The sequence below is a fragment of the Zophobas morio genome, unplaced genomic scaffold (assembly GCF_036711695.1).
Source record: "Zophobas morio isolate AGI-343-1 ecotype UQ-CSIRO unplaced genomic scaffold, CSIRO_AGI_Zmor_V1 ptg000004l, whole genome shotgun sequence".
NCBI classification, from domain to species: domain Eukaryota; kingdom Metazoa; phylum Arthropoda; class Insecta; order Coleoptera; family Tenebrionidae; genus Zophobas; species Zophobas morio.
In genome coordinates, this window is record NW_026972109.1 from 7,967,790 (window position 1) to 8,111,968 (window position 144,179).

Here is a 144,179-nt window from a genome sequence, read left to right on the forward strand (position 1 = left end):
ACGGCACAGCAGGCTTAGATTGTCGTTGTTTTAAGTATTTTTTTTTTGTGTGCGCCGGCGACAGAAATTTGTCACGCGATAAAAGTCAGACGGAGAAATTAGTATGTTATTCGGCTAGGGCAGGGACATGATTGGGACCAATTTGTTCGAAAGTCGGGAAAAAATTCGAAAACAAACGTATTTATTTGATGGCAGAGGGAGCAAATCGCAGGCGGCTTGTTCAGTTTATTCGCATGTTAGTTGATTGACTTCTAATGAACTTATGGTGTCCGAAATCCCCGAGGGCGGGAGAGTAATTGCCTCCTACTTACCCTCTACACTGCTAAAAACGATTACTCAATGCCTTACGTAAACGCCTGCTGTGAATAAGCGCCGAATTTTTACGCTAGGGACGCCACTTCCAAACTGTTTTAGACAACTTTACATAGAAAATTTTGAAATATCGCCCACTTAAAATAACTTTATCCAACCAAAACTGGTAATGAATAAAAAATTGAAGAGGCAAGTTTTATTAATTCGTCATTTCAGTGGCGAAATTTAATAACAACTGTTTATTTAGTTTATTGGGTAACTATTTTAGGTTACGCTTCCTAAATTTACAGTTCAAATGCCCGAAAAAAGCACGCAAAAACCGCGTTTTGTCATGTTTGCGTAACCAAAAAATTTCAACGACTGTAAATTGTCCATACCGTTAGTTAGTCGCAAACAAAAAGAAATTCAGTGCTGTCATGTAGTTGTAAAAAGACTATTTGTTCTTCTCGAATAGATGATATAGGATAATGGCGGTCTTAAGTAAGTGGGATGGAATTAATATTTCGTTTTTACATGTTATGAAATTTTAACCGCATGCTTCCGTTAGATAACCATTCATGATGGATTTGTATTTATTTTTAGAAACTATCATTATGAACGTTACCAAACGTTTTCGAGAGATTGCGTTGTGAAAGAGCAATATCAAATCAGCAATTATTGTTTAATGAGGCAAAAGTGTTTCGAAGCTTTTTTCAGCACGTAATTGACAAACTTTAATTTTATAATTACTTTCGAAATGGGCCACCACAACTGAATTTAAGCGTTAGAAGAAATAAAGTGAAATATTTTTACATAAATTATTTAATTAACTCAAAACTACATTAACGGAATTAAATATTGTTTTAATTATTTGTAACATTCGATTTCTGGCATCTCCTCAGGGAGGTGGTTGTAGAATTGGTATTGGTTCAGAGGCACTCCCACGGCTATTGAAAACGCAAGAAATCCGATTCCTAGGACTAAATGCAGGTTGTAAGTTTTCTGGCGCTTGTTGTATTCGGTGAACCAGTCACCTTCAGGATTTGGCAGATCGTTGAGAGTAACTTTGGGAAATTTATCTTTCTTCTTTTTCTTTGCATAGTTGCGTTGGATGAAGACTGAAACAGAATAATTATCAAAATATGATTTTTGTCTGTTGTAGATTAAAAATGGGGGTGTCGAACCGAAACAACGTTATATTACAGAGTTCCTGGTTGTGTGAAATCTTTACGGATATGTTAGAAGTGTAATTATATTGTTTATAGATGTTGATTAAAAAAACGAATCATAATGAATGGCTAACTGTTTCGCGATGTAGGGATTTAAGATCTGTCTGAAAGAGGAAAAGATAACAAAATTTGTTTTGTTCACAGAAATTAAAAACAAATCGTTAGAGTAAGAACATCAAAAAGTATCTAATGCATGTGAGAATTCTCTTGTGTTAATAAACTAAATGTTAAATAAAACGAGAATTTGTTTTAAGTTCTCTTCTAAACCCGAAAATCTTTAAAACTTACCCCTATTTAATTTATTTTCTTTAAAAACCTGTACAAATTTCGTTTAATACAAAAATGGTTGTTCAGAAATAATTCTTTTAATTTTTTTAAGTACCGTTTATACAGTCAAGGGTTTGTCAAGCAAGCTCGGAAGATAATACATGAAATGGACTAATTTCTTTTCAATTACCAGAATTTTTAAAAACAACGCATTTCATAATCGTAAGTAAGCTAAAGACTCTGCATAATTTGTTGTTTATCAAACTTTCTTGGCTAGTTTTCCCCTGTGTAAATGTCACTTAAATATGATGGATTGGATATGGATTTTACATGTAAAAACAGAAATTTTAAAATTTTTACTCCCCTAATTATTTTAGAGCAAAATATTTAATATCAACATTGTAGAGAATTAAAACCTGTATCCAAATCCGTATTTACTTAATTTGTAGCACTTTGCAGCATTGAAAAAAAAGCACTTTTGCAGTATTTTTTTCAGAAATCGCGCCAAATTTTTCCTGAACAAAAATTGCACGATTACTCCTGGATTTTCGATGGTAACCCATTACTACTGGTACCATCAACATGCAATATTTTTGGGTTCAACTCGTCGAAATCTATCTCCCAGAATTTTTTCAGGATTTTTGCGCAACTTCTGAAAAATTTCAATTTTTCTTACGAAATTTTCGACTTTTCCCCGAGAACGTTCAAAACTTGGCAAATGAAACTATTTTGTTGATTTCGACTCCCGAAATGTAGGTATTACAATTTCATTTCTTCGAAAATTTCTAGCATTTTTCGAAAATGGCCAAATAAAATTTGCAATTTTTGAGATATTTTAAAATTTTGATTTTATAACCGAATATTTCGAAACCTAGTCGTCGTATCGAATTGGGATTATTATGCCTAATTGACCCATGTTTCTTAAATAAACACAATTTTTTTCATAATTTTTGACCACAAAGATTTTCAGAAATCGTACTAAATATTTTCTTATTAAAAATAGCACCATTGCTCCTGGATTTTCGATGGTAAGCCGTCAATCTTGGGAACGGAGCCACCAACATGCCATCCATATTTTTCAATTCAACTCTTCGAAATCTACTATCTCTCAAAATTTTTAGAGGACTTTTAGGCAACTCCTTGAAAATTTCAATTTTTTTATACCCCCTCAATGAAATATTTAACTTTTTCCCGGCAAATTTCGGAGTTTAGCAAAAGAGATTATTTTGTTGTTGATTTCGGTCCATTGAAGTGTTTTACAAGTTCAGTTTTTCGAAAATTCCTACCATTTTCCTAAAATCTCCAAAACAACACTGGCAATTTTTGAGATATTTTAAAAATTGGAATTTGGAACCAAATTTTTCGGAACCCAGTCCTCGCGTCGTATCGAATTGGGATTATTGTTTCTGGTAGACCCATCACTCCTACATAAACACGATTTTTTTCATAATTTTTGACCACAAAGTTATTCAGAAATCGCACTAAACATTTCTTTAACAAAAATGGAAAAAATGCTCCTGGATTTTCGATGGTAACCCCCCAATTTTGAAACAGCGACCTTCAACATGCGATATTTTTGGATTAAGCTGGTCGAAATCGATCTCCCAGAATTTTTTCCAGCAATTTTCGGCAACATTTCGAAAATTTTAAATTTCCTCGAGAACTTTTGAAACTTCGCAAAGGAGTTTTTTTTTTTGTTGATTTCGATCCCCTAAAGTGTTTTATAATTTTAGTTCTTCGAAAATTTCTACCATTTTTCCAAAATCGAAAAATAAAATTTTAAAAATTTTACTTTACAACCGATTATTTCGAAACCTATTAATTATACTGAATTGGAATTCTTATCACTGATAAATCCATGATTCCTAGATAAACACGATTTTTTTAATAATTTTTGACCACAAATTTTTTCAGAAATCGCACTGAATATCTCCTTCACAAAAATGCACGATTGCTTCTGGATTTACAATGGTAACCCCTCAATCTTCGACGTGGGACCATCAATATGCAGTATTTTTGGATTCAGCTGGTCGAAATCTATTTCCCACAATTTTTTCAGGATTTTTGGGCAACATTTCGAAAATTTTAAACTTTTAATACTTCCTCATTATGAAATTTTCGATCTTTCCTCGAGAACTATTTTAGAAAAATTTTATTTTACAACCGATTATTTCAAAACCTAGTCGTTGTATCGAATTGGAATTATTGTCCCTAATAAATACGATTTTTTTAAAATAATTTTTGACTACCAAATTTTTCAGAAATCGCGCTAAATATTTCCTTAACAACAATAACACCATTGCTACTAGATTTTCTATGGTAAGCGATCAATCTTGGACCCAGAACCATAAACATACCATATTTTTGGAATCAGCTCCAAATCTAGCTCGCAGAATTTATTGAAGATTTTTAGGGAACTTTTCGAAAATTTCAATTTTTTTAGGATTTTCCACTTACGAAATTTTCAATATTTCCCCGAGAACTTGTTTTCCAATCAAGTGGTAGTGAAAACTAATAGAATCCAGCATGTGAACAAAGTAAAAAAAAGTACTAATCGTAAATTTTTTGTTATACTATTTGCTACTGGAACTATAAAAATTGCTATATTTCAATTGGCGATTTTGGAAGAAATGTAGAAATTTTCGAAAATGGTTGAAAACTTGTCGAAAATGGCCAAAGTGACAAAATTAGCGTAATATTACGACATATAAGCCCCGCCCACCCGCGCCTATTTTCTTGGAAGGTATCTAATTAGGCAAAAACAGTCTTGGCTTAAGCAAATACAAACCCCGCCCACCCGCCCTCTATTTTCTCGGAAAGTATGTCATTTACCAAAATCAGTTTTATCTTAGCAAGTTCTAGCCCGCCCACCCCCACTTTTTCGTTCTAACGATTAATTTTGTTTATGTTTTGTATAAGATCATTAATTTCATTCAATGCAGATAAAATTAATCACTGAAATGAAGGTAGGGTGGGTGGGCGGGGCTAATTATGTTTTCCAATCAAGTGGTAGTGAAAACTAATACAATCCAAGATGTGAAAAAAGTAAAAAAAAACACTAATCGTAAACTTTTTGTTATACTATTTGCTACTGGAAAGAGGAGATCATTTTGTTGATTCCAATCCCCTGAAGTGTATTAAAACTTCAGTTATTCGAAAATTTCTGCAATTTTTCCAAAATCGTCAACATAAGATTTTGGAATTTTTGAGATATTTTAAAAATTTCACATAGTCATCGTACCGAATTATTATTCCTGATAAATCCATCATTCCTAGATAAACACGATTTCTTTTATAATTTTTGACCACCAAGTTTTTTATAATTCGCGCTAAATATTTCCTTAACAAAATAGGACCAATGCTCCTGGGTTTTCGATGGTAAGTCATCAATCTTGGAACCAGAACCATCAACATGCCATATTTTTAATTCAACTCGTCCAAATCTTATCTTCCAGAGTTTATTGAAGATTTTAAGGAAACTTCTCGAAAGTATTGTTATGATGTTCGGTAAATACAAATCGGCCTGTGTAAAACTTAACAATTTATTTCTTAGTAACTCAAATTTACACGACTAATTACACAGCGATTAAGTACAAAATAATTCCGACACAATTTGACTGACTGAACTGGCTAAATCGTTCCCGAAGATAGCCTCTATTTAGAGCCATACCTACTTCCCTTCTAGAAGTTCCGCAGATGAGGTCTTTTAGAATTGCTCATCGCGACTTCCGCTTCCAGACTTTTCTTTAGCGAACGCCGCCGGGCCGCCGTCATCGACGATGAGTTATCATCACTATATATACCAGAACCCATAGACGTCGTACCGGAGAGGCGTATAGGTTTCTTTCGTAGCAGTATCAATTTTTAAGACTTCCCCTTTACGAAATTTTCGACCTATCTTCGAGAACTTTCCAAATTTGAGAGAGGAGTGTTTCATAGCTTCAGTTTTTCGAAAATTCCTATCATTTTTCGAAAATCGCCAATAATAAAATTTTGTAATTTGTGAGATATTTTAAAAATTCGATTTTATAACCGATTATTTCTAAATCTAGTCGTTGTACCGAATTGAAACTATTGTCTCTGATAAATACATAATTCCTATATTAATACGATTTATTTCAATAATTTTTGACCTCCAAATTTTTCAGAAATTGCGCTAAATATTTCCTTCACAAAAATGGCATTTTCGGTGGTACCGCACCAATTTTAGAACCAAAACTTATCTCCCAGAATTTATTGAAAATTTTTAGGCAAGTTCTCGAAAATTTCAATTTTTCCACTTAGAAATTTTCGAACTTTCCCGGAGAATTTTCGAAAATTAGCAAAGGAGATTATTTCGTTAATTTCGATCTCTTCAGTTCTTCGAATATCCCTACCATTTTTCCAAAATCGCCAAATAAAATTTTGCAATTTTTGAGATATTTTAAAAATTTGACTGTACAACCGAATATTTCGAAACCTACTTAGTCATTGTAACGATTTGGAATTATTGTCCTTGATAAATCCATCATCCCTACATTAAAAAAAAAATTTTTAACTCTAAATCTTTCGGATATGGCACTAAATATTTTCTTAACAAAAATGGCACGATTGCTTCTGGGTTTTCGATGGTAACCCCTCAATCTTCCAACATTTTTTGAGGATTTTTGGGCAACATCTCAAAAATTTTTGGTAGTTCCCCCTTATGAAATTTTCGACCTTTTCTCGATAACTTTCGAAACTCTAGTTTTTTTTATTGATTTTGATCCGCTCAAGTGTTTTATAACTTCAGTTCTTCGAAAATTACTACCATTTTTCCAAAATTACCAAGATAAAATTTGACAGTTTTTGAGATATTTTAAAAATTCGACTTAGAAAATGAATATGTATTTTAAAAACAAGTCTTGGTACTGACTTGGACTTATTGATGGGCAATAGTTTTTCATAATTTTTAGCCATCACCATTAATTTTATTGCATGAATAAAACATTTCAGAATCATATTTTATAATTTTTGGAAGACACTGGACTTGTTTGTTTGTTTTTTAGGTACCAGGAAAGTTCTAGAGCTAATAGTTTTAAACCAGTTTTTTTGTTCTGAGCTTCGAAACTACATTAAAAGTACCTAATTAACTGACCTGACATCATCAAATAAATGTTGCAATGGCAAGAGGGAAAATTCCCATTGTACAATAAAACAATTTCGAAAAAAAAGAGTTTGAAACGCAAGGTACTGTAACAAATCCTGCAAGTGCCAACTCAAGTAACAAATTCTGGTGCTAGTGTAGAAAAAATTAAGACTGTTCTTTTTAGTCTAGCCGAACCCAAAATTTGACAATCAACTATCGTAAAAATTACACTCGTATCCAGATATAGTACTTGCCTTGTCTACTTTTCAAAAGCAGCGGTCGCAAACCCCTGACAGCTTGCATTCTTCACTTCTCCAGATCTTGCAAAACCACCCCTAAATTTCAACCAGAAGCACCAAAGTTCTCTCCAAAGTCACTCAACCGTCAACGTAACTATAGCAATCATCCTCCCATCCGCAGCGCGCAATTCAAAAATTCCGGCCGAAAATCTGGCCGAATGTTCGTCCCAATCAATTAATCTTATCGGTTTCGTAACAGCGTAGCTCTGGTAAGCCCTCGTGTCCCCCGTGTAATCCAAATCGAATTAGCGCCCTCTGCAAAGAGCCCAACAATATGTGCGTGTGTGCGTCTTTATGGAGCATTCCCATCCACCGAGATCAGATAGCTCTCTTCTGGCCCGAGCTCGCGCCCCTCATCTTCTCGTCACCGAAGTGACTAACAACTCGATTATTTATTATTTACAGCGCGATTCTTCCTTCGGTAATTATTTTGAAAGCCTTTGTTCGGCTCCGTTATACTTAATTTATATGAAACGGAGGTGGCGTTCGGCTGTGCCGTTCCTGCTGGTGCGTTTCGCATTGCGTGCCCGACATTATTCCGTTTCTTCGTCTTGATGTATGCTGGAAATATTGTGTGGGTTCGCCCGTTGTTTTATTGCCGTTTTTATTACCGGCCGCTGGCTTTCTGTTATCTTGATACCCGTAATTATGATGTTTTGTTTCTCGGAATTCGCTCCACTCGCTCTTGCAATTAATATTAATTAGATTAGATCAAGAAGAGAGGCGCACGGAACAAGAAAAAATAAAGGCCGGTGCTGAAAAATGTAACACGGCCAGGATTGGCTTTTTTATTGCGAGAGGCGGCGAGCTTATAGGGGAAAAACGGCGGATGTGGAATCATTAAGAACAAGTGCTGCGGATAGGGAGGGGGGAATTTTCACGATTTTGATAAGATTTAACAGATAGTTCCCTTATCATCAACAACCACCAAAATTAATACACGTCCAAGCAAATTTTCACATGCTAATACGCAGAGCTGTTCATCCACAGATCATTATTTTCCTTTTTTCCTATACAAATAAAATAAATGCTTTCACTAATTTTTTCAGTTCCTTCAGATATTACGAAAGAAGTCTGTTGTGGTAAATCTTAAAGATCGTATTTTTTTTTCAAAAAATATCTTCTTTGCTATGATATGATATATGATAGGATTTAGGATATATGATAACTGTGACATATGATATGATGTATGATATAGAATATATTCTCCTTGTGAAATTTGCGACCTTTTCTCGAGAACTTTCGAAACTTAGCAAAGGAGACTATTTTCTTGATTTCGATCTTCTGAAATGTATTATAACATCAGTTCTTCGAAAATTCCTACCATTTCTACCATTTCATCAATATTGTACCTGATAAATCCATCATTCCTAGATAAACAGATAATGTTTTAGAAATTGCACTAAATATTTCCTTAACAAAAATAGCAACATTGCTCCTGGAATTTCGATGGTAGGTCTTACGAAATTTTCAACCTTTCCCCAAGAACTTTCGAAACTAGCAAAGGAGACTATTTTGTTGATTTCGATCCCTTAAAGTGAATTATAACTTCAGATCTTCGAAAAGTTATACCATTTTTCCAAAATCGCCAAAATCAAATTTTGTAGTTTTTGAGATATTTTAAAAATTTGACTTTATACTTAAGCAATTATTTCGAAACCTAATCGTCGTATCGAAATGGAGTTATTGTCACTGATGAATAAATCATTCCTACATAAACGAGTGCTTTTTTAATTTTCGACCCCCAAATTTTTCAGAAATCACGTTAAATATTTCTTTCACAAAAATAGCACCATTGCTCCTGGATCTTCGATGATAGTCCATCAATTTAGGAACCAAAACCGTCATCAAAATGCCATATTTTTGGGTACAGGTCGTCAAAATCTATTTCCCAGAATCTATTGAAGATTTTTAGGCAACTTTTCGAAAATTTCCATTTTTTGGAACCTCCCGTTGTAAAATTTTCGACCTTTCGACGAGAACTCTGGAAACTCCTTAAAGGAGATTTTTTTATTGATTTCGATCCCCTGAAGTAGTTTAAAGCTTCGATTGTTCGAAAATTACTACCATTTTTCCTAAATCACCAAAATAAAATTTCGTAATTTTTGAGATGCTTTAAAAATGTTACTTTGAAACCGAATATTTCAAAACGCAGTCGTCTTATAGATTTGGGATTATTGTCATTGACATACTACTTATTTCTATATAAACACCAATTTTTTTATGATTTTTGACAATGAAGTTTTTCAGAATTCGTGTTCAATATTTCTTTCATAAAAGTGGCAGGATTGTTCCTAGATTTTCGATGGTAACCCCTCAATCTTCGAACTGTGACCCCAACATGCCACACTTTTGCATTTAGCTGGTCGCAGTCTATCTCCCAGATTTTTTTTCAGGATTTTTGGGCAACAAATTGAAAATTGTAAATATTTGGTATTTCTTCATTGTGAAATTTTCGCCCTTTCCTGGAGAACTTTCGGAACTTCACAAAGGACATTTTTCCGTTGATTTTGATTACCTGGAGTTTTTTACAACTTCAGTTGTTCGAAAATTTGTACCATTTTTCCAAAATCGCCAAAATAAAATTTGTCAATTTTTGAGATATTTTAAAAATGTTAATTTGAAACCGAATATGTCGAAACCCAGTGGTCGTATCGACTTGGAATTACTGTCCTTGACAGGCCACTTATTCCTACACAAACATCATTTTTTTTATGATTTTTGAGTACGAAGTTTTTTAGAATTCGTGTTAAATAGTTCCTTAACAAAAATGGCACTATTGCTCCTGGATTTTCGATGGTATAACCCCTCAATCTTCGAACTGGGACGACCAACATGCAATATTTTTGAATTTAGCTAGTCGAAATCTATCTCCCAGAATTTTTTTCAGGATTTTTGGGCAACATTTGGAAAATTTTAAATTTTTGGTACTTCCACATTGTGAAATTTTCGCCCTTTTCTGGAGAACTTTCGGAACTTCACAAAGGAGTTTTTTTCGTTGATTTGGGTCACCTGAAGTTTTTTACAGCTTCAGTTGTTCGAAAATTTGTACCATTTTTCCAAAATCGCCAAAATAAAATTTGGCAACTTTTAAGATATTTTGAAAATGTTAATTTGAAACCGAATATCTCGAGGCCCAGTTGTCGTATCGACTTGGAATTACTGTCCTTGACAGACCACTTGTTCCTACACGTACAGCATTTTTTTCATTATTTTTGAGGAGATTTTTTCGTTGATTTCGATCACTTGAAGTTTTTTACAACTTCAGTTGTTCAAAAATTTGTACCATTTTTCCAAAATCGCCAAAATAAAATTTGGCAATTTTTGAGATACAGTGAAACCTGCCTATGCCGGACTCTGTAGAAGGCGGAAAACTGCTCATCGCGGAAATTTTCCGCAGTCCCGTTTTTTCAAATACCTAATTTAATGTATTTTGGTCCGTATAAGCCGGAAACTGCATAACGCGGAAACGGAAAATATTTGTAAGTCCCAACGTGTCAAAATACATGCACCCAACTCTGTGTAAAACGGAAGCGAGAACAAAATTGATGATTTCTACGAAAAATATGTAATTCAATTCGTGGCCCTGCAGGTGCATTTTTGTCAACAAAAAATCACTGTTCTCAATTCTCATTTAATTGGTGTCTCTCGTGGTTATATGTGTGTTCGCAATGGCCCAAAAAACGACCAACAATAACAGCAAGACGGATTTAATTAATATACACGAGCAGCAAAATTTGAGTGTTAAACAAATTTGCAAAAATTCGATTGCAAAAAACGTAAGTGTATCAAATGATAAAACATATACCTAAAATAAATTATAGAATAATGGCAAAGAGGTGAGCGTGTAGCCAAAATTTTGCAGTTGAGAACAAGCATGGAAAATATATCTCAATGGCCGAAAAAGCAAATAACAATAAACAACTATTTCAAATAATTCTTTTATATGTACATATGTATTCAATTTAATAAAAAATGATTTCTGTTTTATAGAGGTTTACTTTCCGTCATAGCCGGGTTTCCTGCAAAAGCCGGAACCCTGTTTAAGACGGATACAAATTTTGGACCCACGCGATTCCGGCATAGGCAGGTTTTACTGTATTTTAAAAATGTTTCTTTGAAACAGAATATCTCGAAACCTAGTCGTCGTATCGACTTGGAATTACTGTCCTTGACAGACCACTTGTTCCTACACAAACACCATTTTTTCATTATTTTTGAGCAGGAATTCTTTTGAATTCATGTTAAATACTTCCTTAACAAAAATGGCACTATTGTTGCTGGATTTTCGATGGTAACCCCTCAATCTTCGAACTGGGACGACAAACATGCAATATTTTTGAATTTAGCTAGTCGAAATCTATCTCCCAGAATTTTTTCAGGATTTTTGGGCAACGTCTCGAAAATTTTAAATTTTTGGTAGTTCCTCATTGTGAAATTTTCGCCCTTTCTTGGAGAACTTCCGGAACTTCGCAAAGGAGATTTTTTCATTGATTCCAATCTCCTAAATTGTTTTACACCTTCAGTTGTTCGAAAATTACTACCATTTTTCCAAAATCGAAAAGAAAAGTTTTGCAGTTTTTGAGATATTTTAAAAATTTCGAAACCTAGTCGACGTATCGAATTGGAGTCCCTGGTAAATCCATCATTCCTACATAAACAGGATTTTTTCTTCTTGGAACCAGAACCAGCAGTATGCCATATTTTTGAGTTCAACTCGTCCAAATGTATCTTCCAGAATTTTTTGAAGATTTTTAGGCATCGTCTCGAAAATTTAAATTTCTTTAGTACTTTAGAAACTTTGCAAAGTAGATTATTTTGTTGATTTAGAACTCCTGAAATGTATTATAACTTCAGTTCTTCGAAAATTACTACCTACCATTTTTCCAAAATCGGCAAAATAAAACTTTGCAGTTTTTGAGATCTTTACAACCGATTATTTCGAAACCAAGTCGTCGTATCGAATTGGAGTTATTGTCCCTGATGAATCCATCATTCGTACATAAACGTGATTTTTGTTATCATTTTTGAATACCAAATTTTTCAGAAATGGCACGATTGCTTCAGGGTTTACAATGGAAATCCCTCAATCTTCGAACTGGGACTATCAACAGGTGACAATTTGGATTCAGCTGATCGAAATCGATCTCCCAAAATTTTTTCAGCATTTTTGAGCAATTATTTCGACAATTTTAAATTGTTAGTGCTTTCCCCTTATGAAATTTTCGACTTTTTCTCGAGAACTTTCGAAACTTAGCAAAGGAGACTATTTTGTTGATTTCGATTACCCTCAATTACACTATAGCTTCAGAAAATTTCTACCATTTTTCCAAAATCACCAAAATAAAATTTTCCAATTTTTGAGATATTTTAAAATTTTGATTTCACAACCGAATATTTCGAAACCTAGTCATCGTATCTAATTGAAATTATTGTCCTTCATAAAAAACACAGTTTATTTAATAGTTTTTGACAATAAGATTCGAGTTAAATATTTTCTTAACAAACATAGCACTATTGGTTCTGGATTTTCAATGGTAACCCCTCAATCTTCAAACTGGGACCATCAACATGCAATATTCTGGGACTAATCTGTCAGAATTTTTTCAGGTTTTGTGGCCAACATCTCGAAATTTTTAAATTTTTTGAACTTTCTCCTTGTGAAATTTTCGATCTTTCCACAAGAACTTTCAAAAGTTCACAAAGGAGTTTTTTTGTTGATTTCGATCCCCTGAAGCCTTTTACTGCTTCAGTTGTTGAAAAATTACTACCATTTTTCCAAAATCGCCAAAATAAAATTTGGAAATTTTTGAGATATTTTAAAAATGTTACTTTGAAATCGTGTTAAATATTTCTTTAAGAAAAATGACACGACGCTACTGGATTTTCAATGGTAACCCCTCAATCTTCGAACTGGGACCACCAACATGTAATATTTTTGGATTCTCGTTGAAATCTATCTCCCAAATTTTTTTTTGGATTTTTGGAAAACATTTCGAAAATTTTAAATTTTTACAACTTTTTCTCCCTTGTGAAATTCTCGACGTTTCCTTGATAACTTTCGGAACTTCGAAAAGGAAATTTTTTTGATCATTTCGATCTCCCAAAGTGTTTTGGAACTTTAGTTTTTCGAAAATTACTACAATTTTTCCAAAATCGCCAAAATATTTTAAAAATTACTTTGAAACTAAATCTTTCGAAACCCAGTCGTCGTATCGACTTGGGATTATTGTTCTTGATAGACCACTTATTCTTACACAAACACATTTTTTTTTTATGATTTTTGACCATGAGGTTTTTGAGAATTCATGTCAAATATTTGCTTAACAAAAATGGCACGATTGCTCCTGGATTTTCAATGGTAACCCCTCAATCTTCGAACTGGGACCATGAACATACAATATTTTTGGATTCAGCTGGTGGAAATTTATCTCTGGGGATTTTTGGGCAACATCTCAAAAATTTTAAATTTTTAGCACTTCACTTTTCACGAGAAGTTTCTAAATTCTGCAAAGGATATTTTTTTGTTGCTTTCGATCCCCTGAAATGTAAAGCTGTAAAGCTTTTTAGTTCTTCGAAAAATTACTACCATTTTTCCAAAATCGCCAAAAAAAATTTGGCAATTTTTTAGATATTTTAAAAATGTTATTTCGAAACCGAATATTTCTAAACCCAGTCGACGTATCGACTTGGGATTATGGTCCTTGACAGACCACTTATTTCTTCACAAGCACTATTTTTGTCATGATTTTTGACCACGAAGTTTCTCAGAATTCGTGTTAAATATGTTTTCAACAATTTCACTATTTTTCCTTTATTTTCTATCGTAACCCCTCAATCTTCGAACTGGGACCATGAACATACAATATTTTTGGATTCAGCTGGTCGAAATTTATCTTCCAGAATTTTTTGGGGATTTTTGGGCAATTTCTCGAAAATTTTATTTTTTTTTGTCTCGTCCTTTCCACCAGAATTTTCAAAATTCCGCAAAGGAAATTTTTTTGTTGATTTTGATCCCCCGAAGTGTTTTACACCTTTAGTTTTTCGAACATTACTACCATTTCTCCAAAATCGCTAAAATAAAATTTGGCAATTTTTTAGATATTTTAAAAATTTTACTTTGACACCGAATACATATTTCGAAACACAATCGTCATATTGAGTTGGGATTATTGTCCTTGATAGATCACCTTGAAGGGGAGGGTGAATTTACACGATTTTGATAAGATTTAACGGACCAAAGTCCACTGATGTTACGAAAGAAGCCTTGCCTGGTAAATCTAAAGATCATGTTTTTTTTCAGAAAATATCTTATTCGAAATGATATGATGTATGATATCTAATATAATTTTCAAAATGCGCCCTTTTCAGAAGGTAAATGTGGTATGTGATAATACGTTCTTCTCATATTATTTCGACTTTACCTTTTTGTATTAGGGATAAACGACTGTGTTAAATACCCACAGAACGCAGAAAACGAGAAACTTGTCACATTCTAACACCTCCAACAGGACATCGGACTGCATATCCTGCACCCCAATTAAGCTCTCTTCCGGATTTTTCCGGTGCACGCTCGCTTTTCCGGTCAAACTGGGGTCCGAGTGACTTATTAGAGCCGGAATCGGTGTGGACAAGCGATTACAGAGACGATCAGCGCTTTTCTAGCAGGATTAAGTTAACTGTCGCTCCTTCACTCCGGTTTTCGTCATCGCCGATTCACTTTTTGATTGTTGGACGCCTTCCAACGACGGGCAGATGGGACACGTGAATGGTTAATGTAATGGGGCGAGTGCATAGAGGGTCTCGGGAGATGCAGGCGCTTAATTGATCCCTGATGACGGGACGGGTGCGAAACGTCGACTCGTCAACCCTCCGCACCCACGAGTATTTAGTTACAAAGTGTCTCTCGAGCTACTGGATCGATTAACGTTTTGATATGGAGAAGTTGGCGACAGCTAACAATAGGGATGAAGGGTTAAGTGCACGAGCGCGAAGTCAATTGAAAAATATGGAAATGTTTGATCTGTGATAAGGAAAAAAAAAATGTAAACAATTATAATATACATATGGTATTTTCAGGAGCACGTGGCACATATATATAGTAATATTCGTTTTGTATAATAAACAGCTGAGGTTTGCAGAAAAGAAAATTAAATCTCTTCAATCGCAAAATTATAAATACAAATTTTAGATCATTCTTTACCACATATGGTAATTTCGGGCACATGCACCACATGATTTTTTCATGTTGGTATATTGTAAATTGTAAATTCGCCTAAAGTGGGCATCAGATCGGGCATCCTTCGCAGCCGGTCCTCGTGACTTTTCTGTCTGTTCCGAAACCGCCCGTCTAGACTCATTTCCGGTCCGGCACCTGTAATTTCGCTAGATCCGTCGGCAAAGTCAGTCGCATAATTTCCGACATGCACTATATGTGTACCCGTAAATAATAGTAATGAATGCGTAATGTGTACGAGCATTACGTATTGAAGCAACACGGTTCGCGACAGGGCAGGAATGATGAAAATTTAATCAGGCAAGCGTGCCAATTATAACCGTTTCAAATATGTAGGGTGGTTAGGGCGCCGCGGCGGCATTCGCCCGAATGAAAATATCAAAATGCAATGATTTGAACGGGTGCGGGGCGGGGGAGTCGGCAAAGCACACTAGATCGGGCGATAACCACATATCGTTGGGGTAACAATTGGATTAGCCATTTAACGTCAAGTTTGAGTAATGGCCGGTAACCCGGCCCCCTACTATGCCGACCGAGCTGCTGCTGATTAAAATGTAATCTAATATAGCTACACCGGAAAATATATACTGAACGCAAACCGAATATTTCGGAGCTTTGTTACATGTGTGTGTGGGCTCGTTTTATTTGTTTGCCGAATTAAAATCTCATCTGAGTGCCGGGGACGTTATCGGCAATCAATTCTGGTAATTGCTTTTGCCGGAGAGGAACACACAGACACCGTTTATTTGTCTATTATTGCATTTTCGCTCTTCAAAAAAAAAACAACAAAAGTATAAATTCGAAAAGAAATTTTCCCACGCACTAGAATTTTCCCCCATCCGCCCTAATTAAACCGAAAACCAAATAAAAAGGGCAAACCGCAAACGAGGAATGTCCACAGGATCGAATTCGGCGATTTAGGAATTTTTTTGACCTAATAAGTAAATCTGGTGGTTGCGGTTTTACCCTCACGAACTTTTCCCGGCCGAGTGAGATTGGTGAGAATAATTTGTCTGAAGGTAGTGTCTGCTCGTACTTCCACTGATAAAATTCCGCCCCGTGTAAAACGTGTTTTATTTCATTTCGTTTAGAGATTCATGCACCGGCAATAAAATGCATCTTAATGTGGATGCTCGGAAAAGATTTTTACAGCTTGTGGGGATACTGAGCAAGTTTCGCGATATTGCAGGTTGTAAAAACGAAAATTGAAATGAATAGAGGAGTTGGTGCTTAAATTTGGCGAATTTTTTAAAAGGTCGGGAGTATTCGGTGAACAAAAGTAGCTGATGTTGGGCCAGGGTTTCTATTTTTTCTAGCGTATTTTTCCACTTATGTTTAAAATAGGTATATTATCTATATTAATTTTGTTGTATGCTTCATAGCATAGAAAAATTTTATTTATTCTTCTGATTTTTGTTTTTTTTTTTAGCTGTCTTTGAATTTTGTTTCCTTATATGCTATACATACTTCTATTTTTGTTTATTTTGTAGCACTCATTTTTCGTTTTGAGTTTTCAAAATCTATGTCCGAAAATTTTTTGTGGATTTTTGGGCAATTTCGCCAAAAATCCATCTTTTTTGAAATATTTAAAAATATTGACTTTGAACCCGTACATTTTGAAAACCAGTCACCATATCGACTTCGGAGTATTTTCGCTGCGAGTTTTACCATTCCTGAACAAGCATGATTTTTTTCATAATTTTTGGCAATTCAGTTTTTTCATAGATGCTCGAAATAAGTCCTTCACAGAAATATTACTATTGCTCCACGGTTTTCGATGTTCGCTTGTAATTTTGGTCTAGGACCATCAAAAAGCTATGTTTTTCGTTTTAGGTCTTCAACATCTTTGTCAGAAATTTTTTTGTGAATTTTTGGAGCATCTTTTTCTAAACATTCAATTCTTCAGTAATCTCTCGTTTGAAATTTTTGACTTTTCGAGCACCGTTGAAAATGACCAAAAAAACCTTTTTTGTGGATTTCGACTATCAGAAACTTTTACGGATTCATTTATACGAAAATTCTTACCGGATCTTTAGCCAAATTTTGAGATATAAACAAAATTATTTTGAAATAATAAATTTTGACAATAAGAAGAAATAAGAAAAGTGTTAGTTAGCAAATACCTACTGAATATTTAAAAAAAAAAAACGTAGCGTCAAAGTTTTGAAAGAAAACAGTATTTTGTCAATAAAAGCTCATGAAAATAGACATTAAGTACCTATTTCTATTTTTTGAATAACTTGGACAAGATAACAGATCTTAAAAATTTATATCTCTTGATATACGTTTCAAAATACTTATTTCTATACTTTATCCTTTTACAAAAGCGTCTATTTTTCCATTATGGGTTTCTAGATTATTTTATTTATTTTCTTTCTTTCTTCTTTAAATTTTATTTATTTGGTTTCACAAATTTTTGTAGATTCTGTTGTTAGTGTACAGCTCCGTTTCCTTAATTTATTAATTATTGTTTATAAACAAATGGATTTTTTTTTAGGATTTTGAGATTAAAGAGATTAAAAGTTCAAATCACTTGATATAGATTTCAAAATATTATACTAAGTATTTTCTTATCCTTTCAAAAAAGCATTTTTTTTTTCTATTAAATACTTTCACAAATTTTTGAATTTCGGTTGTTAGTGGATGTATTTTCTAAAGCAGCTTAAAGAATCTCGGATCATCTGGTGTTTTAATTTTTAAAGAGTTTAAGGATTCCGGAACTCCTTGTTTTATATTTGAAAAAAGTCAAGAATCTCAGGAAACCTAAGTGTTTTATTTATGAAAGAAATTAAAAATCTCGAGGGAACTTTGATGTTTTCTTTTTAAGAATCTCGGGGCCCCCTGGTGTTTTATTTTTTAAAGAATTTGAAAGAAAAAAGAAAGAATCTGTGGGGATCTTCAATGTTTCAAGTTTAAAATAATGTAAACATGTCGGGGAACTCAAGTGTTTTATTTTTGAAAACATCTTAAAGAACCTCAGGTCTCATGGTGTTTTATTTTTTTTTAATTTTAAGAACTTCGGAGCCCCTTATTGTTTTATGTTTTAAAGAACTGAAGAATTTCAGGGGTTCCAAATGTTTTATTTTTGTTAGAATTTAAAAAATCGCGGGAAATCTTTGATGTTTCAATTAAAAGAAAAGGGTAAGAATCTCAGGAACATCAACTCATTTATTTTCGAAAAAAATTCCAAGAATTTCGGTTCTCCTGGTGTTTTATTTTTCTAAGAATTAAAGAATCTCGAAAGCCTCTGGTGTTTTAAATATTTTTGAAGAAATTTGAAAGAATTCCGGAGGGCTCAGATGCTTTATTTTTGAAAGAATTTGGAAGAATCTCGAGGGATTTTTGATGTATCAATTTTAAAAAGATTTAAGAATCTCAGAGGAGATTAGTGTTTTATTTTCTAAAATAGCTTCAAGAACCTCGGATGTCCTGGTGTTTTTTTTTTTAATTTAACAATCTCGGAGTTCCTTGTTGTTTTATGTTTGAAAGAATTGAAGAATTTCAGGGGTTCCAAGTGTTTTATTTTTGTTAGAATTTTAGAATTTAAAGAATCTCGGGGAATCTTTGATGTTTCAATTAAAAAATAAAGTGTAAGATTCTCAGGGACATCAACTCATTTATTTTGGAAAAAATTTCTAAGAATCTCGGGACTCCTGGTGTTTTGTTTTTCTAAGAATTTAACAATCTCCAAAGCTGGTGTTTTAAATATTTTTGAAAAAAAATTAAAGAATCTCGGAGGCCTCAAATGTTTTATTTTTGAAAGAATTTGGAAGAATCTCGACGGGTCTTTGATGTTTCAATTTTAAAATGATTTAAGAATCTCAGAGAAAATTAGCGTTTTATTTTCTAAAACAGTTAAAGAACCTCGAACCTCCTGGTGTTTTAGTTTTTAAAAAATTTAAGTATATCGGAGCCCCTCGTTGTTTTATGTTTGAAAGAATTTAAGAATTTCAGGGGTTCCAAGTGTTTTATTTTTGTTAGAATTTAAAGAATCTTCGGGAATTTATGATATTTCAATTAAAAAATAAATGTAAGATTCCCAGGGACACCAACTGTTTTATTATTGAAAAAGTTTGCAAGAATTTCGGAATTCTTGATATTTTATTTTCCTAAGAATTTAAAAATCTCGAAGGCCCTTGGTGTTTTAAATATTTTTGAAAAAATTTGAAAGAATCCCAGGGGCCTCAAGTGTTTTATTTTTGAAAGAATTTGGAAGAATCTCAAAGGATCTTTGATGTTTCAATTTTAAAAAGATTTAAGAATCTCATAGAAGATTAGTGTTTTATTTTCTAAAACAGTTTTAAGAACCTCGGATCTTCTGGTGTTTTTTTTTTAATTTAAGAATCTCAGGGGTTCCAAGTGTTTTATTTTTGTTAGAATTTAAAGAATCTCGGGGAATCTGTGACGTTTCAATTAAAAAATAAATGTAAAATTCTCAGGAATACCAACTGTTTTATTACTGAAAAAGTTTGCAAGAATTTCGGGATTCTTGATATTTTATTTTTTTAAGAATTTAAAAATCGCGAAAGCCCCTGGTGTTTTAAATATTTTTTAAAAGATTTGAAAGAATTCTAGGGACCTCAAGTGTTTTATTTTGGAAAGAATTTTGAAGAATCTCAAGGGATCTTTGATATTTCAATTTTAAAAAGATTCAAGAATCTCAGAGAAGGTTAGTGTTTTATTTTCTGAAACAGCTTCAAGAACCTCGGATCTCCTTTTTGTTGTATGTATGAAAGAATTGAAGAATCTCAGGGGTTCCAAGTGTTTTATTTTTGTTAGAATTTAAAGAATCTCTGGGAATCTGTGATGTTTCAATTAAAAAATAAATGTAAGATTCCCAGGGACACCAACTGTTTTATTATTGAAAAAGTTTGCAAGAATTTCGGGATTCTTGATATTTTATTTTTTTAAGAATTTAAAAATCTCGAAAGCCCTTGGTGTTTTAAATATTTTTTAAAAGATTTGAAAGAATTCTAGGGACCTCAAGTGTTTTATTTTTGAAAGAATTTTGAAGAATCTCAAGGGATCTTTGGTATTTCAATTTTAAAATCATTTAAGAATCTCAGAGAAGATTAGTGTTTTATTTTATGAAACCGCTTCAAGAACCTCAGATCTCTTGATGTTTTTTTTTTTGTTAATTTAAAAATCTCGGAGCTCCTTTTTGTTTTATGCATGAAAGAATTGAAGAATCTCAGGGGTTCCAAGTGTTTTATTTTTGTTAGAATTTAAAGAATCTCCGGGAATTTTTGATATTTCAATTAAAAAATAAATGTAAGATTCCCAGGGGCACCAATTGTTTTATTATTGAAAAAGTTTGCAAGAATTTCGGGATTCCAGATATTTTATTTTTCCAAGAATTGAAAAATCTAGAAGGCCCCTTGTGTTTTAAATATTTTTGAAAAAATTTGAAAGAATTCTAGGGACCTCAAGTGTTTTATTTTTGAAAGAATTTTGAAGAATCTCAAGGGATCTTTGGTATTTCAATTTTAAAATCATTTAAGAATCTCAGAGAAGATTGAAGATTAGTGTTTTATTTTCTAAAACAGCTTCAAGAACCTCGGATTTCCTGGTGTTTTATTAAAAAAAAAAAAAAAAACAAGAATCTCGGAGCCCCTTGTTGTTTGTGTTTCAAAGATTTGAAGAATTTCAGGGGTGTCAAATATTTTATTTTTGTTAGAATTTAAAGAATCTGGGGGAGTCTTTGATGCTTCAATTAAAAAATGATAATGTAAGATTCTCAGAAACACCAACTGTTTTATTATTGAAAAAATTTGCAAGAATTTCGGGATTCCTGATATTATATTTTTCTAAGAATTTAAAAATCTCGAAGGCCCTTGGTGTTTTAAATATTTTTAAAAAAATTTTAAATAATCCTGGGAGCCTCAAGTGTTTTATTTTTGAAAGAATTTGGAAGAATCTCGATGGATCTTTAGTATTTCAATTTTAAAAGGATTTAATCACGTCAGGAAATCCTGGAGTTTTATTTTTGGAAATATCTTAAAAAATCTCGAGCTCCTAGTGTTTATGTATACATTATTTTTTAACAAATTTGACGTCAAAAGGCTTAAAAATTCATGTCTCTTGATATATATTTGAAAATATATATTACTATTTTTTATTCATCCAAAAATGTGTTTTTTTTTTTCCATTAGAGCTTTCTAGGTTATTTTATTTTACATATTTTCTTCCTTCTTTAATTTTTCATTATTTGCTTTCACAAATTTTTGTAGATTCTGTTGTTAGTGTACACCTACCTCCTTATGTGATGATTATATCTGTTTCGTTAATTTATTAATTGTTTACAAATAAATAAATTATTTTTTTAACAACTTTAAGATTAGAAGGTTTAAAAATTCATATCTCTTCTTGAAATAGGTTTCAAATTATTACTATTTTCACAAATTTTTGTAGATTCTCTTGTCAGTTTGCACCTCTTTATGTGACAATTATATCCATTTCGTTAATTTATTAATTTTATTAATTCTTTATAAATAAATTAATTGGTTTATTTCTCACAAGTTCTATAGCAATATGTACTTTATTCAGATTTTTAAATTAACACTGAGCTCCGTTGGTATCTTCATTCTTCACAGTAGATCGAAAAAGCGAAATTTTGTTTTTAGCTGTAAGTTTATGCAGTACGTAGAATCTAAAATGTAATCTAATTATTTTTCTTAAAAAAAAAAGATCATAAATTGCTATGGAATTAGATGTGTTCTGATATAAAAAAAACTTATGTACTGAAGTTTCGTAAACTCTATCGTCTTTAGCGTAAAGACAAAAATTTAATATGGAATGTACATAGTACGACGAACTTAACCTTTAAAAAAATGAAGAAAAACAGAAGCGTTAAGAAATTAATTCTCAGAATTTTTTCCTTTTAATAAAGGAAATCATGCAACCCACATTACATCAAAAAATACAATTCTATTCTCATTCACTGTATGTAGATTAGTAATTTGCTGTTAACTGAGTAAAATGACCAACTGTTTTCAATAAATATTTATATTACTAGATATTTTTTTATTTGTCCTCCTTTTTCTGCAAAGACAAAGTAAATAAAGTTAAACCGCGTTATTTGTTGATATTATTTAACATATCACAAAAAATATTATGTTATTATTAGTAACAATAATATTTTTAAGGCCACTTTTTCAGAAACTATTTGTCACAATGAGTAACTCCGTTGTGGTCTACTTTTTTCTATCCTAGAGTTTTTCTTGTCTCATATGCTAATCAATGCATTTGATTCAACTTTCTGGATATCAAACAAAAGAAAATATTTAGTGGGACGTAAAATCTTCAAGTAATTTTCTTTTTTGGCTCAGAACTGTGCCTGTGCGACGACCGACCCTGGACGTATCGAAAAGACAGGAAATCAAACCGCAAATTGAACATTAGATTTGACCAGGCGAGACCGACTCTGCTGTTATTATCAGAAGGTATGGTGCTTTAAAATTAAATATCAACCCTGTAATTTCGATCTCAATGACAAGTTTATGTCACAAATTATTGTCCTTGGCTTGCGTGCGACTTTTTTGACAATCGACTATATCCTGTCCTAAATCGAATTTGTTTTTGGAGCCTACACCTGTGTACGGTTGTGTTTTTAGGATAATTTGGGCAATTTCTCAAATTATACTGCAGCGGGTGGGTTCGTGAGTTTAATGACTAAATACCAATCTGCTCGGAGATAAGAGAGCGACACGGAATCTTTCGATTGGACGAAGAAAATTGTACTTAATTAATGCGACCAATCTTGACTTAGATGCGTCCTCATAATTAAGATATTTATTTGCATATGATGGTTGTTACGTGCTGCCAATTAGGCTGTAATTCAATTAGTGGCTTCATAAAACGCTTTCGCAGGTGATGACACCGACATATAGCCGGCTAATAGAAAGGATACGTGAAGACTTAATTTAGCATTTCCGCTAGACGGGTACCGAGTGACAAAAAATTACGAGACGACAATTATTATACCATTTTGCTTCTTATGGCGGTTTTTACCGACAAACAAATGAAATCTCGTTTGAACCAAATAGACGTATCTATAGAAGTGAAGTTAGGTAATCGTTATAATTTCTGCTTGAAAAATGACTTTGAAATTATATTGCCATTTACGATGTTTTTAGTTGCGCTATTTTGTTCTTATTCTTATGTAAAGCTTTTTATTAGTGGATTTTGTGGTGGTGATGTCGTGTCGATAATAAATTCGCGGAAGGAGGTGATTTATGATGGTTATTTGGTAGGTGTAATCAACACTAAAAAGTAGCTTAAATCGGGGAAAAAAGCGTATTAAAGTGTCTTTAGCTACTTAGATTACATGAAGGAACTCGGAATGAATGAATAACGAAACAAAAAACGTCTAGGGGAATGTTAAATAAGTTCTGTTTTAAACTTACCTCTCTTCTAATCTGTTCAGAAACTGCAACCACAACAAATCTTTTTCCAGTGTGGCCGAGACCACAACTTGTACACTATACGCAAAATAAAACGCCTGTATGTGTCATACATTTTATTTCTTAATCATAATTCTAGTGCTTACACTAAACTCATATCTACAATTTTAATTCTAGGAATGAATTATTATACATTTACAGATCACACTACTTTTCGCGTTCAGTCGAAGTACGGTCCGTTCCACAACCAACAACACGTCAATTTTTCGATTGCACTTTGTTTTTTAGTTCATGTCTTTTCAACACATAGATTCGGCGAGGGCCGGCTGGGGGGCGCTGTAGGGACCAGCCCAAGGCTGCAGGTTCTGTAGGGCGCTCAGGGCCGTATCACCAGGCCCTGAGGTGGGAGGGGGACCTTCGCTCATGTAGCCTTTGGTCAAGGCTTCGGCTTGAAGGCTCAGCATGAGGCGGTTGGCGGCTTGACGCTCCGCTTCCCGTTCTTCGGCCGTTTGACGTCTGAAAATGAAAAAAATCGTGAAAATGAAAGTTTGATATCATTAGTAAATAAGTGTAAAAATGAAGGAGCGCACTGGACCCTTGTACTATTCCCAACGAGTCGCGTTCTCGTAAATCAACGTTGGTGTGTTTTATGCATCAGATAATTTGTTTTAACTAGTACGATACCATCTACGCGTAGTCGTAATTTGCGACTTTTCCTCTCCGAATCATTAGCCTTATTTATTCAGTTCCACGAGTGCGGAATTTATGACACGAGGTTTCTCACGAGAAAACATTACTATTATACAACTGGCAATTAGAGTTTGCTCTGGTAGTAAACAGTGTGTCATATATTCGAACTGATTTAGGGCTTTTACTTGTAGGACATGATTGTGTTTATGTCCCAGAGTCGCCATATTTCGTGTGCCATGATATTTATGCGATAGTTTGAATAATGTAAGGCGGTATATCTTTACGGTTGCATCGTAATTTATCTAGAGAGTTACTTCACCTTTGAGTCTGGCCGGATCTATAACGTCTTTGGGTTGACAAGGGATTTTAAAGTAGTCTGACGTCTTTCTGCGTCCTGTCAACCACAACTTAAAAGCTTTTAATAATTCGGGGCTTTAGGAAAGCTCTAGGCGAAAGTGCGGGTTTATTATTAATTCGTTTTTTCGAGCGGAATCGTTTGAGGAGTTTGAGTTTTTTAGTTTCGACAAGTTAAATTTTAAAAATTCGGTGAAATTAAATTTACTACCAATGTTTTATCTATATATTATTTTAACGATAAACTACGTTTACAGGACCCAGTTATTAAAATTAGATTTGTGGCAAATAAGATGTTAAATTTTACGTTTTTCATATCTTATTATTAATTAATATCTATATGTATGTCATATGGTGACTTTTTTAAACAAAGTGAAAAACAGCCCAAGGATAGTTAGCTATTCATAGAAAAAATTACTGAACTCAGTCAAATTCATTTAAAAAATGAGATTTCGAAAAGAATGACGTAATGGATAAAATTATCTACTACTATAGTTTGCAGACCACTTCGGGCTCTCTTATCACTGTCATGATGCTACAGTCAAAATTTTTTCATAAATCGTCTTTAAAATTTGATTTTACTTTTTCGTCTTTTGGAATTTCTCATACATGTTTTAGATCTCTTCTTCTAGATCACCACAGTGTACAAACTTCGGTAAAAAATTTTGTTCCAGTCTTCTCTAACTGTGGAGCAATATCCTTCTATCCTGTTTTTGAGAAATATTTACTCAACAATTGTTATATTTGAGTAGAATTTGGCGTCATTTTCTTTCCATGATGACCAAAAAAATTCGAAAACTTTCTTCTTCTGAGGAGGTCAATTCTATAGCTTCCAGACCACTTTGCACATTCTCTTATCACGATCATACTGCTATATGTCAAAATTCTTCCATAGATCGTCTTGAAAATCTGCTTTTACTTTTTCCTCTCTTCAGCATTTCTCATATGTGTTTTAGATCACTCACCATGTATGTACAAACGTTGATTTAAGATTTTTGTCACAGTCTTCTCTAACTGTGGACCATAACCCTTCAACTTTTTTTTGGGAAACCCATTTCAGATTATTTATTCAACAGTTCTTATATTTAAGTAGAATTTGGCGTCAGTTTTTTTTCCATGATGACCAAAAACGTTTCTTCTTCTAAGAAGGTCAATTCTATAGTTTGCAGATCATTTTCTACTTCCTCTTATCAGTCATGATCAAGGCGCATTTTTTTTCACCCAATTTCGAAACTTAGCTAAAGCCATTTTCTTGTAGATTTCGACATTCATTTTCGGTTCCGTTTCATCTGAAATTCCTATCGTTTTTTCAATTTCAATTGAAATATGGCAATTTTTGTACTTGGTTCCAATAGCAAATAGTATAACGAAAAATTTCACTTTCAGTCCGAATTTTCCGGAGATTTTTATTTTGTCACCATGATCACGCCATATTTCTAGAATCGCCATTCGAGAATTTTTTAAAAATTTTTGGACAACTGCAAACGCTCAATTCTTCCCTTATAACATTTTCCACCATGTTTCGAAAATGTTCGAAAATGAGCTAAAGACATTTTCTTATAGATTTTTACATCCAGAAGTCATTCTTGGTTTAGTTTCTTCGGAAATTTCTACCGCTTTTTCAGAATTGCCAACTGAAATATGCTAATTTTTACGACTTTCAATCCAAATTTTCCGGAAATTTTTTATCCGCTACTATAAACATATTACATTTCTCAAACGAACACGCTAAGATTTATTTATATTCTAGATTTTTTTGACGATTTTTGGAAAACTTTTCTAGACGCTCAATTTTTCACTTTTGACATTTTCGACACCCAGAAGAAAGACATTCCAATCTCAAATACACTCACTCTTTGATATATTAAGTATTTTACTGTTGAAAGAAGACTATGTACAGTACAAAAAGAAAGTGAATGGATAAGCCCCACCCACCCGCCCCTATCTCAATTGTGATGAATTTTTGTATTCGTCGTGAGCCGGTAGGCGGAGCTTAATTGCAAAATCTCTATTTCTTTAGAAGAAATTACCATGTGAAACGTCACCAGAGTTGTCAGATCTACCAATTCGATATCTCCTTGTACTTCTGTGAAAAAAAGAATTTTCATTTCCTATTTTTTCCCAAAATAGTCCATTTTCAACAGTACGATCAGACCTCAAATATGTTTCACTGGGTATTTTCTTGCAAAGAAATATGAGCTTGTAAATAAGCGCCGCCTCCAGTCTGACGACGAATAAAAAAATTATCGGAACTGAAATGGGAGTGGGCAGGCGGGGCTTTTTTTCCAAATATAGGGCTTTATCGTTGGTTCTTTTTTGTTGACATACATAGTTTTCTTTGAACATCACGGCACTTAAACATGCTTCAAATGATAATTTCTTGTCGAAAAAAAAAAGAAAAGAATTTTACAGTTGAGCTCCGCCCTCAGCTCACAACGAATAAAAAATACGTCATAATTGAGAAAGGATCGGGTGGGCGGAGCTTATGTTTTGCCTTTTTTCTTAATATACGAAGTCTTCTTTTCACAACAAGATATTTAAAACACGTTTAAAATGCTAAATTTTTGTTGACAAATATGGATTTTGCAATTACGCTCCGCCCATCGATCTAACAACAAATGAAAAATTCACCCCAACGGAGAACGGGGCGAGTGGGTGGGGCTTAATCATTGACTTCTTTTTCTTAATGTTTATAGTTTTCTGTCAACAACATGAAGTTTTTACAGTTCCATCAAAACGACTCGGTATGAAATTTTTGTAGCTAAAAAGAGCAATTATTATTAATTTTTGTTTCTCAAAGTACAATTGTTTTTAGAATCTATTTAAGACAATAGAGAAGTCAGACAGCTCAAGTCAGGTCATGTGCATGAAATAAAAAATAAATTTTATACGAAAAATGTCACAGTAAATGCTTTTTTTTTTACTTTTTTCACTTCTTAGATTCTATTAGTTTTCAGTTCTGCCCGACAGAAGAACATAATTAAAAAAAACTGATTTTGGCTAATGGCATACCCTCCAAGAAAATAGAGGGCGGGTGGGCGGGGCTAGTATTTTCTATCAAAAAACTGATTTTGGCAACTAACATACCCTCTAACAAAATAGAGGTCGGGTGGGCGGGGCCAGCATTTTATGGAATATGCCAGATTTTGACAATTTTGACATTTTGGACCAGTTTCAACCATTTTCAAAATTGAGCTAGACATTTTCTTGTAGATTTTGATATCCAGAAGTCATTGCCGGCTTCCTTTTTTCAGAAATTTCTACCGTTTTTTTTAAATCTCCAATTGAAATATGGCAATTTTACATTTTTTTTTAATTTCAAGTCGTGTCAAGTGCACAAAAAAGGAAATAAATTTTATAGCAAATAGTATAACAAAACAATTACGATTAGCGCTTTTTTTCACGTCCTAGATTCTATTAGTTTCCACTCCCACTCCACAGAAGAAAACAGTTAGCCCCGCCCACCCACCCTGTCTCCATTTCAGGGATTAATTTTATGCAATCTGAATGAAATGAATGATCTTATATTGAACCAAAATACAATTAGTCGTTAGAATCAGAACAGCCCGGGGGGGGGGGGGCGGGGCCAGTAGTTGCTAAGATAAAACTGATTTTAGTAAATGACATACCCTCCAAGAAAATAGAAGGCGGGTGGGTGGGGCTAGTACTTGCTAGATAAGGCTGTTTTTGGCAAATGACATATCTTCCAAGCAAATAAAGGGCGGGTGGGCGGGGCTAGCATTTCATAAGATAAGACTGATTTTAATACTTTTGGCATTTTGGACCATTCTTCAACCATTTTCGAAATTGAGCTATACTATATATTTTCTTGTAAATTTCGACATCCAGAAGTCAATTCCGGCTTCCTTTTTTTCGGAAATTTCTACCGTTTTTCCAGTATCTCCTATTGAAATATGGCAATTTTTACAATTTTTTTAAAATTTCACGAGTCATGTCAAGTGCACGAAATAAGAAATAGGAGTAAATTTTATAGCATATAGTATAACAAAAAGTTACGATTAGCACATAGGAAAATATAATTAGCCCCGCCCACCCACCCTGCCTTCATTTCAGTGATTAATTTTATCCAATCTAAATGAAATGAATGATCTTATATTGAACGAAAATACAATTAGTTGTTAGAATGAGAAAAGTGGGGGTGGGAGAGATTAGTACGAGTAGTTCCTAAGATAAAACTGATTTTAGCAAATGACATACCCTCCAAGAAAATAGAAGGCACTGGGGGGGGGGGATAGTACTTGCTAAGATAAGACTGTTTTTGGCAAAGGGCTTATTTTCCAAGAAAACAAAGGGCGGGTGGGCGGGGCTAGTATTTATTAAGATATGACTGAATTTGACACTTTCGACATTTTCAACCATTTTCGAGATTTAGCTAGACATTTTCTTGTAGAATTCGACATCCATAAGTCATTTCCAGCTTCCTTTTTTTTGGGAAATTCCTACCGATTTTCCAGACTCTCCAAATGAAATATGGCAATTTTCACAATTTTTTAAAAAGTTCACGTTATCTCAAGTGCACGAAATAAGAAATTAATTTTATAGCAAATAGTATAACAAAAGAATTACGTTTAGCGCCTTTTTTTACTTTTTTCAGATCCTAGATTCTATTATTTCACACTCCCAATCCATAGGAAAATATATCTACCCCGCCCACCCACCCTGTCTCCATTTCAGTGATTAATTTTATTTAGTTTGAATAAAATGAATGATTTCATATTGAACAAAAATACAATTAGTCGTTAGAATAAGAAAAGTGGGGGTGGGCGGGGGTAGTTGCTAAGATAGAACTGATTTTAACAAATGACATACCCTCAAAGAAAATAGAAGGCTGGTACTTGCTAAGATAAGACTGTTTTTGGTAAATGACATATCTTTCAAGAAAATAAAGGGTGGGTGGGCGGGGCTAGCATTTTGTAAGATATGACGGATTTTGACACTTTTGACATTTTGGATCAGTTTTCAACCATTTTCGAACTTGAGCTAGACATCTTCTTGAAGATTTCTAGATCCAGAAGTCATTTTCGGCTTCGTTTGATCAAAAATTTCTATGGTTCTTCCAAAATCGCCAATTAAAATATAGCAAATTTCACAATTCCAGTAGCAAATACATAGTATTACAAAAAAATTACGATTAGCAACGAAAATATAATTACCCCCGCCCACCCTCCCCGTCCGCATTTCAATGATTAATTTTATTCGGTCGGAATGAAATAAATGATCTTATACTGAGCAGAATTAAAATTAGTCTTTAGAATGAGAATTAGAATTTGAAGTAATATAGAATTAGTTTTTCTAGCAGCCGTAAACACTCCTAAGGAGACGCACTGGCAACGTCTTTGTGGACCAGATCAATGCCTAACCACTACTCTCCGTAAAACACACCTTACTTCAACTGGGGGATTGTAGCAGTGAGATTTAATTCCGCGCACTGGTCATGATGCTAAATGTCAATTTTTTTTCATAAATTTGATTTTACTTTTTCCATATAAGAAGTTATTGATACAAGATTTTTATCATAGTCTTCTACATTGACTCAGATCACTTCATCTTCTTTTCGTCATCTACTTTCTTTACTGCGTTGGTAGTGTCAAAAAATCTTTCCTACATGTTTTCCAATTGATTGTCCTGTTTCCCCAAAACATTAGAATCTCACATAAAATATATTCTGTCGTTTATAGTCAATCTTACTCCAAAATTAAACAAAATCTTTTCTCTTCTTCATAATAATTGTTCTGGCAGTTCCACAGGTGTGTATTATACAATTTATGCCACACACTCATGAAAAGTTCTTAATCGAGGTCTAAAATGGCCACCGATTCAGTGATATCAATCAAGTGAAAAACATGGTAATATTTGTCGACAGTCAAATTTAAGTTGGCAACAAAGAATATTTTAAATTAAGCACCACATTCGATTGGTGGATTTCGTGGCAACCTATTTAAAATGTGCCAACTTAACAACACTTACTGTGACACACCTCTATCCTGGCCACAACCGTTTACGAACCTCTCAAACCCGGATTCGGCTCCCCGTATTTGCATCAGTTTTGTCGATCCGACCGAAAAAAAGAAATCACCAATTGATTGACATTGTACAACATCTGGTGGGGCCCGATCACGGCTCCAGTACTGCCAATTTGACGCCGTAAAAGCTGCTGTATTATGCAGGAGCCGACAGAGCGATATCTTGAATAATGTAACTCGACATAGGTCTAGTATTTAGGATGTTAAATATTCACACGTGCAGTCGACACTCCAGCTATCAGCTCAGCAGGAATCGTTCTTATTTCAGGGAGAAACGCGGAAACGGAAATCGGCCGTAGCGTGATGTGTGCGTTAGGCTTAATAGTTGTTTCGCGTTTTACAAATTGACACAAGCGCGATAATAATAAAATGTGGCTTGCAGAATTTCTTTGTTGGCGATGCTTTAACTAATGGCCGTTTAGCTGGAAGTGGTTTTGTCACTCGTACGTTTTACGTGATTAACAGAGCACGAACGGACGAAACAATGGCAAGGATAATGAGGGTTTAGTTGATATTTAGGGATAAGTGGGTGTCGGGAGACAAGAAAAGTGCGATAAAATCGATCGGGGACAAAGAAAATGAGTGTGATGGGAACTCTCGTCGGATGAGTTTCATAATGAACAGCTGTATAGTTTGTCGCTTATTAAATAGTTTTAAGTAGCAGTTGAACAATTTAAAACGTATTTACTTTAAAACAATGTAAAAAACGTTTTAATTTCCCGCCTGTCCTAACAGCAGAATTAATACAATAAGCAACATTCCATGTTCCCATTATGCAGATTTTTTTTTTAGTTTTTTTTTATAGTTACATAAAAATAGATACATTTTTCATCATTAGAGTTCAGCAGAATAATTCCAACAACGTGTCCGAAAAAATCTCATTGATTTGTAAGTCTGTGTTTTTCTCCTTTTGTAAAAGCCTTTAAAATAGTTGATGTCCTTGTAACCCCAGCAACCGCCTTCCCATTTCCAAATTCCCTCCCGAAACCTCTGCAAAATCCGCTCGTTGTTATATTCATTTAGTCGGCGGCACATCCCATTCCGCGCTAACAATTATTGAATAATTACACGCAATTACCGGAATTAATTGTTAAATGTATTTAACTTGACAGAGTGTTGCGCTAATTTATTATATGTGGCAAACGCGCTATCGGGGTAGACTATGTAGATCATAATTAAAATATAGCCGGGACCGCAACAGTGCTGCAGGCGGCTGGCTTTAGTGCTTTGTTAATAATTGAACGTCAGGTGCGATTAGTGAAACGCCTTTTACTCCTCTCACCAAACTAGCGAGCGGCACAGCCGCCATTTTCGGCCAAACGTACTTTTTCGCTCAGTTACGTCAGATTTGGAGGCGGCCAATCGCGGATCGGCTCCGGCTGCTAACAACCACTCGCGTAATTATTAAATGGGCGGGAGTTAATTAAAATGAAGCGGAAGCGGGGAGTTCCGCTCGGCTCTAATCCGGGTACTGATTAGATGTGCGCCCGCGTAGTTTAATTAGTGTGTTAATTAATTATGAAAGCTTCATTGTATCAACACCTAACGCTATTTAGATAATGTTCTCCGCTGTTCTGTTGCTGTTCATTATTCGCTAATTTTCGGAATTGTTTAATTTGTTTTTGGGAAAATTACGTGCCGCCGCCGACTTGCCGCTGAAGAAGTTTACAGAAGTTGGACACAATTTTAGGGATGAGGGGCGGAATTGGAATAATTGGGGTGTGGTGGTTTATTGCGATAGGGTTAATTTGACGGCGATGTTGCACGATTAAGAGGAGAATTTGAGGGTGGGTTTTAATCTAAATTAGGGCTGGATTGTCAGGGACTCGCCACAAATTTTAAATGAAAAATTATACGTTAAGGTGGAATGCTAGGCGAGAGGCAAATTCGAATTAGGCGCCATTTGTTGCCCTAAATGCCACCAATTTCCTAAAATTTAACTGAATTGACATGAGTAAAAGGGATAGTAGCTAAAAATACTTTTATAAATATATATTTTTATACTTTTTATTGACAGAAATTCTTTTGCTCTTGTTCTTTGTATATTAAACACTTCCTTTCCGGGATGCAGGAATTTTTATTATTTCTGACCGATATATTTCTGGACGATATTTTTTTTTTAATATTTCAAAAATAAATGTAAAAAATTATTGTTATTCTCATCTAAGAAGGTGGGTATTCGCTGTCCCTATAATTGAACACCGTCCATCAACATATCACACAGAGACGGACTCAAATTTTGCCTCTGTACTGTACGCAAAACTGATGTCGTTTAATATGTAGACTGTCGGTAATGCAACTCTTCGAATTTCTCAATAAATACATTTTTAGATTAGCAATTTTTTGATTTTTCTAATTTCGGATTTTCACTTTTTTCGTTTTTTCAGTGTTTCGAATTTTCCGTTCTTCCATTTCTAATTTTTTCTTTCTCCATATTTTGATTTAGAAATGTTTTGAGTTTCCAGTTTAAATTTTGTAATTTTTAGATTTTGCACTTTTGAATAATATTTTTTGATTTTTCAATATTTCGTTGTTAGATTTCCAATTTTTTGTTTCGAATTTTCCGTTCTTCGATTTTCAATTTTTTCGTTTTCTAATATTTTGATTTGCGATTTTTTAGTTTTTTGTTACTTCACCTTTGAGATTTGCAAATTGTAGTTTCCACAATTTTTTTATCTTCGAATTTTTCGGTTCTCCATTTCTCGTGTCGCAATTTTTTTTGAAATTTCGAATTTAAAATTTTGCTTTTTCATATTTTTTCGAATTTTCAGTTTTCCATTTTTAATTTTTCGTTTCCGCAATTTTTTTGCAATTTTTTGAGTTTCCAGTTTAAATTTTTGAATTTTTAGATTTTGTACTTTTGAATTTTTCGATTTTTCAGTATTTCGTTACTCCACCTTTTAGTTTGGTTCTTTCTTTTATTATTTTTAGATTTATCGATTTTTGCATATTTTATTTTTTCATCTTTTCAGTTGTTAGGTTTCTAATTTTTTGTGTTTAGCATTTTTCGTTCTTCGATTTTTAATTTATTCGTTCTTCAATATTTTGATTTGCTATTTTTTGGGTTTCCAGTTTAATTTTTCGATTTTCTAGTTTTTTGTTACTTCACCTTTGAGATTTGCAAATTGTAGATTCCACAATTTTTTTATTTTTGAATTTTTCGGTTCTTCATTTCTCGTGTTGCAATTGTTTTGAAATTTCAAATTTAAAATTTTGATTTTTCGTTTTTTTCGAATTTTCAGTTTTTCGATTTTTAAGTTTTCGTTTCCGCAATTTTTTTGATTTGCAATTTTTTGAGTTTCCAGTTTAAATTTTTGAATTTTTAGATTTTACACTTTTGAATTTTTCGATTTTTCAGTATTTCGTTGCTTCACCTTTTAGTTTCGTTCTTTCTTTCATTATTTTTAGACTTTTCAATTTTTCCATATTTTATTTTTTCGTCTTTTCAGTTGTGAGATTTCTAATTTTTTGTGTTTCGAATTTTCTGTTCTTCAATTTTTAATTTTTACTGTCTCCAATATTTTGATTGCAATTTTTTGGGTTTCCAGTTTAATTTTTCGATTTTTTTGGTTTTTGTTATTTCACGTATGAAATTTGCAAATTGTAGATTCCACAATTTTTGAATTTTTGAATTTTTCGGTTCTTCATTTCTCGTGTTGCAATTTTTTTGTAATTTCAAATTTAAAATTTTGCTTTTTAATTTTTTTCGAATTTTCAGCTTTTCAATTTTTAATTTTTCGTTTCCGTAATTTATTTGATTTGCAATTTTTTGAGTTTCCAGTTTAAATTTTTGAATTTTTAGATTTTGCACTTTTGAATTTTTCGATTTTTCAAAGATATTTCGTTGCTTCACCTTTTAGATTGGTTCTTTCTATTTTTTTTTAGATTTTATTTTTTCGCGTCTTCAGTTGTTAAATTTCCAATTATTTGATTTTTTATTTTGGATGTTTCCATTTTTCGAAAACACACAAAATAAAAGAGCAGCACGAAAAAAATTCTTTTAAAATTTTTCAAAATTTCAGTTTGAATAAACTTGTTCTTTTTGTCCAAAATTTAAAAATGCAAAAACGAAAACTTGATTAATTAAAAGCTAAAATTTGAAAAGAGTAAAAATTGAAAACTAGAAAAACTGCAAATCAAAAAACTGAAGACATGAAAATTTGAATTATCGTTTAATTCAAATAAAGAAAATTAAAATTTCTAGGAAACAAAAAATTGCAGATCGAAAAACTGAAGGAACGAAAATTTGTAAGATCGAAAATCTAAAAATTCGAAAATTAGAAAAATTGAAAGCGAAAATTTGTAAGATCGAAAATCTAAAAATTCGAAAATTAGAAAAATTGAAAGCGAAAAATTGTAAAATCGAAAAAACTGTAAAGTTGAATAATTCTAAATCGAAAAAGTTGAAAATCTAAGTAACTATAAAATCCAAAAATTGAAAAATTCAAGAGTTGATAAATAAAAACTATGAAAAACTTAAAACAAATTCGAAAAATTGCAATCGAAAAACTATAAAATCTAATAAAAATCGGAAAATCGAAAAACTGCAAAATCGGGAAACTAAAAAAATTTAAAAAACCCAAAAATGTTGGCTGCTATTAAAAATATGCTCAGTCAAGACAATATAAACAAACGCGGTGGAAGCAATTAAAAATTACTTAGTTAAGAAAAATTTAATTACCTATAAAAATTGAAAAATCCAAAAACTGTAAAATTGTGAAAATTTCAGTCTTAATAAATTTATTCGTATTGAATTATTTAAATTAAAAATTCGAATCTGGGAAAATGAAACATTAAAAAATTGAGAACTTGAAAAATTTAAAAGCTAAACCAAAAATTAAAATCTTGATTAATTGAAATAAGAAAAAATTAAAATATATATGACATTGAAGAAGTGCAAAATTAAAATATCGAAAAATTGCAAATCAAAAATCTGGGAGACCAAAAAATTACAAAACCAAAAAAGTGAAATTCCAAAAATTGTAAAATTGAAAAATTGAGGATTGAAAACTAGAAAACCTAAAATTGGAAAACTGTATGGTCGAAAAATTGATGAAACAAAAGTTCAAAAATGGAAAATTTGAAAATCGAAATATTAAAAATAGAGAAACTGGAAAATCCAATAACTGAATAAACTGTGGCGGCACAATAATACGTAGATAGTAGTAAGCGAGGAAAGATAAGCTCCTCTGTAGTCTAGTGGTAAGGGCACCCGCCCGGCAAGCGGTAAACGTGCGGTTCGATTCCCACTGGAGAAGCAACATTTTTCTTCGCTTACCTAAAAAACCATCTAGAAATCGGCAAGTTGAGCTAATTTTAAAATCGAAAAATTATAAATTAGAAAATTTTAAATATCAAATACAGAAAAATCAAAAAACTGAGAAATCGTAAAACCAAAAACTGTATAATTTTTAAAAATCCTCAATGAACACGATGTAAATAAATGTGGCAACAACATTCGAATGACACCTATGTGCTTTGCTGTCATTGTCGAAATTAATACATACCCTCAATTAAAAATCATAAACTTAAAAAAAAATTAATGTAAAAATTGAAAAACTAAAAATGACAAAATCGTAAAACGGAAAAATTCAAAAGTTCAAAAATCAAAAATTCTCTGCATAGAAAAATTACAATATATAACTCTAAATCTACCAGTTTCTAACATAATAATCGACACAACAGCATTCAATTCTTTGACATAAATTAGAACAATAGGACAACAATGTCTGAAACTAGTACAAAATTAATTAGTAAATAATAATTAGTGACTGATTGTTGTCAAAAGTAACGTTAAAATTAGTTTCTACCTATGTAGCCCCTTATCCTCCCGCCTTGTTTTACGGTTCTTCCTCTCAGTCAGCCGCCGCCAAAAATCCGTTCTGGTATTCGAAGCACGAACCCTTCCGATATAAATCGGCAGCGCAGGAAAAAAGACTACAAATGCCCCGATTGAAATCGTGTTGTCGCGATGTGGGGCTGCGGCTGTCAATTGTACCCCGCCGGCGCCACCAGCTTGTTAAACACGGTATGTCCATTACAGAACAGGTAATTAAAAGTCGAGGCAGTTTGTTACAAAGGACTACTCGACATAACTCCGGTTTTAATCAACAACCGAGAAATGCGTTAGATTCTCTCGGGTTTCCCTTTTTATCTGGACGGGGCGGCGGCGGCGGCGGCGGCGGAATTAGACCGATTACGGCTGATGTTAAATCCATATTACTGGTTGATGTTGCATGCGAACGACCAACGACGTAAAACAGAAGGAAACAAATGGAATAAACGACGAGTCGAAATTCGATTAGGGTGTGTTTTACCAGCGCTTGACGTCGTCTCAGACAACCAACCTTCAGTCAATTACACTAATACGATCTGTATCGCTTTGGCGGCGAGATGGCAACCGCGTCGTTAAGGCGAATGCAATCGTCGGGGGCGGCGGAGGAGGACGCTGTGGACAAGACGATTACGTAGTGCGCTCTAGGATTCGGGAAGTTGAGAAGCTGGGGAAAGTCAGAACAAGAGAACTTGGAATGAGAGCCACCCTCAGCCCCGCTACTTCCCCGACAATATCACTTAACTTTATGTTATCGAGAGCCACTTTTATGTCTGTCAAAGAAAAATTCAAAACAAAAATTTCTAATATTTTTTTTGTACCTAAACATTGTGCTCTACTATGGTGTATTATAAGTATTTATAACTGTCGCTGCCGCTTTCCAGATTCGCTTTCTTTGGCCCAAGGTCTCTGAAATTATGCAAACGGAGCGCTTAAAATACCCCCTATCGCATTCCGAGGATGCCATCGAGTCTTCCAGACCCGTGTCCACTTTAAGTCGCCTTTATCTGTTTGCCGTGTATTTATTGAAGTGTTTTAAAAGCTTCCTTTCCATTGTAGTTGTGGAAGTGGATGCTTGTCGAACTGAGGAAATGGTTGTTTGTCGCTGCTTGTCGTTGCGCAAGTACTTTTAATGATTTAATTTACTCGAGTAACTGTCTTTCGATAATCGGCCATGTAGAAAGTGTCCCGTTAAAGGAAATTTTTTAAATCGTTGTGTGACAACGTTTTAAAGACAATAACGGTGGCGTTTTTGCGCGAATTGTAATTAAGTGGAATGTGTCATAGGGAAACGAACCGAAACCAGTGTCGGATTGTGATACCGGGACACCACCACTGTCTGTATGTCTGTCTGTCGTCTGTCCGGATTTTTATTAGACAAATATTCTCCGAAAGTACTGAACCAGTTGTTAAGTTTTTATTTGTTTATTACAAATATCGTGTAGATAATTAAAATTTGGCTTATCATCCCCACCAACAATTTGTTGACGTGATCTCCAAAATTTATATATAGTAAATATTATTTAAATTGTATAAAATAAGATACTCCGGCACTTGTGGTCTATGAACCCCTGTTGAATTTTTATCCTAGACACCCAGATTTTTTGAGAAAAAAATCAACATTACAACATTGCAATTTAACTTTGAAACTGCTCTGAAATTTTGGAAACATTTCAGGTTATCGTAAGCATGGTATCAAGCATCAAATTTTCTTCGTTTATGCCCCTCTGAAACAATAATGACACGATTTTTCGTTCTTTTTTTTAATTTAAAACAATCTTGAGGTTCTAATAGATAATAATTTAATTAAATTTCTTAGAGGATACGTCAGTTGCCAAAATCAGTCTTACCTTAGCAGGTACTAGCCCCGCCCACCCACCCTCTCGTTTCTTAGAGCGTATGTTATTTGCCAAAATCTCAGTAAGTACTAGAGACTAACTTTCACAAAAAAATTATCAAAACTCGGAAACATTACGAGCTTACTTTATTAATAATAACGGTTAATGACTACTGGTTGTTATGATCCTGTAAGAAAAGAGAGGGTGGGTGGGCGGGGCTAGTACCTGCTAAGATAAAACTGATTTTGGCAAATGACATACCTTCCAAGAAAAGAGAGGGTGGGTGGGCGGGGCTAGTACCTGCTAAGATAAGGCTGATTTTGACAAATGACATACCTTCTAAGAAAAGAGAAAGTGGGTGCCAAAATCAGTCTTATCTTAGCAGGTACTAGCCCCGCCCACCCACCCTCTCTTTTCTTAGAGGATATATCATTTGCCAAAATCAGCCTTATCTTAGCAGGTACTAACCCCACCCACCTACCCTCTCTTTTCTTAGGGGGCATGTCATTTGGTAAAATCAGTTTTATCTTAGCAAGTAGGTACTGGTGACTAATTTTCCCAAAAAAAATATCAAAATTTCGAAACATTACGAGCTTACTTTATTAATAATAACGCATAACGATTAATGAGTAGGACTGGTTGTTATGATCCTCTAAGGAAAGAGAGAGCGGGTGGGTGGGACTAGTACCTGCTAAGATAAAACTGATTTTGGCAAATGAACATATCTTCCAAGAAAAGAGAGAGCGGGTGGGTGGGGCTAGTACCTGCTAAGATAAAACTGATTTTGGCAAATGACATACCTTCCAAGAAAAGAGAGGGTGGGTGGGCGGGGCTAGTACCTGCTAAGATAAGGCTAATTTTGGCAAATGACATACCTTCTAAGAAAAGAGAAAGTGGGTGCCAAAATCAGTCTTATCTGAGCAAGTACTAGCCCCGCCCACCCACCCTCTCTTTTCTTGGAAGGTATGTCATTTGCCAAAATCAGTTTTATCTTAGCAGGTACTAGCCCCACCCACCCACCCTCTGTTTTCTTAGGGGGTATGTCATTTGCTAAAATTAGTTTTATCTTAGCAAGTACTGTTGACTAATTTTTACAGAAAATGATCAAAATTTGGAAACATCACAAGCTTACTTATATGCACAAGGCAGAAATTTTGAACATCTTCTCTACTGTTTAGTTGATAATGCTTTAATGGATTTTTATTTTGTTAGTTTTGTTTTTGTTTATAATTTATAAATGTCTTTATAAATGTTTTTTTTTTGGTTTTTTGGTTCACGCATTAGGTGCGTGCAGTGTTACCAATTTTACTTTTGTAAAAGTACGTTTTTTTCGTAATCCACTTCATAAAGCATTTTTTAGTTATTTTTTTGGAACTTTCGAAATCTGCGTACAAAATGTATTGAAGAATTAATCCGCGATTTTCCAGACACCCGGCATAATAATCATAGAATAAGAATTATAATATTCAAACATTTTGTTCGATTGTGGTATAATAATTATTGTAGTCCTGTTTTGTGAATAAAAACTCATTCAAATGAAATTAATTTCTACCTGAAATTCTTTCCGTGTATAAACAAACACTTGAGCTTCAGATTCCTATTATCTAGTGCTGAAGGTCAACGGGTGTTATTTATGTCTCTGGTTTTTACTGTACATAGGTTATCACAAAATGAAAATCATAAAATCAAATTTTATATATTTTCAAATAGCTGGATATATGTATTTTTTCTTCTATTTAGGCTTTCTTTACCTGTTTTAAGGTAATTTACCATGTTTTTAAGTAAACAGGTCAATTTGGACGTTGTAGTTTTTTTATTGCTTTTTTATAAAATAAGAAAACTATTTTTGTCGTGAAGATTTTTTTAAAACGTGTTTTTAAGATTTCACCCCATCTTAGGGTTATTTTTTAGAAATTGTGGATTTCTAAAGATTTTGACCATGATTCCAGCGGATCCATGCAGAAACCGCTGACCTTGAAATTTTTATAAAAAATAAAAAAAAAACACTTCAACGTCAAAATTTGCCTGTTAAAAATGATAAAGCGTCTTATAATAAATTAAAAAACAAAATTGTGGGGTGAAATGTACCATTTTGCTTGCTACTAATTTGTCCCTTTTTTTGGTGTTATATCTTTAATTTTGTGGAATTGGATAGTCCTGCAGATGTGATTCATGAATCCATGTCGAGCTTTCACTCTAGACATCAAGATTTTTGGGGAAAACATCAAAACTTTGAGATTGTAAAACCGAATGCTTTAAAAACTTACAAGTTTAAGATCATCGTAAGCATGGTAAATCGTTAATCAAAAATTTTTTTTGTTTATTGCTTCCTAAAAAATTATGACGTCATTTTATAATTTTGTAGAATAAATGTTTCTTAAATTTTATATCCGTGTTGAGTTTTTATTCTAGATATCGAGATTTTTCGGAAAGAATTCAAAATTGTATTTTACAGTTTAACTTGAAAATTGCAAAAACGAATATATTGAAATACTGCAAACGTTTAAAGATTAGGAAAAAGGATAAATCGTTAATCAAAAAATTATGACGTCATTTTAGAATTCTACCGAATGTTCTTTAAATTTTATGAAATAACATATTCCTGTATGTCTGATTTATGAATCCGTGTTGAGTTTTTACCCTTGGTGTTCAGATTTTTGAAAAAAAATCAACATTGTATAAGAATATTTTACAATGTCACTTTGCAATTACAGAACTCGAATGCTGTGAAATCGTGTAAATATTTTAAGATTATTTGTAACAGGGTCAATTGTTAGTCAAAATTTATCCGCATCTTACATTTTCGCCAAATTTTTTCAAATATATGAGTGTTTTTGGGAAAAAAACTGAGTATGAATTAATCAATCAATCCTTTCCTCTACATTGAGGACACAAAATAAATCAAATTTTATTTTCTTTTAATCGCTGATGTTTGTGTTGGTAGTCGAATTCGGTCGAAGTTAAGCATGTACAGAAAAATTGAAATTGTGTACATTTTTTCGTTAGTTATCTGATTTAAATATATTTCATATTTTATTCTACTTAATCTACAAACATATTTTAGTTTGGGTTTCTAAACTGAAATTTATTGCGAAAAGTATGACTTTGTTTATTGTCCAGCGAAATCTTGGAGCTCTCTCGTTCTCCTAATCTAGTGTTAAATGTCGAAAGTTAAATTATAGCGCTATAAATTAGAAATTCGGGCAGACTTAGATCAGAGTCATAATTATCCCGTTATATTGTGCAAAAAACGTTGTATCTAAATAGGGTTATAGCCAAATAATAACTTTATTTCGATTCCGTGTGGAACTAGAAAGTGATAAAAAACGCAATAAAAGCTATTTTTATAGTTTTATAACTTGTCGTAATAAAACCATTTTTTCGCCGCCTGCTACCGAAAATGAGAATGTTAAACATTTTTTCCCCAATAAAACTTCACCTCAAAGCAAAAACTTTCGCAAGGTTATGCGCCAATTTTAGCATCATTTCCGACACAAAAAACACCCCACAATGTCAATAAAACCCAAACCCAAATCAAAAACCTCCACAATTTACGATCCTACACCTTTACAGCAAACACAGATTTTAATCTCCTCACTTTAAATTACTACAAGCACTGTGAATACTTTCGCATATCATCTACAACATTTACGACAATGTTAAAAAATTTAATTGCCTTAGATATGCGACTACATGCGAGTATCTCATTCACCACTACAATAAAACGCTGAATGTCCTTACCGCCACTTCGTCCTCCGGTTCTGAAACCACGTTTTCACTTGAGCGTCGGTCATTTTTAAAGTTTTCGCTAACGCGGCTCTCTCGGCTGAAGCTAGGTATTTCTGTTTGTGAAACCTCTTCTCGAGTTCGGCGATCTGGAGACGCGTGAAAGACGTTCGGGGCTTCTTCCGTTTGGGCGGAGTCCGGTTCTGGTAAGGGTGGCCGATCCGCCTCGTCATGGGAAAAGTAGCTGAAAAGAGAACAAACCCCTATAGCTCCTAGTTGGTGGTTGTCAAACTGTGAACAGAGCCGTACTCATCCACTCTAATAATATATACAAAAATAGCGTGCTTGTTTCTAACCACATCATAATTTATTTTTCCATGGTTAAGTAAACTTCGAGAATTTAGATTTATAGGAAAAAAATTGTGGCTATATATAGTGTTTTGTCTTTCTTTGTCGATTGAAAAGAGAGGTCTATAGCGTATAAAAATTAAACTCAATTGCTGGTGGCTAATTTACTTCCAAAGTAATTTAAGAAGTGCACTTTTCGCAAGCCAATTAAAAACGCGCTTGAACAAAGCCGCTTTATCTGATTCTCCCCTGAATTTTGGGGATAAAGAGACGGCAATAATGGGATTTGTCAGACGATTTTGCAATTTTCTGGGAATTACAGTCAATTAAGCGATTTCTTAACGAGAAAAGTAATTAAGTTCTTTTATGTCCCATAACAGGCAGGTAATTTCTTACGGTAAAATTCGAGTTCGTGGTAGAAGAGCGCTAAAGATTTCATCATTTCATTCCATTCGGTTAATTAATTTAGAATCTACTTTGCCGAGCACGACTAAGATATTAAAAAGTTCAAACTGGAATTACGCTTATCGAAACTGTTGGTAACGTTAAGATTCCGGAGATTTTCCGGAAAAGAAAGCAAACAATATCGAAAATGGATGGAAAGTGGAAATGTGTAGCTATAGCGAAGTGTAAACATTTTGACTTTGCTTTCAAAAATTGCAAATGCCAGTTTATGGAAATAGATAGCTTAAAGCAAACAAGTTTATTTGTTTTATGCGCGTTACAAACTTTGACATTTAGTGTCAATTTAAGTCTCGTAGTGAGTGGATAATTATCGAGTACCTACTATTCGTAAAGTATCCAATAGAAATGTCCATTACTTTATCATTTTCTGATTCTTTTAATTGCTTGACTCCATCCATGTAAAATTAAAGATGAATAGAGCTATTACGAGAATTGAATAATGCAAAACGTAATGACTTGTGTACATATTTAACATCTGGCGTTAATAGCGACACTGATAAAAGTGTTCGATCGTGCAATTACAATAAATTACAGTTAATTATTAGTAGAAACGTCATGTAAATCGTTAATATATTAACATGATCGTGTGACGGCAGGTCAGTCGCATTAAAATTCAATACAAATCGAATTTAACATTTAATTGTACATGGCATGCAACATATAAATCCCTATTAAAAATAATAACTCTCGTATTGTAAAATTACATAAAATGTCACGAAGTAAAAAACGTTGATTGATGTGGAGGTGTGCGAAAGGTTTCGCTCGAAATTAAATACAATGACACGTTACAAAGCAACAATGAAATTATATTTAATTAAAATAACAACAATGTTTTTCCTTGCGTTGTCGATGGACAAACAGACCGCATTGTTATGGCGGTTGTTCTATTACTTGTCAGATGTAATCTGGGGGGAATAAAAAAAATATCCTATTACGTGAACCGTTCCCATTGGCTGATTTCTTAATGATGTTTTTACGTGTGGTTAATACGGCGTGTTTGAAATGCTCATTTTTATTATAAAATTCAAGATGGCGGATAATTATAGTGTAAGCGACGTGCTTCGGAGGTTTTCAAATAAAATTCAATAGCTTAACTGGTAGTTAAGCTCATACTCGGTTATCTATGATAATCGGTAATACGTACCTTTCATGTACAATATAAAAATCATTTGTTACTTTTTATTTTTGTCGCATTACGTAAATTACTGTTTACGATCGGCTTTCTCATCGTATGTAAGGAAATAAGGAATACGATGCGTGAATTATTAATTCATTGACGTGTGTGTTGCTGCTTTGGTGCTTTTGTTACCGCGGACGGTGTTTGGGAGTGGTAGTATATGGACAGATTTTGTAGAAACAATAATTTTATTACTTCTATTATTCTAAATTAGTTTTTAACCTCATTTGTTGTTAAATTTTGCAAATAATAAAAAAAAGTTGTCGTCTAAAATTATTGGTAATTGTTATTTCCACACCTTGTGCTCTAGTTTATTTTCTGTGCTTAATTGTGGCTATACATATTTTTTTGTGAACTATAATGTTTTAATTGCACACTTCCGTTTTCAACTTAGTCTATTATCGATATTAAATGTTATAAAAACAGTTGTTAGAATGAAATTGGGTTGTGGTTGCCAGTTCAGAACTTTTATGTATTCTCTAGCACTTTGTTGTAAAGTTCACATTTAAATCCTACAGTGAAAACAAAAAAAATTTGAACAGAGTTCAATGTGAGTTCGAAAATTTTTTGGAATTTTATTATTTTTCGTTTTTTAGAAAAACTTCTATACATAAATTTAATAGAAATGGATTGGCAACCTTTTAAATTGAGATTTGCTAAACAATGTTTGGACGACGTCATATTTTTTGGTGGGGACGTATCTATTATCAAGGTTATAAAAACAGTTCATGGATCTATAAAATCGCAGAAAATTTTGTTTAAACTTTAAAAGAAAAGAAATATGTTGTTTTCGGTCTAAAATTTATTAAGAGTACTAAATTTCCTTAGTTTATGGTCTTGTTTACATTAAATACGTGATTAATTCAGAATAAATAAATTAAGACTTTAGGAACTTCTATTCTTGCAAAAAGAATTTTGAAATTTGTAAACACAGAATTTGCTGCTCTAACAGAATTTATAATCAAATTATAGAAAGAACATATTCTCAAATTTTAAATTTTCAGTCAAAAACAAAATCAACAAAAGAAAAATCCATTAAATCATAACCAATTAAACATTAGAGAAGATGTTCAAAATTCTTGCCTTGTGCAAGTCAGTCATCAGTACTTGATAAGATAAAACTGATTTTGGCAAATGACATATCTTCTAAGAAAAGAGAGGGTGGGTGGGCGGGGCTAGTACCTGCTAAGAAACACTGATTTTGGCTAATGAGATCCCTCTAAGAAAATAGAGGGCTGGTGGGTGGCGTAGTACTTACTAAAATAAGACCAATTTTGGCAAATGACAAACCCTCTAAGAAAAGAGAGGGTAGGTGGGTGGGCGGGGCTAGTACCCTAAGATAAGACTAATATTGGCAAATGACCTACTCTCTAAAAATTGAAGGGTACAGGGTATCATTTGGCAAAATCAGTCTTATCTTGACAAGTATTGGCCCCGCCCTCACTTTTCTCAGAGGGTATCTCATTTGCCAAAATCAGTCTTATCTCAGCAGATACTAGCCCCGCCCACCCACCCTCTCTTTTCTTAGAAGGTATGCCATTGGCCAAAATCAGTCTTATCTGAGCAGGTACTAGCCCCGCCCACCCACCCTCTCTTTTTTAGAGGGTATCTGATTTGCTAAAATCAGTTTTATCTGACGGGGAACGACATGCCTTCTAAGAAAATAGAAAGTGGCTGGACGGAGCTGGTACCTGCTAAGAAAGACTGATTTTTGCTAATGAGATCCCTCTAAGAAAATAGAGCAGGGTTGGGTGGGGTCAGTACCTAGTAAAATAAGATCGATTTTGGCAAATGACATATCCGCTAGAAAATAGAGGGCTGGTGGGTGGCGTAGTACTTACTAAATTAAGACCAATTTTGGCAAATGACAAATCCTCTAAGAAAAGAGGGTGGGTGGGTGGTTGGGGCTAGTACCTGCTAAGATAAGACTAATATTGGCAAATGACCTACTCTCTAAAAATTGAAGGGTTGAGGGTATCATTTGGCAAAATCAGTCTTATCTTGGCAAGTATTGGCCCCGCCCTCTTTTTTCTTAGAGGGTATCTTATTTGCCAAAATCAGTCTTATCTGAGCAGGTACTAGCCCCGCCCACCCACCCCCTCTTTTTTTAGATTGTATGTGATTTGCCAAAATTAGTTTTATCTGACGACGAATGACATGCCTTCTAAGAAAATAGAAAGTGGAGGTAGTACCTGATAAGAAAGACTGATTTTGGCTAATTAGATCCCTCTAAAAAAATAGAGGGTGGGTGGGTCATTGGGGCTAGTACCTGCTAAGATAAGACTAATATTGGCAAATGACCTACTCTCTAAAAATTGAAGGGTAGAGGGTATCATTTGGCAAAATTAGTCTTATCTTGGCAAGTATTGGCCCCGCCCTCTCTTTTCTTAGAGGGTATCTCATTTGCCAAAATCAGTCATATTTTAGCAGATACTAGTCCCGCCCACCCACCCTCTTTTTTCTTAGAAGGTATGTTATTTGCCAAAATCAGTCTTATCTGAGCAGGTACCCCGCCCACCCACCCTCTCTTTTTTTAGATTGTATGTGATTTGCCAAAATTAGTTTTATCTGACGACGAATGACATGCCTTCTAAAAAAATAGAAAGTGGAGGTAGTACCTGCTAAGAAAGACTGATTTTGGCTAATGAGATCCCTCTAAAAAAATAGAGGGCGGGTGGGTGGGCTCAGTACCTTGTAAAATGAGATCCATTTTGGCAAATGACAAACCCTCTAAGAAAAGAGAGGGTGGGTGGGTGGAGCTAGTACCTGCTAAGTTAAGACTGATATTGGCAAATGACCTCTCTAAAAAATTGAATGGTAGAGGGTATATCATTTGGCAAAATCAGTCTTATCTTGGCAAGTATTAGCCCCGCCCACCCACCCTTTATTTCCTTCAAGGGTATGCCATTTGGCAATATCAGTTTTATCTTAGCAAGCCGCCGCCCACCCGCCCTTTATTTTCTTAGAGGGTAGGTATTTTCCAAAATCAGTCTTATTTTGCCAAGTACTATCTCCACCCGCCCGCCCTTTTTTTTCTTAGAGGGTATGTTATTTGGCAATATCAGCCTTATCTCAGTAAGCACTAGCAGTTCAAATGTAAGTTCCAAAGTGTTTTTTGGATTTTTATTATCTTTTATTTTGATAAATGAGAAACTCCAAGAGAATAGAGGGCGGGTGGGAGGGGCTAGTACTTGCTAAGATCTGTCAATTAAATTGTTAATATTAAACATAATTTTAAATACTCTTTTGAGCTTTTTGTGTTTTATTTTTTTCGAATTTAAAAGTCTCGAATGCCTCAGTGTTTTTTTTGACTGAGGGGACTCTTAGGTAATCATGGTGTATTATTTTGGGAGCTCATGGGGAGTTTTGTTTCATAATTATTACCTTGGTGTTCTATTTTTGGAAAATTCTGACCTGACCTGTTTTTGAGTTAATTTTGGGACTTCCTTTTTTTTTGAAAAATTTAAAACAATCTTAAAGTTCTAGGTATTCCTGTTTGGAAAGAATTTGAAAGTGCTTTAGAACCTCTAGTGTCTTTTCTTATAATAATTTAATTAAATTTCTTAGATGATACGTCATTTGTTAGAATCAGTCTTACCTTAGCAAGGACTAGACCCTCTCTTTTCTTAGAGAATATGTTATTTGCCAAAGTCAGTCTTAACAGGTACTAGCCCTACCCACCCACCCACCCTCTCTTTTCTTAGAAGGTATCTCAATTGCCAAAATCAGTCTTATCATAGCAGGTACTAGGCCCGCCCACCCACCCTCTCTTTTCTTAGAAGGTATGTCATTTGCCAAAATCAGTCTTATCTGAGCAAGTACTAACCCCGCCCACCCACCCTCTCTTTTTTTAGAGGTATGTCATTTGCCAAAATCAGTTGTATCTGACGCCAAATGACATACCTTTTAAGAAAATAGAAAGTGGGTGGACGGAGTATCTTCTAAGAAAGCCTGATTTTCGCTAATGAGATCCCTCTAAAAAAATAGAGGGCGGGTGGGTGGGATTAGTTCCTAGTAAAATAAAACCAATTTTGGCAAATGACAAACGCTCTAAGAAAAGAGAGGGTGGGTGGGTGGGGCTAGTACTTGCTAAGATAAGACTGATATTGGCAAATGACCTACTTTCTAAAAGAATGAAGGGTCTAGGGTATATCATTTGGCAAAATCAGTTTTATCTTGGCAAGTATTGGACCCACCCTTTATTTTCTTCAAGGGTATGCCATTTGATAATATCAGTTTTATCTTAGCAAATACTGGCCCCGCCCACCCGCTCTTTATTTTCTTAGACAGTAAGTCATTTGCCAAAATCAGCCTTATCTTGACAAGCAGTAGAGAGTTCAAATGTGAGTTCGAAGGTTTTTTTTGGAATTTTATTATTTTTAATTTTTTTAGAAAAACTTCTACACATAAATCTAATGGAGATGGACTGCCAAATTATTAAGTAACGAAACCTGTTGCCTAGAAATTTTAAACAGAGAATTGTTAACAATATGTAGATGACGTCATCATTTGTTTGGAGGGGACTATCTATTATTATCAATATTATGAAAACAGTTCGTGGAATGAATTGGGCTACAGAATTACAGAAAATTTTGTGTAGACTTTGAAAGAAAAAAAATTGTAATTTATTAAGAGTATTAATTTTTTTGATTTTATGGTCGTGTTTATACTAAATATACGTGATTAGTTCAGAATAAAAAATAAGATTTTAGGAACTTGTATTCTTGCAAAAAGAATTTTGAAAATTATAAATGCTAAATTATTTCCTTTTGCGAAATTTATAATTAAATTGTAAAAAGAACCTATTCTCGAATTTTAAATTTTCAGTGGAAAATTGAAGTGGCATACTTTTGTAGCGACTCTGTATAGAATAATAGTAATCATTCTAAATATTTCCTAGCTCACAATTTTTTAATATTTCTTAGAATTTTATTATAAGGTTGATATTTAAATTGGTCAGTAAAAATCTAAACAATCAAGACAAAATCATGTAGTAAAGCAAAATTTAATAACATGTTGAATAAAGTTCAAATGTGAGTCAAATTTTTTTGCGATCGTACTATTTTTTTTTCTTTTTTTAGAAAAACGTCTACACATACATTTAATGGAGGTGGATTGCTAAACTACAAGTAAAGAATCATGTTGCATTGTACCTTTAAACTGAGTTCTAAATTTTCTTAACTTATAGTCTTGTTTACACTAAACACGTGAGTACTTCAGAATAAAAATAATATTTTCCGAACTTGTTTTCTTCTAAGAAGAACTTTGAAAATGACAAACTGGACATTGTTTTAGGCGATCATCTGCCTATCTGCCTTGTATCGTGTAGTAGCTATTTAGTAAATCCCTAAAGAATCCGACTTTTACTGAAATCAACATCAAATAATGAGTCCTTGAAGTCCAGACGAGTTTTTACGATTGTGTCTGAAATTCCATTTTTGTTTCAGAAACAGACAAACCAAAAAGTGAACCGAAAACCACGTCGCCTCTGTTGTCTCCAAAATCAAATACAAAACAACGTTGTCTAACAAATCTACACAAAATAATTAATAAAGCAGCGAACGACAATGTAGTATCCACGGTGGTCGTCGTGTTTCTTCGCTCCCTCCCCCTCCTCCTCCTTGAACCTGAAAGCTTTATGTTGTTTTGCATTAAACAACTGATTATGTTCATCACGTTTTGTTTGGTTTATAGGTGACTTAAGAGAGTCATGATTAATTTTCTCCAGATAGCGATGGGATTTTAATAGCTCTTTTACGGTTAAGTATGTTGTTTTAATACGCAGCTATTGTGTCATAAATAAACTTAATAACTCACTCCTCCTTATCCCTATTTTGCACAGTTAATCAGCAACCATTTATCGTCTTTTATTGACACGGCATTATGCGATAGAAGAATCTATTTTATTGACTATTAAGTGCTTCCACGAAAATTTTAATCGCCCGATCCGGAATTAATTAATTAGTTTTTTGTCTCGTGGCCGTACGCTTTTAACGGAGGAATTTGGCCCAAAGTGGAGGGTGTTATAATGTGCTGAAACACTTTACGATATCGTCTCCATAACGACCTAATAACTTCGCGGCACCACCATGTTCGGAGCGCCTCTTTGCGGAACGTCGTAAAATTACGGAGGCGGCGAGACACCCCCGAGGCTTACTTGGCGGTTGCGAGCTGACCCGATCTTGGGGCGGTTGGCCGTAATAATTGCCGTAATGACGCCTGATTTGTGTTCGGGGAGAGTTGCGAATATTTAAAGGGATGGTAAAACAAGGCTGGGTTGGAACCGGTTTAGGTATGTACATGTTTTGGGGCTCTTCAACCTATTATCAATGACACTAGCAGCTTCGGACACTGAAAGTGGACTCAAGCCAGGAAGCGGCTCGTTAAACTCCGATTTACAACACCCAATACAAGTCCAACCATCAAATCGGTTTAATTAATAGCGACCGTAAATTTTTTCCAACTCTCGATCAATTCGAAAGGAGCTGGTAGAATTTGTTTATTTTGGTTACGGTGCCGAAAAGATTAAGTAGAAAACTAACAAGAAAAGTTGACGCTTATACACTTACAGATATACTTTTTGCTTTTTCCATACATGAATAAACTGACTCTTTTAAATATGTTGCAAATCAAAACATTTATTTTTACTACAAAAATTATAAACACTCTCCTGTTATTATTATGTGTTTAAAACTGTTTTCAGTTTAATAGAGTCCAGTTATACAAGCAAAAACATTTTGGTAATTAAACATAACTTAAAAAGTTAATGTTACCTAAGTTTGAAAATCAAAAATTAAAAAGAAAATTATAATTTTATGTGATCGTAAAATAAATCAGCTTTTTTGGTTCTGTTTGTTCTGAGAAATAAGACCAAAAAATTGTCTTTTAACTGAATTAATTCAGAATTCATTTTAAAGACACGATTTTATTGTAGAAACTGGACCTTGTCGTTTATATTGTGACTTGAAAACTCACATTTTCAGTCAAAAACTGCAACACAACTGACACTTAAACTTCGACTTAAATCTATAAAAAAAAGATGTACACGATCGTAAAATCAACAGTTCAACTCAGTTTTTTGAGTTCTGTTTCATCTCATAAGAAATTGAGCCAAAAAAGGTACTTTTTTTTTTAATTAAATAAATTCAGATTTTTAAAGGTTCAATTTAATTCCAGAAACTCGAAATCTTCTTCTATATGTGTCACTAATTATTTTTAGTCAAAAACCACCTAGTATTTAAATTTTGGCTTAAATCTATCAAAATGTTAAGAGAGAATCTAATTGTATTAAAAAATTTTGAAAAAACTCTAAACCTATGTGATCGTATATACTCAGATTTTTTGAGTTCTGTTTATTCTTAGAAGAAGTGACCAAAAAAGTAGTTTTTTAACTAAATAAATTCAGATTTTTTTGAAGGTACAATTAAGTTCAGAAACTAGAAATTTGTTTCTATATTGTATCCTGAGAACTTTTTAGTCAAACACAGTCACTCATATGAGTGGTACTTAAATTTTGATTTAAATCTATGAAAATGTATTACAGAGAATCTAAGTATGTAAGCAAAAATTTTGAAAAAAATTCCATACCAATGTGATCCTAAAATCAACGGTTAAGCACAGTTCTTTTGAGTTCTGTTTCATCATAGAAGAAATGGGACCAAAAAAGCGGTTTTTTGACAAAATTAATTGAGATTTTTTTAAGGTACAATTTAATTTCAAAAATTCGAAGTTTTCTTCTATACCTAATGTGTCTTAAAAATTATATTGAGTTAAAAATCACAGCACATATAACAGATACTTAAATTTCGACTTAAATCTATAAAAATGTCTTCTAGCTGTGTAGTCAAAAATTTTGAAAAAAAAAAAAATTCTATACCTATGTGGTACTAAGATTCTTAGAAGAAATGGGATCAAAAAACAGTTTTTAAATAAATGGATTCAGATTTTTTTAGAAGGTACAATTTAATTCCAGAAACTCGAAATTTCCTATATTGTGTCTCGAAAATTATTTTTAAACAAAAACGAGAACACTGGTACATCAAACACAGTGCTACTTAAATTTGAACTTAAATCTAGAAAATTTTGTGACAAGTGAATCTAATTGTGTAGTCGAAAATTTGGAAAAAAAATCTATACTTATGTGATAATAAAATCAACAATTAAGCTCAGCTTTGTTGAGTTATTTTTATTCTTAGAAGAAATGGAACCAAAAAAGAGGTTTTTTAACTAAATTGATTCACTTTTTTTGAAGGTATAATTTAATTCCAGAAACTCGAAATTTTCTTCTATATTGTATGTCAAAAATTATCTTTAGTTAAAAACCGCAGCACATACAACTGGTACTTAAATTTTGACTACATCTATAAAAATATTACAGAAAATATATCCGTGTAGTCAAAAATTTTGAAAAAAAAAAATTCTATACCAATGTGGTCTTAAAAGAAATGGGACCAAAAAACAGTTTTTTAAATAAATGGATTCAGATTTTTTTTAGAAGGTAGGTACAATTTAATTCCAGAAACCCGAAATTTTCTTCCATAATGTGTCTTGAAAATTACTTTTAGGCAAAAATCACAGCACATATATAACAGATACCTACTTAAATTTCGATTTAAAACTATGAAAATGTGTGAATGTAGTTGTGCAATCAAAAATTTTCAAAAAAAATCTATATTTATGCAATCACATAATCAACTGTTAAGCTCAACTTCTTTGAGTTATTATTATTCTTAGAAGAAATGGGATCAAAAAAGAAGTTTTTTAACTAAATTGATTCACTTTTTTTGAAGGTATAATTTAATTCCAGAAACTCGAAATTTTCTTCTATATTTATGTTGAAAATTATCTTCAGTTAAAAACCACAGCACATACAATTGGTTCTTAAATTTTGACTTACATCTATAAAAATATTACAGAAAATATAACCGTGTAGTTAAAAATTTTGAAAAAAAAATCTATGTTTATGTAATTGTAAAATCAATTGTTAAGCTCAATTTTTTTGAGTTGTATTAATTCTTTGAAGAATTGGGATAAAGAAATTTGGTTTTTAATTAAATTAACTTAGTTTTTTTTTAAGTATAATTTAATTCCAGAAACTCGAAATTTTCTTCTATATTGTATCTTGAAAATTATCTTTAGTTAAAAACCACAGTACATACCAATGTATTACAGAGAATTTAACTGTGTAGTCAAAAATTTTGAAAACAAGTTCTATACCTATGTGGCCAACAGTCTCTTTGAGTTGTATTTATTCTTAGAAGAAATGAGACCAAAAAAATTTGTTTAATTAAATTAATTCTGAATTTCTTTTAAAGATATAATTTCACGGCAGAAACTAGAAATAAATTCTTTCTTATATTATGATTTTGAAATTACTTTAGATTCAAGACCATGTCAAATATCACTACATCTTAAATCTCGACTCAAAATTTATGAAAACGTCTTAAATGCAGTAATTACAGTTGTGTATTAAAAAATTTTTAAAATTACCTTTTTGGGGATTAATAGAATAACAGAAAATTTTAATCTAACGGATGAGATTGACTCTTAGTTAGAAAATAAACAATTTTGAACAAAATAGTGTTCTTACGTGATCGTAAAATAAATAATTGAGCTCAGTTTTTTGAAATTCCGTTTATTTTTTTAAGAAAATCTACCAAAAAACTAGCTTTTTAACTTACCATAATCCAAATAATTTACAACTATATCACGAGTGTGGACAGTGGACTCAAGCCAGGAAGCAGTTCGTTAAACTCCGATTTACAACACCCAAGTCCAGCCATCAAATTTAATTAACAGCTACTACATCCATAATTTTTTTCCATCTCTCGATCAATCGAAAGAAGCTGCCAGAATCCGCTTCTGTTTACAGCGTCGAAGAGATTAAGTTAAAAAGTCGTAAGAAAAATTGACACCTACTTTTTTAATATCAGAGAGTTTTTAACGCGGATGAATTTTAAATTGGCTCATTTATTATAAATGAGCGAACCTGCGGGGGATGTTTAAAATGATAAAGTTTACTGCAACCGGGGAGGGAATTCTCCATGTTGCGAAAACGGCGGTATCTCTGTCGGTTTTTATTCGGAATAAAGCCCAACCGCAATAAATAATAATAATTTAGAGTTATAGCGTTACCTTCCGAATTGTAAAGGTGCCGCGGCTTAGTGTGACCGGAAATTAGGGAAATTTGTCGGTATGCAAGCTAGTTAAGCAATTATTTTGGAAAAATAATGCTTTATGGAGGTTATAAAGCACCGCTTTTGACGTGACTACATAAATCTAGTTTACTCGCTGGAAACTTTGGAGGGATTAATTTGTAGGCTTGAATTTATCTCTGAAATCGATGCGGAAAAGCTACACCCAAACAGCACAATTTTACTGTGTTCACTAGTTCACTGTCACCGCTTTTTGAGGTGTCACTGCACTGAGGAATCATTTAGACGATTCTAACGATAGTCGCGAAAAGTGAACTTTATTGTTAATTTTAATAATTTTAATTTATTCAATCCTTTCATCGCTCGTTTTGCATGGCCGCCCCTCCCAACCGCACCACAACAATTCGGCGTTTTCCGGGCCATTAATTTCCTTTTTCTTCGTAATTATTCGAAAAAGTAACGAAACGTCGAGGTCTATTGCGTCTCGATAACCGTCGTTACAGTCGTAATCGGCTTTGGCTCATTGCTTTCCAACAGTTACTTTAGATAATCAACTCAAGAGGTTGCGATCCGCGCAAAATGCTGAAAGGCTTTCTGCGTTGACACATCGGTCGTGTTAAAATGACACATTGTGATAAATCGCCTCGAGGAGGTCGTTTTATTATTCTTTTAACTGGATGTATGTCGACCATGTAGGAACAAAAACCCGAGAAGAGAAAATTCCTATTTTGACCTTTGACGTGAGCAGGTGTGGGATAATGGTGACATGGCGCATAATATGCTAAAAAAGGAATTAGAATAATTGACATGTTAGAAGCGATAGCGCGGTTATGACTATTGGGAAGAGTGAAAACTTGTTAGGTTATCTGGTAATGTGAATAAAATTCATTTGGTTTGAGTAAAAATAAAAAGTGATGACGACAGAGTTTTATCGGGGATAATTGATTGATGGGTATTATTAATAAGGTGGGCTAAATTTAGCAAAAACGTTTGGTTTTATGTTGATGGCTTCTGGACCCCTTGTTTTTAATTCATTACTGCGGTGATTGTAAAATTGTAAAGGTCTTGAATGATATTGGGTATTTACTAGAGGCAGCTGTAGTATACGATTGGTTTTGGATTCAATGAGTGTTGGATCATAGTTAATGCGTTATGAAATAACGTAGTCTACCTTTTTATTTTTTCTAATTATATAAAAAAAATATAAAAAATTATATTACAGAGTAAAATTTCAATCGAAAACTGAGCATTTTTTTTTGTTTCGACACAAGAACTAAAAAATCTCTTCTAATATATGCATTTTGCCTGCAATTCCTTTTAAAGATACAAAACAAAACTGCCTTTCCTATAACTTGTAATTATTTAAATCTCGATTCAAATATCTGAATATGTATTGTAAAATCCAGTTTTATAATAAAAATCTTAAATTTTACCGTTCTAGTGATTAACTATAATTTAAAATTTTAATCACATGGAGGAAGTTTTTTAGTTCGTAAATAAAAAAATTCATGAACAAAAGAGTTGTAGGTATTTATGCGATCGTAAAATAAACAGTTAAGTTCAGTTTTATTGAGTCCTCTATATTTTTTGAAGAACAAATGGAGTCTCAGAACTTTTGACCAAACTAATTATAAATTTCTTAAAGAGGAAGTTCACTCTCATTTTGGAATTTTAACATTTTGGTCAAAATGCTGTATTTACATTACTATGGTAAAATAAAACAAATAATCTCAGTTTCATTCGTATTTAGGGGGTTGAAATTAGTAAGTTCAGCAAATTTCAGAGATCTGCGTTATCGAATAATAAAGTTAGTGCCACAAAGCTTAAATATTTCAGAAAATATATTTTTCAAGTTTACGGGTTCACCATATCAACGATTTAAGGATATTCCATTTTGGGTTTACAGCGCTCAATTCCTTGAAGCTTTCTAGTCGGGTTTATAAGACCAATAAATGTCATTTTTCAACAAATAACATAATGTAAAAATTCAAAAAAATTCAGAAAGCTCTGTAAGAAAATTTGAAGGGTCTGTGTTGTCTAGTAAAAAAGTTAGTTCCAGAATAACTTTAGGTAAGGCGGGAAATTTCAGTGAAGGTTTGAGAAACCAAAAAATGGAACGATGTAATTTTTTTACAGATCGCATAATTTTAAATATCAAAAAAATCAGGAAGCTCCATAGGTTAATTCCGAATACTGATTCAAATTCAGGAGGTTGAAATTAGTAAATTCAGCAATTTTCAGGGCTCTATGTTATGTACCTAATAAAAATTTTAGGTCACTCGAGAAATTTCAGAAAAATATTGTTCAAGTTTACGGATTAATCTTTTCCAGATAGTTCAAGTATCCGACATCACGTTTATACTGTTCAATTCCTTAGGATTTTCTAGTCACAGTGACTAGATTTCTAGACCCGGTAAGTTAGTCGTTCAGGTTTGAGAAACCAAGAAATGGGTCGATGTCATTTTTTTACAGATCGGATAATTTAAAATAAGGAAAAAAAAATCAGTAAGCTCTATTGGTTAATTCTGAATACGGAATCATATTCAGGAGGTTAAAATTGGCGAGTTCAGCAATTTTCAGGCCTCTATGTTATCTAATAAAAAAGTTAGTACCAGAAAAGTTTTTGGTAAGGCTATTCAGTTCCTCAGGGTTTTCTAGTTACAGTTGCTAGATTTCTAGGCCGGGTGAGTTAGTCATGAAGGTTTGAGAAACCAAAAAATGGAACGATGTCATTTTTTTACAGATCGCATAATTTAAAATATCAAAAAAACCAGGAAGCTCCAATGGTTAATTCCGAATACGGATTCATATTCAGGAGGTTGAAATTAGTGCATTCAGCAATTTTCAGAGCTCTATGTTATATAATAAAAATTTTAGGTAACTCGAGAAATTTCAGAAAAATATTTTTCAAGTTTACGGATTAATCTTTTCCAGATAGTTCAAGTATCCGACATCACGTTGATACTGTTCAATTCCTCAAATTTCAGAAAAATATTTTTCAAGTTTACGGATTAATCTTTTCGAGATAGTTCAAGTATCCGACATCACGTTGATACTGTTCAATTCCTCAAATTTCAGAAAAATATTTTTCAAGTTTACGGATTAATCTTTTCCAGATAGTTGAAGTATCCGACATCACGTTGATACTGTTCAATTCCTTAGGATTTTCTAGTCACAGTGACTAGGTTTCTAGACCCGGTAAGTTAGTCGTTCAGGTTTGAGAAACCAAGAAATGGGTCGATGTCATTTTTTTACAGATCGGATAATTTAAAATAAGGAAAAAAAAATCAGTAAGCTCTATTGGTTAATTCTGAATACGGAATCATATTCAGGAGGTTAAAATTGGCGAGTTCAGCAATTTTCAGGCCTCTATGTTATCTAATAAAAAAGTTAGTACCAGAAAAGTTTTTGGTAAGGCTATTCAGTTCCTCAGGGTTTTCTAGTTACAGTTGCTAGATTTCTAGGCCGGGTGAGTTAGTCATGAAGGTTTGAGAAACCAAAAAATGGAACGATGTCATTTTTTTACAGATCGCATAATTTAAAATATCAAAAAAACCAGGAAGCTCCAATGGTTAATTCCGAATACGGATTCATATTCAGGAGGTTGAAATTAGTGCATTCAGCAATTTTCAGAGCTCTATGTTATATAATAAAAATTTTAGGTAACTCGAGAAATTTCAGAAAAATATTTTTCAAGTTTACAGATTAATATTTTCCAGATAGTTCAAGTATCCGACATCACGTTTCTATTGTTCAATTCCTTAGGGTTTTCTAGTCACAGTGGCTAGATTTCTAGACCCGATAAGTTAGTTATTCAGGTTTGAGAAACCAAGAAATGGGTCGATGCCATTTTTTTACAAATCGGATAATTTAAAATAAGAAAAAAAAATCAATAAGCTTCATTGATTAATTCCGAATACGGAATCATATTCAGGAGGTTAAAATTTGTAAGTTCAGCAATTTTCAGGGCTCTATGTTATCTAATAAAAACGTTAGTACTAGAAAAGTTTTAGGTAAGGCGAGAAATTTCAGAAAAAATATTTATCAAGTTTACGGATTTATCTTTTCCAGATGGTTCGAGTATCCGATATCGCGTTGATACTGTTCAATTCCTTAGAGTTTTCTAGTCACAGTGGCTAGATTTCTAGACCCGGTAAGTTAGTCGTTCATGTTTGAGAAACCAAGAAGTGGGTCGATGCCATTTTTTTACAGATCGGATCATTTAAAATAAGAAAAAAATCAGGAAATTCCATTGGTTTATTCCGAATACGGATTCATGTGCAGGAGGTTGAAATTGGTAAGTTCAGCAATTATTATCTCTATATTATCTAATAAAAAAGTTAGTACCAGAAAAGTTTTTGGTAAGGTGAGGAATTTCAGAAAAAAATTACGGGTTCATTATTTTCAAATGATTCAAGTTTCCGAATTCGCGTTTATACTGTTCAATTCCTCAGGGTTTTGTAGTCACATTGGCTAGATTTCTAGACCGAGTAAGTTAGCTGTTCAGGTTTCAGAGACCAAGAAATAGGACGATGCCATTTTTTTACAGATCACATAATTTAAAATATCAAAAAAAAATCAGGAAACTCCGTAAGACAATTCTGAAAACGGATTCGTAGTCAAAAGGTTGAAATTAATAAGTCCAGCAATTTTCAGGGCTCTGTGTCCTCTAATAAAAAAATCAGTACCAGAAAGGCTTTAGATAAGGCGAGAAAATTCGGAAACAAATATTTTTCAAATTTACGGGTTCATCATATCCAAATGGTTGAAGTATCGGATTTCAGGTTTATATCGTTCAATTCTTTTGAGTTTTCTAGTTGCAATGAATAGATTTATAGACAGGAAAAGTAAGCTTTCGAGCTCCAGAGATAAAGAAATGGGACGATGTCAATTTTCTTCAGAGCATAATTTAAAAAAATAAAAAAAAAAATTTGAAAGCTCTCTAGCCCAATTCTGAACACGGATTTGTATTGAGGAGGTTTAAATTAATAGGTATTATTTTTCAAGTTTACGAGTTCATCATTTCCAAAGGATTCAAGTATCCTCTTTCAGGTTTGTATCGTTCAATTCCTTGAAGTTTTCTAGTTGAAATGATTATATCTCTAGGCTGGATAAGTAAACTGTCGGGCTCCAGAGAACAAGAAATGGGACGATAAGAGCATAATTGAAAAAATTACAGAAAAATTAGAAAGGTCTCAAGCCCGATTATGGACACGGATTCAGGAGGTTCAAATTAGTGGGTATAGTAAATTCGAAGTGTCTGTACTATCTAAGAAAAAAGTTATTACCACAAGGTTTTAGGTAAGACCAGAGTTTTCAGAAAAAAATCAGAAAAAGAAAAAATTTCAAGTTTACGGGTTCATCATATCCAAACGGTTCAAGGATCCGATTTCAGGTTCGTATTGTTCGATTTCTTGGAGTTTTCTAGTCGCAATGATTAGATCTCTAGTCCGCATAAGTTAGCTGTTTGGACTCGAGAGAACAAGAAATTGGACTCTATCAATTTTCTACAAAACATAATTAAAAAAATAAAAAAAAAACTAGAAATCTCTCTAGGCTAATTCTGAACACGGATTCGTTTTCAGGGAGTTCAAATTAGTGGGTACAGCAAATTGCAAGTGTCTGGGTTATCTAATAAAAAAGTTATTACCAGAAAAGTTTTAGGTAAGGCGAAATATTTCAGAAAAAATATTTGTCAAGTTAGGGTTTCATCATTTCTAAACCGTTCAAATCTGCGATTTCGAGTTTATATTGTTTCCTTAGGGTTTTCTAGTCACAGTGGATAGATTTCTAGATCACATAACTTAGCCGTTTAGGCTTGAAAGACCAAAAAATAGGACGATCTCATTTTTCTACAGATCGCTTGATTTAAAATATCAAAAAAAAAAAAAAATCAGGAAGCTCCGTAAGTTAATTCTGAAAACGGATTCGTTTTCAGAACGTTGAAAGTAGTAATCTCGGCAATTTTCAAGAATCTGTGTTCTCGAATAAAAAAGTTACTTCCAAAAAGGTTTTAGATAAAACGAGAAAATAAAAAAAATTCAAGTTTACGGGTTCATCATTTCCAAACGGTTCAAGTATCCGATTTCAGCTTTATATCGTTCACTTCCTTGCAGTTTTCTAGTCGTCATGATTTGATCTCTAGGCCGGATAAGTTAGCTGTTCGGGCTCGAGAGAACAAGAAATGGGACGATGTCAATTTTCTACAGAGCCTAATTTAAAATAATAAAAAAAAAATAGGGAGCTCTCTAACCCAACTCTGAAGGCGGATTTGTATCCAGGAGTTTCAGATTAGTGCGTTTAAAGTGTCTGCGTTATCTAATAAAAAAGTTATTACCATCAGAAAGGTTTTAGGTAAGACGAAATATTTCAGAAAAAATATTTTTGAAGTTAACGGGTCTATCATTTCCAAACGGTTTAAGCATCCAATCTCGGGTTTATGCCGTTCAATTCCTTGCAGTTTTCTAATCATAATACTAATTGGATTTCTAGACCGAATAAGTTTTTTATTCAGGTTTGAGAGAACGAGACAAAGCATAATTTAAAAATTCCAAAAAAATTTAAAAGCTCCCTAGGCCAATTCTAGAGGCTGATTCATATTCAGAAGATTCAAATTAGAAAGCACAGGAAATTTCAAAACATTATATATGTGTTTTTAATTTTTTTAGTAATTTTTTACTTTCTATTCAAAGTTTTACACAATTCTGTTGTCAGTTTTTATCAATTTAAAATAAATTCTAGAAAAATACAAGTAATCTTAAAAAACTAGAAAATAGAACTTTAACAACGCCGAAAAATGTTGATATTATCTGTATGTTTTAATTAAATTTAATGACATTCTACCAAAAATAAAACACCAATGAATAAAAAAACAAATTTATTTATAACTTTCGAAGTAATTTGTTATTTCTTCGAAGTAACTAATTAATAACAAACAATACAAAAATGTCTACCCAGCCAGCATACAAGCGCCCGTGTTTTCCATAAATTTTTCATTACTATTTACCCACCAATCACATTCCCTCCCATCGAAAGCACAGAGCAAACAGCAGAACAGGTAATCAAACATGAGATACCAAACGATAACAGGCACGAAACCCAAAACAAATATAAAAACATCAGTGTTTTGCATCAAACGCCAACATTAAACATGAATTGGACATAGTCAATATGTACATAATGAGAGTTTTTGTTTAAGTGGTGGCCATTTTGAAGACGACGCCATTTCGTTGACTGCAGTGTTATTATTAGGTTCGTGCACGCGATGGGACACTTATTAATTTACCATTCCAAAACTAATCGGCCGAGAGCTCATTTACATCAAATTTACCTGCACGTTGTAATATGGGGCCATTATATTAACATGATGGCGGAAATTTCCGTCGACGGCCGATCGATATTAATAATCCTTTATGGAAATTTAACATGTCATACCTGGGTATTGACAATTCTACTTTTGATAGCCAGATATTACATCTAATGTACTGTCATATACCTGTTATTTAATTTATTCATACGTGACGTTAACTTAAACGGCGGCGTTTTATCGATTTGTGGGACGTTTTATGTTCGACCAACTGTGGGTTTTTAGTTTTTTAGTTTTTTTTTAAATATTCATAACGCCGGTGACCACCCGGACTCACGTAATTTAAGAAAGTTGTTAAAAGCGATAATGTTGTGAGACATCCTGTATGCAAGATGAGTCAAATACTTTCGCTGTGATTAATTACCTTGTTTCTTGTATAAAATTAGTCGGTGAATTTGTTGCTACTTATTTATATTATTTATGGCTTTGTCGAATCTGGCGACAAGTTGTGGATTCAGGATACATTAGTTAATGTAAATTAAGCAAAACTATCGACAGCGTCATTTATCTAGTTTAATTATTTAAGATTTTAAGTAATGTGGTGCTGTCAGCAGCAGGACGGACTATTAAAAGAGGAGATAAATTAAATTGGGTACTGAGTCACTTGTGGCGACGGGATTAATATTTACGATAAGTAACAAAAAATATTTAAGGTAGGTATTTAAAATTGCAATAGTTCACATTTATACCACTATTTCGTACAACTACATAAAAAGCTAATTTTAGACGGAAAAAAACTGCCAACGATTCAGAGGTAGCATTTTTGAACGATAACTGGTGTAAGAATGACTAGCATTTTCCCAAATGATAGTTACGTTATTTTAAAGTGGTAATTATGTGACAAATGTTGGAAATTACAAAATCTTGGTGTGTAATTTAGAATATTCCTAGAAATGCTTGTGGATTAAGATATTTACAAAATTTTCTGCACATTATGCATCTAATAATAGTCCTTGATAGTCCAAGACCTAATTTCCCCAGCACGCGCTTTCCGCCTGCCATCCAGCCAAAGCTGCCAATCCATAAGCGTCTCTATCACATTTTAAAATTCGCCAAAACGTAAAAGTTGAAAGGAAACCGCTCGCTGAAACGGGGGTTGCGTGGGCGGTCGGGGGCTCCGAAGCCGAAAAGCTCGCTTAGATCAATACATATTACATATAATATGAAGTCACTCTAAATCCAAGCCGGAGCTTTTCGCAACGGGAACTTTTAAAGTGAGCTGTCTCCGGGGACAAGATGGCGGCCGTTAAACTTCCCGCGCCGGTTTGCCAAAGTAATTCACTTCGCTGAATATTCTGAAACGCTATATTAAAATTCAGCCAAGTTATGCGCCCGGCTTGAGGATCCGATGTAAATGGGGCTTTTTATAACGCCGGCTCCGCCCCCGCACCGGAAAATTCCGGCTAATCCGGGACACTTTTCACGCCGCTGCTGAACAGCTGGTTCGAATTGTTCGACGAGAGGCGCTGATCAGATTTGGTTAATTTTTGATGGAATTTTTAAACGGGGAAAATAAGAACATGAAAACGTTGTTTCGGGCAGAGGGAACGGGAAGCGGAAACCCGGAAAATGCCCGGAGTCGGATTAAACGTGATTTTAATGACGTTTTGCACCGGGAACAAAATTTAAAATGATGACGCTAACATTTGTTGTCAAAACAGAGTGTTAAATATTATTTTAATTTTAATAATATATTAAAGTATCGATAATTAAGAAAATTTGTGGTCGAGTCATCATGGAAATTCCCACCGAACTTTTTCGTTTTAATACATACTTGCAAAAGTGAACACAATTATTATTATGTTTTGTAGTCGTTAGGAATAATGGACGCATCAATGACTCTATCACGTTTTTAACATTTTAACTGACAAATATCTCAATAAACGTAGACACGATTTTTGTCTCGGGAAAACCCGATTACAAATTATCCCAATCACACCATACCTACTTGCCTACTTTTCCTCCACCCTGTATCCACCACCCCCACCGCGCCCGCCATAATTAGGTCCATTTTAAAACAAACGAGCTGAGCAATCGAATGAGCCAGATTGTAATTTAGCAAATTGAGACGAGGCGAAGCAGTGTTGTGTCACTTACTCGAGCCTCTGAATACCCACCGGAGGGATAATTTTCCGTTCCGAAGCATTCTGTGCCGTTTCGCCGCCGCTTTCTGTCATTTTCACTTAGTTTGGCGGCGGCGGCGGCTGTGCCGCCATCACGGCTATATATCTTGCAGCGCCACTTACATTTTTACCATTCGGAGCGCTACTACATGCACTCCCGGAAAAAATTTGACAGACGAATTAAAAAGCCATTTACTCCGCCGGATTAAATAAATTTAAAAGCATCGCGTTGTTTTTCTGAATGATTTATACGCGGGACTAAATTGGGGAAAACGAACGCCAAAAATCAGACGAGGTTGGAAGTTGCATTAAAATTGAATCGGGACGGCGAGCTGGACTGGTGGAAAAGTAGTGGGATAAGTTGGAAGGAAATTTAATCCGGTGATTGGGTAATTGAGTGTTAATAATAGTTGGATTCGCGTGGTGTACCTAATAGTAACTAATTACTAAATTGGCGATGTATTATTCACAGAAAGAATCAATGGGATAATCAATATGCAGGTTTTGAGTCGTGGTGGTCTTGACATTTATAGTTTGATTCATAGTTGTACCTACTCATTTTGCTAGTTTTAATTTAAAATTTGGGTTTAGAAAATTTTCGGAAGACACCTAACATGTGTTCATACTTTCAGCGATAATTTTATGGTTATGTGGATTTAAAAGAAATTATCACTGGTTGCGTGCAGATAGTTAAAATTACATATATTCAAGAATTATTAATATTGCATAAACGAGCAGGTGTTAGTCTGACGTCGTTATTTAATTTGACGTCCATAAACTTGAGTTATCAGAGATAATAATAGATTTTACAATCAAATTCTCATGTTCGTATCCTCCAAAAAATGTATGACGTCATCGCAAAATATTCTTGAGTACATTTCGTTCGATTGTGTGTTATAAGATGAGCATTTTAAGATTAAATTGCCGATATTAACACTAATTCAGTATTACACAATACTAAATCAAATTTGCTTAGCCATTATTTTTAATATAGTCGATGACGTCACCTGAAAAAATTGGCGAATAAATGTTTATTACAAAAAAAAAAGTGGAATGGCATGCGGTATTGCTTGAGGTTTATTAATTACTTATAAATATAATAATGAATGAAGCAATTTTTTTATTGATTATTTCAGAGACGCTATATGTCAAATCTAGATGTGTGAGCAATTTTGCATTTTTAAATCAAAATAATAAAATATACAGAGTGTCACTAAGCATGCGGAAAAAAGTCAGAGGCTAAAGTTGTAACATCATGTTGAGTAGCATGCACTAAAATTATTTTAGACTATAGAGAGAGTGTTTTATTTTCGAGGTAGTTTTTTTTTTTTTAAACATAATGCCCTACATATTTTAATAAATTCTCATTAGCCTCTTCCTAGATTTTATAACAATAGTTTATTTTTGAAATTCCGATGCAACGTTGCCACGTTATTTCAGTTTTTTTTTTTAGTAATGCAAAGGTTCACAAAAAAAATCGAAAAACGTTATATTTAGGATCTGTGTTGCAATATTTCACGGAGAGATAAACAGAGATACGCGCTTTGTTTTATGGTAACGATTAAATACAGTTTTAATATACAGAGTGGACATAGCAAAATATTATATTGCGGTAATTTGTGTCACAATTATCAAAACTAATTTTCTTATCTCGCTCCTGTTGTATAAAATGCATCAAAACTTACATCTACTTACATCTAAAAATGTTGTGTATGATATGTTATTACTGATAAAAGCGGAGACGGAGACCAAATCATGACTGATTTAGACGTTTTGTTGACACCGTTGCCATGGAAACCATGCGTGTAGTCGCGATATTGGACTGGAATAGGGTCCTGTTCGGACAGTGCTCAGCAGCAGTAATTCAATTGCGGGTTTTAATTTTCATTCTCCGCGCTTCCTAAAGAGAATCAAGTGTTTCCTAAGAACGACTATGACTCAGGACAGATTAAATGCACTCGCGATGCTATCAGTTGAGAAAAAAAATTAACGCAAACAATTGAAAATTTTGACAGTGTTAAATTACATTCTAGTGATCAATGAAAGACAGTATAAAATAAAAACTTCTGTGCAAAAATCAGACAAAATTTTGACCGAAGGCAAAAAGGTATGTGGAATTGTGGACAAATACTTTTTTATTTTTATTGAATGTATTTGTTTTTATTTCCGTCATCCAATTTCGTCTATTAATTGGTAATAACGACCTGTTTTATATCTTCATCTTTAACTCATCAATCAAATTGTGTCCCCCTATTTCAAAAGGTCTCGAGTCGCCACTGCTTTTTTTCAATATGTTTTTGTGTGCCTTGTGGAAATAATCCCAGTAACCATCAATTTTAAATATAGAAAATACTTAACAAATAGAAATTAAGAGAACGAAAAGCAGAACAAGATGCAGTAATAAAATACGGGGTGTTCTATTTGAACAAACTGAAATATCGATATTTGAAGATGGTTAGAATTTTAATTTTTTGTAAACACTCTGAGTATCAAAACCCAACTTTATTAATAAGTACAACAATAAAGTGCATATCTTTATTTATCTCTCCATAAAATACTGCAATCCAGATTTTATAAATAATCCTATTGGGTTTTTTGTGAACCCTTCCATTGCAAAAAATAAAAAAAAATTGGCAACGTTGCATTGCAATTTCGAAAATAAACTACGGTTACGAAGCTAAAGAAAAGATCATCAGAATATATAAAATATACAGGGTATTTCATCTGAAAAAGCTAAGTAGTGTATTGCAACTTAAAACGAAAACACGCTGTATAGTTAAATAATTTGTCTATATGTTTCTTAGAATTGTACAATTTTAGTTTTAGTTTTTTTTTTTTTCTAATAATTAACGAGATATCGAGAAACACGCTTTTACTGACTCACCCTGTATATCTACGTACACAAAAAATATAAGATTTGGAAATAATTACACACTAAACTGCAAAAATTATAAAATAAAATTTAACAATAACTAAGATTTGTCACATGGTGTATAATTGCAGGAGTATAAACCTAAAAAATTTTTGTTAGGACTTTTTAGTAGGTAAATTTTCAAAATTAGATGTTTTTATAATTCTATAATACGTTGCTGATAGCTTCATAATTTCAAAACTGGAGTCCAAAAATGGTGAAAACTGTTCTAAAAAACGGTTTAGAACCATTTGTCAAAATTTTCTTTTTTTTTTTGTCTTTTAACTCTTCCTATGCTTCTTTTTTGTGAACTATACGCAACTAAACATTTTCTTAGCGTCTCAGCGAATTATAGAAAATTTCTCGTTTATTTCTTCCGGAAAGTTAACAACGTCTTCTCGAAAAATTATTAACGTTGAAAGACGTTTTAACATTTTTTTGTTTCCCGAGCGTAATTTCTAATACGGTCCATGATACGAATGGTTACTTTTATGTTTCGCTTCATAAGGAAAAAATAAGCCTTCCGTCTGTCTGTCCGTGTCGAATTTTATTAGACAGAAAACTACTGCACCGATTGTCGTCAAATTGTATATGTATGTTAAGAATATCGTATATATGGTAAAATGGCAAGCAAAATTTGTCTAATCATCTCCACAGATGCTTTGATCACGTCATCTCAAATTTTTCGTAATAAATATCATTTAAATTTTATGAAATAAGATGGTCGTGTACCTGTGGTTTATGAATCCGCTTTGAGTTTTTTCCCTAGACATCCAGACTTGTGCAAATAAATAAATAAATGCAATTACAATCTTTTGTCCTAATACTGTATGAAGGCCGTGGGTTTTATACATTTTTTTTACATCAACCCTTAGGTGATCATGAAAAATATTGGAATTCCTATAATTAAATTTTATAATTTTTATGTGAAGCGGGATTTCCTGGAGTGCACTTCAGGGGCGAAGGAAGTTCGGATTAAATAACCTTAGACAATATTTGTTTAATTATTTATACAGCATGTTTAAAAAATATAAACTAATTTGTTTATTTACGGAAGCAATTTAAAAGTTATATTGTCATATACAAATTTTTGAAAATCCCGGAATTAATTTCTTTATTTCCGAACCAACTTTTTGATTTAACCTGACATTGATAATGACATGAATTAAATTTTTTCGACTTTCAATGTCTTTTTTTAACGGAACATCCATACATTTTTCATTTTGGATTTTTGAAGGAAACATTACAGTAAGAAATATTAGTATCAAGGTTTTATTTGAACAATTTTCAGTTAAAAATGTGCTTCACTAATACAGATTAAATTACCTACATGTGACTGGGTTTTTAATTTTGTGTTCATTGTTATGGTTTTGGTTTTTTTGTTAAATTTTTATTGCAAAAAGACCTTGATGTTAAAATTAGGTACCTACTCAATGTTGATTTAATATATGAGTGTTCCGTTTAAAAACATTAAGATAAGGTCATTTCCAGCTAAACCGGAAGGCAAAACAATTGAAAATATTATTAAATTCTTTTGGTAACATAAAATTCAAATTAAAAAAAATCGCTTTGTAAATAACAAAGAGAATTCACTGTTTTGAGATTTTTAAATATGCCTCCATAACCTGATGGCCTGAGTGTTGTTAATTAAAGTAAGAATACTAAAAAAATATTTGAGGGTGCATATTTTCTGAGTCTATCTTTTGTCCAGAAATAAATTCTCAAATCTCATGATAATAATTAAATATCAATAGGAAAGATATAAGAAGTCTAGCATTTGCAGTAATCTTGAGAAAGCATTTTAAAAATTGCAAAAATCAAAAACCAAGATATTATTTTTACAATTCACTCCCAAAGCATTAACAATAACGCCTTCTTAACGCGAACAAAGTGCACTTAGACACCCATCGTGTTCACCGCGTCCAATTAATTACAAAAAACATCTCGTTGACTCCGCCATAATTAACCAGCTGAGCTTCTATTTACCGAAACGTTGAACAATTTAAAAGCAATTACGTGATGCCAACCCGGAAACAATAATGAATTTCGTGGTAGGCACCGGAGTAATCACTCTGTGTAAGTACACTTTTCACTCACACGTTTTTTAAACACCGACACGTAAACTGTTATCGGGAAATAAACACCTCATCATTTAAAAGAAATTTTAACTGTTTTAAGCGGCGAAACACTTACTTAGTTTTACTGATTCATAATAAAAAGCTGATACTATATTTCGCACCTGAGTGTCATTTGCATAATACCGAATTTATCGTATGGCATGGGTCGGTTGGTCGCTCCCCGCCTTTGCAAAATGACACATAAATTCCAAATACTTTGAAAGAATTGAAATTGTTTACGTAAGATTGTCATTTTTAATAAATTGTGTTGTTACCGTAAACACGAAGGTCGCGCTGCTACTTAATTAATAATATTAAGTGCCTCCCAACGATTATTTTTATTAATTTGCACTACACCGATTAGAGTCTTAATAGATGTAAATGTTAACAGTTGTGTTAAATATGGCTAATAAAAGCTAACGACAACATACGTTGATATCATTTATGCTTTAAGTGTGCTTGTGCAAAACGAAGCGGCAATTACGACAAGTAAATGTTCTAACACAATAGCAATTTAGGTGCTCTTATGCATTTAATTGTGGTATTATAAATTATAAGTGTTGCGGTTGATGTGAAAGTTGTGTAAACTTGAAGGTTTCGATAAAATTTAAATTAACATTAAACGGTATTGTTTGTTTAACGCAACAAAGAAACGCAGGCTTGGTGACAATTATTTTGCCAGGGTTATGTAAGAGTGAGGTTTACGATGAAGTAAATGGATATAGTAAAAAAAGTGAATGGAAAAGATTAAGAATGTGGAGTGAATCTGGGAAAGTTTGCTATTTTTTAATAAAAGAGAAAAAAAGGTTTGTAGATGTTGACGAAATGTGGTCAGCCGACGATATTAAATGTTATAAAATTGGTGGGTAGAAATGATTGAGATCCAAATTTTTAGCAAATGACGTGGCAACGTTGTACCCAACCACGTTTATTTCCTTGTCTTACACTCTAAAAACAGTCCGTAGTAAAATCAACTATACCTCTATAGTTGGCCGGTTTATAATTGCTCGGACGATATTGTGTCGTTGTTTTAACAATATAGACAAATTTCGCATAATCGTGACAACAGTATTAAAATAATTGCGCTTATATAGTTATGAAAACTGTACAATTTAGTTCATTTGATCGAACAGCAGAGTAAAAAAATGTTGTTACAGTTTGCATAGTTGTTCGAAACCACTACGAATGGTACATTTTAATCGTAACCGAGAAGTTTTGTTATAATAACAATGCCTTTATTTCTGGGAACCACCGTGTTTTCGTCGTCTCAGTTTCCGTCACGAAGTCACGGGTGCATGTGTGACGCAGTTAGTGCAGAGAAGTGCAGTGTTTTCGTTCTTTTTGTGGTTTTTCTTAATATTTGTAGTTACAAAAAGGTAATTATGGAAGTTGAAGTTAAAGATTACCTAGACAAATGGGGTCTGGCCCATTTATGGGAGAGTTTTCAAGGTACATACCTGTTTAATTCCAGTTAATGTCCAGCAAAAGATAAAAGCAATTACTCCAATTATTATGAGTATTGCCGCTGTAAAATCTCGAGTCGTTTTCGAAGCTGTACTCTGTGTAAAGCTGTCAATCAAAATTAGTCGCTACCCTTATATACCTTTCCAGAACCGTATTTGTTCTTTAGTGAATGCATCCTAATGCATAATGGTTTTATTGCAGGTTGCGGTCTAAAATACTAAAAAAAATACTCCTCACAAAATAATTGACGGCGTTTGCATTTATCTTTTGCTGGACTTAGTATGGAAGTACTCATGCATGTTACTCAACAATTTATTATTTATTTTATTACTCAACAATCGTCATCCTTATTTCTACGGCTGTTGAGTAAAAATGAAAAGATCATTTTTTTCTTTTTGAAAAAACTTAAAACTTTTTAACTTGTTTCATATAAGTAGTATTATATCACAATTTAGTAATTACGATTCTCATCTTTCAGAACAGGGTGTAGATTTTGCAGCCTTTATTAACCTAACGGAGGATTTAATAAAGGAACTTATTCCAAAAATAGGAGATAGAGCAAAGTTTTTGTCCCACTTTAAACGTTTAAAAACTGACATCTGTATTGTGGATATCGAGAGTTCTGATGGTCCATCTACCAGCAAACGGAACCATAGCGTGTCTGATTTGAATTTTATTTCACGACCTCTCTATAATTTGGAAAATTCGTTGTCACCTGCTTCAACGACATCATTAAACAGTTTGGCTGTCGATGAAAATCCAATATTATCTGATGCTAGCTTTACTTCTATCTGCTCGACTCCTTCACAGTCATCTACACCGTTAAATGAAATTATATCCAAAGAGTACGAGGATTTTTTTCAAGATAAAGCACTAGGTAGGTATGAGCTTGAATTTTAAAATTCGTTTAATTATGTATAATTCTAGATTTTGTACCTGTTCCCTATAAAAGGCAAAATGCCTTCATTGGCAATCCCACAGTAGGGGATGAACCAATTACCTATGATTTTGTAAGTTAATTTATATTCTTACATTGTTCTGTTTTGTATTTTTTGTTATGGCAAATCGTTAAGCAAGTAACATATATTTACTATGCAATTATTTTTCAATAAAATGATACTTTCTTAAGAAACAAATATGTATAATAAACAGTTATGTCCATTCAATTCAATTTTAAAGTAAATATATTTCAGGACCTAAAAAAATGTTTAAAAAAAAGTGTTAAGGGACGTCAGTTGTTGCAAACAAAGTCCTCTGAAACGTCATTAACACCTACCCTACAGAACAATCTAGTATCAATCATTATTGAAGAAGAATTGCGAACCCATTTGGACAAAAGGTGAAATAGATTATTTTTTAAAAGTATTAGCTTCTGAGAAATAAAAACTTTTTTTATAGAATTCCTTCAAGACGGTTTATTCAGCTTGCACGCTATATTAAACAGTTATTTCCAAAGGAAAGAATTGAAACATATTATACACCGTACGTCAACGTGGATGGAAAATACAAAAAGTGTGCGCGTGGAAAATTATTTGATAAATACCACAATACTAGAAGAACATTAAGACAGTCTGGTATTTTAGAGACTAAAGGAAATAGTAGCAGTAGGTTATTTTTTTTATTAAAAATAGAAATTTTATAATGTACCAACTGTGTTTATAGAAACCTCGGAAGAGGAATTGAGTGCAGAAGACGATAACTATGAAAATATCGTACAGTGGTTAAAAAATAACTACGAACCGTGGCCACAAGTGATTGAACATTGGAAGGAAACGTCCAAAACCAGGCTAAAAAAGTACAACGAGAGTCAGTCTACAATATTTGAATATTTAACAACATTCCCTGGACTTAAGAGACCTCTTGGATACACTTTAGTACGTGAGCTATATGAAATTATTATTTTGTAGGAATATATATTGAATTTCATTTACATTTATGGTAGAACATGAAATTTATAATTATTTTTAGTTTGAAGTGGATTTCCAAAAACTTTTCCCGAATCAGGAATACAATTTATACGCAAAAATTAATGATTTTGTCGTGAAAATTTTGAGCTTAGCCAAAAATTCAAAAGATGTAAATGTAAAACATTACTTAGAGAAGTTGTCAGAAAGTCAGTCTGAAGGTATACAATCTGATTTATCCATTTATAAATTGCAATAGTAACAAATATGTTTTAGATGCCACTAATGCACTTGCATTATTAATTTTACCCCATCTTGTCCAAACAAGTGTCATATCAAGTACGTCACAATCAAATCCAAAAAAAAAAATAAGATGGAGACCGTCAAAAACTGAGTGCCAGGAGACGTTTTTACTGCATGTTCCAACAGCAGACGAAGTGAAGGTGGTGCTAGAACAGCAGCGGAACAAATTTCTTAATAAGTGTGATACATTTCAACCCCTACCCATTGTGGTAGGTAACTTTGAAAATTGAAGTTGCATGTTACAAGTAGACTCTTATCTATATAGCGTAGAGAGCGTAGTCAAATGTTTTGATGTATGTTTCAAAATGTTCCACGTTTTAAATGCAGAATATCCGTCTCCAAGTAAGCATCTTTGGCAGTTAATTCAACAGCACATATACAATATTCACGATGCAAAACATGATGTAAATTACATTTCCGTCAATACATTTTTGAGTCAGTTGAATAACTGTTAAATTTTTGTCTTGTCTTTTTTACTTTTGTTTTTAATTTGTTTATGATATACCTAATTTTCAAATATATGTTTTCAGTGTAATAAATCATTTCTTTCCATAAAAATATTGCTATTGCACTTAAAACACGTGCATTCCTTTAAAGATGGACCAATAATATGTTGCGAAAATTCTTGTTTCAGAACAATGAGTAATATAAATTCTTTCAGGAAGCATGTCAAAGACAAACACTTGACTTCTAACAATAGAATTACACCTAGTTTAGGGCAAAATTTTTCTGCAAGCGAAAAAGTAAATAAAAACTTGCAAATGCTACCATCAGCGTCGACCACATTGAATAACGTTCATCAGAATTCAAATACAGACACCCCTTTACAAACTCATTTAATTAAAAATGAAATTGATACTGAAAGCTTTAAAAACGATATCTTAGAATTTGTTTCATCTTTGTATAGCAATAATTGCATACCTAGGGTTGAAGTTCAAAATGTTGTTAATATGACATCAAAATTATTTAATGGAACATTTTTAAAAACTTTCCAAATTTTTATTTTTAACTTGTTAACCACACTTAAATGTGAGGATAAATTAATTGATTTGGTAAATCTTTATTTTAACTTGCGTCAAAATCCTTTCAAAGAGTTGTCAACAGAATATAAAAGATTTAAATATTTTCAGAAATGTGGTTTTTATGTAAAGCCTGAAGAATTTATTATACGTGAAGACATCGAATCAAAAACTAAAAAATGTTGTCCAACGGTAAATACTTACGTTTCAAAAGGTACGTTTATTCCACTTAGAGACAATTTAAAAAAAATTTTTGAATTACCCAATGTGTTTCAAAAAACTTTCGAATATACCAAACTTCTTATGGATAATACCATCATTAAAGAAAATTTTATTCAGTGTGAGCTTTGGCAATCGAAATTACAACTATTTGAGAATAAAATTGTTTTTCCATTGTTCATATATTTCGATGACTATGAAACGGGAAATGTACTAGGATCGCATTCAGGCGTAAATAAGTTAGGGGCGGTATATGTTTCGATTCCATGTTTTCCCCCAGAATTTCAGTCGTTAACAGAAAACATTTTATTGGTACAATTGTTTAAGTCTCTTGACAGAAAAACGGTTGGTAATCAAGTTTTTAAAATTGTAATTGACGAATTAAATTATCTGCACAATGTTGGAATAAATATTAACTGCGGACAAGAATGTAAGACCATTTATTTTACCATCGGTTTATGTATTGGAGACAATCTTGGACTAAACTCAATGCTAGATTTTGTTGAGAGTTTTAGCGCAACTCATTTTTGCCGTCTTTGCACAATGACAAAATCTGAGTGTCAAATAAAATGTGAAGAAGATCAAACTCAGCTTCGTAATGTTATTAGTTACGAAAACCATCTGCATTTAAATAATCCTATTTTAACAGGTATTAAAAAAAAATCTATTTGGAACGAAGTAATTGGTTTTCATGTTACCGAAAATTACAGTATGGACATAATGCATGATATGTTAGAGGGAGTGTGTAATTATGACCTGAGTTTAATATTAAAGCATTTTATTTATGAAATAAAATTATTTAGTTTGACAATGTTAAATTCTAAAATTGCGGCTTTTGATTATGGATCAGAAACAAATATTCCACCTAAAATTAACGAAGATCAACTAAAGAAGAATAACTTAAAGATGTCTGCTTCTGAAATGATGTGCTTTGCTTCACTGTTTGGTTTAATGGTTGGTCATTTAGTGCCAGAGAATCATACCTATTGGCAGTTATATTTGACACTATGTAAAATATTGGACATAATTTTAGATAAATCAGTTCAACCTCAATATGAGCAACTCTTAAAATCATTGGTTTATGAACACCACTATATTTATACAGTTTTATTAAAACAGACACTTAAACCGAAACACCACAATATGATACATTATCCTTTACTTGTACGTATGGTCGGACCTCTGGTGCATATTTGGTCTATGAGATTTGAATCCAAGCACAGACCCTTTAAAATTACTGCTAATATTAGTTGTTCAAAGAAAAATATTTGCTTAACGTTAGGAATAAAAAATCAACTTCAGTTATGTCACAAACTTATTTGTAATAATGGATTTACAGAAACAGTAAAGTATGGTCCAGCAGATTTTATATGTCTTTTAGAGTATGAATTTAACATGTTTATTACTAATGATATAGATTATGTAGAACGCTTTAAGTGGGTAAAAATTTTAGGACTAATATACAAGAAGCATGACATTATTGTGGTTGATGTATTGGATCTTCCATTATTTGCTAAAATATTAGATATTATAACTATACAAAATGAAATTTTCTTTATATATGCGGAATTCCTTACAACTGGTGTCTATGAACATTATCATGCATTTGCTGTAGAAAAAAACGATAAAAGAAGCCTGATAAAAATTAACAATCTTAAAAACTACAACAGATATTATCTTAGCATGCTTCCTGATGGAAAGTATTACATAAATAAAAAACATGGGATATAAAATGTAATATTTAAACCTACCAAATGAAAATTAGGTTCGTCCTATATAAATTCTAATGGAATTTAGAAACTTGTTTGTTATTATTGTACAAATGAAGTAATGATAAGCGTATTAATAATTGCATTTACATTGTAAACTGTTTACATTTATTTTTTATTTTTTAATAAAACATTTTAATAAAAACAGATTTTTTATTTATTAACTAAAAACTCTATTAGCCACAACAATATTAAATGAGTTACAATTCTAGTTGAAATAACTAAAGCAGTAAGTCGCACCGACCCTAATCTATATTGTTGAGTTGACTATATGATATTGTTATTGTGCCAACTATACTGTATTGTTGGTACAACTATTTTGATCCAAATATGTCAGTATTGTCCTCGGCACAATAAAGTTAGTTGTCCCTATATTAATTATAAAACATAGTTGGTGTAATCAGAATTATTGTCGACAGAACTAATTTTTTTTTCCGTGTATCAAGCTGAATATGAAACGCGATTCACTTTTTTCTGTAAAAATATTCATTCTTGGCTGGGTTTGGAATTTTGCTTGTTTTGGCAAGAACTAATGAAATTTTGGTAAAAAAGACAAACTATTTGTTACGAGTAGTTATTGTCTTCTAATTTATTTTGTTATTATTTTGTACGGAAATTCAAAAATTACGGCAATTCATCAAAAAGTTCTTGAAATTTATTTTTTATTTTGGTATCTAATGGAAAGATGTTTCAGCCATTCATTTAATATATTTATTTATTACAAAGGGATTACAGAATATTAAGTTGCCTTGTGCCACACATACGTGGAGTTGGCAGGTATTTCAGAACACCAACACAATGAGGTGGCAAATTATTTTGGTTTATGGTGTATACGAATTTTAAAGGAAAGCGGCACGTTTTATTAAAATCCGCGAGACTCTTTCAAATTACTTCAAAACAAGTCAAAAAGAGTCCCTGAAATTATAATAAATTGCCTCACAAATAATACACAGAAAGATTTCCGAGATTATTTCAAATTACTTTAAAAACAATACGTAAGAGGGCCCCAAGATTCTTTCTACTTCAAAAACAAAATACGAAGGTTTCCCGAAATTCTTTCAAACTAATTACTTCAAAAACCAAACACAAGTGGTCTCCCACGTTCTTTCAAACTACTTCACAAACAAAGCACAAGCGGTCCCGACATTCTTTCAACCTACTTCAAAAACAAAATATAAGGAGTCCCTGAGATTCTTTCAAACACTGCAAAAACCAAACAGAAGGAATTCCCGAGATTCTTTCAAACTACTTCAAAAACAAAACATAAAGGGGTCTCCGAGATTCTTTCAAATTACTTCGAAAACAAAACACAAGATGTTTCCGAGGTTCTTTAAAATTACTTCAAAAGAAAACACAAGGGATCCCCGAGATTCTTTCAAACACTTCAAAAACTAAACACAAGGGGTTCTTGAGATTCTTTCAAACTATTAAAAAAACAAACATAAAGGGGTCTCCAAGATTCTTTCAAATTACATACTTCAAAACCAAAACCCAAGAGGTCCCGAGATTCTTTCAGATTATTACTTTAAAAACACGACAAGGGGTCCCCGAGATTCTTTTAAACACTTCACAAACAAAGCACAAGAGGTCCCCGAGATTCTTTCAAACTACTTCAAAAATAAAACACAAGAGGTCCCCGAGATTCTTTCAAATTATTACTTTAAAAACATGACAAGGGGTCCCTGAGATTCTTTCAAACTAGTTCATAAACAAAACATAGGGAGTCCCCGAGATTCTTTCAAATTACTTCAAAAACAAAACACAAGAGGTACCCGAGATTCTATCAAACTACTTCAAAAACCAAACACATGGGGTACCCGAGATTTTTTCAAATTACTTTAGAAAAGACAATGGATACCGAGATCTTTTCAAACTTGAACTTCAAAAATAAAACACAAGAGTTCTAGGAAATTCTTTTACGCTACTTCAAAAACCAGACACAAGGGTTGACCGAGATTATAGAAGGATTATCACTTTAGAAAGATAAAGTATCTAAATGTTAAAGTGATAAATAAAATTAAAAATAGCAGTGACTATTGTGATGTATTGTGATGTATTGTGATTTTTTGAAAATTTGCTTGTTTTGGCAAAAGCTAATGGAATTTTGAAAAAAAAATGAAACCATTGTCTTTTAATTATTTTGTTATTATTCTGTACGGAGATTAAAAAATGTCCTTAATTTATCAAAACGTTCATGAAATATATTTTTTTGCTAAGGTATATAATAGCAGAATGTTTTGGATATTCATTTAATAATTGTTTTTTCATTACAAAAGTATTACATAATATTAAGTGCTACGCATAGGTGGAGGATGGCAGCTATTTCAGAACACCAACACAAGGAAGTGGCAAATTATTTTCGTTCATAGTATAGTAGTTTTATTAAAATCCCCGAGACTTTTTCAAATTACTTCAAAAACAAAACATAAGGGTTTATCGAAATTCTTTCAAACTACTTCAAAAACATACGCAAGGTGTCCTCGAGATTCTTTGAAACTTCATACTTCAAAAACAAAACACAAGATTTCCCCGAGATTCTTTCAAATTATGTACTTCAAAAACAAGATAAGGCCTCCCCGTGATTCTTTCAAACACTTCAAAAACCAGATACAAAGACCCCTTAAGATTGTTTTAAACTACTGCAAAAACAAAACACAAGAGATCCTCAAGATTCTTTCAAATTATTTCAAAAAGAAAACAAGAGATCCCCGAGATTGTTTCAAACTAGAACGTCAAAAACAAAACACAAGGGTTCCCCGAAATTCTTTCATATTACTTCAAAAACCAGACACAAGGGATCCCTGACATTCTTTCAACTACTTTAAAAACAAAACACAAGGGGTCCTCGAGAATGTAGAAGAATTTATCTTCAATCATCACTTTAGGAAAATAAAATAAATCTAAAAGCGCTAAATAAGATTAAAAATAGCAGTGAACAAAAATTAAAAAAAAAACAGTTAGTTAATTATGACACTAACCAAAATTATCACAAATTTAGTTACACAGTCAAAAAGCAGTCTAAATAATTTCTCAGTTTGAGTTAAATTATAAAGCGATTTAACTATAAGGTTTCAATTGCTTTTTTCGGTGATATATTTCAAACGTTGTTTATCATAGTAGAGTTAAAAATGTTCGCACATAGTCAAAAATAAAGGTTTTATTGTAATTATTTGAACCAAAATGAAGCCTTTTGTTAAAAATAACTGAAAAGAAAGTCGTCCACTAGGTCACGAAATTTATTTTTAAAATAACGATGGCAGCAGTGCAGCTATTTGTGAGTTTATTTGACAGTTATTACACAGTAGGTATTTGATAGTAGGTAACTATCAGACCGAATAAAGTTCACCAACATACTATTTTTAGAATTAAATTTCAATGGTTGCTTTTTTCTCATCATTTAATAGATACTTAGGTATCTATAAGCAATTTTTATTAAAAAGTGAAAAACAAATATTTACATGAGAAAATACCGGGTAATTTTTTAAATTTCTGATATAAAATGTCGACCGAAAAGTAAGTCGTATAGTTTGCCCAGTTCTAATTCGGTTTTATGATGTGTAAAAGTTAACTTCCTTAACAATAGATTACTACTGCCGGTGATGGGACAGTCATAAATAAGGATTTAATCATTGTTTATAATGTTAAGTTAACTTTTACACAATGGGGTATCATAAAACCGAATTAGAACTGGGGAAACTATAACTCGAACTTGCGAAGTGACAATACATAATATAGGTTACCACTACAATACAAGTTAAGTTCTAAGAGACAACCTACGTAATTTGGTGACGTAATGGGCAGCCAAAAACAATGAATTTAAAAAATCACGTGGTATAATGTGTAAATGATCCTAGTATCAAGGGTGGCTCTGGAATATCTTTGTTAATTATTTTGCCGCCCTATTACAAGAATAAGGCAGATTTTTTTGACATTTCAAAGCCATCCTTGACACCATTTATGGATACGGTTTATAATGAAGAAGACGAAATATTGCTATAAATTAGCGAACATTTTTAGGGCTCTCGAAACAATTTTTAACTCGACTAGCGCCTCATGAAGATTTCATTTTCATTTATTAATGCACAATTTCGAACACTGATTACACAAATAAATTAGATTACCTAGACATTGAAAATCATTGTAATGTATAATTTTGGTTTAAATGTGAACATCGACAATTTCAAACGTTAAACCACAGCGTATTTTTCCAAATTTTTGTTGACGTCAGAAACCAAAAAAAAAATTGCACCTTGTTCCTGCTGTTCATTTTTATTACACAGGTAATTATTTACTTCCGCTTGGCTCCGGCAATTAGTACCCAACACACTTTTGATGAAATATTGCACTCCAATTTCAATGTGCCGCATTTATTTTAATTATTTTGTTTTACTTATTTTTTATATCATTATTGTTATTTTTTAAATAATTGTAGTTTTGTTAAAATATTAATTTCAAGCACGACAATGCTTTTCGAGCGCCGCCAACAATATAACAAAAAATCGGGTGAATTAATTAAAAATTAAAAGTTTAAAATGACAATACAGTTTAAAAGTAATTTTTTTTCATTATTTAACATTCTTTAATTTATCACAGTTTTAAATAAATAAGTAAAAGCTCTGAAAAGTATCGTGGTGCAAATTCTCTTTTTACCGTCGCTTCGCTGTAACCTCATCCATATATAATCCGCCCAATTTAAATATAATACTTATCAAAATACTAAAGCTCCTTTGAATGGCCCCTTAAAAATCTGTACAACAATAAAAGAACCACCTCCAGGCGGTGTTACGCGTCCCATAATTACAGTTATCATCTCGCTACTGAGAAACAAACACTTTGCGTGTCAACGTCTTGTTAGTCAGTTTTCGAAGCCGTCGCACCACAGAACAATCACTGCGGGATTACCGGACGCCCTCTGGTGGCCACAAAACACGCAACGAAAATAGCCTCACCGCAAGAACTATTACACTACTCTGCGTTAAAATAACACCAAATTCGACACACTTTTTTTGTGTAATTTATTTACAAAAAATAAAATCAGTCACTAGTATAGCCTGTAATTTAGTTGTGACACTAGTAATTTTAGTCAAAGTACGGGCAATTCGTCTGCCGCAGGATGAGTCAGTGTGACACTAGTAATTTTTAGTAAATGCGGGACTAACCTGCTAGCCTATCCTTGACGACTTGAGTGGCGAAGGCGGCGGCCGCCGCCGACCGCTGGAGCACCGGGTCCAGGCCGAGCGTCCAGGGGCTGAAAACTCCGCCGGCGGGACTGCCGGGGCCCCCTAGAGGCCTGTGCGCGGGCACCCTCAAAACACCTTGTCCGTAAAATCCCGACGGCACCAGGCCCCCCAGGGCGCCCCTCTGCTGAAAAATGGCAGAGTTGTGGTGGTAGAGCGACGCGACACCGTCCGGCTCTGTCTTCTGTTCGAAATTTTTGCCTAATAAGTTCGAAATGCTAAACGGCAGGACCGTACTGGTGGAACTGTGCGACGTGGGCACATTTTCGGGGCTCGAGCAGTGACTCCTGGCGCTGTGCGGCTCACTGTCACTATGTGATAGTCTGCTGTCGGTGTCCAAGACGTTGATCTCGTGGTCGTCTTCCGTCAGCTCGTGGTCGGACATTATTGGTTAATAGCGATCGATTGCGGTTAATTGCGATTAATTCGTCACTCGTTTACGCATGGTTAACTATCACAGGGCCGATTAATCCGGGTTTAATTAGCACGTGAGACAGCCGGAGCCGACCGGAAAACAGCCGCCTAACTTTAACGAATGTCAGGAGAACACTAGCCACCAACTAACTGGTTGCCATGGCATCGCCAACGTAGTTAACGCGAGCCCAATCATTGGCCAGATTGCGTTTGTTAGCCCCACCCACGCCATTTCCCATTGGATTAAACTGATTCCTGCTAAATTGAATATCTTTCTGTTAATTTTTTTGTGGATCAAGTAAGCGGTTTGGTTTGTTCGTTCAGATGGTGTTGCCGGTGCGCACGGGGTAATTGAATTTTCGAATTAATTCCACACAAGAGCGGATTAACTCGTTATTTTTTCAAATGCCGGGCATTTTCTCATTTCAATACACGTCAAATAAAAAGAATCACTACTGCGGCGTCGCTAGAGCGAAAAATCAAAAATGACACATCCGGAACGAAATAACGAATGCGGATATTACCCACAAAACGCGATCGATCCTTTCACCCTGTTTTATGCATGCAGATTAGGGGCGGTTTTCAAGAAATCAGAGCGGTCAGCGTAACGGTCAACCCGTTTAGAACCGATGCCATCCCACCATCTCGTTCGGACAACGGGTGTTTTGTTTCAAGAATTAATTGTTGTATTTTTTCCTTTTTTCCCACTTCTTCTTGCTTTTGTTGCTTACAGCCATTTTGATTTTTCCACGAATCGCTGTCCAATTATGCGCGTTCAACTGTTTAATAAATGAATTAGCTTCTTTTGTAATGTAATTTTCTTTATGTTTCCCCTGATGAATAATTGAATGCCCGTTTAATGGCTCTGCTTTACACTCGATCTGTCTCTGCGGTGGTCTGCAGGATGCTTCCAAGAACGACACATCGTCACGACATACGGTAATGAAACACAAAAAAATTGGGAGTCAGAGTTGGCTAATATATTCCACATATTTATATCTCAAAAAGATATATTTATTTTAGTTGTATAGACCAAAACTATTACTTCAATCATCGCTACTATTTTCACATTTTCGTTAACAATAATTGCCTACAAAGCTCCTCATCGATCCTCCCCATATTTTCCACCAATTCATAATTTATGCGACCCGCTTACTGCACTTTTTTGAGATTTAATTTTAACTCTGGTCGACGTTAATTCGCAGCATCTCCCCTGACAGCACGTCTCGCTTCGCATTTTCCCCTTTCTTTTCTCGTTTTAATCGCTTTGTCTGCAGTGAAAGACCCAAAGAGGACATAAAACTCATAAAAATTATCGCTTAATTACCCTTAAAATTTTATTATGATTTGTTCTTTATCGAATTCGAAATTCGAACCCGGCTTTACCAAGAACCGACAATTAGTCAACCACCCGGCTAAATTACCACGGTATCGAATTTATTTTACGATTTAGAGGAACTACCCGAGAAGGAGTGGTTTAAATTGGATGAGAAATTGAAAGAAAAAAACACCTGTTGGACAAAATGTACCTACATCCAGTGTTTTAGGATAATTTAGAAAATGTAGATAGAAAATCTCATTTTTCACATTTAACGGTACGTAAGTCCAAAATGGCACAAAAATTCGCATTGCTAGCTTTCTAGTTCTAGAAGAAAATTTTCGAATATATAGCAAGATGTAATTTTTGAGTCAAAACAACGCCAAAACTGCAGCAGAATCCACATTGTTATTTAAAGCATTTGATTCTTTGGAGTTTTTCAGTTCTACATATATAAGCAAATTTTCAGACCGGATGCTTGATCTATTTAGTATGGAGAGACAAATATACAGGGTGAATCACTAAGCGCGCGGTCCCCGATCTCATTAAATATTAGAGATAAAAAAAAGTTACAGACTAAAGTTGTACGTTTTTTTTTGGAGCATACCGTAAAATGATTTTGAACTTATTTTATTATTGCATCTTTCTCTATTTTTTGTTCCCATTTTTCCTGTATGGCGATGTGTCTCCTAAAAAAGTAAAAAAACACAGTAAATATCAACTTTTAACATAGAAAAGAAAGGGAACAACAAATACAATAAGATGTAGGAATAAAATACAGAGTGTTCTGTTTGAAAAACCTGAAATATCATTATTTGAAAATTGTTCAGTTTTAGTTTTTTTTTATAAACATTCTGTACACAGTTTTACAATTACAATTACAATTACAATTTTGGTCTGTGACTTTTTTTCCGATTCTAGTAATTAATGAGATATCGAGAAACGCGTGCTTAGTGACTCACCCTGTATAGCCTAAAAACGTAAATTGTTTATCTTGATTTTCCCAAATTCATTTTCCTTATTGTTTTTCCCAATTTTCGACAAGAATCAGTCTTTTTCAACGCTACATCTTTATTTAAGAGTGAATCAAAACTATCCAGATCTATTTTGGCACAGAAGAAGAATTTTCATCTGGAGCAAAATTTTCTTCGAAGATCATAAGAAATTGAGTGGTACTTCCGCAACGGGCAGCAAGTGAAAATAGATTATGTAAACTCGCAAAATATGAGGAAACGGACTGCATAAAATTCTCATTATTTTGAAGAAACACCTACAAGAATTGGAGTTTTTCTTAAAGGAGTAATTTAAAGCTACAAGATATCAGAAGATGCCACATGAATTTATTGACCATCTTGATCCCAAAAAAATTATAAAATTTTTATTTTCAGCATGACGCTGCAACAACTCATACAACTCAAATAAGTTATTTGATTTTTCAACGGAAATTTTATGACAGCTGTTTAATTAGCTCCCACGCAGACCATATCCATCCACCTCGATCACCTGATCTGACACCTTCAGATTATTTCTTGCTCCCGATTTTGAAAAACACTATTTTTAAACAATCAGTAGATACAAGACTATGACCCGGTTTATATAGAAAGCGAATTAAAGTTAATTCGCGATTAATTTTTAACTGAGGTTCGTTGCTAAGCAGTGTCCATGTTTTAACCAATCACGGGCTCATATTCTACGTTTTAATCTTCTGTTAAATTAATTGAGGCTTAAATATTTAATTCGCTTTTTATAAGTACTTACCCGAATATTTGAGAATATGAATCGTCGAGTCAATTTAAGTATGGAAGCTTAAATAATAATAAATAAATCAACCAATCTCTTTTTGTTATAGTTTCAGAAGAAAAAAAATTAAAAATGGGTGGGTGGGCGGGGTTAAGTTTAATTTTTTCCTACAGAACCTTTTATAAGCAAGCAACAACCCCGCCCACCCACCTTTTCCTCATTGTAGTGACTACTCTTAATACAGTGTTTTTTATTTTTTGGTTAGTCAGACTTAAAATTTTAAATTATCATACCTAAATAGGTATATAATTTTAAATCCATCAAGGGTTTAATTCTTGTTGACATAACCTAACATAACTTTCTAAGTTCAGCCGCAGACAACTCATATTCAGATTACGTTATGAAATTGAGAATTAATCACAGTAATCATCACGTTTTTAAGAATAAAGTGAATTATGTGCTAAAATTATTAAAATTTTATAATTTAAAAAAATCTGTATCAACGACCTACTTTTCACCTGAATTTGTTTTGGCAAGAAATTCTTAGGTAATTAGATCACAAATCAAACATCATCACTCGTTAAAAAAATGAATCCCTGAAATGAAGCCGGGGTAGGTGGGCGGGGTTAATTGTATATTTTTCTGTAGAATGGGAATATTTTATGGTATTTTTTTGTTATAATACCTATTTGCTGTAAGATTTATTTCTTATTTCAAAAAAAAAATAGAGAAGGGGTGGGTGGGTGGGGCTAGGTTTTACTTTTTCCTGCAGAATCTTTTATAGGCAAGCATTAGCCCCACCCACCCACCCCTTCTTCATTGTAGTGACCACTCTTAATATTGTTATCTCAGTAGTGTTTTTTACTTTTTGGTTAGTCAGATTTTTGAACAAAAGTACGTATTATAACAAGGCCATAGATAACAATTAATTTGTCATTCTTGATTACTTATTACGAGGCTATGTTTAACATTTTCCTACACAATCTTTTAAAAGCAGGCAATAGGCCCGCCCACCCACCCCCTCTTTATTGTAGTAACTACTGTTAATACTGTTAGTGTTGTTTTTTTTTTGTTAGTCAGACTTTTAAACGAAACTACGTTTTATAACAAGACCATAGATAACAATTAATTTGTCCTTCTTGATTACTTATTACTTATTAAGTTTTTCCTACAGAAAATTTTATGAATTTTTTATTTTTATAAATATTAATTGGTCTATTAAAAAATTCTTGAGTAATTTGATCACAAATCAAAGAATGATTTGGTAAAAAAAAATTAATCACCGAAATGGAGGCAGGGTGGGTGGGCGGGGTTAATTATATTTTCTTCTGTAGAGCGGGAAGGAACTAATAGAACCTAGGTTGTTAAAAAAATAAAAAAAATCTTTAATCGTATTTTTTTTATTGCAGTACATATTTGCTATAAGATCTATTTCTTGTTTGGGAAGAAAATAAACTGACAAAACGGGTGGGTGAGCTGGGGCTAAGTTCAAATTTTTCCTACAGAATCTCCTATAAGGAAGCATTAGGCCCGCCCACCCACCCCCTCTTCATTGCAGTGACCACTCTTGATACTGTTATCTCAGTAGTGTTTTTTATTTTATGGTTAGTCAAATTTTTAAACGAAAAATTGCGAATTCACCATAATAATGCACAATTTTAGGAATGAAATAAATTATGTGTTAGTCATTAAAATTTTGTAATTAAAAAAAGATCTGTATCAACGACCTACTTTTCGGCCGAATTTATTCTATTAAAAAATTCTTGAGTAATTAGATCACAAATCAAAGAATGACTCGGTCAAAAAAAATGAATCACTTAAATGGAGGCAGGGTGGGTGGGTGGGGTTAATTATATGTTATTGTGTAGAGTGGGACGGAACTAATAGAAGCTAGGTTGTTAAAAAAAGAAAAAAAGCGTTAATCGTAATTTTTTGTCGTAGTACGAGTATTTGCTGTAAGATTTATTTCTTGTTTCAGAAGAAAAAACTGAGGAAACGGGTGGGTGGGCGGGGCTAAGTTTAACTTTTTCCTGTAGAGTCTTTTATAAGGAAACAATAGCCCCGCCCACCCACCCTATTATAGCAGTGACTACACTTGATACTGTTATCTCAGTAGTGTTTTTAATTCTTTGGTTAGTCATATTTTTAAACGAAAAATTGCGAATCCACCATAATAATGCACAATTTTAGGAATGAAATGAATTATGTGTTAGTCATTAAAATTTTGTAATTAAAAAAAGATCTGTATCAACGACCTACTTTTCGGCCGAATTTATTCTATTAAAAAATTCTTGAGTAATTAGATCACAAATCAAAGAATGACTCGGTCAAAAAAATGAATCACTTAAATGGAGGCAGGGTGGGTGGGCGGGGTTAATTATATGTTATTGTGTAGAGTGGGACGGAACTAATAGAAGCTAGGTTGTTAAAAAAAGAAAAAAAGCGTTAATCGTAATTTTTTGTCGTAGTACGAGTATTTGCTGTAAGATTTATTTCTTGTTTCAGAAGAAAAAACTGAGGAAACGGGTGGGTGGGCGGGGCTAAGTTTAACTTTTTCCTGTAGAGTCTTTTATAAGGAAACAATAGCCCCGCCCACCCACCCTATTATAGCAGTGACTACACTTGATACTGTTATCTCAGTAGTGTTTTTAATTCTTTGGTTAGTCAAATTTTTAAACGAAAAATTGCGAATCCACCATAATAATGCACAATTTTAGGAATAAAGTGAATTATATGTTAGTCATTAAAATTTTATAGTTTAAAAAAATCTGTATCAACGACTTACTTTTCGGCCGAATTTGTTCTATTAAAAAATTCTTGAGTAATTAGATCACAAATTAAAGAATCACTCGGTAAAAAAAATGAATCACTGAAATGAAGGCAGGGTGGGTGGGCGGGGTCAATTATTACATTTTCTTCTATAGATTGAGAAGGGACTAATAGAAACTGGTTGTTAAAAAAACAAAAAACCGCGTTAATCGTAATTTTTTGTCGTAGTAGTTGCTGTAAGATTTATTTCTTGTACCTATGGTCGGCAGGGCTAAGTTTAACGTTTTCCTACAGAATCTTTTATAAGGAAGCAATAGCCCCGCCCACCCACCCCTTCTTCATTGTAGTGACTACTTAATATTGTTATCCCAGTAGTGTTTTTTTATTTTTTGTTTAGTCGGACTTTTAAATCAAAGTACGTATTATGACAAGGTCGTAGATAACAACTATGATTACTTAAAATATTTTTCCAAAAATACGTACCTATAGTTAGCAGATGGTCAAAATTTAAGGTCAAAAATGACTGTGGTGGCTGCCCTATGTTCCATCTAGTACTAAGAGGTATAAAAAGAAAACGAAGCATCTATAGTTCGACTAATTTATTTTTGAGATAATACGAAAATTTACTAGTAAAAGCAAAATTGTTAGAGCGGAATCTGTCGCTTAGGCGGCGTATCTCAGATGAATAATCCTATTTATTTTAATGTTCTACATTTTCTGTTTAATTAGATACCTACAGTTATTATTCTTATTTAAAGGCATGAATGACTTATGATCATTGCTATCCAATAGCGGTAAACGAAACACTGTTACATTTAACCGTGAAGGAATCACAAAACGGAATGATGACACTCCTTTACTAAATTGGCAAGTGGACGATTTTACATCTACTGCGAGGTTATACTTCTCAAGGAATTTCCACTCTAGCTACAACTTCTTTATTTAAATAGCACAGGTTTTATAAAATAATTACATAGCAGAATTTAAAAATTTAGAATCATTAAGTACTGGACTTGCCAAAAAATAAAAAAATGTGTTATACCATATGGTATGGCAGAAACCTTTCAATATACAATGCGACACGTCGAACACGGTCGTCTTCCAGCGGTCCATAATGCAGATTCCGCATGACCGATAGAAAGCCCATTCCCTAACCATCCCGATTGTGTATTCCAGTGGCGTATTGTTGCAGAGTCGTTTCCGTTGTTTTATCCTCTCCAATGCGGTTGGTCGTCTTGCCATCCATAGCTCACTCCGTGCCCTCGGGCGATCCGTCTTTCTTCCTCTCTCCTGCAAATCCCTTATCGCCTGCTCGATCTGATTGCCGGTCTTTCGTCTTTGTCGACGTCACATCAATTTTTCAAAGATGGCGCGAGCGGAAACAAATGAGCAGCACGGCAAATTGGAGTGTAAGAAATAGCGGTTAGCTTTTGTTTTATGCGATGCCAACTGCCGCGCTATTGTTATGTTTAAGGGTTTTTATAAATCTTTGAGTGCCACTGAATTGTTCGAGAGGCTCGATCTGCCTGCTTTTTATTACTCAGCGGGATTGACTCGGAGTCGTCTTCTCATAACTCAACCGGAAACTCCGGAGTGCACGGTTTACGATATCACAGACACACAACCGCACAAATTACAAATGACAGACGGACGCAACAGCCGCGATGGCAATGCGACATTATTGTCTTGTGCGCTGGCGGAGTTTTCGAGTTTGATGCACAGGGAATTGAGGCGAATAACATGCAACGAAATAAGTTAACAGGGTATAAAACCACATTGGGGTGGATTTTAACTCTTTGCTCAAGAATTTTGTATCTACAACTTTGATAAAGCCTTTTAGGCTTTTGTAGAGATAAACCGACAACCAAAACTAGTTTTATAAGTAACTCTTGTAAGAACACGATAATAATAATAATAATAATAATAATAATAATGAAAAGATAACATTAACAAGTGTTTATATGTAATTAAATTTACTTGCACCACCCCAAAAGAATAAAGAAATTAGAAAAGGTATGTATTAAAAAAAACATCTAAGGTTATTTAGACAGAACTTCCCTCGCCTCTGGAGTAGGTGTATAGTAGGTACAACACGTCCTTGTAAAATGAAATGCCTCATTCATTAATTTTTTTGAGTCAGTCTGTATAAGCAATTCTAAAAAATATTAATGATGTGATTAACCAAAAGTATCTAAATACATTTTTTGGGGAGTATAAACAGATAAATTTTGATTAACCATTTATCATGCTTACAATAGCTTTAAAGCGTTCGCAAGATTTCAAGCATTCGGTTTTGGAGTTTCAAAGTTAAATTGTAAAATGTTATTTTATAAAATTTAAATAACATTTACTACTCAAAATTTTGAGGTGACGTCGCTATATTGTTTGTGGGGATGATTAGAAAAATTTTGGAACTTAGGGTGCTATTCTGCAAGAATAACAAGCAAAATTTCGTTCTTATTGCGAAACAAGCTGGGGAAAAAGTTTCCGAACAATATGTATACAAGGTGATTATAAAATTTGTCACTGTATTTTTAATAAGAATTTTGCGTCTTTTTAAGATAGACAGCGAATCTTTAATTCCAACTAAATTAGGCATTATGTCCTTATATCAGTCAAGAAACACCAAAACAATTTCAAAATTTCAAAGGCAACTCGATTTACTTAGGTACGATCTTTTATAATCAGAACTGACAAATATTACAAGAATCAATAAAGTATTCCCGATATTTCTATTTTTACTTCGAGTTTGTTGTCTTTTGAATTAATCATAAATTCATAAATGACAATGAAGAAACAATTCAGAAATCAGCATCTATTTACCTGTTTTTGTGAGCTAACTATTACGGATTTTTTTTAATTAACGAAAAAGGTCCCAATGCAAATTCTACAAAATTTTCAAAAACGTTCTACTTCAGCTTATTTTGATAATGACTGAAGGAAAAAAATTATGGATTGTTCCTGAAATGATTTCTAACAAAGTAGATATTTTAACTTTTTGGAAAATTATCTACTTTTTTTGTATTCGTATGTTTTGGACAATAAAATGGAAAGTTATTAACGTTTAACGAACAATTGGACAGTTTTATACTTTTCCAGCATCAGTGACAGAGTCCTTTTGGCGAATGGCCACTTTCATGTTATCTCGCCGTTTTATAACTCCTAGAAAAATAGGTCTCCCGTTTCGAATAGGTATATGTCTTCTGTTTGCCATTTTATTATACAAGTCATTTCCTCAACTATTTCAAAGATTGTTGTGAAAATTTTAAATCCTATTTCGAAAATATCGTGTCCATAGGAAAACACTAAGCAAAAATAATGCGGTCATTACCATGAAAAATTTGATAACCAGGTAAATTTTATTTAAAGTGAATACATCGAATCTATTAATTTATTCATATTTTTAACCCTATGCATGTAGGTTTTTGGAAAAAAATGAGTTTTCCAGGAAATTTTTATAACCGAACTCAGAAACAAGAATTCAAATGTTCTGAGATTTTGCAAACGCTTTACCCAAGGTTATCGTGAACATAGTAAATCGCTAATCCCAATCATGTGTTCATCCCTTCCAAAAATTTGATGACGTCATTTCAATATTTTATTAGATGTCCATAATTTTATTGGTATATAGGGTGAGTCAATAAGCATATGCAAATGATACTAAATTTTTTAATTCTGCTAATTATTTAAGTGCTAAAGTATAGCTAGAGTGGAAATTCATTGAGAGGTGTAACTTCGCAGTAGATGTAAAAACGGTAGTCTCATCATTCTGTTTTGTGATTCCTTCGCGGTTGAATGTAACAGTGTTTCGTTCACCGTTAGTGGATAGCAATAATCATAAAGTCATTCATGTCTTTAAATAAAAATAATAAGTATCTAATTGAAAAGAAAATATAGGACATTAAAATTTTTAAGTACGATAATTCTTTAGAATGTCTTCGTCTCAGATACGCCACTTGAGCGACAGATTGCGATGACTTAAGTATGTTCTTGTCATAATATTGTCACTCTAACAATTTTGTTTTTGTGTTTATCTTATATTTAGTAAATTTTCGTATTATCTCAAAAATAAATCAGTCGAACTAGATACTTCGGTTTTTTTTATTCCCTTCCAGATGAAATATAGAGTAGCGACAATCAATTTTGGCCGTAAATTTTGACACCCTGCCAACTCTACGTATTTTTGGAAAAACATTTCAAGTAATCAAGAAGAACAAATTAATTATTATCTAGATATGGCCTTGCCTAATACGTAGTTTCGTTTAACTGGCTAGTCAAAAAATAAAGAAAAAACACTATTGAGATAACAATATTTAGAATAGTCACTACAATGAACAGAGGGTGGGTGGGCGGGCATATTGCTTTCTTATAAAAGATTTGGAGGAAAAAGTTAAACATACCCCCGTAATAAGTAATCAAGAAGATCAAATTAGTTGTTATCTATCGCCTTGTCATCATACGTACTTTCGTTTAAAAGTCTGACTAACCAGAAAATAGAAACCACTACTGAAATAACAGTATTAATAGTAGTCACTACAATGGAGAGAGGGTGGGTGGGTGGGGCTATTGCTTGCCTATAAAAGATTCTGCATGAAAAAGTAAAACCACCCACCCGTTCTGTATTTTTTTTTACTGAAATAAGAAATAAATCGTATAACATATACTATAACAAAAAAATACTATAAATTATTTCGACTCTAAAGAAGAATATAAAATTAAGCCCGCCCACCCACCCCGGCTTCATTTCAGTGATTCCTTTTTTAACGAGTGATTCTTTGATTTGTGATCTAATTGCTCAAGAAGTTCTTGACACAACAAATTCAGGTAAAAAGTAAATCGTTGATACAGATTTGTTTTTAAATTATAAAATTTTCAGAATTTTGGCACATAATTCACTTTATTCTTAAAAACGTGATGATTACTGTGATGAATTTGCAATTTCATAATGTAATCTGAAGATGAGTTGCCTGCGGCTGAACCTAGAAAGCTAGGTTATGTTGTCAACAAGAATTAAACCCTTGTTGGATTTAAAATTATATATACAGGGTGTTATTGAAAGGTACGTACAACAAAATTGACAGTTCTTCGCGAAGTCTAAGAAGTCTGAAAAACTTATTTTGTGTTATCAAAATTGTAAGGGGAAAATTCAGCCTTATCCAACCTTTTTAGACGCTACTGAGAGATAAATTAGGTAAAATTAATTTATTTCAGTAAATCCTAGCAACTGTAACAATAAAACTTTTGTCAAGACTAAATGTTGCTATAGAAACGAGAGATGATCTTTTTATCAGAGGCGGACAACGAATTTGGACAGAAATTTTAATAATTTTTATCTCTAAAAGGAGAACACTTTTACCTGAACTTTATTAACTTTTAGCACCCATACTTCCAGACCAATTGCCGATTTTATTTTGTACGTACCTTTCAATAACACGCTGTATGTAGGTATGATAATTTAAAATTTTAAAAGTCTGAGTAACCAAAAAATAAAATAATACTGTATTAAGAGTAGTCATTATAATGAAGAAAGGGTGGGTGGGCGGGGTTGTTGATTGCTTATAAAAGGTTCTGTAGGAAAAAATTAAACTTAACCCCGCCCACCCACCCAGTTTTTCATTTTTTTTTTCTGAAATAAGAAATATATCTTAGCAAATACTATAACAAAAAAAGATTGGTTGATTTATTTATGATTAAATATTTAATTGATTTTACAATTGCTGGATGTGTTGGCCTCCAGCTTCCATACTTAAATTAACTTAAGTACTTAAAGAAAACGAACTAAATATTTAACCCTCGATTAATTTAACAGAAGATTAAAACATAGAATATGAGCCCGTGATTGGTTAAAACATGCACATTGCTTAGCAACGAACCTCAGTTAAAAATTAATTAATTAATAAACCGGCTCATAGTCTTGTATCTACTGATTGTTTAAAAATTGTGTTTTTCAAAGTCGGGAGCAAGAAATAATCTAAAGGTGTCAAATCAAGTGATCGAGGTGGATGGATGTGGAACAAATTAATTATTATCTAGATATGGCCTTGTCATAACACGTAGTTTCGTTTAACTTGCTAGTCAAAAAATTAATAAAAAAAAAAACTCTTGAGATAACAGTATTTAGAGTAGTCACTACAATGAACAGAGGGTGGGTGGGCGGGGATATTGCTTTCTTATAAAAGATTTGGAGGAAAAAGTTAAACATACCCCCGTAATAAGTAATCAAGAAGATCAAATTAGTTGTTATCTATCGCCTTGTCATTATACGTACTTTCGTTTAAAAGTCTGACTAACCAGAAAATAAAAAACACTAATGAGATAACAGTATTAAGAGTAGTCACTACAATGAAGAGGGGGTGGGTAGGCGGGGCTATTGTTTGCTTATAAAAGATTCTGTAGGAAAAAGTTAAACTTAGCCCCGCCCACCCACCCGTTTTCTCATTTTTTTTTCTGTAACAAGCAATAAATCTTACAGCAAATACTACATATAGGTAACAAAAAAATTATGATTGGCACTTTTTCTTTAACAACCTAGACTCTATTAGTTCCTTCTCACTCTACAGAAGAAAATATAATTAACCCCCCCACCCAGCCTGCCTCTATTTCAGTGATTCATTTTTTTATCGAGTGATTCTTTTTTTGTGATCTAAGTACTTGGAATTTCTTGACAGAACAAATTCTGCCGAAAAATAGGTCGTTGAAACAGTTTTTTTTTTTTAAATAATACTTACAATTTTAATGACTTTAGCACATAGAAAATGAATTATAGATATAAAGCGAAAATATATCGAAATATATAAAAATATACAGGGTATTCCATTTGAAAAGACTAGGTGATGTGTTTCGCCTTAAAAACAAAACATTCTGTAGATTGAAAATAATTTTGGTATGAGATCCTGAAAGAAATGGACAGTTTAAGTTTTTCTACTTCTAATAACGAATGAGGTGGCTATGAGTCAGTTGCACACAAACTATCTGAAAGGTAAGGGACACTTGCGCACAGCGGTCATAAAGATTTGCATATAATTTCAATTCATAAACAGTTGTTGCCTGTCGCAGTAAGTTACCATTTGGCGGATAATTGTCCAAATTGTGAATAATTTCCTTACTAGCGAACCCAGTGTGGATCCTTTTAAACGCCGGATAATTTCGGACATTTTGTTAATAAAGCACCTAAAACAAAGATTTTAGCTCAATTTTACTTCAATTAAAATTCACCGAATCGGCAGCTGGTTATTAGCTTATTAGAAAAGATTTTATTGCTCCTAAATTTGCTACCAACAGCCCTTATAATCCCATATTTGACCTTTTTGGGGATTGGACTTGCCACATGGGGTAAACTAACCGTGGTGCGCAAGTGACCCACCTGTATATTCGGGCTATCGACAATAACTAAAAATTGTAAATTTAATTTACAATTTGTTTTGGATTTTACGAAATCAACTTTTTAAGTGTATTGGTAAGATCTAACGTCGATTTAAAGATTACAAAAAGATGATTAAAAATTTGTTTATGCATTTCCTCTAGCAAATTAATGACGTTATCGCAAATATTTTTTAAATATACGTCTACTAAAAATGTACTTTGAGATGCAACGTTGTTTTAGCAATGTATGTTTATTTTTGAATATTGGTTATATAGGATGTTTAGAATAATGAATGAATGAATTACTTTAATGAAAAAATCAAAAATGGTTGATTTAATTTTCCTAAAATTCTGGAAACAGTACATTTGTTATTTTACTTATTTTAATACTTAGAAACACTTAATTGTTGAAAATATTAGAACTACTTCTAATTACAAATTTTTCTTTTGTCTTAGAGAAATTTACTAGAAAAAAAAAATATTTTGGAGAGACAAATTTACAATTTCTCTAAGAATGAATAGATTTTTAGACGTTTTTGAAATTTATTAAAAGTATGTGTATTTTCAATGAATTTGGAAGCTTGACAGATTATTTGTGAATTCAAGCATAAATTTTGAGTTAGTATATATCAGAAAAAGTACTTTCATACCAATTTTTAAAATACCCTTAGCCAGACTAAAACGGCCACAATTTGTATACATTGAGGTTTCAGAAAATACGCAATTTGTACTCAAAAATCTGCATAACACTGTATTGGCAACTTTAGCAAAAACTTTCTAACAATGTATACACCTCGATTTTTTTTATCTAACAATAAAAACGCGAATTTAAATTATCGAAAAAAACATTTCTATTGGTTGTTTCTTCTCACAACTCTTTTGTCACTCACAAATTCCAGCGCATCCACCATTTTTACACCGCGATTATGAAATATTGAAAAGCACTCACTCTTTAGCGATTTTTTTTCTTGACGTTGGCTGACAAGGGTTACTCCTCATTTACACCTGACAGCTGCAAAATTATACTTTTGAATCATAAAGAATCAATACTTATTCATGGTGGTGTTGACCCTTCTAATTATTTAAGTACTTTTATTAGCGCAAAAAAGTAAAACTCAAAGGAGCTAATTATAGCTTAAGCCGAAGTTAATCTTCTTAAATTTTAAAATAGATAAAGCAATCAACTCGCCACGCTATATCGCAATCGCAACATATCATTATTTTAGGGATCAATACCGTGCCATAAGGTTTGAAATATTTTATAACAAAATTGATTGTACCAGACGTGTAATAACTCGATAATTGCATCTAATGACATACCTAAATTCTTAATTTTAATTTCTAAATGCAAGGTTTTGCATTTTAATAACACCGAATGTGTATCCAATCAGAGGCAAAAAATCCATTAAAATATCAATTAAAATAAAAGCGTATAATTCGACAGGTGAGTGGAAGAGATAAATAAACAAAATTAATTTGCTTTGTTAAACTTTACCAATGCCAAATTTTATTTAACGCTCATGTTTAATGGACAACCTTGAGCTCGTTTCAATAAAAATCAGACTACTTTTGTTTTGATTTTGTGATAACAGTGTTACAAAAAGACGCTGTCAAGAAATCAAAGTTAAAAAATAAAGAATAAAAATGATACTATAACGAAAGGGGAAGTGATTTTGAAATTAATTCTTCAGAGAAAGAACTTAAAGTAACCTTAATTAATAAAACACATTAGCATCAAGACTCAATTTAAAAATTAATATTTAATTAATGATAATTATTAACAATTAACTATTAAGTTGTCATTCGTATTAAAAATCATTGCTTTGGCCTTAAGTCTTTAATATCTAATTGGTATTAACTGTCAGTTCACCTTAAGTGACTTTATTTTAATTATTATTCCTATTTTCATTTTTCACTTGAATTTAACTGTCATTTACCGACAGGTCCTCTTTGTCACCATCATTCCATTCTTCTCGTCCCTCTCTCCCTCTCCCTCCGCCCGGGTCATTCCTTACTGAAAACTAGCAATTCCCGGAGCAATAACAAAACACGGGCAATACCGGAATACAAATCGGGCCGGGGAAGTAATTTAGTTAGCGCTTGACCCGCGAGAGGGCAGCAAATAAAACAATATCAAAGTTTAGTACCGGCCGCAGGGGGATCCACCGGTTGAAACTTTCATACAACCCCCTAACCGTAGCCGACCGGATTTGTTATTCTTACGTCCGGAGCACTTATACAATAGCAAAAGCCAATCTGCAACTGACCCTCGCCGCCCCCTTCTTGTCTTCGTATCGACGCGACGTCGAGACGGACTTAATAATTGATTGGGCGCGTTTTATACAAATGGCGAAATGAAGTTAACGCAGTTATATTCCGGGCGATATCAAAATGTTTCCCAAGGGGCTGCGCCCTATTACGGGGGCGGTAGGGGCGCTTTTGGCGCGGCCGAGGCGAATTTTTTTAATAGGGAGCTTTGTTCGCCCATCATGGAATAAATTGACATTTTTATTTCCATGTCAATTTCCGGTTTTTCGGCTTTTCAATGTTTGATGAGGCAGACTCTTCAAATAATTAAAACGATTTTAGGGGGTGGAGGACGTCACGACGCCGCGGCACGCCGGGAGGGGGAGGTAATGAACGCGAGACTTGTTTTTGATTCGGATTGGAAATGTTTTATTCAGGGAGGGCTCAAGCGGTTTAAGGGCTACAGTTAAGAAGGTGGTAGTGACGTCATAGGTGGATTGGGGCTTGTGGAACTTGGGTGGTTAATAATTGATCGGTCGTGGTTGTTTTCGACGGGAGGTATTATATTATGCATGGTATTGATATCAAATTTGAATTGTACAGTGGAACTTTTAAATTGTCATGCTAATGACAAATCTACCAATATAATACAAATACAAACGTCCCTTTAGACGTTTTATGCTTTTTAAATCAATCAACAAAAATAGTAACATAATTATATTTTCAATTCTTTCATATATTGTGAGGAATTTTAGTAATGAAAGTGTGATAATATTACACAGGGTGATCAAAAAATGACGGATAACCTCGATGGTACATTGTTAAGAAGACTCTAATGAACTCAAAAAAAATATTTGAAAATATTAAACTTCAAAGTTGAAGAATTAACTTTATTTCTGATAAGTTTTAAGGTGAACTTAATCGACAGTCTAAAATTCAGATAAAAACTGCCAAAAATTAAATAAAAAGAACGGTCTGGATGTTATTCTAGCAAAATATTATTAAGTTATTAATAACTAATTATTCAACTGTATTAGACATTCAGTTCATAAAAACAAATCAGAATCATGAAGTTATTTCTCCAACTTTGAAATTTAGTATTTTCGAAAACTTAGTGCAGGGATTTTTTGACCATTTTTTCGAGTTCCTCAGCGCCTTCTTAACAATGTACCATCGAACTTATCCATATTTTTTTAATCACTCTGTATATGTTTTAATATTTACTAATAAAATTAATTTATATCTATCTTGGAAATGAGTCAAGTTTTGAAAGGATGTGTTATTATTATTTCTAATATTACTGAATGGTTCGTGACCTGTACCTATATTTCTTCTCAATCTTACATTGTATTTCCTTCAAGCTTTAACCAAAAAGAATTAAATAGACTATAAATACAAAGGTCACTTTTGAAAATAAGCAGCATAGCAATGTGTCTCGAATTGTTAGAGATTATAGAACATGATTCTAAATTTTAGCAAGGAACTTTAACGACTGAAACTTAAAAAAAACCTTTAGTAGAATACAAATTGAAAAGTTTCTTTATAGGTTGATGTGATTTTTAGGCTTCATTGATTTAGGTACAGCAAAATTTAATATTAGTTTTTGAGTAATTTTTAGTAGGTACTTAGAAATAGAAGTCAATTACAAAAACAGAAACATAATTATATTTTTTAGTCCATAAAAAAAACGTCATCCATATACATACTGACACTTTTCGATTTAGTACTTATTATACAGATGTTATGAAAAAATAACAGGTTTTTAAATATTTTAAACAGTGGTACGAAACAAATACTTGAGATTATCGTTTATAACGGGTGATCAAAAAGTTTTCAGATTAGAGTTGGCCATGGAAATATTTCTCATGTCTTTGAATAAACTGTCTTTAAATCTTTGAAATTTTTGGAATCTCTGGAATTTTTAGAATCTCTGAGATGTATAAGATAATAATTAGTGTTCAAGACCCCTAATACTTCTAGGATTTATAAAAATTAAAGATTAGATTGTTAGCATTTTTGTTTGGTTTGGAGTCTTTGGAATCTTTAAAATTTTTGTCATGTTAAAAGTTCATGCGTTTTTTACAAATTACAGAATCTTTGAAATATTTGGAACAGGATTTTAAAGATCTTTTCAATGTTTGAGCCCTTAGAGCATTTAGAATCTTCGAGTTTTCAGAGTCCTTAGAGTTTTAACAATCTTTGGAAATTTGGGTAAGTACTTTAGAATTACTAGAAAGTTTATAATTTTTATAATTTCTAGGAATATTAATACTTCCAAGATCTTTATAGTTTTTAAGATATGAAAACTTCACGATTTTTAGAATGTGTCGAGTCTTTAGAAATTTTGAAAGGTTTCAAACCTTTTAAATATTTCAAACATTTGGAAACTTTTTAGAATGTCTACAATCTTAAGATGTTGTAAACTTTTGAAATTTTGAGATTTAATATTTTTTTATTTTCTTTAATTTTTTGGGCATCTTCGTAATTTGCAAAATTTTCAAAATTTCTGGAATGTTCGGAATGTTCAGATTTTCCAGATTAGCCCAATTTTTCAGATTTTCCAAAGTAAAAAATGACCTGAATTTTCACATGTTCCAAAATTTCTAAAATTATCAGGCTCCAGTTATACCAGAATTTTGAAATTCAACTGTTTCCAATATTTTCAAGATTTCTAGGTCTACCACATTTTTCCCACTCTTTCTAAATTTTTTAAGATTTTCTAAAATTTATAGATGTCAAGAGTCCAAATCTTTAGAATTTTCGGAATCTCTGGAATCTTTAGTTTCCAAGATGTATAAGATAATAATTGTGGTGTTCAAGGCTTTTTAGCAAGGAATTTTAACTACGGAAAAAGTCGTGACCTGTAAATTTGTCTCAAGTGTACACTGTATTTCACTGAAAAGTTCCTTTGTTTTATTAATTTTTTAGTTTTTCGTTACTTTTTTTTCTATTTTTTAAATATCTCGGTTCTTCAATTTCTCGTGTTGCAATTTTTTTGAAATCGTAAATTTAAAATTTTGCATTTTCATTTTTTTCGAATTTTCAGTTTTGTCGATTTTTAAATTTTCGTTTCCGCAATTTTTTGAGCTTCCATTTTAAATTTTTTAATTTTTCGATTTTTCAAAATTTCGTTGCTTCAGTTTTCTTTCTATTATTATTTTTAGATTTCTCAATTTTTCGATTTTATTTTTTCGCCTTTTTAGTTGTTAGATTTCCAATTTTTTAATTTTTTAGTTTGGGTGTTCCCATTTTTCGAAAAAACACATCGAAAATGCAACAGTAGCATAAAAAACTCCTGCTTTACAATTTGTCAAAATTTCAGTTTGAATATATATGTACTTGTTCTTTTTATCCAAAATCTAAAAAGGCAGAAACAAAAACTTGCTTAATTAAAAGCTAAAATTTGAAAAGACTAAAAATTGAAAACTAGAAAAACTGCAAATCAGAAAATCGAAGACATGAAAATTTGAATTATCGTTTAATTCAAATAAAGAAAATTAAAATATCTACAAATTGAAAAATCGAAAAATCAAAGGAAGGAAAAATTGAAAAATCGGAAACTCAAAAAATCGAAACATCCAAAACACGAAAAATTGCAAATCGAAAAACTGAAGGAACGAAAATTTGCCAGAACGAAAATCTAATAAATTCGAAAAATTGAAAACTAGAAAACTTGAACGCGAAAAATTGTAAAATCGAAAAACTGGAAAATTGAATATTTCTAAATCGAAAAAGTTAAAATTCTAAGTAACTATAAAATGGAAAAATTGAAAAATCGGAAACTCGAGAAATTGCAAAATCGGAAAACTAAGGAATTTTTAAAAACTCAAAAATGCTATTAAAAAATTGCTCAGTTATAACAATATAAATAAACGCGGTGGAAACAATTAAAAATTAATAAGTTAAGAAAAATTTAAATATAAAAGGTGAAATATCCAAAAACTGTAAAATCGTGAAAATTTCAGTTTTAATAAATTTGTTGTTTCTGATTTATTTAAAATGAAAATTAGAATCAGGGAAAATGAAACATTAAAAAATCGAGAACTTGAAAAATTTAAGGGCTAAATCAAAAATTGAAATCTCAATTAATTGAAATAAGGAAAAATTAAAATATCTACAAATTGGAAAATTGAGGAAGTACAAAATTGAAATGTCGAAAAATTGCAAATTAAAAACCAAATAACCAAAAAAAAAAAAAATGCAAAAATTGTAAAATTGAAAAATTAAAGAACGAAAACTAGAAAACCTAAAATCGGAAAACTATGAAGCCGAACAATTGAAGAAACAAAAATTCGTACAAATGCAAAATTTGAAAATCGAAATATTAAAAATCGAAAAACTGGAAAATCCAAAAACTGAATAAACGATCTAGAAATTGACAAATCGAGCTAACTGTAAAATCGAAAAATTGCAAATTTAAAAATTGAAAAAATCAAAAATTGATAAATCAAAATTTTGAAAAACTCAGAATTGAAAACTCGATAACTTGCAAATCTAAACATTATATAATTAAAAAATTGCCAAATAAAATTCAAAAAACTGAGAAATCGTAAAACCAAAAACTGGCGAAAGCAACATTCGAATGACACCGATGTGCTTTATTGTCATTGTCGAAATTAATACATACCCTCAATTTTAAAAATTATAACAACAAATTAAAGAGGACAAAATCGTAAAACTGAAAAATTCAAAAGTTCATAAACCAAAAATTGAAAAAGCAAAAAGTTGAAAATACGAAAAACTGCAAATAAAAAAAAATGTAAAAACGACTAATTGAAAATCGAAAATAACACGTTTTTTGGCTTGTTTAATGTTTCTAAAATTCCAATTTGTTTCGAATTGTTATTCATGTAATACTAAAATTTAGATACGACCTTTAACGACTGAAAATGTCGTGGCCTGTATATATTCTGCTCACAGCTTGAGCACCAAAAAGTGAGGCAAAATTATTAATAATACTGGGACAAAAAGAAACAAGTTAATTAATAGGTGAAAATATCTCATAAAAATTTTAGAAATATTTGTGTATAGATGAAATCCGTCGGCAACAATGGCGTTGGTCGGGCACCAGCAAAAAGTACCCAAGAAAAAGAAGAAACAATCTTCTTTATGGCTGCTCGAACCGGATAATGACCAATTGATTGCCCTTGCCCATATAAAACGTCCATTATAAAAAGCCTCAATTTGATGGCGAATTATAGTCCGGTGCGTCATTTATCCGAATCTCAATCGTCCGTCCGATTAAAAAAGACCGTGGTACGCTCATTCCCTGCCCACAGATCCATAATAAATTTTCGTGGTTTGAAAACAAATCGACAATTCCGATAAAAAATTAATCCGCCCGTAAAAATGTGATCCCATTTAGAAGTTGTGAGTTTAATGGCGTAATGACAGCCCCAACTTTGCTCTATTCTCCATAAACAGTTCCTTACAAACTACATTCATCACTAAATAATAGATGCCGCGGTTCCGTATAATTTAGTCGTGTCTCTAATATGGATGTCGTTTTATTGGAATAGCCAATGGGCTAGCTTTTAGCCGTCCAAGTATCAATTTACTTAATTGTAGTTTTCGAGAATATAAGCAAGAGCACGATGGTACCAACCATCCGGCGACTCTTACCACATCTATAATAGATGGGGCTAAATCACCAATACCGTCTCTCGACTTAATTGGAGTTAAAAAGGGTCGGATGAATATTTTATGGGGTTTTAAACACACCGACTCTCTAGTCTATGCGACTTCAACGTTTCTGGAACGTTGTAACAGTCTCGGGCGGCCAATGTGCGCTAATTATTAAAATGGAGTGACAATGAGCCGAAAAAGGGATACTTTAATATTTCACTCATATACCACTCGAGGCCTAAGTCATTAGAACTGAGACGCGGATTTGGATTATTTAGGGCTTATGCACGTTTTGACGGATTGTGGGGAAGGTTTAGGAAAAGAGGACTTGTACCCGCGTCAATGGGAGCTTTTTGCCTGAAAAAAAAAAACGAAGAGGGATGAATGAACGATATTACTTTTTTATGATGATGGTGACGACGACATCTGCTCGTACTGCGATCATAACTTGGCCCTAAAACCCTTCGCAGAGGCGTACCACAAGAATTTAATACAGGACCCATCTTATTATCCAGTCTTATTTAAAAAATTTTGTTGTATCACATCATGGCTAAGCGAGCAACTCTACCTAGACCTGTGTCTAAATTTTTATCCTCTCTCTGATTTACCTCATTCGGTTGGAAATATTTTTTTAGTGGTCGATTTCCCACCGATGGGTCCCTCCCGATATCGATCAAAGACCACCTAAAGTGTCCGATCCGATAAAACCGTCCCTCCGCCGCAGCAATTACCGGCGGCGGCCGAAATGCTTAAACACATAATAAAACTTTCGTCTTCGAACGTGAAATATTTAAAATTCTGAGATTTAAGAGGCTTTCGGAGCGATTTAAAAATCGTCGATCGACCAGTTTTAACGACACTTTTTATCGTCGCGGCTACCGAATTACCCAGAAATGGTCGAGGAGATAAGAGGCTAGCAAGGCAGCCGCCGCCCCCCGGAGCCGTTCCCGTTTTATTATATAGTCAAATGAACTGCCTTACCGCGAATTAATTAATGCTACATGTAATTAACGAATTAAGTGTGTGACGACTGTAAATATTTTATTTTATTGCCTCCGTACAAGCCTAATGATTCTTATTGATATGTTTTATGGTCCTTAATTCGACGTAAATTGGAATGGAGAGAGAGGATAAAGAGCCGGTCCGGCGTACCGTTTTCTGCTTCTGGTCAAGGTAGCAATTTTCTATTAAATGCGGGTTTTTTAAGAAATTTGTTCGGATCCTGTAGGCATTTTTCGATTATTGTTTCTTTGAAGCGATTAGCGAGTTGTCCCAATGTAATGACAGATGCGGTTATCTCTATTACAAGATAGCTGCCAGTTATACCACGATGATGAAATTTCTAGGTTTGCTTTAAGGGACACTTAATGAAAAAGTGGTTTTATGGGCGCTGGTAGCGGTAGTGCTCGCAGGTGAACAGATTGCAGTTATGAAAATATTTTTAAATTGGACGTTTCGTGGCAGAAAATGAAGATTATATAAAATGCGTGTTACGAAATTTTTCGTTACGAATGTTAGTCTAATAATTACATTCCAACCATTTAAATTGTTAGACAGACTCACTTCGAAAGAACAGAAAGAGCAGTTTGTGCTCACAAAGAATTTTTGAAGACAATCTGATTTCTTTCTTGTCAAAGAGGTGAGATTTGTTTCAGGGCCGAGATAAGTTCTGTCGAAATAAACTTCGACCAATTTTTTATATTCTGGGAATATAAAAAAATAAAAAAAACATGAAATTAGTCAAATACTTTTCTAACTTACGCTCCGAAAGTAAACACATAAGTCTGCAGCGAATGTTTAATTTTCCGCTCTTTGACCGTTGGAACACCCCTTATGAATCTATTTTACAAGAGTACTTTGGCAGAAACGTTGAAAAAAAGAGACGTAAATTTAAATCGAGTTTTCTAATTTGTTTTTGGCGAATTGTATGTAAAATTCGCAATTTTTTATTCATCCACACAGCCCGAAAATTATGTTCTGCTAATGAATAATGTTGCAGTATTCTAATTAGGATTTATTTACTGTGCGACGCATCGGTGAATAAAAACTCTGCAAAAAATATCTGATAAGGTGTCGGCGAGAGTTTTTTGTTCATATTTCGTGTTACGCAGAGTTCTGTCGGTTTTAACTTTGTTGAGGCGTGTGCGGTCTGTAAATTAGTTTGTTTAAGTGGTTTATTTTGTTAAAAATAATTTGTTTTCGGGCTTAAAGTGAAAGGTGAGTGTTGTGATGTGGTCATGAGGAAGGAGTCTGCAAGAATCGGCACGGAAGGAAAGGAAATCAGGATTTAAAGGGTAAATGTTGCTATTAGGCTTTATGTAGGTATAGGTCTATTATTCAATCTGTTGTGCCTTATTTCTTCAGTTCTTTCATTCTAAATTGATACAAAAATACGAATATTACGGGAGAAGTAGTTGTATTGTACAAATCGTTACTTAACGACTTAATAAATATTTGTTTCAACAAGAACTCAAACGTTAATGTCTCGTCAGATATTTATTCTTTAAAACTGGCCTTTTCGGCTGAAATAATTTGGTATATCTAATAGGTTTTTATCAATGTTAATTACTTATTTAAAAATTTTATTCCAATTTTGATTTTTCTCTCATTATAGACAGTCTTTAGTTTTACGCATCACTGCAATTAATAAAATTACTCAATGCAATTATCGCCATTGTTTTGTGAAACATTTAAATTTCGGAATCGTTATGAAAACATTATTTTAATTGAAAGCAGTGGTCTTTAATGTTTGAGTATATTGGGAAGTGTTTATTGAAGTTTCGGTTAAATTAACTTCAAAATGTTCTTAATTTCCAAACGGTGTGTAACAGAGTTTCTTATTTTTATTAACCGTTCAGTTTCCAGTTTATGGAGTGAAAATATCGATTTTTCGTTCCCATCCATCTGTTTGATATAAAATTTTTAGGGAAATATTCTCCGAATTTTTTTTTACCTATGTATTTAGGTCTGTTATATAGATTTTTTTCTGTTCAATAACCAATAATTTTGTGATGTAAATGTAAAACTTTGGTTAGAATTTATATATAGTGATTTCAAATTCTGATTAGTATTCCGAGTCTAATAGGCCAGGGCCGATAATTTTTGAGAACAAAAAAATTTAGAACAGGATGATACCCATTGGAAAAGGAAGAAAATATAACAAAAATAAAAGGAAAAATAATTTACGGGCGATCTGAGGTCGGGAAGTGGAAGAGGGGGAACTTTTAAGGGTAGAAAACTATTGAAAAAAGTTAAATAGCAAAGTTCTAGGTAATAAAAGGATCTACAACTTTTGTATTTAGACCTTTTTTTTACATAACCTCAAAATTTATGCGAAAAATGCAAATAACCAAGTTTTTGGTTTTTTATTTTTATCTCCCACATTTTTTTTACGAAATTTGGTGAAACTTTCCTATTTATGTTCCAACACAGTAATTTTTTTTTATTCAAATTTTTATTTTTCCTCCTTATTTTGATTTCATATCTAAAAACCACCCTAATTTTCAATCGAAAATTCTCACGTCAAAATATTTGCTTTTTTAAAAAAATCGGTGTGCTTTTTGTTCGTTGAAAACTCTACTTTCTGATGGTGTAAAAAAATTATACATTATTATGGCAATTTTTCACAGAAACTGCAAAAAAAACGAAAAAAATTCGAATTCAACATTTTTTTTTAATCATGTAAAATTTTGAGCTATTTATTAAAATTTACACTTTAATTACTCGAAAAAAGTAAGATTCCATGTTACATTGATAAACTAAAAAATTGAAAATTTATTGTTGGTGGGAGATTTGTCAATATGAAAGAAGAAGATTTAATTCTTGCCAATTGATTTTCGAAATCTTAATTGATTCAGCGTTATATTGTCACTTTTACATTTAGAAATATATTTGATTAATTGTCATCCATTTTTTGCGATATCTTCTTTATCTGCATGTTTTTTATAAAAAATATTGGCCAAATTTGACAACTTTTTATCGTCGAACTAGCAGACCCAGCAAACGTTGTTTTGCCATAATATACATTATTTCTAGTGAATATTTTAGTAGTTAAGTAAAAAATTAAATTAAAATAAATAAATGAATTGTAATTAAATTAAATTATAAATTATGCATAAAAATTTATCGTACGACAATGATTATATTGTAAGCCATCGTGCAACCCTATTGTGCATCTGTAGATGAAAGTAAAGATACTAATATCGTTACTACAAAATGGTTGGTGGTACTTTTTGATGCCAAATCTTAAAAAATAAAAATAAAAATTTTGGCCGAAAAATATATTTTTTTTTTTATTCAAAAGGACCAAAATATCAATATCTTGGCCCAATAGGCAATATGCATATAATTTAAAAATTATCCTACAACTTTAGCAAATATTGTAGATGTCTTATAAAGTATTAAGTTTATTAACTTATTTGGTTGTTAATTATAGTGGTATATTTCGATTTGCAATTTTTTAATTTATCGATGTAACATGGAGTCTTACGTTTCTCGAGTAATTAACGTGTAAATTTTAATAATTAGCTCAAAATTTTACATAATAATTAAAAAACTAATTTTTGAATTCGAGTTTTTTCGTTTTTTCGTTTTTTTGCATTTCCTGTGAAAATTTCCCATAGTAATGTACCTATAATTCTTTTTACACTATCAGAAAGTAGAGATTTCAACGAACAAAAAGCACACCGATTTTTTTTAAAAAGGAAATATTTTGACGTGAGAATTTTAGATTGAAAATTAGGGTGTTTTTTCGATATTAAATCAAAATAAGGGGGAAAATAAATATTTTGAATCAACAAAATTACAGTGAGTTATCTCTGTTATAAATGTTATCTAAAATGTGTTAACTATGATGAGCCGTTCAGCTCACTCCGTTTTCCCGAAAATTTGGGAATACTGTTATCATTAGCATTACACTGCACCTATCCAAAGTGACATACGTGTCTTTGCAAAAATGTTGATGACGTCATCACAAATTTTGTTTAGGGTAAACTCATTTGGAACGTACATCCAGCATGCTTCTTTGCATTTGCTTTAACGTTACATGCATATCTTTATTTTAACTTATAAAGGGTTCTCATAAATAATAAAATTCGCAAAATCAAATTCTATAACTTTTCGAAAAAGCCGGATTTATTTTATTGTATTTCAGGGGCGAGGGAAGTTCTGTCGAAATAATTAAAGTTTTTTAAATCTTGCCACTTATTAAACCTGCTTAATGTTGAATTGTGACGTTATTAAAAATTAGAGTGTATAAAGTTGATGTGAACTGTTTGGTATTTTTCTTTGTGTACACAAAAACTTTATGTATCTTTTGTTGCAGTGGGTTCGTAAATGAAGAAGAGGGGTTTCGCTAAATTGTAGCAGAAGAAGAAGCCTAAAGGTAGATATTTTTTTAACATTTTTTTATATTTTATGAAAGCTATTTTGATGGATAATTTTGTCTTATTTTTGTTTTATCAAAATTTTTTTGACGTCTTTTTGTTACATATTTTTTAAGCTTTCCATTTTATTTTTTATGCACTCTTTTCCGTGCGTATGTTTAGAGAATTTTTTGTTTTCGATTTTTCGTGCATGAGAAAAAAAATGACTTTTTTTCAAATTACTTCAAAAGTAAGGCACAAGGTTTGCCCAAGATTCTTTCGGATTGCTGTAAAAACAAGATGTATGAATCTTTCCAATTATTCTAAAACTATGACACCAGAACCCGATATTCTTAAATATTAATTCAAAAACAAACTTTACTCAAGATTTTTTACGACCTCTTTGAATATTGTCCACAGATTCTCCAAAATAAATTTTTCGATATTTTCTTTAATTTCAATCTTAATTTTACATTGATGCTAATCTGACAAGATGACGATTCTATCAAAGACAAACTTCAAAAATCTGCTCGCTTGGTATCTTTCGTAGTAACATTTTGTCGTTTTGTTTTAATATGTGTAGACTTCTTTTCACGATATGAAACTCAAAACATGTTTAAAATGGAAAATTTGAGTAAGAAAATATCGATTTGGCAAATAGGCTCCGCCTCATTATTCCAAAATCCGTATTTCCTTGCAAAAATGTACCATTTTAATCATGTTTTAAGTTTCTTGTAATGAAAAGATGGCTATATAAATTAAGAAAAAAAAAAGGAAAAATATAGGCTCCGCCCACCCGCCCTATCTCAATTCTGGTGATTTTTTTTATTCGCCGTAAGCCGAGGGGCGGAGCTTAACTGCAAAATCCTTATTTCTCTACGAGAAATAGAAAACATGTTTTTGAGTATTGTGTTGTGGAAAGAATACTATGTATATTAAGATAAAAACAAGCTAAAAATTAGGCCCCACCCATACCCACCTCAAGCTCAATTGAGATGAATTTAATTGCAATATCCTTATTATTTCTCTACAAGAAATTACCAAGTAAAAGATGTTTTCGAGTATCGCGTTATCCAAACAATAGTATGTATATTAAGAAAAAATTAAGGCCCACCCATACCCGCCCTGATTTAAATAGTAATAAAGTTTTTATTCGTTGCCAAAATTAGAGGCGGAGCCTAATTGCAAAATCCATATTTCCCTACAAAAATTTACCGTTTAAACGTGTTTTAAGTTTCTAAGAATAAAAAAAGTCATCAAAATTGAGATGGGGTGGGTGGGCGGAGTTTATATTTTGCTTTTTTTCTTATTGTACGTAGTATCCTTTGGACAACACAGCTCCGCTTCCTTGGTTCACGGCCAATAAAAAAATATCATCACAATTGAGGTAGGGTGGGTGGGCGGGACTACATTTTGTCTTTTTGTTTAACTATGTGTAGACTTCTTTTCACAATATGAAACTCAAAATATGTTCAAAATGGAAAATTTGAGTAAGAAAATATCGATTTGGCAAATAGGCTCCCCCTCATAATTGCAAAATCCATATTTCCTTGCAAAAATGTACCATTTTATTCATGTTTTAAGTTTCTTGTTATGAAAAGATGGCTATATATATTAAGCAAAAAAAAAAGAAAAACAAGCCCCGCCCGCCCGCCCGCCCTATCTCAATTCTGATGATTTTTTTATTCGTCGTAAACCGAGGGGCAGAGCTGAATTGTAAAATCTTTATTTTTTCGAGAAATTACTATTTCAAATTTGTTCTTAAGTAATTTTGTAATACAAAGAAAAGTAAATGTATTAATTAAAAAAGAAAACCAAAAGGGAAGCCCCACCCGTCCGTCTCGATCTCAATCGTCATGAATTTTTCATTCGTTGTCAGACCGAGAGGCGGAGCGTAATTATTGCAAAATCGATATTTCCCTATACAAATTTACCATTTTAAATATGTGTTAAGTTTCTTGTTGTGGAAAGATGACTGCACATATTAAGAAAAAAAGGCAAAGTGTAGCCCCGCCCACCCGCCCTATCTTAATTGTGACGATTTTTTTATTCGTTGTGAGCCAAGAGGGCGGAGCTTAACTGCAAAATCCTTATTTCTCTACGAGAAATAGAAAACATGTTTTTGTATATCGTGTTGTTCAAAGAATACTATGTAGGTATATTAAGAAAAAAATAATTTCATTTGTGATTAATTGAAGTAGAAATTTTACAGAAAAATATTTTCTATATTTCTACATTGAATATTTTATTAGTACTAGCGTTAAAGATAACAAGATATTTAGGAAAAAGTCTTCAATATTCCTTAGGTCTATGATAAAAAACACAAAAATGGATTTTTGTAAGTTTATCTTTATCGATGCATTTGATCATGTTTTTGCCTGTCACTCCTGTCAGTATCTTCCAAGAAAGCAACATAATTCGTGATCGCAGTTGGCCATGTTTCCGAAAACGTACGTCGTTACTTTGTAAACCCTTAACCTACTTCGCTTTGGCTATCAAAAATTTGAATTCAAACGTTTTTGTTTCCAGAACTTCCGTCGATCACGATATAAAAACTATAATAAAATAAACTAGCAATGAAATATTTATCTTTGTATAAACTCCTTGCAAACTGCGTGGATGTGTTTCTGTAAGTTTAATCATTGATGGTAATAATAATAGCACCCTGACGGCAATTTTTCACACCACTGGCCTATAATAAGTGATAAGCATAAAAAAGAATGGAAAAACGAAAATAGTGTTACAAATTTACAGAAGACAAATATATTTATTAGTATTTAGTATTATAGAATGCGTACAAATTTGTGTTGTCACATGTCGTATGCGCACGGTATAATTATTTGAACTAGCCTTTAACCTAAAATTTAGCCCTCTATCGTACAAATGCCACCAGTTTTGCGTCGTTTTAAACTCCATTCTAAAAAATGATCATCAGCATGTAATTTTAGTAAAATTTAGCAGCTGTTATTACAGCAACGTGTTTCGAGCTCCCCAGCCACGCCGTTGCTAACATTTTCGATCTCGACCCAGCGTATCTCTTCATCGTGACTAAAGCCCCTAATCGCAGGCTTCGAGCAGTCCCACACAATTCCCCATCGATTACCTCGACCATTTATCCGATCGCAGCATTTTGTAAATAACAAGTCTCTCGTCTAAACACGACCGAATAAACGTTTCTAATGACATTTTAAAAGTGTGGAGACATGGTTTTTGCCTCGTCCGAGCCGCTGCACTTGTTATTAGGGTTTGATTACGGTACGAATGCATCTAAATGATATAATGGTCAATTATATAGCGGTCTGGTGTAGGTATAAGTTGGTCGAGCGAACGATCTGGACGTTTTTGTGCCCATCCGAACGACATTTAGCCTTTCTAAACGAGGGGGACATCGTCTTTACTCGGTAATTTCAATTTTTTTCGCTAATGTTTACTTTATCGCTTTGCGACCGGAATTAAATCGTAATTTGCAGTTCGCCAGATGATTCTGGGAAAAACTCGCTCCAACGGATGCTTTTTTGAACAGATACGAACGACGAATTTGTGTTATTTTCGCTCGTTATCGTTTGTTTTCAAGATGGATAGAGATGATGGAGATGATAAAGAGATTTTTGACATGTTTCAATCAAGCGTTGCCGTAATCTAACTGTAAAAGGTGAAGACGATGGTTAGGTAGCCGTTAGGTTTGAGCAATTTTCGTTTTATGGGACTTTCGAAGATTAATTATGGTTGTGTGACGGAATGAAAGGATGAGATTGCGAGTAATTGGCGACAATTATTTTCACTACAAGTTGCAGAACAAAGGTGTTAATTAAGACGTTGTTGGTTTTATTAGACGGCTTTATCCTGTCTAGTTATTTGTGTCTAATCGACAACAGTGATGAAAGCGTAATTAAAGGGATGGACGTTGCTTTTAATAATACCACCGTGTCGTCAAAGACCTTCTGCGAAGATGTAAGTGTTGATGGAAAACACCATGAAAAAGTTTGATAATAGAGGCTGCAATTAGGAGCAAAAGGGACAGACATAGACTGTACTGAATTATGTGAAAAAAGACATCAATGAAGCAAATTTCTGTTTTCAACAAAAAAATTGGTACAAAGTCATTCAGACAGCACTTTCCTTGCACCTGAAGACGAATATTCAAACAAATTCAGTGTGTAGAAAAAAAATATCGACAAGAATGAGATCGAACTATGCGAGCTCAAGTTCTCCAAGAAATCCACACATCCACCGGCAGTCGTTATGCACGTAACCTAAATATCAGCTATGCGCACAAAACATTTTGTAAAGTAACTGTAATAAAAGTCAAGGCAGACTCATAAATCACAAATATAAAGTGTAAATATGAGACTTCGAAAAAAAGACTTTTTCATTTAATTGTTGGTGGAGATGATTAGATAAATTTTGGTTAGCACGATATTCTTATAAAACATAAAAATAAAAGTCGCAAAATCAAATTTTATAAGTTTTCGAACAAGCTAGGTATGTTTTATTTTACTTCAGGGGCGAGGGAATAATAATGAGAGAGAGAGGAAAAAATACTGTAACGTTTCAATTTTGTTGAAGAGATAAACGTTCCAATTGTTTTGTTTCATCCCTTCTTTAAAAAAAAGGGTTGTTTTATTGGGGATGCAATATTTTACGTGCCGACATCTAAGACATCATGGTTGCCTATGGGGAGTGTCAAACGACGTCGTGGCACTGCTAATGCGCTGGTACTCCCACCCCGCGAAAAAGAATATTCGAGAGAGTATCGACCTGATAGGGGAGGAGAGAGGTTCTCGTGAGGCGTTTTGGCGAAGATCCTGGAAGAAGGAAGTGCTAGGACGTAGCCGAAGAGGAGAAAAGAAGTTTTCGAGAAGATTTTGGTGGAGTTGCTGAAGGAAGGAAGTGCCAGGACGTAGTCGAAGAGGAGAAAAGAAGTTTTCGAGAAGATTTTGGTGGAGTTTCTGAAGGAAGGAAGTGGAAGGACGAAGAGGAAGTACTCAAGATAGAGATTTTTATCGTTTTGTTCGAAGCAAGAGGTTTAGTTGAGCCGTTTTCGTATCGTCCACCACAGAAAAGAGGAATTTTATCGTTCGTTTTTTTATCACCGCACCCAAGTGAAGAGTTCCTGGAAGAACCAAGCTTATCGTGATGCCGTTGCAGTGAGTAGCTTATTGTCGTCCCTGTTGTTCCCTTGAAGAGACCATATCGAACCGACGACTTTGATTTTCGCTGTTGTTCCTGCGGAGCCGCCGCTAACCTTGAAGTTTTTCTTCGGATCCAGAGGTCTGTGACGCCGCTGTTTCTTTATCAATCCCAATCCAGACGAAGAGGAGCTGCTGATAACTACGGTTACGAGCTAAGTCCACTCTAACGCCTTATAGTTCTAATTTTCCATTTAGTCGCCCGGTCACAGCTATCTTTATCGAAATTCTTGGAAGTTTTTTTGTTTTTTAATTTATCATATCGCAAGATAGTTTGTACGAGGACGCATGAATACATTTCATTTTCTGCTATATTACTTTAATATATTTCAGTAATAGTCCCTTCTGGACGTTAATGGTACTTTTTTGTGAAATATTAGAAGAATTTCATTTAATCAACACTTGTCAATTTTATTATCCGTTGAATATATTTTTAGTTTTTTTTTCCTGTGTTTTCTTGTGGCTTGATTCTTCTCGACTGTTTACTCGACGTAGCGGAGTAAACTACCCCAACAGGAAGCTACGTGGCGCCCAATACAAAAAAATTAATAAGAACTCTCCGAACCACGACCCGCCCCGGCTAAAGAGCTGCCGTTCGCTGTAAAACCCTCCGAAAGAGGGTTATAATACATGGATAATAAAATTTCTTCAGTTAACATATTAACTAAAAAAAATATGTCTTTTATTGTTATATCTTATTTATCTTATTTATGAAATAAGATTAAAAATGGGATAAATCAAGAATCGAAAAATTCTGAAAAATTTCATTCCAAAACGAGTTTATCCTAACACACTATTCCAGGTTGGCGTTTGAATAAAACAAAGAAAAACGTGTGCTAAAGAAGCAATTAGTAGGTGAAGTAAAATAAAAAGAATTCGGTAATACTGAATTTAAAGAGACTTGGCGACCTCTTGTGTCCTCTTTTTGCAGTCTTTTGAAAGAATCTTGTGGACCTTTGTTTTGTTTTTGAAGTAGTTTGAAAGAATCTCGAGGACCTCTTGTATTTTATTTGAAGTAATTCGAAAGAGTTTCCGAGATCACTTAGGTACGTCTTGTTTCTGCAGTAATTCGCAAAAATTTTGGGTACCCCTTGTGTCTTACTTTCGAAGAAATTTGAAAGAAACTTTATGATATTTTGTGTCCTGTTTTTGAAGTAATTTGGAAGAATTGCGACAACCTCTTGTGTCTAACTTTTGAAGTAATTTGAAAGAAACCTGGAAATTGTCTTTGAAGTAATTTGCAAGAATCTTGGGGACCACAACTGTCTGGTTTTTGAAGTAATTTCGGGCACCCCTTCCTTATTATTTTACCGTTGAAACAATTTCAAAGAATCTTGGAAACCACTTGTGTTGTGTTTTTTGAAGAAATTTGAAAGAATCTCGGGAAATCCCCGTATCTTATTTTTGAAGTAATTTAAAGAGACGTAGCGAACTCTTGTGTCCTGTTTTTGCAGTCTTTTGAAAGAATTTCGGATGCACCTAATGACTTCCTTTTGAAGTAATTTGAAAGAATCTTGTGGACCTTCTGTTTTGTTTTTGAAGTAATTTGAAAGAATCTCCTCTAATACCTTGTTTTTGAAGTACTTTGAAGGAATGTCGGAGCCGCTTTTTGTGTCTTATTATTGAAGTAATTTAAAATAATCTCAGGCACTACTATTGTCTTAATTTTGAAGTAATTTGCAAGAATGTTGGATACCTCACCGGTTTGGTTTTTGAAGTAATTTGCAAGAATCTCAGGCACCCCCTTTATTATCTTATTTTTGAAGTAATTTTAAAGAATATTGGAGACCATCTGTGTCGTGTTTTTTGAAGTAAATTGAAAGAATCACGAACACCCCACGTATCTTATTTTTGAGGTACCTACTTTAAAGAGACTTGGCGACATCTTGTGTCTTGGTTTTGGAGTCATTTGAAAGAATTTCGAGCACACCTAGTGACTTCCTTTTGAAGGAAACAATTTTGTGGACCTTCTGTACTGTTTTGGAGTAACTTAAAAGAATCTCGGGGACCTCTAGTGTCTTATTTTTGAAGTAATTTGAAAGAACCTCCTCTAATTCTTGTTTTTGAAGTACTTTAATGAAATGTCGGGGACCTTTTGTGTTTTGTTTTTGAAGTAATTTAAAATAATCTCGGGCGTCACTATTGTCTTTCTTTTGAAGTAATTTGCAAGAATCTTGGAGACCCTTTGTGTCTTGTTTTTAAAGTAATTTGCAAAGAGTCTGGGGCACCCTCCCCTCTTTAGTATCTTACTTTTGAAGTAATTTTAAGGATCTTGAGACCACTTGTGTTGTGTTTTTTGAAGTAAATTGAAAGAATCTCGGATACTCCACTTATCTTACTTTTGAAGTAATTTAAAGAGAGTTGGCGACCTCTTGTGTCTTGGTTTTGGAGTAATTTAAAAGACTTTCGAGCATATCTTCCTTTTGAAGTGACTTCCTTTTGAAGTAAGTTGAAATAAAATTGTGGACCTTCTGTACTGTTTTGAATTAATTTGAAAGAACCTCGTGGACCTCTTGTCTTATTTTTGAAGTAATTAGCAAAAATTTCTGGTACCTCTAGTGTCTGACTTTAGAATTAATTTTAAAGAATTTTTACGATCCTTTGTATCCTGTTTTTGAAGTAATTTGAAAGAATTAATTTCGGGGAGCTATTGTATCTTAAATTTTGAAATAATTTGAAAGAATCTTGGGAATCTCTTTGGTCTTGTTTTTGACGTAATTTGAAAAAATGTTGAGGACTTCTTGTGTCTTATTTTTGAAGTAATTTGAAAGAATCTCCTGTAATATCTTGTTTCTGAAGTACTTTGAAGGAATGTTCGGGATCTTTAGTAATTTGCAAGAATCTTGGGCACCACAACTGGAGTAATTTCGAGCACCTCTTCCTTATTATTTTACCGTTGACGCAATTTCAAAGAATTGGGGACCACTTGTGTTGTGTTTTTTGAAGAAATTTGAAAGAATCTCGGGAAACCCCCGTGCCTTATTTTTGAAGTAATTTAAAGAGACTTAGCGACCTCTTGTGTCCTGTTTTTGGAATGTTTTGAAAGAATCTTGTGGACCTTCTGTTTTGTTTTTGAAGTAATGTGAAAGAATTTCGAGGACCTCTTGTATCTTAATTCGTAATTTGAAACAATCTTGGGTATCTCTTGGGTCTTGTTTTTGAAGTAATTTGAAAGAATCTCCTTAAAAACCATGTTTTTGGAGTACTTTGAAGAAATGTCGGAGGCTTTTTGTGTCTTATTATTGAAGTAATTTAAAATAATCTCAGGCACCACTATTGTCTTAATTTTTAAGTAATTTGTAAGAATGTTGGATACCTCACCTGTTTGATTTTTGAAGTAATTTTAAAGAATCTCGGAGACCTTTTCTGTCTTGTTTTTAAAGTAATTTGCAACACCCCCCTTATTATCTTATTTTTGAAATAATTTTAAAGAATATTGTGTCGTGTTTTTGAAGTAAATTGAAAGATTCACGAACACCCCACGTATCTTATTTTTGAGGTACTTTAAAGAAACTTGGCGACCTCTTGTGTCTTGGTCTTGGAGTCATTTGAAAGAATTTCGAACACACCTAGTGACTTCCTTTTGAAGGAAAGAATTTTGTGGACCTTCTGTACTGTTTTGGAGTAATTTAAAAGAGTCTCGGGGATCTCTAGTATCTTATTTTTGAAGTAATTTGAAAGAATCTTCGAGATCTCTTGGGTCTTGTTTTTGAAGTAATTTGAGAGAATGTTGGGGACCTCTTGTATCTTGTTTTTGAAGTAATTTGAAAGAATCTCCTCTAATATCTTGTTTTTGAAGTACTTTGAAGAAATGTCGGGGACCTTTCGTATTTTATTTTTGAAGTAATTTAAAGAAACTTGGCGACCTCTGATTTTAGAGTCATTAGAAAAAATGTTTGGCATCCCTAGTGTCTTACTTTCGAAGTATTTTGAAAGAATCTCTAGGACCCTTTGTGTCCGGTTTTTGAAGTAATTTGAAAGAATGTTGGATACTTCACCTGTTTGGTTTTTGAAGTAATTTTAAAGAATCTCGGAGACCCTTTGTGTCTTGTTTTTGAAGTAATTTGCAAGAATCGGGGGCACCCCTCCCCCCCTTATTATCTTATTTTTGAAATACTTTTAAAGAATATTGGGGACCATCTGTGTCGGTGTTTTTTGAAGTAAATTGAAAGAATCACGAACACTCCACGTATCTTGTTTTTGAGGTACTTTAAAGAGACTTGGCGACCTCTTGTGTCTTGGTTTTGGAGTCATTTGAAAGAATTTCGAGCACACCTAGTGGCTTCCTTTTGAAGGAAAGAATTCTGTGGACCTTCTGTACTGTTTTGGAGTAATTTAAAAGAATCTCGGGGATCTCTAGTGTCTTATTTTTGAAGTAATTCGCAAAAATTTCGGGTACCCCTAGTGTCTTACTTACGTATTTGTTTGAAAGAATTTTCAGAATCCTTTGTGTCCTGTTTTTGAAGTAATTTGAAAGAATTAATTTCGGGGTGCTCTTGTCTCTTATATTTTGAAGTAATTTGAAAGAACCTCCTCTAATTCTCCTTTTTGAAGTAATTTAAAGTAATCTCGGGCGCCACTATTGTCTTTCTTTTGAAGTAATTTGCAAGAATCTTGGAGACCCTAATTGTCTGGTTTTTGAAGTAATTTGCAAAGAGTCTGGGGCACCCTCCCCCCTTTAGTATCTTACTTTTGAAGTAATTTTAAAGGATCTTGGGGACCACCTGTGTTGTGTTTTTTTAATTAAATTGAAAGAATGACACTCCACTTATCTTACTTTTGAAGTAATTTAAACCTCTTGTGTCTTGGTTTTGAGTAATTTAAAAGACTTTCGAGCAGATCTAGTGACTTCCTTTTGAAGTAGGTTGAAAGAAAGTTGTAAACCTTCTGTACTGTTTTGAAGTAATTTGAAGATCCTCGGGAACGTCTTGTGTCTTATTTTTTAAGTAATTAGCAAAAATTTCTGGTACCTCTAGTGTCTGACTTTCGAATTAATTTTAAAGAATTTTTACGATCCTTTGTATCCTGTTTTTGAAGTAATTTGAAAGAATTAATTTCCGGGAGCTATTGTATCTTAACTTTTGAAATAATTTGAAAGAATCTTGGGTATCTTTTGGGTCTTGTTTTTGACGTAATTTGAAAGAATGTTGGGGACCTCTTGTGTCTTGTTTTTGAAGTACTTTGAAGAAGTGTCGGGAACCTCCCGTATTTTATTTTTGAAGTAATTTAAAGAAACTTGGCGACCTCTTGTGTCCTGATTTTGGAGTCATTTGAAAAAATGTTGGGCACTCCTAGTGTCTTACTTTCGAAGTATTTTGAAAGAATCTCTAGGACCCTTTGTGTCCGGTTTTTGAAGTAATTTGAAAGAATTTCGAGGACCTCTAGTGTGTTGTTTGTGGAGGAACACTAAAATTACTCAAGAAAGATAAACAAATGTTCAGATTTAAAGCCGAAGGAGTGTGAACATTGATTGAGCAAGAAGATATAATGAAGAGTTTAAAAAATATTTCGACGAAATACTGAATATGGGACATGAAGATAATCGAGAAAAAGATGACGAAGAAGAAAATCCATAAGGATGTAAGCAGTAAAAAACTGTAAGAGCAAGATTACCAAGGGATTGGAAATTGGAATAATTATACCAATATATAAAGAAAACAAATAACAGGGAGTGCAGTAACTATAGGAAATAGCTTAAAAATGTACCAAAATTTATTAGAAAAGCGACGATAAAAACACAAATAGAAGTGATTTTAGCAAATGAAGAGGAATAGAGGATCACATGCATATTTCCTTTAACGCAAATGGCAGAAAAAAATTTAACATCCATAAACCTGGAAAAGGTCTTAGTTAGGACACCAAGAAACAAAATATGGAAGAATATGAAGAAAGGAGGAATCAGTAACATAATATTAAGTAATAACCAATGTTAACGGCATTTAAAATCACACAAGAAACTATGTTAAGTCAAATGATATTAAAGCAGATAAATTCGAAACTAGAGACGAACTGAGATGATATAATACTTAGAAGAAGAATTTTTGAATTTGAAGAAATATTTTGATACATTGCTTCTAGAAAGCAATAACTGTTCCAAAAATAAAAAAACGAATTTTTGTTCAAATCTCCGTCGTCTAGTTTCACAAAATAAATAATAGTTCCAGAATGATTTCTAATGATTAACTGTGATGTACATGTCGTAATAGTGTACCATCTGTAGCGCATCATCCTCTATTTCATAGCGACAGCCCTCAACCAATAAAATTGAATTAACCCCACCCAAATAAAAAGCAGAAGAGCGATTAATGAGAAAAACGAACAAAGTCTGCATCCACCCAACTTTACATCAACAACACTTTAAAGAACTTTTCCACTTAGCCGAAATTATGATTAATTCGCGTTTTTTCGTCGAAGCTCGTGATTAATTTCGCGTCTACAAGATCCAAGAATTCCTCCTTGCCAACGGTTCATCGCAGTAATTGAATCGATCGGACAACATTTGGTCTCATCGCATTCAATTATTAACCCAGAAATTGATACATCATTGTCTCTCATCGAAAATGCCTGTTATTTCGCCGGCAGTCCATTCTGATAATTGTTTCGCTAAAAAAATGCTTAGCTTCAGGCCACGATAACTTTTCTTTAAGCCGCAATAATTACACATCGGCCCTCGTTATTAACATCATTACAATTTTTCTTACGACAGAACGCTGCAATTACACAATTAGAGCCGTTCAATGGTTGTAATATTGAATTTACTGTTACGAATTTAGCGGAATTGGGTCATTTTTGGTATTTAATTAACATTTGGGAATTGCACGAAAGGCTACACCCTGTTATTGTACAAATGGAATTTTCCGCCTTTTTACCATAACGACAAACCCAGAACGTGACGGGAGCAGACCGCAAGGAGGCCTTTGTTACGTTTAAAAAGGAATTGCTCATTGGATGGATTTTTTCTAAATTAATATTAAATTCATAGAGGCAGCCTTGATTTCTTCGGATAAACGATCACGTAACCCATTATGGGTTATGGGCAGAGAACTGTACAATCAAACCTACCATTATGGGGAGATTATCTACTCTGACGGATGACTATTACTAGTCTTTTTGGCTTTGGATTTCATCGATTCACCACGAAACAAAACGAAGAATAGCGGCGGCACTCAAACACAGATTTAATTCAACTTTTCTTAAAACACCGGTTCTTTAATTTTTTTCATTTATCTAACCAATTAAAACCATAGAACTACCGACATTTTCAAAATTATTTCTTGAATAAAACAACTTAGACTTATTTTAAGATTCGTTGAACCGATGCGTGTCTGCGTCTTCCTTCTTTTTCGTTTTCACTTCTTCCAACACCTGGTTCTCGAAAAATAAACCGCGCTTAATTTTCCACTTGTTCGCACTATCAGCAAAATTCCTCACCCAACGACTTAATTGCACAAGCTCGCTAAAATTCCTACCTTATCCTTCGCCAGGATGCACCTTCAGATTTGCATCGAAATACCAACCGACGACTGCATGTTTAATGTAAAAGATTAGGTAAAACGTTTTCGAGCTCGCCATAATGTCTGACCGATTATTCCTAAAAGCAATAGCCTATTAATACTATTTAAACGTCTGGCAACACATTCATTATGGTTCTAACAAAGAAGCGAAATCGTCGAGGACGAGCGAACGACGCGACAAACCGTGCGGAATCAGACGAACCTGTCGACACTTCACAGGATTACCTTTATCTGTTGAAAAACGAGAATGTCGTCTCTAATGCGTTTTGCTTGTAAGCGATTATTAATCTTGGAGTGTTTAAAGTTAACAACATGACTAACATCGTTGTTACAGTGTCGTTATAATACTTGGTTGTTTTTATTAAGTGATTTCGCGTTTTATTATGCTCGAAATTGTTCGAAGGTTGTGGTGATTTATATTGGCAGATAGTTTATTTTGTCTACCTTGGATCGAGTTTTTTATTGTTGTTGCAAAAAAAATATTGTGCGTTTTTTCCTAGTTGCTAGTATTAATTTATTATTATTTTTTTTTTGCTTCAAGATTTAAAAATTTTTGTAGACACTAAATATGTATGACAAACCAACTGGATGTAAATAATGTTGAACATTATTAAAGATTAAATTTTCTGTGGCGCCATCTGCTGAATAGTGCCTATACTGTGTTAAGCTCAGTGAGCAGCACTGCTATGCAGAGATGGGAGCTTTCGTTACAGGTTTCGTTTCTAGCGGTGTTAAGTGCAATCCCTGGCTGTTAAAATAGACATTCGACAAGTCAGTTGCAAAGTAGGAAGTGAGATGGCGCTATTGTCAGAATTTGGAAGCTCCATTACCGATAAGATCCCTATTATTGATGTGTAGTAATTTGATGTTTATATGATTATAATTTTTTTCAGACAATATTCCGAATTTAATTTTGAAAATTTTGAAAAAAATTTTAATCAAGAAGAAAGGGTTTTAGATCGCTATCAATTTAATACGTAAACAACACTTTACCTACTTAATCAATTTTAACGACAAATACGGACAAATAAGACGAAAACGAACAAAATATCGAAAATATAGTTTATCCATGAAAAAAAAAACAGAACAGCAAAAATTTCGTACTTCAACTACTCAAAGCATTAATTTTATGACACATTGAAGAATATCGAACTAGTATTTAAAGCTGTCTTAGCTTGAGGGATTGGTATAATGGCTACAAGCTAATTATTTTATTTTTTATCTTCAGTTTAATAACATGTTTGTAGTTCTTAAACGTGTAGATATTTTTTTATTAACATGGGAACTAGCATTTTAAGTACATTTCTTGATAAAGGATGCTGAAGAGCCATGTTGTATAAGAAAAGTCACATAAATATGACTTCTTGTCTAATTTAATACTAAAATGCAATATGCATCCAATATTATTTCAAGTTATTATTTAATGATAATTATGAAATTATAACATTATTTAAAATATGTTGATAATGCAACTGTTTGAATTTTTCAATAAATCCATTTTTCGATTAGCAACATTTTAGTTTTCAGCTTTCGGATTTTACTTTTTTTGTTTTTCTAGTGTTTCGCATTTTCCGTTCTTCGATATTTAATTTTTTCTTTCTCCAATATTTTGATTTGCAATTTTTTGAGTTTTCGGTTTAATTTTTCGATTTTTTAGTTTTTTGTTACTTCACCTTTGAGATTTGCAATTTCTAGGTTCCACAGTTCTTCTATTTTTGAATTTTTCGGTTCTTCAATTTCTCGTGTTGCAATTTTTTTGAAATTTCAAATTTAAAATTTTGATTTTTCGTTTTTTTCGAATTTTCAGTCTCGTTTCCGCAATTTTTTGATTTGCAATTTTTTGTGTTTCCAGTTTAAATTTTTTAATTTGAATTTTTTGATTTTTCAACATTTCCTTGCTTTACCATTTAGATTTCTCAATTTTTCGATATTTTATTTTTTCGTCTTTCAGTTGTTAGATTTCCCATTTTTTGATTTTTTTATTTTGAATGTTTCCATTTTTCGTAAAAACGCATCGAAAATACAAGAGCAACATGAAAAAAATTCCTGCCTTACAATTTTTCAAAATTGCAGTTTGAATAAACTTGTTCTTTACGTCCAAAATGTAAAAATGCAAAAACGAAAACTTGATTAACTAAAAGCTAAAATTTGAAAAGACTAAAAATTGAAAACTAGAAAAACTGCAAATCAAAAAATTGAAGACATGAAATTTTGAATTATCGTTTAATTCAAATAAAGAAAATCTAAAAATTCGAAAAATTGAGAAGCGGAAAACTTGAAAGCGAAAAGTTGTAAAATCGAAAAACTGTAGAACTGAATAATTCTAAATCGAAAAAGTTAAAAATTTAAGTAACTATACCATCCAAAAATTTAAAAATTCGCAGTTGATAAATAAAAACCTTGAAAAGTTCAAAACAAATTCGAAAAATTGCAAATCGAACAATTGTAAAATCTAACAAAAATCAGAAAATCGGGAAATTGCAAAATTGGTAAACTAAATAATTTTTAAAAACTCAAAAATTGGTGCTTTTAAAAAGATGCTCAATCAACACAATATAAACAAATGCGGTAAAAGCAATTAAAAATTAATTAGTTAAGAAAAATTTAAACATAAAAATAGAAAAATCCAAAAATTGTAAAATTGTGAAAATTCCAGTTTTAATAAATTTGTTCTTTTTGAATGATTTAATTTAAAAATTAGAGTTTGGGAAAATGAAACATTAAAAAATTGAGAACTTTAAAAATTTAGACGCTAAATTAAAAATTGAAATCTCGATTAATTGAAATAAGGAAAAATTGCAAATTAAAAATCTGGGAGAACAAAAAATTACAAAAACAAAAAATAAAATAATTCAAAAATTGTAAAATTGAAAAATTAACTATTGGAAACTAGAAAACTTAAAATCGGGAAACTGTTAATTCTCACAATTGAAGAAACAAAAATTCACAAATAGAAAATTTTAAAATCGAAATATGTATTAAAAATCGAGAATTTGGAAAATCTAAAAACTGAATAAATCATCTAGAAATCGAAAAATGGAAGAAATAAAGAATTGAAAAATTAAAAATTGAATTCCTGATTTTTTTTATCATACTTACATTTCCATTACTTACTTTTATTTTTGTTGCCTAAAAATTCTTAAAAGTTCAGGGTTATAAATAAAAAGTAATCCCGCCCACCCACCCTTATTCCGTTTTGATCATCTATTCTTATTGGTTCAAAAGAAGGGGAGATGAATTTTGTATTGATAAATAATAGAATCTGGGATTACATTTTTTTAAAATAACGTTTAATTTTTATTAAATTATTTGAATTTTTAGATTTTGCAGTTTTTTGATCAACAATTTTACGAGTTTTCAATTTTTAATTTTTCAATTTTTTATTTCTTCTATTTTTCGGTTTGCAATTTTTCAGGTTTTCATTTTTTTGTTAGTACTTGCTAAGATAAGACTGATTTTAGCGAATGACATTGCCTCTAAGAAAATAGAGGGCGGGTGGGCGGGGCTAGTACTCGCTAAGATAAGACTAATTTTGGCAAATGAAATACTCTCTAAGGAAATAGGGGGCGAGTGGGCGGGGCTACAATTTACGAAGATGAGACTGAACAGTATTAAGAATAGTCACTGGAATAAAGAGAGGGCAGGTGGGCAGGGCTAGTGTTTCCTTATCAGACTCTTCAGAAAAAAGCTAAACTTAGCTCCGCCCACCTCTTTTCTCTATTTCATCAACTTTATTTACTGTAAAACAGGAATTGAATTCTATTTTGACAAGCAGTGGAATCTAAGGTTTAAAACAAAGCAAAAAGTGGCCCCGCCCACCCACCCTTAGTCCATTTTGATAATTTATTCTTATTGGTTCTAACGAAGGGGGAATGAATTTTGGATTGATAAATAACAGAATCTGGGATTACATTTTTTTAAAATAACGTTTAATTTTTATTAAATTATTTCAATTTTTAGATTTTGCAGTTTTTCGATCAACAATTTCACGAGTTTTCAATTTTTAATTTTTCAATTTTTTATTTCTTCCATTTTTCGGTTTGCAATTTTTCAGGTTTTCATTTTTTTGTTAGTACTTGCTAAGATAAGGCTGATTTTAGCGAATGACATTGCCTCTAAGAAAATAGAGGGCGGGTGGGCGGGGCTAGTACTCGCTAAGATAAGACTAATTTTGGCAAATGAAATACTCTCTAAGGAAATAGGGGGCGAGTGGGTGGGGCTACAATTTACTAAGATGAGTCTGAACAATATTTAGACTGTCACTGGAATAAAGAGGGGGTAGGTGGGCAGGGCTACTGCTTACTTATATGTAAGACTCTTTTCTCTATTTCACGGACTGATTTATTTTATTTACAATGGAAGTTGAAGTCTGTTTTAACAAACGATGGAACCAAGATTTAAAATAAAGTAAAAAGTGGCCCCGCCCACCCACCCCTATTCCGTTTTGATTATCCATTCTTACTGGTTCTGAAGAGCGTCCACTCTTATTTTTCAAACAAATTTGAACTTGTCATTTAATTAAAATAAATTTAACAATTGATTCAAACTTTAACAATTCACTGCACAAATATTTTTGAATACAGTCAGTCAGTCAGTACAACATTAGGAAAATTTATTTATTTTTATTTGATAAGGTGTATGTGATTATTATTTCTACTCCTTCAATTCAACTCAAGTTAAGATTCAATCTAAAAAACGCTTTAATTTTTTACCAAAAGCTAGTTTGTTGCTTCTTAAATCTAGTAAAAAAAAACAATTCCTTTTTATTTATTATTTTTTTAATTGACGGATTTACACAACTTTGTTCCGGCTTAACCAACCCGATCTGCGTCTACTTCTCCATGATTGATGATTCGTTCGGAATTAGTGCTAATAGAAATTCACAACTTAAAGTCTCATTTTTGTTGCTTGTTAGGATAACAGTCCACCACCAACTTTGACAGTCGTCACAAAAATTACCAAACCCACATAGTCACATTGCATTACTGTAATAACAAACACTATAAGTACTTAGTAAGTGTTCAGTGCTGCCAACCCGCTTCGAATCGCCGAAAAAATCCCCAAGCCGCGAAATTTTCGAGCTGTTCGAATCTCCTCGGCTGTGAACAGACCACACGGCTGTAGATCGTCTTATTGTGTCGGTACTGGCGGTAATTAGTTACCGTATAAGGCAACACAAAGGTGCCGCCGCGCGAGCCTCGCTCCCTCCACCCCGCCCATCCGACCTCAAACAGACCGCCTCGATGGTCCAGAGGATGGTAGATTTATTGACGATTATCAAAACTAATTTAGGCTTTGATCTTTGATATAACAATTATGCATTAGGAGTACTCTCTGCTGTGCTAGCCGAGAGGATTAATTATTGGGCTCGCGAGATTACCAGCGGAAAGCGTGATGAGGGCTTTTGTGGGTGCCTGTGCCTTTTGCGGAGGTATTTGTAATTGCTGATTGGGTCGGAAATTTGAGAGGATTTTTTAAGCAAGGACTTAGTTTTCCGAGAAGGCATATCTAATTAAGTTTTTGCGGTGGAGATTTCTAAGCTTGTAGCTAACAACACTTTATTTAATTATTTTATTTTAATCGAAAAGATACACATGTTTGTACAGACTCGAGGAAAAATTAGAGACATATTTTCCACACATCTCTGCGAACTATCGCGTTTTTTGTTTCCTCCGAGACGGATTTAGTTGGTTTTATCGATCGCACCCGGCGCGGATTCTTACATTGTAGCAATATCTTTTTCTAAACTAGCTACCAGCAGCGTCATTAGTACAACACACAGTTCCAAGAAATCGAAACTCTTTGAAGTGAATAAGATTTAAATAAAAACCTTAAAAAATGCAACAATTAGATGAGACGTTACATTGTTCTGATAAATTTTAATACTTATTTAAATATCGTTTTTGTCAGTTTGCTGACACCAGTTGCCATGGGAAAGGCACTTTTTGCGCTTCTAAAGACGGACAACAAAAAATACACTGCGGTTTTAATATACTGAAGTTTCTTTTTTATATTCATATTTATAATGAACTGTGCTGAGTAAGTGCAGCTTTATGGATATTATTTACAGATTGTTTATCGGCCATCAGAGATCTTTCTCTGATTTGAAGCTTGTAATTTAATGAACTTCCGACGTAGCTCTTGGCTGTTTTCCCAAATTTTTAGCCGCTATGACGTCTAAAAAACTAACATTAGACCGGTGTAGGTTATTAAAACTGTTGACGAGCGTCTGAAAAAGTGACCCGTATATGTCTGTGTGCAGTAATTAAGTTCAAAAAAATATCCGGTGTTGTTGGACTTAGTTTTTTTCTATTTGCAAGAAGATTGTTTATCTACTTTTTTTTTTAGATCAGTATAGTTTGCGTCGCGTTGGAAATATATGGAGGAGGGTTATTAAGAAACATTGTTCGGAATTACAATATCGATTGGAATAAAAATGATAATTTTTTACATTTTTACGGTATTGTTTCCTTTTAAGTTCAAAGTTTATTTTAATGTACATTGTTCTGCTAAAAGTGAGACACACTGTACATTAATAGGTAGATATATATCCCTCTACAACACCAAATATGTATGTAACCTAAAAATATTACAACTGCCAAATTTGGAAATTTGGTTCAGTTATTAAAAATTTACTTTCTTTTAGTCATTAAATAAATTATTTTATCTGGAGCTTTCTCTACAATGCAGCATATATTCTTTTCTGAATAAACACTTTCAATAATTTTGGCTTGCGCCTTTTTTTTATCGTTCAAAGATTCTTCATCCATAGATTTCTTCATTTTATAACATTACGAAAAGAAACTTAAAAGTTGTTCAAAATGAATCTGACTACAATGTCTAATTTTTCACTGTTTTTTTTAAATCAATATCCATCTAAATCGACATCTTATTTTTGTAAGCAAAAAAATTTTTATTGAATTTTCTCGAACTTAGACTATAACTTGTAAATTTAATATATGTACTTAATAACTTTTGAATCACCCTATAAATATTTTCAAAAAGTTCTTATTTAATATAAATAGATACAGGCTGTCCTAATTAATGCCGCGGACTTACATCTTGAGAACTGAGAGAGATATTGAAAATCTGTAAACGCTACCTATTGTTTTTAGCTTCAAACAGATTTTTTTTTACTTCCCGAGCGTGAGCGTAACCTTTCATGACCTCTAGACTACGAAGAAATAGTCTCCCGTTTCCGTCTGTCTGTCCGTCTGGCGTCTGTTCCGATTTTCATTAAACAGATAATTTCCGAAACTACTGCACCGATCGTTGTTAAATTTTATATGTGTATTATGAATATCATTTAGATGGTAAAACGCTGACCAAACTTTGTCTAATCGTTCCCACTAATAATGTGATGACGTCACTTCAAAATTGTACAAGTAAAGGGGTTTTAAATTGTCTAAAATAACATAGTCCTACACATTAGTTTATGACTCCGTATTGAGTTTTTATCCGATGGCGTTTACAATTTTAACTGACACATCCTGTATACCTAATACTTAAAAAAAATTATAACCGTTCTTTGAGCAAATAGAAACATATGGTAGCTCCTTTGGAAAAACGTTTTTATTACGTCAAAATGTCACACCTTTTGGGTCTATTTTTTAACCAGATATTTATCTTGATAGAACATTGAAGTGTATCAGGTGGGACAAAATTTAGTGGCTATTAATTCAGAGAAGAACGTTATTTCAACTCAACGTTAGGGTCTTTATTAATGACTGTAATTTCTCGATTTGTTTGTTAGTTTTTTTTTGTTTTGGCTGGCATAGAATTGGAAAATTTTATAACATTCAAAATTGTACGATTTCGTCTCAAATGTTTAACAACTCAATTTCCATTTGTTCGTAGTTTTCTATAAACCAAGAAACCGATGATAATTTTGAAACGATTTCATGGCAAATATGGTTAAAACTTCCACTAATGGCTAATTTTGGTAGTGTTTTTATTTATTTACACCTTGTCATTCTTACTATTTTCAGACCAACTTCTTCTCTGTAAAAAATTTCCAAGTCAGCTTATTTAATTTCACTTTTTATTTCTACAGTGGGCCAAATTTACCAGCATTACATACATTGTCGTTTTTAAGAGTTCACGTAGAATTTTTTTGGCAAAAATGGAATTTTCAAAGCATTAACCAAGCCCAAAAACGTGTAATGTGTAATTTTGCCAAGCAAAAAATTTTTGATTTTTGAACTTTTGAATTTTTCAGTTTTACGATGGTGTCGTTTTTAGCTTTTCAATTTTTATATTTAATTTTTTTTAACTTTATGATTTTTAATTCAGTGTATGTATTAATTTCGACAATGATAACACATCGGTGTCATTTGAATGTTGTTGCTTTCGCCACGTTTATTTACATCGTGTTGACTGAGGATTTTTTAAAAGCACCCAAGAAAAAAGACTAAAAATCTAAAATCTTATAATTGAAACAATTTAATAAAAATTAAATATTATTAAAAAAAATGTTATTCCAGATTCTATTATTCAACACAAAATTTATCTCTCCTTCTTCAGAACCAATAAGAATAGATGATCAAAATGGAATAAGGGTGGGTGGGCGGTACTACTTTTTACTTTGTTTTAAATCTTCGATTCTATCGTTTGTTAAAACAAGAAACCTTATCTTCCTTCACAGCCAAATAAACATACATACATTTTCCTAATATTGTACTGACCTCTAGTATTCAAAAGTATTTTTGCAATGCATTGTTAAATTTTGAAGCAATCGTTCAAATCATTTTAATTAAATGACAATCCAAAAAAAATTTTTGGAAAATAAGACTTGAGAAAATTAAAAAAATTGCTATTCTGTAATTTAATAATTAAAGTAAATGGTGACTATTATTATTATTATTAATACTTATTTATAATGAAAAATAGAAAAACTGCAAATCAAAAAATGAAAAACCTAAAAATTGATTTTTTTTTGCTAGAAAAACCTTCCGTTCTTCAGAACCAATAAGATGGATAATCAAAATGGAATGAGGGTGGGTGGGCGGGGCGACTTTTTACTTTGTTTTAAATCTTGGATTCTATCGCTTGTTTAGTTGTCAATTACGATTTTACAGTAAATAAAATAAGTCAGTCAGTGAAATAGAGAAATGAGTCTTATAAGCAAGCAGTAGCCCTGCCCACCTACTCGCTCTTTATTCCAGTGACTACTCTTAATTTTGTTTAGTCTCATCTTAGTAAGTTGTAGCCCCGCCCACCCGCCCTCTATTTTCTTAGAGATTATTCCATTTGCCAAAATTAGTCTTATCTTAGCGAGTACTAAGCCCGCCCACCCGCCCTCTGTATTCTTACAATCAATGTCATTCGCTAAAATCAGTCTTATCTTAGCAAGTACTAATAAAAAAAATGAAAAACTGAAAAATTGCAACTCGAAAAATGGAAGAAATAAAAAATTGAACACTCGTGAAATGGTTGATCCAAAAACTGCAAAATCTAAAAATTGAAACAATTTAATAAAAATTAAATATTACTTATTTAAATAAAATGGTAATCCTAGATTCAATTATTATTTATCAATACAAAATTCATATCCCCTTCTTGAGAACCAATAAGAATAGATGATAAAAACGGAATAAGAGTGGGTGGGCGGGGCCACTTTTTACTTTGTTTTGAACCTTAAATTCTACCGCTTGTCAAAATAGAATTCAATTCCTATTTTATAGTAGATAAAATACGTTATTAAGAGAAAACAGGTGGGCGGAACTGTGTTTAGATTTTTTCTAAAAAGTCTTATAAGCAAACAGTAGCCCTCCCCAGCTAGCCCATTTTTGTTGCAGTGACCTACTCTTAATATTGTTCAGTCTTATCTTAGTAAGTTGTAGCTTCGCCCACCCACCCTCTATTTTCCTAAAGAGTATGTCATTTGCCAAAATCAGTTTTATCTTAGCAAATACTAACAAAACAATGAAAAACTGAAAAATTGAAAATCTAAAAACGAGATCAATAAAAAATTGAAAAATTAAAAATTGAAAACTCCTGAATACAAAATTCATCCCCCTTCTTCAGAACCAATAAGAATAGATAATCAAAACGAAATGTGGATGGGTGGGCGCGGCCACTTTTTCTTTGTTTTAAACCTTAGATTCTACCGCTTGCCAAAATAGAATTCAATTCCTATTTTACAGTAAATAAAATAAGTTAGTGAAATAGAGACAAGAGGTGGGCGGAGCTGACTTTAGGTTTTTCTTAAAAAGGCTTATAAACAAACAGTAAGCCCTGCCTACCTACCCCTCTTTATTCCAGTCACTACTCTTAATATTGTTCAGTCTTATCTTAGTAAGTTGTAGCCCCGCCCACCCCCCGCTTTTCTTAGAGAGTATGTCGTTTTCCAAAATCAGTTTTATCTTAGCGAGTACTAGGCCCGCCCACCCGCCCTCTATTTTCTTAGAGGCAATGTGATGCGCTAAAATCATCCTTATCTTAGCAAGTAGTAACACAAAAAAATGAAAAACTGAAAAATTGCAAGTCGAAAATGGAAGAAATAAAGAGCAGAAAAATTAAAAATGGAATTCCTGAATTTTTTTTTTCATACTTAAATTTCCGTCACTTTTTTTTATTTTTGAAAAAGTTCTGTAAAAATTCTTATAAAGTTTAGGATTATAGATCCCGACGTGTTGTTTATGGTCACGGAGTAGTATTTTCGAATGTATCTATTCTTTATTCTTGCTTAAGAAAATTTTATTTTCGTCTAATCCGAACACACCTTTTCCTCAATTAATTCGGATTATCGAAGTCAGACTGTCAGGGGCGTCTCATGAGTTGAGAAGTTGATCAGGCAAAGCATAAAATCCTCAAATATCTGATATCGAAAAAACTACATACATTGTCGTTTTTAGACGTTCCTAATTTTAGGTTTTCGAGATTTCAGTCATTAATTTTTCAAATTTACAATTTTTGGAATTTTTTATTTTTGGTTTTGTAATTTTTTAGTCTTCCAAATTTTTGATTTGCAATTATTGGATATTTCAATTTTGCAGTTCCTCAATTTTTCAAATTCAAGATATTTTAATTTTCCTTTATTTGAATTAATCAAGATTTCAATTTTTAATTTAGCTCTTAAATTTTTCAATTTCTTGTTTCATTGTCTCAGATTCTAATTTTTAATTCAAATAATTCAAAAAGAACAAATTTATTAAAACTGAAATTTTCACGATTTTACAGTTTTTGGATTTTTCAATTGTTATATTTAATTTTTTCTTAACTAATTAATTTTTAATTGCTTTCACCGCGTTCATTTATATTGTGTTGACTGAGCATTTTTTTAATAGCACCCATTTTTGAGTTTTTAAAAATTCTTTATAACAATTTTTCAAATTTTTAGATTTTTGATCTTGCAAATTTTCGTTCCTTCAGTGTTTCGATCTTCAGTTTTTCGTTTTTGAGATATTCTAATTTTCTTCATTTGAATTAATTGATAATTAAAATTTTCATGTCTTTCGTTTTTTGATTTGCAGTGTTTTTAGCTTTCAATTTTTTGTCTTCTCAAATTTTAGCTTTTAATTAATCAAGTTTTCGTTTTTGCATTTTTCAATTTTGGACAAAAATAACAAGTTTATTCAAACTGAATTTCTGAAAAATTGTAAAGCAGGGATTTTTTTCATGTTAGTCTTGTATTTTCGATGTGTTTTTTCGAAAAATGGAAACATCCAAAAAAAAAAAATCAAAAAATTGGAAACCTAACAACTGAAAAGACGAAAAAATAAAGTATCGAAAAATTGAGCAATCTAAAAATAATAATAGAAAGAACTAATCTAAAAGGTAAAGCAACGAAATATTGAAAAATAGAAAAATTCAAAAGTGCAAATTCTAAAAATTAAAAAATTTAACTAGAAACTCAAAAAATTGCGGAAAAGAAAGATTAAAAATCGAAAAACTGATAATTCGAATGAAATAAAAAAGCAAAATTTTAGGCTTGAAATTAAAAAAAAATTGTAACACGAGTAATTAAAGAAACGAAAAATTCAAAAATAGAAAAATTGTGGAATATACAATTTATAAATCTCAAAGGCCAAATAACAAAAAACTAAAAAATCGAACAGGAAATTCAAAAAATTACAAACCAAAATATTAGAGAACCAAAAAAAAATAAAAAAAAAACAAAAGTTTGCTAATCGGAAAATGGATTGATTTAAAGATTCGAAAAGTTGCATTACCGGTAGCCTACATCAGTTTTGCGTACCACTACAAAGGCAAGAATCGAGTCCGTCTCTGTGTAATGTGTTTATGGACACTGTTTAATTATGGGCCCAGCGAATACCAACCTTCTAAGATGAGAATAACAATAATTTTTCACATTTATTTTTAAAATATTAGAAAACCAATTGTCCAGAAATATATCGGTCAGAAATAATAAAAATAATAATACAGAGCAAATTCATTGCTGAGGCATTGCCTCACATGCTACCTACATTAGTATCTTTATCACCTTTGTCATTATCGTCAGTCCGTCTTGTCAGCTTCATCCTTATCTTCTATCTTATATCCGTTTTCGTCTTCTATTTTTGCATAAATAATTTGACAAAAATTAATCAAATAAAAATTAGAATGTTAGGATTATTGTTAAAATTTGCCAAAAGGCTACAGCCACATTTTGGCAAATGAAGTTTATTAGTTTAGGATAGTTTAGAGCAGAGGATGGATCTGAAGAGTGATTATAAATATCCATTCGAATGCGATTCCCTAATTTTATTTTGATTTTTTTTTTTTCATAATAATAATAATGACCATAATTTTAATCATTCCATCTTCGTGCCTTTCAAAACCTAATATCATAGTCGGTACATTATACCCACTTAATCTTCTTATTCTTCAACCCAGCAAGACCCGTCTGATATTCGCCGTATGCGGATCGCAGTTGGTTGTGAAACAGCCCGCTCCTTTACAAGGTGTCGGCATTTGTTTCAAGCGACTCACTTATTGGGTGGGCAGAGGGCAGTCGCATCGATAAAAAAAAACACCATCTAGAACACCTGAATGGCGTTGCCATGTAGGAAGCCATGTTAGGTGTGATTCTTTTGTTTCTGGGTGGTAAAAAGAGACGGTGCGAACGACGTGGATTGTTAAGGAAGAGGGAGGGAATCGGACGTGGGTGTTTGACGTGTATAATTGAGATTTTGATGGACTGCTTTAGATGTTGATGTATCGCGGACGCGGCGAAGACGTCGCTGAAGATGGAACGGCTGACGAAACGGGGGCGCGTCAGAGATGCGGTTAGAGAGGAGTGTGACTTTATTACGCACACACAGCTGGATTTGAAAATATTTGAAACTAAATTATTATTTATTTGCTTAAATTGCTTTCATCACGACGCATCGAAAAGTTTATCAAAATTGTTAAGTTACTTTAACTTTATTATTTGTTTTATTTTTAGATTGTTTAGCGTGTATTTTCTGTAATTTAACGTAGAGGACTAATTAATTCGGTTATCAATTAATCAACACTACTTTTCCAGGTAGAAAAATTTTTATTCTTGTTAGTTAGTCTGGAAAATATTTTGAAACAATTCCTTTTACACATTATTTTTAAATTTTCACCCACAAAAAGTCGAAAAATTCAACTGAGGCTAATAGGCAACCAGCAATACCTACATGAGTTGTACCTATTTCACGTGTCGGGAATTTTATTTATCGTTTTATTTATACTGGATGATTTTGTTGATTTGTAGTTTTCTTATCCCAAGATTTGTTGACAGAATAAATTCGGCCGAAAAGTAGGTTATAATTTGCCACAGTTTTTAAATTTAAATAATCAAACTTTTCGAAATTCTCGTTATTCTTAAAAATCTGCATTATTGTGACGAAATTGCAATATTTTGTACGTATTCTGTTTGCTGTCTTTTACAGTTAGATGTTTTCATTTACGCCTATTTTCAAATTTTTAGTCAACAAAAAACGTCGATAAATCCAATACAAATCGGAAATCGCTATCAGGATATTTGTTCCAATAAACACGAAAACTAAATTCACAATTTCTAAAAATTAAAAAAAAAAAGGCTAAAACGGGTTCAATCGACTAAAAATTGGTGTTAAAATGTAGATAATCTCCCGCCAGTTATACATCCGAAATCATCTTCACGACATCTGTTGGATAAAGGTTAAATATGTTTCCAAAATTAAAAAAAAACCCAAAACAAATTGTTAAAATTGGTTCAACCGGCTGAAAATTGGTGTCAAATTGTAGATCATCTCTCGCCAGTTATAAATCCGAAACCGCCGTAACGATATCTGTTCCAATAAACACGAAAAGTGAACTCAAAATTTTCAAAAATTTTCCAAAAAAGTGGCTAAAATGGGTTCAATCGACTGAGAATTGGTTTCAAATTGTACATAATCTTCTGCGAGTTACAAATCCGAAAACGCCTTAATGAAATCTCTTGTAACATTTTCAAAAATTTTCCAAAAAAGTGGTTAAAATTACATATTTGAATCGACTGAAGATAGGTGTCAAATTGTAGACAACCTTCCTACAAATCTGAAACCGCCGCCATAATATGTGTTCCAATAAACACGAAAAGTGAATTCAAAATTTAAAATGGTTAAAATGGGTTCAGCTCACCGAGGTGTCAAATTGTAGATAATCTTCCGCCAGATACAAATGTGAAATCGCCGTCAGGATCTCTGTTCTAATAAACACGAAAAGTGAATTCAAAATTTGCAAAAAATTTCCAAAAAATGGCTAAAATAAGTTCAATAGACTGAGAATTGGTGTGAAATTTTAGATAATTTTCCGCCAGTTACAAATCCGAAATTGCCTTCACTGCATCTATTGCAATAAATGTAAAATATACTTAATTCCAAAATTTTCAATAATTTTCCAAACAAAATAGTTAAAGAGGTTCAATTGACCGAGAATTGGTGTCAAATTCAAGTTGTAGATAATTTTCCGCCATTTACAAATCTGAAACCGCCGTCAGGATATCTGTTCTGATAAACACGAAAAGTACATTCAAAATTTTCAAAAATTTTCCAAAAAAAATACCTAAAATGGGTCCAATCGATCTAAAATTAGTGTTAAATTGTAAATGATCTTCCACCAGTCGGAAATCCGAATTCGCCTTCACGACAACTATTGCAATAACGGTAAAATATGATTCCAAAATTTTCAAAAATTTTCTAAAAAAATCGTTAAAACTGGTTCAATCGACTGAAAATTGGTGTCACATTGTAGATAACCTTCCGCCAGCTACAAATCTAAAATCGCCGTTATAATATCTGGTCCAATAAATACGAAAAGCGAATAAAAAATTTTTAAAAATTTTCCAAAAGAATTATTAAAATTGATTCATTCGACTGAAAATTGGTGCCAAATTGTAGATAATCTTCCGCCAGTGAGAAATCTGGAATCGCCGTCAGGATCTCTGCTCTAATAAACACGAAAAGTGAATTCAAAATTTGCAAAATATTTCCAAAAAAATGGCTAAAACAGGTTCAATCGAATGAGAATTCGTGTCACATTGTAGATAATTTCCCGCCAGTTACAAATCCGAAATCGCCTTCACGACATCTATTCCAATAAAGGTAAAATATGATTCGAAAATTTTCAAAAATTTTTCAAAAAAATGCTTACAATTAATTCAATCGACGGAAAATTTGTGTCAAGTTGTAGAAAACCTTCCGTGAGTTACAAATCCGAAATCGCCTTCACCACATCTATTACAAGAAAGGTAACATTTGATTCCAAAATTTTCAAAAATTTTCCAAAAAAACGGTTAAAATTGGTTCAATCGGATGAAAGTTGGTGTCAAATTGTAGATAACCATCCGCTAGTAAGTTACAAATCCGAGGTCGCGGTCACGACATCTGTTCCAATAAACACGAAAAGTGAATTAAACATTTTCAAAAATTTTCCAAAAAAATAGCTAAAGTAGGTTCAATTGACCAAAAATTAGTGTCAAATTGTAGATAATCTTCGGCCAGTTACAAATCCACAATCTCGTCCATGACTTCTATCGCAATAAAGGTTAAATATGATTCCAAAATTTTTAAAAATTTTCCAAAAAAAACTGTTATAATTAGTTCAATCGACTGAAAACAGGTGTCAAATTGTAGACAACCTTCCATCAGGTACAAATTCGAAAACGCTTTCATGACACCTATTGCAATAAAGGTAAAATATCGATTGAAAATTTGTGTCAAATTATAGACAATCTTCTGACAATTACAAATCCGAAATCGCCTTCACGGCATCTATTGCAATAAAGGTAAAATGTGATTCAAAAATTTTCCAAAAAAAATGGTCAAAATTATTTCTATCGACTGAAAACTGGTGTCAAATTGTAGATAACATTCCGCCAGTTACAAATCTGAAATCGCCGTCACCATATCTGTTCGAATAAATACGAGAAATGGATTAAAAATTTTCAAAAATTTTCCATTTTACAAAAAAATGGTTAAAATTGGTTCAATCCACTGGAAATTGGTGTCAAATTGTAGATAAGCTTCCGTCAGTTACAAATCCGAAATCGCCTTCACGACACCTATTACAATAAAGGTAAATTATGATTCCAAAATTTTCAAAAATTTTCGAAAAAAACGGTTAAAATTTGTTCAATCGGCTGAAAACTAGTGTCAAATTGTGCCTAAACTTCCGCTAGTCACAAATCCGAAGTCGCCTTTACCACATTTATTGCAATAAAGGTAAAATATGATTCCAAAATTTTTCAAAAAAAATCGTTAAAATTGGTTCAATCGACTGAAAATTAGTGTTAAATTGTAGATAATCTTCGGCCAGTTACAAATCCGAAATCGCCTCCATGACTTCTATCTCAATTAAGGTAAAATTTGATTCCAAAATTTTCAAAAATTTTCAAAAGCAACGGTTAAAATTAGTTCAATCGACTGAAAATTGGTGTCAAATTGTAGATAACCTTCCGCCAGCTACAAATCTAAAATCGCCGTCACAATATCTGGTCCAATAAATACGAAAAGTAAATAAGAAGTGTTCAAAAATTTTCCAAAAGAATTATTAAAATTGATTCAATCGACTGAAAATTGGTGCCAAATTGTAGATAATCTTCCGCCAGTGAGAAATCTGGAATCGCCTTCAGGATCTCTGTTCTAATAATCACGAAAAGTGAATTCAAAATTTGCAAAATATTTCCAAAAAAATGGCCAAAACAGATTCAATCGAATGAGAATTCGTGTCTCATTGTAGATAATTTTCCGCCAGTGACAAATCCGAAATCGTCCTCACGATATCTGTTCCAATAAAGGTAAAATATGATTCGAAAATTTTCAAAAATTTTCCAAAAAAATACTTAAAATTAGTTCAATCGACGGCAATTGGTGTCAAATTCTAGAAAACCTTCCGTCAGTTACAAATCCGAAATCGGTGGTGAAGGCAATAAACGTAAAATATGATTCCAAAATTTTCAAAAATTTTCCAAAAAAACTGTTGAAATTGGTTCAATCGATTGAAAATTAGTGTCAAACTGTAGATAATCTTCGGCCATTACAAATCCGAAATCGCCTCCATGAGTTCTATGGTAATAACGGTAAAATTTGATTCCAAAATTTTCAAAAATTTTCTAAAAAAAATACCTAAAATGGGTCCAATCGACCTAAGATTGGTGTCAAATTGTAGATGATTTTCCACTAGTTGGAAATCCGAATTCGCCTTCACGACAACTATTTCAATAACGGTAAAATATGATTCCAAGATTTTCAAAAATTTTCCAAAAAAATGGTTAAAACTGGTTCAATCGGCTGAAAATTGGTGTCAAACTGTAGATAACCTTCCGCCAGCTACAAATCTAAAATCGCCGTCACAATATCTGGTCCAATAAATACGAAAAGTAAATAAAAAGTTTTCAAAAATTGTTTAAAAGAATTATTAAAATTGATTCAATCGACTGAAAATTGGTGTCAAATTGTAGATCATTTTCCGCCAGTGAGAAATCTTGAATCGCCGTCAGGATCTCTGTTCTAATAAACACGAAAAGTGAATTCAAAATTTTCAAAAATTTTCCAAAAAAACGGTTAAAATTGGTTCAATCGACTGAAAGTTGGTGTCAAATCGTAGATAATCTTCGGCCGGTTATAAATCCGAAATCTCCTCCATGACTTACTTCTATCGCAATAAAGGTTAAATATGATTCCAAAATTTTCAAAAAAATTAAAAAAAAAAAGGTTAAAATTGGTTCAATCGACTGAAAATTAGTGTCAAATTGTAGATAATCTTCGGCCAGTTACAAATCCGAAATCAAATTCCAAAAAAAAAATGGTTACAATTAGTTCAATCGACTGAAAATTAGTGTCAAGTTCTAGGCAACTTTTAACCAGTTACAAATCTGAAATCTCCGTCAGGATATCTGCCCCAATAAACACGAAAAGTGAATTCAAAATTTCCAAAAAATTTAAAAAAAAATAGCTAAAATGGGTTCAATCGACTGAGAATTGGATTCAAATTGTACATAATCTTCTGCCAGTTGCAAATCCGAAATCGCCTTCACGACATCTACTGCAATAAAGGTAAAATTTAATTCCAAAATTTTTCAAAAAACCGGTTAAAATTGGTTCAATCGACTGAAAACTAGTGTCAAATTGTAGATAACCTTCCGCTATTTACAAATCCGAAGTCGCCTTCACCACATCTATTGCAATAAAGGTAAAATATGATTCCAAAATATTCAAAAAATTTCCAAAAAAAAATTGTTGAAATTGGTTCAATCGACTGAAAATTAGTGTCAAATTGTTCGGCCAGTTGCAAATCCGAAATCGACTCCATTACTTCTATCGCAATAAAGGTGATTCGAAATTTTTCAAGTTTTCCAAAAAAACGGTTAAAATTAGTTTAATCGACTGAAAATTGGTGTCAAATTGTAGACAACCTTCCACCACTTACAAATCTGAAATCTCCGTCAGAATATCTGCTCCAATAAACACGAAAAGTGAATTCAAAATTTCAAAAAAAATGGCTAAAATGGGTTCAATCGACTGAGAATTGGTGTCAAATTGTAAATAATCTTCTGCCAGTTACAAATCTGAAATCGCTTTCACATGTTTGTCGAATAAATACGAAAAATGATTTAAAAAATTTCAAAAATTTTCCATTTTACAAAAAAGTGGTTAAAATTGGTTCAATCGACTGGAAATTGGTGTCAAATTGTAGATTAATCTTCTGCGAGGCACAAATCTGAAATCGGCGTCAGGATATCTGTTCCAATAAACATGAAAAGTGAATTTATTTTAGTGAGTTGAAAACTTTATAAACTGCTGTTGTTTTTAATTTCACGACAAAGGATTGTTCAATCAAGTAATTTAGTAAAGCTTTTGGTAAAATCGTCTATTGAAAAGAAAATCTTGTAAACAATTGAAGTATAAAGTTTAAAAAAAATACAGAAAATAGAGCTTGAGCATTTTTAAATATAGCCCAAATTTCAAGAAAATTCAACTAACCGTTGCCGAGGTATTCAACTGCTTCCATACTTTTTAGCAACCCTGTATATAAATCCATTCTGAGGATCAATAGGCAACCAACAATACAACAATAAAACCTAGATATTCCACCTGTTGGGAATTTCTTGTTATTTCATTAAAACACTCTGGGTTTTAACTTTGCGGTAACGGATTGTTAAAACAAAATTAGTCATTTTTGAAAAAAACTGGACAATGAATTGAAAAAAGTATTTCCTAGACAATATTTTGGTCCTAGAGATTCTGATGCAATAATTTTTTAACATATTAATATTTGTTTAGTTGGAACAATAAAACTAATATCAAGCAAATAAAATAAATGATATTTTGATTGATTCGGAAATTCCAATAAATTTTTTGTTCGGTACACTACAATGGATAACAGTTTTTTAAGTTCAAATTTTAATCGAAAACATTACGGATTGAGTTTTAAAAATGCCATTTAATTCTAATTTCGGAGGTAGATACAAGTTGCTATATAACCTGAAAAGTTTGTTTACTTTTCTTGACTAACATACCACTGTCAAGTTTATCTTTGATCCTTTCTTCAGAATAACGGTTGTCTTGCCCTTATCGTACATAGAAACAGTCTTCCTGGACAGAGAGCTAATGATTTCCTTGTTATTTTAATTAGCATTACCTTTCAAGAAATGGTTTTATTTATTTTCAAAAAACTGCTTTACATTCACCAGATAACAGTACTGTTTTCAGGTTTTTGACACTTCGTGTGTTTGAATCAACATTATGTTTGTCGAGAGTTGCACATGTGGGTATCTAATGACCTTGCTTGAACGTTTTACTAAATCCCTAAATTTCTAAATTTTGCAGTAATTATCTCAATTTCATAGCATCGCCATCGTTGCATCACGTGTGCCCGCTTTAATTTCAACAAATCTCACGCACGACACTGCTTAATTGTCTAATAGCAGTGGAGGCCTTAATTGCCGTCATTAGCACGACTGTCTCTTGTTTGTTCTAGTTATATAATAACGTAATCGAATTGCGCATCCATTAAATTACATCAACATCAATTACACCGCCAACAGCCCCACATCCCCCCGAAAATCGGTAGCTTTCTTACCCAAATCATATTAACTCGTTTTATTAACACTTTTTCGGCGGTTCCTCTGAACTTGTTTGTTAGCTTTAACTCGAGTTAATTATATTTACGCTTCAATTATCACGCGAAAGAATAAACAGTTTTTAGTTTGCGGGCAAAAACTCCATTCCTGATGTTCTCTTGTTGCCGGATTTCCCAATTAGGATCCTATTTCGCCGATTAATTAGCGACGAGATTTTTTTTCCATCCGAACTACTTTCGAATCGGACGATTGCATGCACTGTCATTTTAACATAACGAGGGACTTTTTCGATTTACTTAATTGTGGAGATCATGCGATGGTTTCGGTGGCTGAAATTGCGTTTTAACAAGTGCCTGCAAAAACTGATTAAGACGTTGATTTTTTCGCAGAGGATGACGCGACATCATATTTTAAGCAAATAGGATTGGCGCCTACGTCGCGGATTGCTTGCGGTAGCGGGAAAAAGGTCACAATCAGATGCTATTATGGCTATCTGAATATTGTAATATTGATTGAGCACTTGTGGCCTCTAGCAATTATTGTTCCGAGTAGAGTTTATGAGCGACCTTCGTGGGGCTATCAAAGCTGAAATGTCAATCTAGATTGATGGTATAAATGGCCGTACCTTCTGGGTTTAAGTGTGTGTATCGTATGACAAGGTTGGTTGTAAAATTGATTATTCTCTCTACTTTGGGTTTGCTTGTTTGTTTTTCTATTTGAAAGTACGAGCTCTGCTTGTAGTTGTTGTACTGAATTTTAATGAAGGATATTGTCATTATTGTTAGCCCCAGGATCTCGGTTTTTTCTGCTAAGTGTTATGGAGTGTTTATAAGCTTGGGTTGCTAAGTACTTTAACAATTTGTTAAATAATCATGCCTGTATGCACTTAATCGTGCTGCAGTTCTAGGAAACATTATATTTACATTAGATGCTGTATTATAAGGGCATTACGAAGGAATTGGTGTACACGACATAAGCAAATGAATGGGAATAAAGAAGTGGTGGAGCCGCAACCAACCAAAAAATTTAAAATACTTAGAAAATACTTATTCCGAAAATTATACGTGTACCGCAATCGTAGAAAAAAAAATGTCCAAAACTATAAAATTAACCTCTTTTTGCTACTGCGAGATAACAGTTGACCGCCGACTGCTTATTCAATTTATCATCAATTAAAAAAAACGTGTATGCCATATATACATATTCAAGGTTTCTTAACGAACTGTTATTTTATGAAAAGGTATTTCAATACTTCGTTCCGTTTTATAAATTATTTTTAGTTTATTTTTTCATTTATTTCAGAAATCTATTAAATATTTTCTTGTTTAAAATTAAACAATTTTGTTGGTTGATTTCGATCTCTAGAAGATACTTCGGGCCCATTTTTTGGACCATTCTTGTCATCTTACCAGAATCGCCTAGAGAAATATGTCAATTTTGAGATTTTTTTAAACTGCATGCCAAAGCTAATATTTCTAAAATTTTGATTCGAGACCATAAATACGCTATATTTCTTGACTTAGTTCATCGATGTGTGTCAAATTTTTGGTGCACTTTTAGACAACCTTTTCAAAATAACAAATTTTCAATACTTTTCCTTTTTGAAAATTTAGACCCCTCCTCTACCATTTTCAAAACTTACCTAAAGGACGTTTGTTGTAGAAAACATTGTATTATCTACTCAAAATCAAAAAAATTAAAAGCGAATTTTTCTAAAATCTTGCCGCGGGATCACAACCACGCTGTATTTTTCGAATGACCACGTCGGTATTTCTATCCCCGAATTGTTTGCGAATTTTTAAACAACTTTTTCAAAATCATAACTTTTTGATTTTTTCCTCCGTTTCAATCCTCTTTGGAACATTCTTAAAACTTTCCGAAAGGCATTTTCTTATAGATTTTGATATTTAGAATTTAGTTTTGCCCTTATTTCGTCGGTAAGTCCTACCCTTTTTTTCTAGAATCGCATATTTTGGGATTTAAAAAAAAAATTAATTCCAAAACGAATTTTCTTAAAATCTTCCCACGGGATGATAAACATGCTATATTTTTCGAATAACCATGTCCATATCTACATCCCAGAATTGTTCGCAATTTTTAGACAACTTTTTCAAAATCAAATTTTTCAATATTCACCCTTTATGAAAATTTCGACCGTTTTTCGACTCTACGAAACTAAAGAACTGTCTAAAGACATTGTCTTATAGATTTCGACATCCAGAAGTTAGTTTCGTCCTTACTTTGTCCAAAATTCCTACGTTTTTCTAGAATCGCCCACTGGAATCTAGAAATCTTTGGGATGTGAAAAAAAATGAACTCAAAAACTCCGAAAACTACAATTTTTCTCGAATCGGCCATTGAAACAGGGTAATTTTTAGGATTAGAAAAAATTGAATTTCAAAGTGAATTTTCTAAAATCTTAACATGCTATATTTTTAGAATCAGCTGTTGATATCTCATTATTAGAATTTGTTATGGATTTCTAGACAACTTTTTTAAAAACAAATCTCTTATGAAAATTCCGGTCGTTTTTCAACCCTTTTTGAAACTTATTTAAAGACATTTTCTTCTAGATTTTGAGATCCAAAAGCTAGTTTCGGTCTCACTTTTTCGAAAATTCCTACCGATTTTCTAGAATCGCCCACTGAAATCAGGTAATTCTTGGAATCAAAAAACAGAGCTCTAAAGCAAATTTTTCTAAAATCTTGATCCCTGATTATAAATACTCTATACTCTTGGAATCAGCACATCGATACCTAAATCCGAAAATTTTTTACGGATTTTTGGCCAACTTTTTCAAAAGTAAACCATTTTCAATATTGTTTCGTTATGAACATTTTGGTACTTTTTCACCCATTTTTAACTTACCTCAAGATATTTTCTTGTTGATTTCGACACCCAAATTTAGTTTCTGCCTCATTTCTTCGAAAACTTCACTAATTTTTCTCGAATCATTCAATAATGTCAATTGTTAGTATAAAAAAAATCCTAAAGCGAATTTTTCTAAAATTTTGCCTCAAGATCACAAATGTGCTGTATTTTTCGAATCAGCATCTTAATAACTCTATCATAGAATTTTTTGCGTGTTTTCATTCTATTTTTTTCAAAAACAAAAATTTTTCAATTCTCCACTTTTATGAAAATTTCGGCCTTTTTTCTTCCATTTTTGAAACTCATCTAAAAACATTTTCTTTGAGATTTCGACATCCAGAAGTTAGTTTCGGCCCTACT

The 144,179-nt window shown here is 32.7% G+C and overlaps 3 protein-coding genes across 3 annotated transcripts; 1 reads left to right on the plus strand and 2 right to left on the minus strand.

The window, feature by feature from the left end:
• Positions 1 to 1,095: 1,095 nt before the first annotated feature.
• On the minus strand, positions 1,096 to 7,271 carry LOC135134823 (uncharacterized). Its single transcript, XM_064063663.1, has 2 exons — positions 7,149 to 7,271; positions 1,096 to 1,409 (listed from the first exon to the last, which is right to left on the minus strand). The coding sequence occupies exons 1-2, from the start codon at positions 7,195 to 7,197 to the stop codon at positions 1,159 to 1,161; spliced, it is 300 nt and encodes a 99-aa protein (XP_063919733.1). The 5' UTR covers positions 7,198 to 7,271; the 3' UTR covers positions 1,096 to 1,158.
• Positions 7,272 to 23,974: 16,703 nt separating this feature from the next.
• LOC135134839 (T-cell leukemia homeobox protein 3-like) lies at positions 23,975 to 81,420 on the minus strand. The gene is made up of 3 exons (XM_064063688.1): positions 80,815 to 81,420; positions 42,332 to 42,560; positions 23,975 to 24,347 (listed from the first exon to the last, which is right to left on the minus strand). Exons 1-3 carry the CDS (start codon positions 81,275 to 81,277, stop codon positions 24,131 to 24,133), a joined length of 909 nt encoding a protein of 302 aa, XP_063919758.1. The 5' UTR covers positions 81,278 to 81,420; the 3' UTR covers positions 23,975 to 24,130.
• Positions 70,300 to 73,109, plus strand: LOC135134832 (uncharacterized). Its single transcript, XM_064063674.1, has 8 exons — positions 70,300 to 70,426; positions 70,920 to 71,318; positions 71,369 to 71,451; positions 71,635 to 71,780; positions 71,840 to 72,045; positions 72,104 to 72,315; positions 72,410 to 72,566; positions 72,622 to 73,109. The coding sequence occupies exons 1-8, from the start codon at positions 70,360 to 70,362 to the stop codon at positions 72,876 to 72,878; spliced, it is 1,527 nt and encodes a 508-aa protein (XP_063919744.1). The 5' UTR covers positions 70,300 to 70,359; the 3' UTR covers positions 72,879 to 73,109.
• Positions 81,421 to 144,179: the final 62,759 nt, after the last annotated feature.

Coding starts and splice junctions, on each gene's coding strand:
- LOC135134832 (XM_064063674.1), top strand. CDS start 70,360: ATGGAAGTTGAAGTTAAAGATTACCTAGACAAATGGGGTCTGGCCCAT. Junction 70,427..70,919: donor TTTATGGGAGAGTTTTCAAG/GTACATACCTGT, acceptor CTCATCTTTCAG/AACAGGGTGTAGATTTTGCA. Junction 72,046..72,103: donor GACTAAAGGAAATAGTAGCA/GTAGGTTATTTT, acceptor CTGTGTTTATAG/AAACCTCGGAAGAGGAATTG.
- LOC135134823 (XM_064063663.1), bottom strand. CDS start 7,197: ATGCAAGCTGTCAGGGGTTTGCGACCGCTGCTTTTGAAAAGTAGACAA. Junction 1,410..7,148: donor GCTTTTGAAAAGTAGACAAG/GCAAGTACTATA, acceptor ATTCTGTTTCAG/TCTTCATCCAACGCAACTAT.
- LOC135134839 (XM_064063688.1), bottom strand. CDS start 81,277: ATGTCCGACCACGAGCTGACGGAAGACGACCACGAGATCAACGTCTTG. Junction 42,561..80,814: donor CGTCAAGGATAGGCTAGCAG/GTTAGTCCCGCA, acceptor TTCTCTTTTCAG/CTACTTTTCCCATGACGAGG. Junction 24,348..42,331: donor AACCGGAGGACGAAGTGGCG/GTAAGGACATTC, acceptor TTTCATTTTCAG/ACGTCAAACGGCCGAAGAAC.